At 46.9% G+C, this 139,788-nt stretch overlaps 4 protein-coding genes across 14 annotated transcripts; 2 read left to right on the plus strand and 2 right to left on the minus strand.

Moving 5' to 3' along the window:
- Nucleotides 1-354: 354 nt before the first annotated feature.
- IFT46 (intraflagellar transport 46) lies at nucleotides 355-24,680 on the minus strand. Of its 2 annotated transcripts, XM_037841649.1 has the most exons (13): nucleotides 24,525-24,680; nucleotides 23,786-23,882; nucleotides 22,278-22,308; nucleotides 21,898-21,977; nucleotides 19,310-19,440; nucleotides 17,469-17,543; nucleotides 17,191-17,284; nucleotides 16,099-16,227; nucleotides 15,085-15,206; nucleotides 14,663-14,729; nucleotides 1,894-1,954; nucleotides 1,454-1,539; nucleotides 355-836 (listed from the first exon to the last, which is right to left on the minus strand). In XM_037841649.1, the coding sequence occupies exons 4-13, from the start codon at nucleotides 21,940-21,942 to the stop codon at nucleotides 741-743; spliced, it is 906 nt and encodes a 301-aa protein (XP_037697577.1). In that variant the 5' UTR covers nucleotides 21,943-21,977; nucleotides 22,278-22,308; nucleotides 23,786-23,882; nucleotides 24,525-24,680; the 3' UTR covers nucleotides 355-740. The 2 variants fall into 2 exon arrangements, with proteins under 2 accessions (XP_037697577.1, XP_037697576.1); XM_037841648.1 differs by lacking the exon at nucleotides 22,278-22,308.
- Nucleotides 24,681-27,835: 3,155 nt separating this feature from the next.
- Nucleotides 27,836-47,529, plus strand: ARCN1 (archain 1). The gene is made up of 10 exons (XM_037841663.1): nucleotides 27,836-27,976; nucleotides 34,748-35,011; nucleotides 35,533-35,712; nucleotides 35,844-36,049; nucleotides 36,744-36,908; nucleotides 38,885-39,050; nucleotides 40,550-40,697; nucleotides 41,017-41,125; nucleotides 43,660-43,864; nucleotides 45,495-47,529. Exons 1-10 carry the CDS (start codon nucleotides 27,974-27,976, stop codon nucleotides 45,582-45,584), a joined length of 1,536 nt encoding a protein of 511 aa, XP_037697591.1. The 5' UTR covers nucleotides 27,836-27,973; the 3' UTR covers nucleotides 45,585-47,529.
- Nucleotides 47,530-50,736: 3,207 nt separating this feature from the next.
- On the plus strand, nucleotides 50,737-96,538 carry PHLDB1 (pleckstrin homology like domain family B member 1). 10 transcript variants are annotated; one of them, XM_037841652.1, is made up of 26 exons: nucleotides 50,737-50,954; nucleotides 51,818-51,913; nucleotides 52,347-54,421; nucleotides 57,166-57,250; nucleotides 57,945-58,068; nucleotides 59,026-59,196; nucleotides 66,619-66,744; nucleotides 68,427-69,775; nucleotides 72,188-72,469; nucleotides 72,891-73,031; nucleotides 73,172-73,309; nucleotides 75,928-76,056; nucleotides 76,430-76,585; nucleotides 79,503-79,613; nucleotides 79,768-79,857; nucleotides 82,651-82,791; nucleotides 84,183-84,323; nucleotides 84,480-84,582; nucleotides 85,750-86,044; nucleotides 86,171-86,261; nucleotides 87,693-87,839; nucleotides 89,728-89,844; nucleotides 90,057-90,159; nucleotides 94,229-94,314; nucleotides 94,464-94,496; nucleotides 95,150-96,538. In XM_037841652.1, the coding sequence occupies exons 3-26, from the start codon at nucleotides 54,375-54,377 to the stop codon at nucleotides 95,288-95,290; spliced, it is 4,347 nt and encodes a 1,448-aa protein (XP_037697580.1). In that variant the 5' UTR covers nucleotides 50,737-50,954; nucleotides 51,818-51,913; nucleotides 52,347-54,374; the 3' UTR covers nucleotides 95,291-96,538. The 10 variants fall into 10 exon arrangements, with proteins under 10 accessions (XP_037697580.1, XP_037697582.1, XP_037697581.1 ...); XM_037841654.1 differs by lacking the exons at nucleotides 51,818-51,913; nucleotides 52,347-54,421; XM_037841653.1 differs by lacking the exons at nucleotides 50,737-50,954; nucleotides 51,818-51,913; nucleotides 94,464-94,496 and having other exon boundaries at nucleotides 51,935-54,421.
- Nucleotides 96,535-106,266, minus strand: TREH (trehalase). The gene is given in 17 exon segments (XM_037841662.1): nucleotides 96,535-97,032; nucleotides 97,254-97,301; nucleotides 97,536-97,648; nucleotides 98,024-98,135; nucleotides 98,393-98,610; nucleotides 99,165-99,355; nucleotides 99,467-99,520; nucleotides 99,727-99,849; nucleotides 100,005-100,041; nucleotides 100,044-100,105; nucleotides 100,234-100,326; nucleotides 100,483-100,583; nucleotides 101,790-101,877; nucleotides 101,961-102,036; nucleotides 102,039-102,104; nucleotides 102,240-102,340; nucleotides 106,172-106,266. Coding segments are annotated over 17 exon segments (1,764 nt in total). The 3' UTR covers nucleotides 96,535-96,846.
- Nucleotides 106,267-139,788: the final 33,522 nt, after the last annotated feature.

The raw sequence follows: 139,788 nt of genomic DNA on the forward strand, positions 1-139,788 counted from the left end.
TCCCATGTTTGTCCATCTCTATTACTACCCTCATCCAAGCTGCAATCATCCCTCACTCGGATGACTGCAATAGCTGGGCCTCCTGACACCACAACCAGACAGGTCTGAGCTAGACAGAGCAGTGGCTTACAAGGCAGGCAGCGTTAACTGGTGAGAGACCCCTAGAAAAATTAAATTCTGGGAGAAAAATGATTCCCCCTCTACTGCCAACCTTGGATGTCTGGGGTTGATTTTATTTCACAAAGTTGGAATACTTAAACTACTGTTCACTTAATGCCCAATACTAGGCCAACTTCTTTGTCTCTGCCTTATGCTCAGTCAGCACTTCCTCTGTCATATAACAGAACAGCAGCATAACCTGAAAAAACAGAGCATTTTATTTATAAAATCTTTACCAACTAACTTTAAGAATGAAAGAAAATAATTCCATCCTCATCCCAGAAAAAACTTCTTGTAAGCTGTCCTCCCAACCTGAGCTCCTTGGGACCCCAGAAATTCCAATTTTTGTAACTCGAATGCCCACAGTGGTGTAGATGCATAGCTCCCATGGGAAAGAAATCTGAGGCAGGCAGAAGTTATTTAAGAAACTTTTGCAGGGCTCTCAGGCAGAGAGTAGCAGGAAGTGCATTGTCCCTGTGTCAAGCTGTGACTTAGGCAACGATGTCAGGCGGGCTGATAACCTCTTCTTCTCAGCTGGGATAAAAGATCCAGCTCAGCCTTGAAACAGAGCGACTTGGATCTCAGCTAAAGGTTAATGTCTCTGCATCTCCAACTTGGGAGGCAGAGTTGGATGGAGGGGTGAATGCTTTCTTGCCCTCAGCTAGAGCTTTAAAATGCTGTGAGGAAAGAAGAGAAGAGAATATTGAGTATTTGGGACATACTGGTTACTACATTTTAGCAAAGTTCTTTATAACTCTTTAAGTTCCAATTTCTTCCCATTTCTTCTTCCAAAACAATTCCTTGGGGTTCTCTTTGAAAACAGTCAGAAATTTGTCTCATCTCCTTCAAAAAAGAACTTTTTACTTCATTCTTGCTTCTGTTCATTGGGCCACTTGGCAGCAAAAATGTTAAGGCTCAATAAAGCCTCAGGATTCCCTTGGAGATCTCTAACAGAGGAAGTCTAAGTTTGGGGATCCTGGCCATACTCATCAAAACCAATGACTATCCTTGTTAGCAAACAATCTCTTGAGAAAAAGTCCTGTAAGAATGAGTGCCCTCTGTAGCTCCTTACCTAGCCTCACCTAGGCCCACATCTCTTCTGCTCTCCCCTTCTTCTGAAAGCCCCACCCCTACCTTCTTTGCTGCTTGCTTAATTTTGGGGCTATCAGAAGGCTGATGAGAACTCTGGGCAGAGACAGCCAATGCCACAGGATGCAATCGCAACAGGCTCCAAAGAGAGGAGACTGCAGTGATCCTCACCATGGTTTAAGCCAATCCCCAGTGCTAGTCTTACCTGTGAATTCTTGAATTCAGAGTACAGGGAAAAGAGCAGGTGGAGGGACTGAATCCGACTCTTGTAGATAGGGATGTCTAGGATGGCTGAAATGAAAAAGAACTCCTATAAACAGGACCTAACTAAATCTGGGAATTATGGGCTTTTCTGTTTAGGATAACCAATCCCCTCCCTGAACGAGAAACACAAATTGTCTGAGGTCAGTTTAACTATTTCATTCTGTCATCCCTGATGGATGAGTTCTGAAGACTTTGGGAATTATATACGCAGCAGGTAGTATCATAAGCCCAAACACCACCCCTGAATGCTGCCACAGCACAACTAGCCCAAAGTAAAGGTTGTAACTCAAGATGCTATCTTCCCAGAGTAAACAAACTTTTTCAAATGTCTGAAATGTATTTATGCAGAGACAGGGGGGAGAGGAGAATGGGGCAGCTTACCACAGATCATGTCAATATACTCTGCCAGGCTGCAATCAATCTCTGCAGTGGGCAGGCTCACCTGGGAGGGACATGGCATTGAACAACGTCAAAAGGCTGAAGTTTCAGTGGTCCCCAGTGCCACTCTCTGAAAGAAAAGAGCTCCTAGCATAGGGCATTTTTTGTTTGTTTTTTGACCAGTAAGATGGAATTGGTCATACTCATTAACTACTAAAACAGCAGATGATCTATCAAGGCCAAACAATTTTATAATTAAAATATACTGCCATGCTGTCTTTCTGCATGGATTTGTGAAGAAGAAACTGGTCCCAGGTATTAGCCAAGTATTTAGAATTACTTTGTGTTTTTGCCTAATGGTACCAGGACAGCATGGGAACAGAGAAAATGGACATGACATCTACCTCAGGTGACTGGCTCTGTATCTAAACAACCCATAGTGTAAGTTTAAAAACCACTATCTTCTTTGTGTAGTTTGGTAATTTGATATTTTCATTTAACAACATGTCATTGACATTTCTCCATAACTTCATTCTTCCTAAGACCAAATAACATTCCATGTTAGCATACTTCACTGAATGGATATGCTACAACCTATCCAGGCACCTAATCAGACCTTTGTCTTCAGTAACAATTTAAAATGCTATGAGGAAGAGAGTGTTGCAATAGTTTTTTCTTTACAATTAATCCCTCAAAAAGCATACACAGGGCGGGGCAAGATGGCAGACTGGTGAGCTGTATGTTTTAGTTACTCCTCCAGGAAAGTAGGTAGAAAGCCAGGAACTGTGTGGACTGGACACCACAGAGCAATCTGACTTTGGGCATACTTCATACAACACTCATGAAAACGTGGAACTGCTGAGATCAGCGAAATCTGTAAGTTTTTGCGGCCAGGGGACCTGCACCCCTCCCTGCCAGGCTCAGTCCCATGGGAGGAGGGGCTGTCAGCTCCGGGAAGGAGAAGGGAGAACCGCAGTGGCAGCCCTTATCGGAAACTCATTCTGCTGATCCAAACTCCAACCACAGATAGACGGAGACCAGACACCAGAGAATCTGAGAGCGGCCAACCCAGCAGAGAGGAGACAGGCATAGAAAAAAAACAACACGAAAAACTCCAAAATAAAAGTGGAAGATTTTTGGAGTTCTGGTGAACATAGAAAGGGGAAGGGCAGAGCTCAGGCCCCAGCTCAGGCCCTGAGGCGCATATGCAAATCCTGAAGAAAAGCTGATCTCTCTGCCCTGTGGACCTTTCCTTAATGGCCCTGGTTGCTTTGTCTCTTAGCATTTCAATAACCCATTAGATCTCTGAGGAGGGACCTTTTTTTTTTTTTTTTAATCCTTTTTTCCTTTTCTAAAACAATTACTCTAAGAAGCCCAATACAGAAAGCTTCAAAGACTTACAATTTGGGCAGGTCAAGTCAAGAGCAGAACTAGGAGAGCTCTGAGACAAAACGCAATAATCCAGTGGCTGAGAAAATTCACTAAACACCACAACTTCCCAAGAAAACGGGGGTGTCCGCTCACAGCCATCATCCTGGTGGACAGGAAACACTCCTGCCCATCGCCAGCCCCATAGCCCAGAACTGCCCCAGACAACTCAGTGTGACGGAAGTGCTTCAAATAACAGGCACACACCACAAAACTGGGCGTGGACATTAGCCTTCCCTGCAACCTCAGCTGATTGTCCCAGAGTTGGGAAGGTAGAGCAGTGTGAATTAACAAAGCCCCATTCAGCCATCATTTCAGCAGACTGGGAGCCTCCCTACACAGCCCAGCAGCCCAGAACTGCCCTGGGGGGACGGCACTCACCTGTGACATAGCACAGTCATCCCTCAACAGAGGACCCGGGGTGCACGGCCTGGAAGAGGGGCCCACTTGCAAGTCTCAGGAGCCATATGCCAATACCAAGGACTTGTGGGTCAGTGGCAGAGACAAACTGTGGCAGGACTGAACTGAAGGATTAGACTATTGCAGCAGCTTTAAAACTCTAGGATCACCAGGGAGATTTGATTGTTAGAGCCACCGCCCCCTCCCTGACTGCCCAGAAACACGCCCCATATACAGGGCAAGCAACACCAACTACACACGCAAGCTTGGTACACCAATTGGACCCCACAAGACTCACTCCCCCACTCACCAAAAAGGCTAAGCAGGGGAGAACTGGCTTGTGGAGAACATGTGGCTCGTGGACGCCACCTGCTGGTTAGTTAGAGAAAGTGTACTCCACGAAGCTGTAGATCTGATAAATTAGAGATAAGGACTTCAATTGGTCTACAAATCCTAAAAGAACCCTATCAAGTTCAGCAAATGCCACGAGGCCAAAAACAACAGAAAATTATAAAGCATATGAAAAAACCAGACGATATGGATAACCCAAGCCCAAGCACCCAAATCAAAAGAACAGAAGAGACACAGCACCTAGAGCAGCTACTCAAAGAACTAAAGATGAACAATGAGACCATAGTACGGGAGACAAAGGAAATCAAGAAGACCCTAGAAGAGCATAAAGAAGACATTGCAAGACTAAATAAAAAAATGGATGATCTTATGGAAATTAAAGAAACTGTTGACCAAATTAAAAAGATTCTGGACACTCATAGTACAAGACTAGAGGAAGTTGAACAACGAATCAGTGACCTGGAAGATGACAGAATGGAAAATGAAAGCATAAAAGAAAGAATGGGGAAAAAAATTGAAAAACTCGAAATGGACCTCAGGGATATGATAGATAATATGAAACGTCCAAATATAAGACTCATTGGTGTCCCAGAAGGGGAAGAAAAGGGTAAAGGTCTAGGAAGAGTATTCAAAGAAATTGCTGGGGAAAACTTCCCAAATCTTCTAAACAACATAAATACACAAATCATAAATGCTCAGGGAACCCCAAATAGAATAAATCCAAATAAACCCACTCCGAGACATATACTGATCACACTGTCAAACATAGAAGAGAAGGAGCAAGTTCTGAAAGCAGCAAGAGAAAAGCAATTCACCACATACAAAGGAAACAGCATAAGACTAAGTAGTGACTACTCAGCAGCCACCATGGAGGCAAGAAGGCAGTGGCACGATATATTTAAAATTCTGAGTGAGAAAAATTTCCAGCCAAGAATACTTTATCCAGCAAAGCTCTCCTTCAAATTTGAGGGAGAGCTTAAATTTTTCACAGACAAACAAATGCTGAGAGAATTTGCTAACAAGAGACCTGCCCTACTGGAGATACTCAAGGGAGCCCTACAGACAGAGAAACAAAGACAGGACAGAGAGACTTGGAGAAAGGTTCAGTACTAAAGAGATTCGGTATGGGTACAATAAAGGATATTAATAGACAGAGGGGAAAAATGACAAACATAAACCAAAGGATAAGATGGCTGATTCAAGAAATGCCTTCACGGTTATAACGTTGAATGTAAATGGATTAAACTCCCCAATTAAAAGATATAGATTCGCAGAATGGATCAAAAAAAATGAACCATCAATATGTTGCATACAAGAGACTCATCTTAGACACAGGGACACAAAGAAACTGAAAGTGAAAGGATGGAAAAAAAATATTTCATGCAAGCTACAGCCAAAAGAAAGCAGGTGTAGCAATATTAATCTCAGATAAAATAGACTTCAAATGCAGGGATGTTTTGAGAGACAAAGAAGGCCACTACATACTAATAAAAGGGGCAATTCAGCAAGAAGAAATAACAATTGTAAATGTCTATGCACCCAACCAAGGTGCCACAAAATACATGAGAGAAACACTGGCAAAACTAAAGGAAGCAATTAATGTTTCCACAATAATTGTGGGAGACTTCAACACATCACTCTCTCCTATAGATAGATCAACCAGACAGAAGACCAATAAGGAAATTGAAAACCTAAACAATCTGATAATTGAATTAGATTTAACAGACATATACAGGACATTACATCCCAAATCATCAGGATACACATACTTTTCTAGTGCTCACGGAACTTTCTCCAGAATAGATCATATGCTGGGACATAAAACAAGCCTCAATAAATTTAAAAAGATTGAAATTATTCAAAGCACATTCTCTGACCACAATGGAATACAATTAGAAGTCAATAACCATCAGAGACTTAGAAAATTCACAAATACCTGGAGGTTAAACAACACACTCCTAAACAATCAGTGGGTTAAAGAAGAAATAGCAAGAGAAATTGCTAAATATATAGAGACGAATGAAAATGAGAACACAACATACCAAAACCTATGGGATGCAGCAAAAGCAGTGCTGAGGGGGAAATTTATAGCACTAAACGCATATATTAAAAAGGAAGAAAGAGCCAAAATCAAAGAACTAATGGATCAACTGAAGAAGCTAGAAAATGAACAGCAAACCAATCCTAAACCAAGTACAAGAAAAGAAATAACAAGGATTAAAGCAGAAATAAATGACATAGAGAACAAAAAAACAATAGAGAGGATAAATATCACCAAAAGTTGGTTCTTTGAGAAGATCAACAAGATTGACAAGCCCCTAGCTAGACTGACAAAATCAAAAAGAGAGAAGACCCATATAAACAAAATAATGAATGAAAAAGGTGACATAACTGCAGAGCCTGAAGAAATTAAAAAAATTATAAGAGGATACTATGAACAACTGTATGGCAACAAACTGGATAATGTAGAGGAAATGGACAATTTCCTGGAAACATATGAACAACCTAGACTGACCAGAGAAGAAATAGAAGACCTCAACCAACCCATCACAAGCAAAGAGATCCAATCAGTCATCAAAAATCTTCCCACAAATAAATGCCCAGGGCCAGATGGCTTCACAGGGGAATTCTACCAAACTTTCCAGAAAGAACTGACACCAATCTTACTCAAACTCTTTCAAAACATTGAAGAAAATGGAACACTACCTAACTCATTTTATGAAGCTAACATCAATCTAATACCCAAACCAGGCAAAGATGCTACAAAAAAGGAAAGCTACCAGCCAATCTCCCTAATGAATATAGATGCAAAAATCCTCAACAAAATACTTGCAAATCGAATCCAAAGACACATTAAAAAAATCATACACCATGACCAAGTGGGGTTCATTCCAGGCATGTAAGGATGGTTCAACATAAGAAAATCAAACAATGTATTACAACACATTAACAAGTCAAAAGGGAAAAATCAATTGATCATCTCAATAGATGCTGAAAAAGCATTTGACAAAATCCAACATCCGTTTTTGATAAAAACACTTCAAAAGGTAGGAATTGAAGGAAACTTCCTCAACATGATAAAGAGCATATATGAAAAACCCACAGCCAGCATAGTACTCAATGGTGAAAGACTGAAAGCCTTCCCTCTAAGATCAGGAACAAGACAAGGATGCCCGCTGTCACCAATGTTATTCAACATTGTGCTGGAAGTGCTAGCCAGGGCAATCCGGCAAGACAAAGAAATAAAAGGCATCCAAATTGGAAAAGAAGAAGTAAAACTGTCACTGTTTGCAGATGATATGATCTTATATCTAGAAAACCCTGAGAAATCGACGATACAGCTACTAGAGCTAATAAACAAATTTAGCAAAGTAGCGGGATACAAGATTAATGCACATAAGTCAGTAATGTTTCTATATGCTAGAAATGAACAAACTGAAGAGACACTCAAGAAAAAGATACTGTTTTCAATAGCAACTAAAAAAATCAAGTACCTAGGAATAAACTTAACCAAAGATGTAAAAGACCTATACAAAGAAAACTACATAACTCTACTAAAAGAAATAGAAGGGGACCTTAAAAGATGGAGAAATATTCCATGTTCATGGATAGGAAGACTAAATGTCATTAAGATGTCAATTCTACCCAAACTCATCTACAGATTCAATGCAATCCCAATCAAAATTCCAACAACCTACTTTGCAGACTTGGAAAAGCTAGTTATCAAATTTATTTGGAAAGAGAAGATGCCTCAGATTGCTAAAGACACTCTAAAAAAGAAAAACGAAGTGGGAGGACTTACACTCCCTGACTTTGAAGCTTATTATAAAGCCACAGTTGCCAAAACAGCATGGTACTGGCACAAAGATAGACATACAGATCAATGGAATCGAATTGAGAATTCGGAGATAGACCCTCAGATCTATGGCCGACTGATCTTTGATAAGGCCCCCAAAGTCACTGAACTGAGTCATAATGGTCTTTTCAACAAATGGGGCTGGGAGAGTTGGATATCCATATCCAAAAGAATGAAAGAGGACCCCTACCTCACTCCCTACACAAAAATTAACTCAAAATGGACCAAAGATCTCAATATAAAAGAAAGTACCATAAAACTCCTAGAAGATAATGTAGGAAAACATCTTCAAGACCTTGTATTAGGCGGCCACTTCCTAGACTTTACACCCAAAGCACAAGCAACAAAAGAGAAAATAGATAAATGGGAACTCCTCAAGCTTAGAAGTTTCTGCACCTCAAAGGAATTTCTCAAAAAGGTAAAGAGGCAGCCAACTCAATGGGAAAAAATTTTTGGAAACCATGTATCTGACAAAAGACTGATATCTTGCATATATAAAGAAATCCTACAACTCAATGACAATAGTACAGTCGGCCCAATTATAAAATAGGCAAAAGATATGAAAAGACAGTTCTCTGAAGAGGAAATACAAATGGCCAAGAAACACATGAAAAAATGTTCAGCTTCACTAGCTATTAGAGAGATGCAAATTAAGACCACAATGAGATACCATCTAACACCGGTTAGAATGGCTGCCATTAAACAAACAGGAAACTACAAATGCTGGAGGGGATGTGGAGAAATTGGAACTCTTATTCATTGTTGGTGGGACTGTATAATGAATGGTTCAGCCACTCTGGAAGTCAGTCTGGCAGTTCCTTAGAAAACTAGATATAGAGTTACCATTCGATCCAGCGATTGCACTTCTCGGTATATACCCGGAAGATCGGAAAGCAGTGACACGAACAGATATCTGCACGCCAATGTTCATAGCAGCATTATTCACAATTGCCAAGAGATGGAAACAACCCAAATGTCCTTCAACAGATGAGTGGATAAATAAAATGTGGTATATACACACGATGGAATACTACGCGGCAGTAAGAAGGAACGATCTCGTGAAACATATGACAACATGGATGAACCTTGAAGACATAATGCTGAGCGAAATAAGCCAGGCACAAAAAGAGAAATATTATATGCTACCACTAATGTGAACTTTGAAAAATGTAAAACAAATGGTTTATAATGTAGAATGTAGGGGAACTAGCAATAGAGAGCAATTAAGGAAGGGGGAACAATAATCCAAGAAGAGCAGATGGGCTGTTTGGCGTTCTGGGGATACCCAGGAATGACTATGGTCTGTTGATTTCTGATGGATATAGTAGGAGCAAGTTCACAGAAATGTTGCTATATTAGGTAACTTTCTTGGGGTAAAGTAGGAACATGTTGGAAGTTAAGCAGTTATCTTAGGTTAGTTGTCTTTTTCTTACTCCCTTGTTATGGTCTCTTTGAAATGTTCTTTTATTGTATGTTTGTTTTCTTTTTAACTTTTTTTCATACAGTTGATTTAAAAAAGAAGGGAAAGTTAAAAAAAAAAAAAGAAAAAGAAAAACAAGGAAAAAAAAAAAAGATGTAGTGCCCCCTTGAGGAGCCTGCGGAGAATGCAGGGGTATTCGCCTACCCCACCTCCATGGTTGCTAACATGACCACAGACATAGGGGACTGGTGGTTTGATGGGTTGAGCCCTCTACCATAGGTTTTACCCTTGGGAAGACGGTTGCTGCAAAGGAGAGGCTAGGCCTCCCTATGGTTGTGCCTAAGAGCCTCCTCCCGAATGCCTCTTTGTTGCTCAGATGTGGCCCTGTCTCTCTAGCTAAGCCAACTTGAAAGGTGAAATCACTGCCCTCCCCACTACGTGGGATCAGACACTCAGGGGAGTGAATCTCCCTGGCAACGTGGAATATGACTCCCGGGGAGGAATGTAGACCTGGCATCGTGGGACGGAGAACATCTTCTTGACCAAAAGGGGGATGTGAAAGGAAATGAAATAAGCTTCAGTGGCAGAGAGATTCCAAAAGGAGCCGAGAGGTCACTCTAGTGGGCACTCTTATGCACACTTTAGACAACCCTTTTTAGGTTCTAAAGAATTGGGGTGGCTGGTGGTGGATACCTGAAACTATCAAACTGCAACCCAGAACCCATGAATCTCGAAGACAGTTATATAAAAATGTAGCTTATGAGGGGTGACAATGGGATTGGGAAAGCCATAAGGACCACACTCCACTTTGTCTAGTTTATGGATGGATGAGTAGAAAAATAGGGAAAGGAAACAAACAGAGAAAGGTACCGAGTGTTCTTTTTCACTTCAATTGCTCTTTTTCACTCTATTATTCTTGTTATTTTTGTGTGTGTGCTAATGAAGGTGTCAGGGATTGATTTGGGTGATGAATGTACCACTATGTGATGGTACTGTAAACAATCGAAAGTACGATTTGTTTTGTATGACTGCGTGGTATGTGAATATATCTCAATAAAATGAAGATAAAAAAAAAAAAAAAAAAAAAAGCATACACACAAAAAATATCCCTGGCTTCATGAAGCTTACATTTTAGTAGGGAGAGAAACAAAACCCAAAGTAAGTATATAGTATGTTAGAAGATAAATGCTGTGGAGAAGAAATAGGGAAACAGGGTGGGAAGCATGGAGAAGGGGCTGGTCTAGCAATTATACATATGATAGTCAGGACAAACCTATTAATCATTTTTGCTCACTTTTCTTTTCTTAATGATTTGTAAGAGCTCTTTACATGAATAGTAACCTTTTGTATATCATATATATACAAAAAAGTTCTGGTACTCGGAACTTTTTATTTTTATGACTCTCACATTTTCCCCTTGTTCTAGTTTGCTAATGCTGCCGAAATGCAAAACACCAGAGATGGATTGGCTTTTATAAAGGGGGTTTATTTGGTTACAAAGTTACAGTCTTAAGGCCATAAAGTGTCCAAGGTAACACATCAACAATCAGGCACCTTCACTGGAGGATGGCCAATGGCGTCCAGAAAATCTCTGTTAGCTGGGAAGGCATGTGGCTGGTGTCTGCTCCAAGTTCTTGTTTCAAAATGGCTTTCTCCCAAGCTATTCCTCTCTAGACCACAGCTCCTCTTCAAAATGTGACTCTCTGTTGCTCTTGGGGCATTTGTCCTCTCTTAGTTTCTCTGGAGCAAGAGTCTGCTTTCAACGGCTGTCTTCAAACTGTCTCTGTAAACTGAAGCTCCTCTCTCAGTTCCAGTGCATTCTTCAAAATGTCCCTCTTGGCTGTAGCTCCTCTTCAAAATGTCACTCTCAGCTGCACTGTGTTCCTTCTTTTTGAGTCAGCTCATTTATATGGCTCCACTGATCAAGGCCCACCCTGAATGGGTGGGGCCACACCTCCATGGAAATATCTCATCAGTTATCACCTACAGTTGGGTGGGGCACATTTGCATGCAAACAACCTAATCCAAACGTTCCAACTTAATCCCCACTAATATGTCTGCCCCACAAGATTGCATCAAAGAATATGGCTTTTTCTGGGGGACATAATACATTCAAACCGGCACACTCCTCTGTGGCTTTTACATTTCTTATTATGCAAGAAACATCTAATCATCCTAACAGTACTAATTATTTTTCCTGTATTTTCTTACAGTACTTGTATAGTTTTATCTTTACATTAACTCTTTAATTCATTTACAATTTATTTATGTATATGGTTGGAGCAGAGACTTAATTTAAATTTTTTCAAATGGATAGCCAATTGTCTCATCACAACCTCATTCTATCGCCAATCATTTAAAATACTACCTCTCTTACACACCAAATTCCCATATATTCATAGATTTCTGGATTATTATGTGCCACTGATCTATTTGTCTATTCCTAGGCCAGCACCTTACCATTTAATTACTACAGCTTTATAACACGCTTTATAGCTTCTGATGTTTGAAATAGGAAAAATCCATTATTTTTTTTCCTAAAGTTTTCATGATTAGTCTTGAAAATCTCTCAAAAAATTTCAAAAAAATTAAAATTCTGATTAAAATGGCGTTTGTGCCAGTTTGTATATATTATGTCCCCCAGAAAAAGCCATATTCTTGGATGTAATCTTGTGAGGGCAGATGTAATAGTGTTGATTAGGTTGGAATCCTCTGATTGAGTGCTTCCATGGAGATGTGACTCAATCAACTGTGAGTGAAATGTTTGACTGGATAATTTCCATGGAGGTGTTACCCCGCCCATTCAGGGTGGGTGTTAATTGGATAACCAGAGTCATATAAAGGAGTTCACAGACAAGGACCTCAGAGCAGCTAAGAGGACATTTTGGAGAGCAACTGAGAGTAACATTTTGAAGAGTAGCTGCAGCTGAGAGACATATTTTGAAGATGGCCATTGGAAGCTGACACTGACATTTTGGAGAATGCCATTTTGAAATGCAACCTGGGAGCAAGCAGACACCGGCCACATGCCTTCCCAGCTAACAGGTTTTCCAGATGCCACTGGCCATCCTCCAGTGAAGGTACCCTTTGTTGATGCCTTACCTTGGACACTTTATGGCCTTAAGACTGTAACTTTGTAACCAAATAAACCCCCTCTGTAAAAGCCAATCCATTTCTGGTGTTTTGCAAAAGGGCAGCATTAGCAAGCCAACTTGGCAGGTGAAATCACTGCCCTCCCCCCTACGTGGGATCTGACACCCAGGGAAGTAAATCTCCCTGGTAACGTGGAATATGACTCCCAGGAAGAATCTAGACCTGGCATTATGGGATGGAGAACATCTTCTTGACCAAAAGAGGGATGTGAAAGGAAACCAAATAAGCTTCAGTGGCAGAGAGATTCCAAAAGGAGCACAGAGGTCACTCTGGTGGGCACTCTTACACACAATATAGACAACTCTTTTTAGGTTCTAATGAACTGGAATAGCTAGTAGTAAATACCTGAAACTATCAAACTACAACCCAGAACCCATGAATCTTGAAGACGATTGTATAAAAATGTAGCTTATGAGGGGTGACAATGTGATTGGGAAAGCCATATGGACCACACTCCCCTTTGTCCAGTATTTGGATGGATAGGTAGAAAAATGGGGGGGGCGGGGCAAAGGCCCCCAGTGTTCTTTTTTACTTTAATTGTTCTTTTCCTCTTTAATTTTTATTCTTATTATTTTTGTGTGTGTGGTAATGAAAATGTTCAAAAATTAATTTTGATGATGAATGCACAACTATATAATGGTACTGTGAACAAATGAATGGATGCTTTGTATGACTGCATGGTATCTGAATATATCTCAATAAAAACGAATTAAAAAAACAAGTTATCTGAGATGGGAATTAATGCTTACACTATGCTAGACATCGTTAAGAACTTATCAACACTGCCTCAGTGTTCCTTTACAAGAATGTCAGATTGTGTCTCTCTTCCATTCAAAACTCTTCACTGGCTTCTCCAAGGTCCTTCTTAGGACCCACCAGGACCCCACATGATCTGGTCCCCATGACCCTCTGACCTCAACTTCCCTGCTCCAGCCACAATGGCCTCCTCGTTGTCCTTGAATATGCCGAGCAAACCCCATCTCCAGTGCCATCCCTCATTGTTTCCCCGGACTGGAAGTTCTTCCCCCAGATAACTACATGGCTGACTCCTTCATTTTCTTTATGTCTTTTCTCAAAAGCCCATTTCTTAGTGAATCTTATTTGGCCACGGTATGTAAAATGTCAACACCCACCTCCTGACATTTCATATATCTAATCCTTGCTTTATAGAGATGAGTCTCTTTAATATTCATATGGACATTGCATATTTTATATTTTATTTATAAATTCTCTTTAATACTCATATGGACATTGCATATTTTATATTTTATTTATAAATTTAAGATTAATGAATAAACACTATAAATTAAAAAAAAAAAGGGCAGCATTAGCAAACCAGAACAGCATTACATTTATATAGTAAATTGGGGAGGACTGACAACTTCATAAAATCTAATCCTTCCATCCAAGAACATATTTAGCATCTTTAATTCAGATCTTGTTTAGTTCTTCATTAAAGTTTTGTTACTTGTTTTAAAAAACCATCTTACCAATTTCTTATTAAATTTACTTCTGTATTTTTTTTTAATTTGGGCTAATTATGACTAGGGCATCAGCCTCTTGAAATAGTATAAATACCTCCTATGGAGAAGGTAGAGTCTAAAATAATAATATGGAATGTACAAAAGTTCACCAAAAGACATGTACTGGAATATTCATAAGAGCACTATTTGTAATGATCCAAAACTGAAAACTACCCAAATGTCTACCATAGAATGGATAAATTGTCATATATTCAAACAAAGGAATACCACACAGGGATGAGAATGAGTGAGCAACCACTACACAAAACAATATAGATGAATTTCCCACAACGATGAGCAAAAGAAACAAGATGCAGAACAGTTCGTTTTGTGTGATTAGATTTAAACAGAATAAAAAAAAAAAAAAGGCAAAATTAATCTGCTGTTACGAATCAGGATTGTGTTTACCTTGGGAGGTGGGGGCATGAAGTGACTTCCAAGGTGCTAGCAATGCTCTGTTTCTTGATCTGATGTGCTGGTTACACAAATGTGTTCAGTTGGTAAATAGTAATTTTGGTATGTGTGCTTTTTTAACTGTATGTTATACTTCAATTTAAAAGTTAATAATAATAGTAATAATGACATAGGAATAGAGGGGACACAAATGGCATACTTCCTTAGCCCCTGCTACTTTCCACTCACCTTGCCCAAAAGCTCTTCAAAATCTGGGGACCATTCTTGCATTAGCGTGTCAATATCAGGCATGGGCCTACCAGTACCAAATAAAACATGAACAAGAAAACATGAACTAGTATCAGCAACCTCTGGATCAGGATATTCTAAGATAAAGGAGAGGTTCTCAATCTATTAGGATTCCGGGAGAACCTAGACTGGGGCAAACCAACCTTACCCAGGGCCTGGGATTTGAAGGACCTGGCTAAGGGAGGATACCACAGAAATCACAATCTTTATGTCTGCAAGCTGAGCCACTAGCTGCCAGGATCCATAGGACCTCAAGTTGATCAAATATGTCCCCAGCCTTTGGGTCTGTTCTCAGGAATGCTGGTTCACTGGTGGCGAAGGGTACTGAGGGTTACTGTGGTAAAGAACCTGGTTTCTCTTACCTTGTATAGTGCACAGTCGCAGGGGGCTTAGAACGATGTAACTCAGAGATGCTCTCAATCCATGTGTCAATGGCTTTGGGATTCTTTTCTGCATCTTCCAGGCTCTTTACTTTCACATGTTGCTAGAAAAATAAGGGGAAAGCCTGGCTGATGGCAACAAGAAATAGCTCTCTTATTTTTAGAGAGGCTCATCATCTCTGCTACATTACATACAAGGTAGGTGATGAAAAGGGACACCTGACAGTCAAACAAAGGTTTTAGGAAACCCTGATAAAACCTGTTAGAGCCATGAGAAAGGAGGAAGGTCAACAGGGCTGGACTGACCTCAGTGAGGTACCAAATCACACCCACTAGATGGCTATAATCAAAAAGATAAGGAATAACATGTGTTGGCAAGAGAAATTGGATCTCTCATTTATTGTTGGCGGTATTGTAAAATGGTGCAGCCACTTTTGAAAACAATTTGGCAGTTCCTCAAAAAGTTAAATATAGAGTTATCATATGACCAAGCAAGTCCACTCCTACATATACATCCAAGAGAAATAGCAATACATGTCCATGCAAACTGTGTACATGAATGTGCATAGCAACATTAATAAAAAAGGAAATGACTGGTAAATGAATAAATAAAATGTGTTTTATCCATAAAATGGAATATTATGCAGTAATAAAAACGACTGAAATGGTTACCAGCGGCTAGGAGAAGGGGGAATGAAGAGTGACTACTGATGGATAAGGGGTTTCTTTTCAGAGTAATGAAAATGTTCTTAAAGTAGATAGTGGTTGTCGTTGCACAACTCTGTGAATATACTAAAAAACAATGAATTGTACAGTTTAGAGGGGTGAATTTTATGGTATATAAATTATATCTCAATAAAGCTGTTACCAAAAAAATAGGGCTGGACTGAAGCCATAGCCATCCCTTTTGACCCTTTTGATGGGCAGTAAGTTAGCTGTAGAAATGCTGGTGAGGCCCCCTCTCCAGTGAGGGCCTGTAACAGGAGAGCATCTTACTGTGATGTTGTGCTGCTTGGAATTCTCTGTTAACCAGAGTGAGAGCACTGTAGGGTCTGACTGCTTTGTAGAAGGCTCATCCAATACCAAGAGACCAAGGTTGTCAGGCTTTCCATCAGGGCGTGGGACCTGGTTAAGGGAAGGGTAAGAAAGCAGAGAGAAAAGTGGGAGGGATATAACAGGGACAGCCCTGCTGTTTCTAATAAGCTGAGAAGAAGAACTCTTCTGGTTAATCATTATCACTAGTGCCAAAAAGTATGCTTGTGCACCAATGTTCACAGTAGTAGTATTCACAAGAGCCAAAAGGTGGAAACAATCCAAGTTTCCATCAACAGAAGAAAAGATAAACAAAATGTGGTATATCAGTACAATGGAGTATTATTCAGCCATAAAAAGAAATGAAGTACTGATATCTGCAACAATATGGATGAAGTTGAAGACCTCGTGTTGAGTGAAATGCACCAGGCACAAAATGAAAGCTATTACGATTCCACGGACATGAAATAGCTATAAGCAAATTCAAAGAGACAGAAATTAGATTAGAGGTTACCAAGGGCCAGGGGAAGGGAAAAATGGGGAGTTACTGCTTAATAGGTACAGCGTTTCTGTTTGGGGTGACCAAAAAGTTTTGGTAATGGGTGAAGGTTTTGGTTGCACAACATTATATAAAATTCCACTGAATTGTACATTTAAAGATGGTTAAAATGGGAAATTTTGTTTTGTATATATGTTACCACAATAAAATTTTTTAATAAGCATGCTTGTACTAAATACTATCATGCTGAGGTGTCATACTATCTAGAAAAAATATATATGATCTATAGAAGCTTAAATATAGGGCTGAAGTCATGGATAATTAAGAGGCAATTACATGACAAATTTTTAATGTATAATGAGTTAATAAAGCATAACCTAATGTGAATTATGAGGTTATAATTTGGGGCAGAGAGCAAGGGTAAGAATGCCAATGATATGAAAAATATATATCGAGGTAGCAAATTCTAGTCAAGGAAGTTAGTGTAATTGTTAGAGTAAATACAGAGGTCAGAAGAAACACCTAAGGAGTAATTTTTCAGTATGTATTGACTGTACCTTTAAGAATGCATCAATATCCCCAACAGCTGGGATAAAATCAGGAATGAAAGGTTTCAGTTTGTGGTCCAGATCAATCAACTGAGGTGTGTACCTAGGAGATATTGTCAAGGGAAGGTAGAAACAAAAAGTCAGAGAAAGTTACTTCTACTTTATATTATTCAGACTAAAAACCTAAGGAGAATGGCCCTGTTTCAGACCAGAAGGTAAGAAAGGTTTGGGGCAAGGTGAGGATGGAGGTGGGTGGGTGGGTATGGTAGGAGGTTCTACTCTCTCACCTACTGATATACTGGAAAAGTTCCTTAATCTCAGCAGAAACTGGCAAATGCTCATAATCTGCAGGATCATAAGCCCTGGGGAAAGAAAAATACCATTCAAGGTTACCAGGGAAAAGTGGCTGAGTCCTCTTCATTCCATATGCTACTTGGACTGCAAGGCACATGGCTCTGAACCTGGCCTCTGCCTCCTCTCGTGTCTGCCTTTCCTATTTGCAAGGCCCCTTTAAAATGGATAATAATTAACTTCCAGTTATCTCTGACATGAAGACATACAAAGCTGCAGAAAATCCAAAACAGAATTTTTCTTTGACTTTAGAATATAGCATAAATTATTGTCCCTTTTTTGAATGAAAGAGATGAAGAGAGAAGGCGGAATAGGAGATTTCAACTTCTGAAAAGAGTTTGCCCCAAGAAAAAAAGTACTTTCTGCAAAGATGTTTTTAATAGTCACTCATACTAGTGAAAAATTGGAAATAAAATATCCAATATTTGGGAGATGGTTAGATATGTCAAATAGATTATTACAGTTATTTAAAATTACTTGTGTACAATACTACAATTGGAAATTTTTTAAAAATTGCTTGTCAATTAGGTTGACACATGAAAATGTATATAGTGAAAAAACAGTAAAATATATAGCATTAATTATAACTAAGAAAATGTGATAAATGCTAGCAAACTTATTAAGGGTTATTAATAAGTTTCTTTTGGGGGGAGTTGCTTAACCAAAAAATTAAATATATTAATGTCTTAAAATTTACATTTCCCTAGAATATAACTTATGGAAGAATGATATGACCATGAAGTAAGTTGAGAGCATAGTAAATCAGTCTGGGATTAAACATTTACCTAACTTAATCTCGGGTATATAATCCAAAGGTAACTCTTTGATTTTTATTAAACTACTTTAATAACTGATGCTTGCGCAATTCAAAATAAAAGGTAGAGTAGAGTAAAAAGTTACGTCTCCCTCCCACCCCTCTTCCCTTGCCAGCACATTCCCCTTCCCAAAGCTCTGTTATTAGTTTCTAGAATATCCTTCCAGAGATATTCTATTCAATATTCATTTTTATTACATAGTAGCATACCATAAACTCTCTTGTGGTGTGTGTGTGTGTGTGTGTGTGTGTGTGTGTTTAAATTTAACGATGTCTTCTTGAGATTATTCTTTACCAGTGCATAGAGTGCTGCCTCATACTTTTGAAAGGCTGGATAAGATAGAATTCTACTGATGAGCTATATCATTATTTATTTAACCACAAATGTATTTTAAATGGATGGGCCTTGAATCCATTTTGATGAAAACCTATAGGAGTGGGTCATGAATCTAGCACCAGGGCTGGAACAGTGTGAGGGGAATTTTCACTTAAGCATCATCCATGAACATTTTGCCTTGATGTAGCTCCCAAAGGACCTCCTATCTACCAGTCCAAAAAAGGATTTGATCCTAAAACAGAAATGCTTGTGCACATGTATTTATTTTTCCTTGCTAAACAGAGATGCTTTGGTATATTTATCAATTTATTTTCTCTTTCCCAGAATATGAGCTCTTTGAAGACAGAGACCATCTTTTAGATTTACTCAGCAAAACCTCATGCAACTCCTAAGTCCACAAAAGTTTTAGATAGTACAAGTGCAATCACAGAACTCAGAGAGGCAGTGGAGCCAGGAACTAATGAAAACTCATTATGCTGGGTTTCTGAGACATCTGAAAATACTATATAGAGATCAGAAGAGATGCAGGGAATTTTGCTTTTAACCGATGCACTCCCAGCCCAGTGTTTTGAAGGAGGTGTTTCCCCCTTTCCCCTGGCTGTCCTCAGCTAGGAGTCTTTCCTCACCCTTCCCGGGGGGCTCCATGCTCTTCATCATCATCATCTTCATCAGAATCGGTTTCAGATGAGTCGTCATCATCATCATCATTTTCACTAAAGCCCCGCTGAGGTGTCAACTGTGAGGTCTTCTTCTTCTCCTGAGATGGGGCAGGATAGGCAAAGAAAGGCTCACATAAAGAGAACTGCAGTGTACCTTTGCCTGTTTCTTTCCTATCGTTCCAACTAATACCCTACCCAAGTCGCCAGAAAGAGAAGGTGACACTCCCCAGAAGGGGCTTGAGAGCCTTCTGCTCCTGCTCATCAAAAAACTGCTTCCAACTTTCTATAATCGCATTCCATTTCTCCCCTCAAGGCTTGCATACAAGTTCTGTCTGGTTTGTATCTATTGTACTTAACACTTAGAGATCCTGAGAAATAGGCATCAACTTTATATAGTCAGCTTCAACTCTTAAACTTAGAGACTTTTGAGGTAGAGAATGGCAACTCTAAAATTATTTGGGGAGGTGGTGGGGGAAGATGAAGCAAGGAAGACAAACATTAGAGGATCTTAATATTCGCAAAGATCCATAGGGGAGAATCTAGTAAGACTGCCCAGAGTAAGCCGCTTTAAGAAGCAAAAGAAAGTTCAAAATCAAACCTCAGCAGTTCTAGAGACTATAGGTTTTCCATTTCCATTCAGTGATATTTCTCTTCAAGGGGGCTCTAACCTATCCATGTTTCTCCTCTTTCCCTGTAAGTTAAATGCAATGACTACACATTTTATCACAGGATAAGAGACTCTTTGTTCCCAGCATTACAACCTACCTTTCTGAGCTTCTAGTTCGCTATATACCACCTGCCCTCCCAAGTCCATGAGGTGTGTGGTGGTGCTTGGGGCTTGCAGCAGCAGTTGGGATGGGGCCATGTCTTTTGTCTCTGTGGCCTGGAGCCTGGAGCAAGTCCTCCCTTACAACCTGAGGAGGCCCTGGTTTGAAAGCTTGGTTTCCATATGGCACATATTGAGGTTAACAGATATTTGGTTTTAGTTTTTAAACATTATTTTATCTGTTTCTTTTATAGTAAAGCAGCTGTTGGCACATAAATCTCTCACATACTACAGGACATCAAAAACTGCTTTTGGTCACATTCTGCTCTAAAAATAACACAGATTTATTATAAATAGAGAAATAAGTCTAATCTGTAACATGTATTCCAGATAATGACATATAGTTGCAGAGTTTATTTGATAACTATGACTTATCAGTATACAATTGATGAGAACCTCCTTTTCCAATTGAAAATTTGCTAAAATTATCCTTGGTCAAAAAGGAACCAGTTTTGGCAAAGGTAGTTTTTCAGAATATTGCCAATTTAAAAATTATTCAAAAGTAGATCCTTTCAGCTGATTCTGGGTAAATACTAAATGGGGGTGCACCTCATCTCTAAAAATGGAGTGAGCCTTGAATATTGCTCATATCATGATGGGACTAAAGAAAAGAATTTATTGGCAATACAAAATTAGGAAGACAATTTAGGAAAACTGTTCCCTTTCATCTGTTTTGTCAAAGTTGTGCTTTGCAGAATTCCTGATATAAAGGCAAAAGACTTTATAGACCACAGATGAATGCCTAAAAAATTACCTTACGCATAGGATATGAAAAAATATATACATAAACTCATCTGTTGCATCATTGGTACTGAAAATAAAAATCCCAAATTTAAGAAATGCTGAAATCAAAGTTTTAATACCTCCATTTTCATCCCTTTATATTCTATTTTAAAGTGAAGTAAAACAGCACATTGGTCATGGAGTGGGAACTCCTTAAAACATTACCTTTTAGGCTTTTTAAGAAATCTATCTATATCAAAACAAATTTCTGCAATACTTCAGATATTCTTTTTCACCTGAGTTTCCAAAGCTCTGGTTTTGAAGGACAATTAAAATATAACCATTGGATCATGTGCTAAGGCCGAACAACCTTGTCAGGCAAAACACACATGTAACTCTAAGGTCCTAACTGGCCAGAGCTGTAGGTAGCTCCCCATTTTCTTTTGGAAACAGGGTGATTCTCTAGGGTCACAGAATAATAGAAAAGGGGCCTTCTGGATCTTAAGACCTCAAAATTAAAACCTCTTCCACAAAATACTGGCAGTGTCACAAGCACCGACATTGAAAAAATGCCTAGATCAGAAATTCCCAAACTTGCTTTATCATAAAAATTAGCTGGTGTACTTGTTTAAAATATAAATTCCCAGGCTTCTACCTTCCAGAGTCTAACTCAGTAGTTCTGGGTGGGGAATAGAGAGTCTGTAATTTTTTTTTTTTTTTTTTTTAAAGAAACTCAGTTGATTCTTATGATCAGCAAATTTTGTGAAAACTGTCCTACATGATATGAAATTCCTCTCCAAAAAGTCAGCTGTAACAGTAAGCTTTCTCCTGAAGAAAATCAAATTCTTAAGTCTCTTTGCCCCTGATTTTCCTCCATGAGCTCAAAGGTATCCGCCCTCTGAGGTGAGTGTTCAAGAAATGTTTTCTGCTGAACTGGTGTCATCTCAAACTAACTAGTAAAAACTCAGAGCAGAAATTCCACAAGAAGCTGTGAGTTATACTACACCTTGTTATTTTCCTCTTCAAACTCATCACTGCTGTTATCAGCCATGGTCTTGTTAGGAAGATGGGCAGCACAAGAAAGGCCTTAAGAGAAAAGTTTTCATAGGTTATTGTTAAAATGATTTTTAAAGACAAATACTTTTAGTTTATGATATTCTATGCTCTGATCATTTTATGGAACAGGGTTTATAAGAACATCTAGCTAAAGGACAGGACACTGGATTCTAGCCATGGCTCTGTCAAGCCAATCCAATTCAAGATATATTAACTGTGCTTAAGGCATTATTACCTGCCATTACATAAATGACATAATCTCTTACCTTAGTTTGCACATTGATAAAATGAGATTAGTAATTAGTAAAGTGAAAAGAATGCTGGACTGACAGTTAGAAGACTGGGTTTGAAGGGCAATCACCTGGACAAAATGACAACCTGTGAGTCTCAGTAGCCCCATCTCTAAAATGGGGTCAGTAATATTTCCAATCCAGGACTTGTAAAGATCAAATGAGAATTAAAAAAAAAAAAAAAAAGATCAAACGAGAAACCATATGTGGAAGGAACTGGCAAATAATAGTACAAATTCACAAATTTGACTGTGATTCAGTGTCAAATGTCAGTCTTAAATTTTTATTTAAAAGCAATAAAAATATTTTGAACAATTAAAAGTATAATCATATGGAAGATATTAACTGGCATAAAAACATGCTATATGATTTCTAATCAAATAAATGCAAATTAAACTCTCTCCTTTTTTTCCCTACTAAATTAGCCAAAACTGGAAACTAGTGATGACATCCACAGCTGGCATGCTCAAGATAAAAACCTGGGTGTCATCCTTTATTTCTAACAGCCAAACTCAATCCATCAGCAAATCTTATTGATTCTAATACAAGAACACACCTTGCATTTGCCTCTTCTTTCTATTCTCAGCTTCCTCACCACAAACCAAGCCACTATCATTCAACTTGGCCATTGCAACAGTCCTCCAACTGGTTCCCCACTTTCACCTTTGCACTTCTCAATCCATTCCACACACAACAGCACCATAGCCTTCAAAGCACTGAATGCTATGCCTCCTGCTGTCTCTCTGATGTGACCACATACCACTCTCCCTGCCACATACCAGTCCTCTTTCAGGTCTTCAAACTAACCCAAACTCTTTAAGGCCTCAAGGCCTTTTCACATTTCACATGCTGTTCCCTCTCCCTGGCCTACTTTTTCCTCAATGTCAGGATCCTACTCACCTTTCAGTCTAAACTGTCTCCTCCTTAGGTATTCCCTGACCACCTTATCACCATTTTTCTCCATTACAGCAAACTATTTGCCTCCATTAATGCAACTATCTTATTTGTAATTATGTTTGTTCATTCATTTATCATAGGTCTCCCATGATTATAGGCATCAGGATGCAGGGACAAGGTCTCTTTTGTTTCATACTGAATACCCAGTGCCTGGCATGATGTGGGCACATAGCGGGTACTCAAAAAATGTTTGTTGAATAAGTAAATGGTTTCAAGTTCTCTAAAATTATTCCAATAAGACTTTTATTGGAATTGCAGGTTCTGGGCAGGTTATGAAGCATCTTCAAAACTGAGCAAAACATGATTTTGGTAAGTTTAAAAAAACAAACAGTCGACCCTTCAAAGATGATGAGCAGAGCAGTGTCATGATGTAATTGGTGAGAGGGAACATTGGTCTGGTTGGAGGAAGATCCTGCAATATGGAAGGCTGTAAATTCTCCCCCATTAAATAGTCAGAAAACAGTTAAGTGATGTAACTTAACTCTGAAAGCCATTCACTACTATAAAATGGGAACTTCTTGAAAATAACAATGAATCCACCTGTTCTTTGTTCTGAGAACCATTTCTCTTTCCTCTCTGTTCTTCTCTTACCTGGGTGTCTTGGGGTTGGAGTATAATTACTTGCAACCTCTTCAGAGTCGTTAATCTCTAGACGCTCATCATATGTCTGGTTTTCAACAATCTTGGTCTAAGTAAAAGGAAACACATCACGGGACATTAAGCACTGCCAGGAGGTACAATTCCAAATTATTAGTTCCTCTTCCTTACCCAAGGCACAGTTTTAAAACTTTCTCCCCCAACCAAACTTTCCTTAAGGTTTCATGGCCCCAAGCAATTAAGTCATTCTGCTGCAGCCCCTATTTAGGAACCGCCGGCAGGCTGCCCGAAGAACCCGGAAATCGTGCAGGGAAAAGACAGCCAACGTCTGCAGCAGCTACCCAAAGCTGTAAGATACCTGCACAAGGGCAGGGTTCAGTCCATTTTCCAAGACTACTGGGGTTTCTAAGGGGAGGCTGCAGAGGTTCTGGAAAGAGTTCTGTCTTTGGGGTCACCTCTGAGAGTGTCCCTGAAGAGAGGGTAAACTCCAGTCCCTCAGTCCCATCCAATAATCCCTAAAGCATCACCCCCATCCTCCAAGCCGGTCTTGCAGGTTGGCTTCCACTTAAGTTTCTTGGGGAATACAGGAAGCAGGGTGTTGATGGGAGAGGTGAGGAAGGAACAGTTGTCATGGAGATGGGGAGAGAGAGCAGAGAGTAGGGGGAAGGAGAGGCCTCTTAAATTCCTCTGGGAGGGAGGAAGGTAGTTCCCTCTCTGCTAGGGTAGAAATTACCTGTAGCCCCTCTGAATCCGTCTCCCCTGTAGGAAAGAACCCCAGCCTAGGACTGGGGTCTCACTCCAATCTCAAGGCCTGGCCACTTTAGGGATTCCACTTGCAGTAACTTGACTGTTGTCAATAGCTAGGCAAAAAACGCATCGCGAGAGTTGCTTTCACTCTCGTGAGAACTCCGTCAGTCACCCGCACGTCACGCCTCTTCCAGCAAAGGATCTTTGTGCGCAGGAAGGAGGACCTAGAAGGGCTCGATTGAAGTCTCTCTGGGCGACTAGGTCCCCTATTTGTCTATGGTTTCATAAAATGCGCCTGTGGGGATATCTAGCGGCCGTGGTTGGCAAAGCGGCCGGATGAAGAGAGCCTTCACAATTTACATTTTTTTTTCTGGACAAGCATCATTGGGTGTGCAATTCCTCCTAGATCAGTCTGATCAGAATTTAGGTAAACTTTAAGGTACGGGCTGTGCCTAATTAATTTTTAAACTCTCATAATGCCCGTGCATTGCATAAATTAGGCGTTTAAAAAATGCTCAAATGCTTGTTAGGTTGATGAATAAAGGAATGAGTGAATGAAGATGTAAGAAACAGATATTTCAAAACTATACACATAATTAATTTGGGAATCCAGGGAAAGAGAAACAAAACAAAAAAAAAGGATATTGGAAATTTGACCCAGAAAACATCCCAGAGGAAAGCAGAAAAGCAGCTTTAAAAAGGAAAATGAGAGACACCTCTTTTGAGAGACTTCTGGTTAAAAATGGAACTGCAAAATATTTTTATTTATGTGATCTGTTGTTGCTACTAATAATGGCTGCATATTGTTGAGCAGTATGTAGAAACACTGAGATATGTAATTTAATTTATTAATATATTATCTAATTTAACAATCTTATGAGGTAGATACTATTACCAATTTACAAATTAGGTAACTGAAGCTTAGAGAGTTAAAGTAATTTGCCTAAAGTCACTCACTTGTAAGTGCTTGGTATAGAAGTCAACACAGGTCAGTCTGATTCTTAATTCTTTGCTTTTAACCATTATGGTGTACTACCTCTAAGGCACTCCTCATGAAGCATGCTGGCAGGGATCCCTTTTCTTCTTCAATTTAATTCGGCAAATGTCATGTTTCCAAAGAATCAGCATCAATTGGTCTTTGCTGAACTTCTGAGGTCCGTTTTGAAGGTCCCTGGAAACTGCCACAATAAGGCAATAATTCCAGAGGATTTTTACTTTTTTTTCAAGTTAAAAATTTGCTAATCCTATATTAAAATGTGTGCTTTCTGTGACAAAAACAAACAAAACAATTTCACATATATTCTCCCCAAAATGCCAAGTTAAAAAATATGCTAGCTTTCTAAAAATTCTGTTAGAAGGCCATTTGAGATGGAACTGATATTGGTAAGAGTGAGAAGTCTATTGGGTAGCACTAAGGGTACAGGCTCTGTAGTCAAGCAGCCTTTGTGCTAATTCTGGATTTGCTACTTTCTAGCCAGGAGACCTTTGGTAAAATAATTTTCCTCTCTGTACCTTGACTTCCTCACCTGTAAAATGAGGGCTAATAATGGTACATATCTCAGAGAATCATTGCAAAGATTGAGTGAAGAATTTAGAGTAATGCCTGCTGCACTGTAAATGTTCAATAAAACTTAAGGAATACGCAGGAGAAAAGCTGGGTTTGAATCCTGGCTCTATCATTTGCTGGCTGGGTGAGTCTGAGCTAAGTTGCTTAATTTTTTTAATTCTCAGTGTACTTATTTGGATGGTTGTAAAGGATTAGGGACAACATGTGTAAAGTGCCTGTCACAAAATAAGCACTCAATAAAAGAGTATTGTATATCCTTTATTGCAAAAATATAGATTTAATATGGGTGAGTACTGTAAAATTGAGCCAGATATATGGGATAAAATGAAGAACTGCTGAATCAAGTATATGTTGTGAAATCTGACATTTGACATGGGAGAATTACTAAGAGAGTCAGAAGATGAGATTTTGAGTCCTGGTTCCATTATATACTGGAAATGGGTAAATCACTTTAACTTGTATCATTTTCTTCATTCACAAAATAGACATAGCACAATAACTGCCCTGCTTCCTGCAATCAGGTTTTTTTTTTTTTTTAAGATGTAGTTCACAAAACATAAAATTCACCCTTTAAAGTGTACAAGTTAGTGGTTTTTATAATATTCACAAAGTTGTACAACCATCACCACTCTCTAATTCCAGAACATTTTCATCACTCCAAAAATAAACCTTACACCCAAAAATAAACCTTACACCCATTAAAAGTCACTCCCTGTTTCTGTCCTCCCAGCACCTGGTAACCACTAATATACTTTCTGACTCTATGTATTTGTCTATTTTGGACATTTTATGAATGGAACCACATAAGATGTGATCTTTTGTGCCTGGTTTCTTTCACTTAGCATAATGTTTTCAAGGTTCATCCATGTTGTAGCACATAATCAGTACTTCATTCCTTTTTGTGGTTAAATAATAATCCATTATATAGATATACTATACTTTGTTTATCCATTCATCAGTTGATGGACATCTGGGTCATTTACACTATTTGGTTATTATGAAAAATGTTGCTGTAAACATTCATTTACAAATTTTTGAGTTGGCATATGTTATCATTTTTCTCAGGTATATACCTAAGAGTGGAATTGCTGGGTCATATGGTAAATGTTTAACTTTTTGAGAAATTGCCAAACAATTGTCCAACGCCACTGCACTATTTTATATTCCCACCAGCAGTGTATGAGTGTTCCAATTTCTCCACATCCTTGTCAATACTTGTTATTATCTATTTTATTCTAGCTATCTTAGTGGGTGAAGTGGTATCTCCTGGTTTTGATTTGTATTTCCCTAATGACTAGGGATGTTGAGCATCTTTTCATGTGCTTGTTGCCATTTGTATATCTTCTCTGGAGATATACAAATCTATTCAAATCCTTTGCTCATTTTTAAATCGGGTTATTTATCTTTTTATTGTTGAGTTGTAAGAGTTCTTTATATATTCCGGATACTAGTCCCTTAGGCACACGGGTTATTTTGAATATTACTTGATATAGTGGCTGTGAGAGAGGCTTTATAAGCTGTAAGAAGGGATGCAAAATAAGGAAAGGCGACGATAAACAGAGAAGAGACAGAAATCTGAGATTACGCGTTTGGGGTAAGCCCCTCAACGTGGCCTTGACACTCGAAGCCCAGCCCGGTACCCTCAAGTCCCCCACCCGGACTCCACCGCGCCCCGCCCCCCGCCCTTTGACCCGTGCCGTTTCCGGTTGGAGACGTGGCTTGGAGCCGCCATCTTGGCAGGAGGCAAAGCGGCCGCGGCTCCTGTCAGGGGGGCAGCAGGTCCCAAGCGGCCGGTGCTGCCCTTCCTCTGACCCCAGCCCTATCCCCAGTGGAGCCGGAGCGCGAGTGCGCCCCCCCCCCCCCTCACCATGGTAAGATTCGAACCGGCCCTGAACTCCCGGGATCGGGCCTCCCTCGCCTCCTATCCCTGCCGGACGGCCTGATCCTGGGGCCAGAGGAGCCCCGCCTCAGGGCCTCTATCCGGGAGCGTCTTTTGGGGCTCGGGGAGTCGTGTGGCCTTCCCCTCGTCCTCCGCCCTGTCTCCCGGGAGACTTGACTTCAGTCCCTCTGTCGTCGCGCCCACCCCCCACCCTACCAGCCGGACTCCCTTCTCTGTCAGACTCGGCTCCTAGGACGGGGCTGGCATTGGGGTCTTAGCTCTGCGAGAACCTGGTCCAGGATGTCGCCGACCTCGCGCTGCGGACCTCGGCGCTAATGTCCAGCCGGTTCCGTGAACGCTTAGGTTCAGCAAGATGGGCTTCTGTTCAGGGGCTTCCCTTCCTTTTGTATTCAGCTCGTCTCCCACCGCCGGTGTTTGGTAGATCTTTGATGTTCGAGATTCACATCTGTGGTGTTCAGGACTTCTTTTGTTTGTTCGAAAGGGGGAAATGGAGGCATAGGGCAGGGAGGAACAACTTCTAACACTCGTTTGTAGGACCAAGCGCCCCTGAAACCTTCTACTTCTTTCTCTAGTACTTGCATGTATCCATTTGTCAGTGTGATTGAGTGTACGCTGTGTATAGAGTATTGGGAAGATGTGAGCAAGTTACAGAGAAGACAGGGTTTCTGTCTTCACGGAACTTACTGTTCAGGTGAGGTAAAATATGTGTGGCCTATCTTAATCAGATGTCTCTTAGGAGGAGGGGTAGGAGGGGAGGGTCATACTCTGAGACGTCTACCTTGCCTTCAGATGCATTATCTTTGTTCGCATCCATTGTGGTGATGGGAAAAATTAACGCAGGTGAGGCCAAAACAGAACTGCTGCTGATTCCGCTGAATCGTGCTTTACCACTACCGATTTGTATACATTCACGAAGTAGAAAAAAACTGTCCTGTTGAAAAGAGCTAGTAATATATTTTTAGTGCGCCTTATGCCCTTCAGTCTTTTGAAGGATGTTCTTTTCTTTTCTTCTTTTTAATCTTTATTTTTTTTGCCACTAGGTTGATAATTTGATTTAAAATGTCTTCCTGCATGCTTGAAAGATGACAGTGTAATTTGATGCCAATCATATTAAATTCGGTTGACAAGCTTTTAGATGAGAACTTGGATGGTGGAGGGATTTAAACCACTAAAAGGTTTTTTTCCAGCTCCAGATATGTAACTTGCATCAAGCAGGTGTGCCTCATAGAACTTTAGTGTTAGACATAAAATTTCTAAAAACTTGTGTTTTTTTTTTTCAGTTCTGCTAGGAAGCTCAGTATTTGGATATTGATTTTTAAACTCCTTTTTTACGTTCTGGAAGTATTATTAGTGTATCTTAGAGCATATCATTTTAATAGCAGAATTAAAGGGTTGTAGTACATAAACCAAATACAGATAGTCTTTATCAAAACTTTGTTAAAACGTTCTTGGAACTTAGTATTTTTCATTGATCAATAACTGAGGAATGGGAAAGCCCTTGTTAAGTGATGATCAAGTATAAATTTCTTGTGTTATTTTTACACATGGGCATGTGTGTGTGTGTGTGTGTGTGTGTGTTTGTGTTTGTGTGCACACAGTTATAGCAGGTTTAAGTATATGTATATACTTAATATTTGGGACTTGGCATGATCCAGGAACCCACAGATTTTTGAACTCAGGAGAATAACTGAGATGTATAATCTCAGTGTATCTTGCTCTGTAGAGCCCTAAAACATTGGTACTATTTCTGTGTAATGTTTTGGTTTCCAGCCCCTTTACAGTGAGATCCCTAGACAGTAGAAATGTCCAAATAGGGTGAAATTTTGTGCTAATGTAAGACTTCTTTGATCTTAAAGTTGTATCAAAACTTCTAAAAGTTTAATTGTGAAACAATAAACTGCTGTCATTTAAAAATAAAAGAAGGAAAACAAAAAATGCAATGTATTCAGAACAGGGAAGGGAAAAAAAAAAGACTTCCAAAAGCTAGGGTTTTTTCCTTCAACAATGTATTATAAAATTTTCAACTATATAGAAAAGTTGAAAGAACTTTACAGTGAACACCCATATAGCCACCAGCTATATTTTATAATAAACATTTTATTCTACTTGTTTTAGCACACATCTCATCAGTCCATTTTCCATATTTTTAATGCATTACAAAGCAAGTTGCAGATAATCAGTACATGAAAATTGATTTTGAAAAATAAATATTGCGTTTGTCTTTAATTACTGAAGTTAACTCAAAGTGTCCTATACTACGTTGTCCCAACAGATAAATGAACAAATGCAAAAACAAATGGCTTATTATGACTTCGCTATAGAATGAAGTACCAAAAGATAGCATCTTTTGAGTTGATCTTTTTTCTAGTTTTATGCAAATTAATGAGAAAATATTCTTAATATTTTTCAGATATTGCTATAGTCAGTTCTTTTTCGTAATAAACTTACATTTTAACGCATAAGCTTGGTATTAGGTCTGTCATAGTAGCCCCATCTGTAAAATCTTTGCTTGTTTATGGAGCACTATTCTTATTAAGAATAGGCAGTGAGTAAACAGTCACATTAAATGTAAATGATCACAGTAAATTGAGTTCCAAAAAGTCATTTTTTAATGGAAAGCTGGATTTGGACCTTGTATGGCTAATCTTACACATGCTGGGGGAGAAACTGAAATCATGCACAGTAGTAACAGGTCCCAGTTGGGGGATTATTATTGCTTGATATTTTTTCTTTTCATATTCAGTATAGCATCTACCAAAGATATTGTATTATTTACATATCTGTTTTTGATTGTTGTTTAGACAACAGCAAAGAATGAAAACAGTTTTTCATTGATTCACCATCTGCTTATATCTCTAAAAAGGAATTTCACTGCAGAAAACTGTAAATGATGATGCCTTCTTTTCTTCTTCTTTTTTTTTTGTTTTTTTTGGAGTACTTGGTTTACAGAAAAATCATGCAGAATGATGTAACTTTTTATTTTAAAATAAATTGTTTTGAGATCTTTAGAGCAGAAAAATAAAGAACAAACATTGTGCTTAGGATTCAGATCTTGCCTTTCTTCATCCATTCTTGTTTGTTCTTTACAAGCTTCTGTTTTGGAATGGAAGTTGTGATGGTCTTAAAACCCTGACTTAAAACATTTTTCCCCTGTTTGAAGTTTTGTGTGTGGACTAGATTTTATTATACTCGGGATATTTTATGAAGAATTACATAACTTACCTACGGTCACATAAATTAGTGGCAGAGACAGGACAGAAATCTGATTCTTCAGGTTTCTTTACCCTAGGAACTTTCTGATCTATGGATTAAGTCTGGGTAGAAGAGGGTTGTAATTTAATCTAAAAACAAACGATAGTATGCTCAAACCATGGTAAGTGTTATTAAGAGAAAAATTGGTTGAGAAAGTTCACCTTTAACAGTTCTGAAGAGATCATCTAACTTCTGGGCCCTCAGTTTTCACATCTATGAAATAGTCAAGGGCTCTTGAAAGTTCCTTTTAGGTCTAAAATGTTCTTTTTCAAAACTAAAAATAAAATGAAACAACTTCATGGAGATCATACTTCTCCATCTTCCTCAAAGCAAATCACATCAAATTACATTAAGGAATATTGTTTAATTTACCTTTTATTGCATACTACCTTTTAGCACTTTAATTAAACTTTGGTAAGCATGAATATAAAGAGAAACTTGATTATTTCAAGGTATTTAAGGAGACACATATTTTAGGATAGAATAAATTTATGTTATTTAAAAGTGACCAAACCTTCCAACCATGTTAATAATCGTAACAGTGAATAGAGGCCACTGTCAACTGCATGGACCCTGTGATTGTGGTGTCCTGGGGTTTTGAGGTTTAGACCCAGACTTAATGGGAGGCACTTTGGTCCTACATTGAGAGCTTTATTTTGCTTGTATCTGGATAAAGGAATGACTCAAAGTGACTGTTAACAATATAAAAAAAGACCTGATCACTTTAGCAGTCCTTGAGTCCTGACCATTTAATTTACAAATGACCCATGCATATGTACATATAGTTGCTGCTACTCCTATGTTTCTAGATTATTTTTGCTCTTGAATCTCTTGTCTGTGTCTTACTTCCAGCATGAGAACTTCTGGAGCTAGAGCATCTGTTTTGCTCCTCCTTTCTCCCATCTCTCATCATTTTGTCTCTGGGACTTTTGTAACTACCCAGGTAGTCTCCTGTTAGCCTAACTCTCATTTTCCAAACCCATTTTAGTACTGATCTTAGATGAATTTAGGAATCAGAGAGGCTTAGGGCTGTGTCAACTCCACTTTGTCTGTTAAAGGATTTCAACAGATGTATAGAGCCTCAACTGGAAATCCAAACAGTGTTTAATATTCTTATTTCTTTAAGGAGAAGCACTGCAAAAGACTGTCCCTTGCTTTCAACATCTAGTTCCCAAGTCTGTTGATTCAGTATCTCACATATCTCACCCTGTCCTATATGTTGCTACTGCCTAGAAAAGCTACCTAAATGATCTTTGGGCTTCCAGTCTCCTCCTATCCCTGTGGCAGATGCAGTACTGTCAGAGTGCACTTCCTAAAACAGCTCTAATTGTGTCTCTTTGTTACTTGCTGCTCACTTGTCTTTCCACTGCCTGTAGGGTAGAATTCTCTGTATCTCATACAGGCCTGTTTGCCTGCTTGGGGCCTACTGTTTCTTTATCAGTTCATCAAGCATAATTCAGATGCCAGTTCTTCCATCAAGTCATCCCTGAATAAGTTTTGGTCTTCTGAGGAAACACCCTTCCTTGGTGATAATTTCAGGTCAATTTCATCTCCTTAGGGCTTAGGGTATTATTATTTGTATATCAAATATAGGGGACCTTGTCCTTATTTGAAGTTTTTTTTTTTAATCTCATACTAAATTAATTTAAAGCTAATGACATGGAGTGGGGAATTTCTTTTGAGAAATAAGGGTCATAACTTTTCTGTATCCTTATTCTTTTCCTGAGATCCTTTACTACCTTCAGTATATCTTTTTGACTCATACTTGAGTGATGGTAAAAAACCTCCAAGTAGTCAGTAATGATGGAAAGAGATTTCTTAAGTACAAAAATATTTATTTATAAGAGCATTTTGATTGTATTTGAATTCTTTATGCTAGCTCATTTACAAGTCTAAAAATAATCAACTGTTGTTATGCTTTGTACCTTTCTGTATGTCCAAAATATTTTCTCATCTCTTGCAAAGCAAAAAAACACAAAATATTTCCTAGAGTATTTATAATTTAGGACTACCTAAAAAAACCTGTTTTAATTATATACAATGTAAAAGTAACTTCAAGCTGGGAAAATGAAGGTAAGTTTCAATATAGAGTAAAGAGAGAGAATCTCAGTAGAATCAGAAACATGAAATTATATTGCTCCCTTGAATCTGCTTCTTTCTAAACTTTCAATTGTTAGATTTGAGAAATGGAATTGATAGTATTATCTCTTGAGATTTCATGTGAGAAAACCTGCCCTATGTTCATTGAAAGTAATAAATCAATCAGTATAAATAAAAAATGTTCAGTAAAGGGAATTATTTGAGTGAAGTATAAATCAAACATTTTCCAATCTAAATTTTTTTTACCTCACTGTTTGCGTAGGAAATAAGTCTGATGTGTAATTGTCTCCCAAACCCCCTCATTACCTATTGATGGATACGGAAATTGGTTTTGTGTTCTCCTATAATTATTATAAAACTGATGTATTAGAACTATAAGAATATCCCAATTAACGAACTTGTTTTTTACTTCAAGCTATTCACAAGTAGGGGTACGGGTAGTATTGTTTCTGTAAAGCTGAGAAGCCTGATCAGTTGGGGGTTGATATTTCAGAGGTTGTATTCAGCATTGTGGCTTCCAAAATGTGTAAATAGTCTTTGTTAATTGTACTTGGGAACTCTTGCATGCCTGCACTGAAGAAACTTTTAACACTGAATTTAATTTCCTTACTTCTAAGCTAATGGCATATGAGGTTTCTCCTTCTTCTTTTAGTGCTTTATGTGTTTTTTTAAACAAAATTTCAGACTCTGAAAGAAAACTATGGGGTCTTGATCATTGTCCACTGTCAAAACCTGTGCAACATTGGATCATTTAGGTTTTTGTTTTACAGATAGTTTGCATTTCTGGGTGTAGGATAATGCAGAGTGGGAAGGTTAACCAAAGAGCAGAAGATAAATTTAGGCACACTAGATTGGTTCCATGTTACAGATAAAAAGGAAAGAAAGGGTCAGGGGCTTCTTACAAACCTTTAATCTGCCTAGTCAGATTTCTTTTGGCTGTGAAAATCTTGGTTCTTTGAAAAAAAAAAATGTTTAAATTATTCTTTATGGGTCTGTCAAAGCAGAGAGCAGCCCAGTTCTAAGTTAGAGGAGACCCACTGATAATGTATGTGTAGACTTGGAAAAAATTTATTTCTTTACTTTCTAAAATGTATTATTGGAAATTTTATTTTAAAAAAAACAAACACACACACAAAACAAAACCTTTTTCTTTAGGTAGATTATTGAAAAGTAAGAATAGTATCTTCATTTTCCTCAACTTTACTTTAGCTTTATCTTATGAATTACATACTATAATTAAAAGCAATGAAAGTCAGCAGTCTATAGCCATGTCATTAAATAACAGTGTGTATTCTGTGGAAGTGTACTATACTTTTCTCCTGAGGCTGTTGGGAAAACAGATGGGAAGAAGTGATTAATTACTACATATTTATATATGTGTTCCTGGCAGGTGCTGTTGGCAGCAGCGGTCTGCACAAAAGCAGGAAAGGCTATTGTTTCTCGACAGTTTGTGGAGATGACCCGAACTCGGATTGAGGGCTTGTTAGCAGCTTTTCCAAAGCTTATGAATACTGGAAAACAACATACGTTTGTTGAAACAGAGAGCGTAAGATATGTTTACCAACCTATGGAGAAACTGTACATGGTTCTGATCACTACCAAAAACAGCAACATTTTAGAAGATCTGGAGACCCTGAGGCTCTTCTCAAGAGTGGTAAGAATCCTGTAATATTAGGTTCCAGTTTTCCAGTTTTTTGTTTTAAGTTTTTTTGTGTGAAATACTTTTTCCCTTAAAGCAACTGATGCTTTTTAAGTTTGCAGGCTTCTCCCTCCCCAACCCCATGCTACCAACTTATTGCTGCTGTTCCCCATTCTTCTAACAAACATTTATTGGGTGTCTTCCTAGGCTGTAAGCATTCCTAAAGAGAATATAGAAGCTACCCTTTCATCTTCTGGTTCTTGAATAGTTACTGTAATCAACCTCTGTGGTTCTGACACTTGTTTGCCCATGTTTTTTTAGGTAACAGAGTCTAGGGCTTACTAATACAGCCACAGACACACACACGCACAAAGACTTTATGCCAATGAGAATTATCTTGCTTAAAATAAAAATTAGAAAAACCTAAGAAAGGGATTCAGCTTTAGTGGAATCTGTGGTACTTTAAGGGATAAAACTTGAAAACATAACTGCTGATAAATTCTGAATCTTTCTTTTCCATTGCTGTCCATTATTAGATCCCTGAATACTGCCGAGCTTTAGAGGAGAATGAAATATCTGAACATTGCTTTGATTTGATTTTTGCTTTTGATGAAATTGTTGCCCTGGGATACCGGGAGAATGTTAACCTGGCACAAATCAGAACCTTCACAGAAATGGATTCTCATGAGGAGAAGGTGTTCAGAGCAGTCAGAGAGGTAAATAGGGTCTTCTTTGGGACTCCTGGTATTTATGTCTTACTTTTAGGCTTTAGTAATCTGATTCCCCGTTTTTACTCCCTAATGTAGACAGTACTCAAAACCTCATCCATGCATGTCTCTTCTCATAGACTCAAGAACGTGAAGCCAAGGCTGAGATGCGTCGTAAAGCAAAGGAATTACAACAGGCTCGAAGAGATGCAGAGAGACAGGGCAAGAAAGCACCAGGATTTGGAGGATTTGGAAGCTCTGCTGTATCTGGAGGCAGCACAACTGCCATGATCACAGAAACCATCATTGAAACTGATAAACCAAAAGTAGCACCTGCTCCAGCCAGGTATCTTCTAGTATATTAACAAGCAACCCTAGAATGCCAGATGAAAGCTGTATGTATTGTCTTTAAAGTAATACCCGATTTCTAGGCAAGCTGTATATAATGAGTGACTTGAAGTAAGATGTGAAATTAAATTTAGCTACGTGGGGATAAAGGAGAGATCTGAACGTGGTTGTTTTTCCTTTTCATGTAGAAGAGAGTTCTTTTACAAATTTTGCCATGACTTCAATTTCCTGAGAGTTGCCCTTTTGCGGGGGGAGTGAGGAGGATATCTAACTGTTTATGGAACATGGATTTTTTAATCTTATTGTTTATAGATGGATTTCAGGGAGAATCTGAACTGTCTGAAATTATATGCAAAACGTGTTTGTACACAGTTTGACTGGAAGGTACAGTTTTCATCAGATTATGCGTGCTTGAGTATGCCTTTGGTCTTTGGGTACTCGAAGCTTACATGTTAATAGTGACTGTCAGCTCGCAATTTGGGCAGGTTCATATATTGGGCTATGAACAGCCTAGTTATCCACCAAACATTAGGTTGCTTGGATTTTTACCCCCTTCACATTCCTCCTAAAGAATAACTTCAGGGAAAAGCTTCATTGATACAGGGTCATTAATCAGTGGTGTGGGATTTTTTTGTTTGTTTTTCCAGTTGCATGTGTGTCTGTATTTTCTTATTTTGTATCTTTTAACTTAGGCCTTCAGGCCCCAGCAAAGCTTTGAAACTTGGAGCCAAAGGAAAGGAAGTAGATAACTTTGTGGACAAATTGAAATCTGAAGGTGAAACGATCATGTCCTCCAATATGGGCAAGCGTACCTCTGATGCAACCAAAGTGCATGCTCCACCTATTAATATGGAAAGGTAAGTAGTAACTTTTTCAGTAAAATACATAAATAAATAAAATACAGCACATACTTTTTAAAAAAATCTTATTTCAGAGTGCTATAAATTTTTTGTGTGTATTTTAATTTACTGGTGTAAAAGACTTACTCAGAGTATATACTAGTTATATATATATATATATAGGTCTTTTTTATTTTCTCTGTAACATGAATGAGGGGCTTTCGGCCATCTATCTCCTATTATATATAGTATTTGCGCTTTATCAGTTCTGTGCTGGTTAAATTAAACAAAAATAACTTGTCTTCATGCTTAGTGTGTACCTTATCTCTTAAAGTGGACTTGAATTAGGGGCTATTTGAACTCAATATAGAATATTTTTTGTCTCTTATCTTAGAGCTGTGGTGCTGGTTGGTAACATTTTTAAGTTGTAGTTATCAAGTGCACGTATTCATGACTCAGATTTCTTGTCTTGAAGCCCAGACTTTCTATTGTTGTTGTCGGTTTTGAGGTCAGTAAAAGATGAGTTTGGGAGGATACCTCTATCAGGTGTGCATAAAAGAGGAGTATTTACCCTTTGTATGTTTTGTTCTGTGATGAACCCTGATGAACAGGGTTATGTCAGGATAAATCTCTTGAATTGCTAAAGCTCTTATGCTAATTTATTCCTGGTGGTTGAAGCTGTTGCGAAAAGATGTTGGAGACCATGACATATATTAGTGAGAGCTTGAGACTTTTTTTTAAATTCAGTTTTATTGAGATATATTCACATACCATACAGTCATCCATGATGTATAATCTACTGTTCACAGTACCATCATATAGTTGTACATTCATTACGACAATCAATTTTTGAACATTTTCCTTACTCCAAAAAGAATAAAAATAAGAACAAAAAATAAAAGGAAAAAAGAACACCCAATTGAGACTCTTTTTAAGTTAATGAAATAAATACCTGCTGAGCACAGACCAAACTCTTTGTGAATGCAAAATACTATCCTGTGTTGCCTTAAGATACACTCCTTTATGGTGTATCATATCTTATGCTCTTAGTTCTGGGAATACCTAAGGTGTTGGAACAGAGAACAGAGTAGGATGCCAGAATATTCTTTGTAGAACATTTCTGTTTTTCCCCTTTTTATACACAAGTGGGTAGCATTTTACACACACTCTCTGGTTGCTTTTTTCACCCAATTATTTTTAGAGGGAAGATTTTCCTTGTTTGAGGCTATAGAGGAATGACATCTAAATGCAGCACTTGACCTGAGACTGGATCCTGTGCTACTATAAAGACATTATGAAGTTAATGACACAATTGGCATGCAGATGGTAGATTAAAGTATTCTATCAGGATAAATTTGTGAGGTTGATAACTGTACTATGATGATATAAGAAAATACTCCTATTCTTGGAAAATACATACTGAAGTGTTTAAGAATAAAGGGCTATGGCGTATGTAACATGCCTTAAAACAGTTCAGGAAAAAATTAAATATATACTTACATATATAAAGAGAAAGAAAAACATGCATGCAAATGCAAATAAGACAAATGGAATAAAATTTTAACAGCAGGTACATCTGAATGAAGGCTATACATGTATTCCTTGTATAATCTTTTCTGTTTTTTTTTTTTTAAGTTTGAAGTCATTCCACCCCACCCCCTCTTTTAACAGTTGCCTAGTATTCAGTTGTGTTGATATACCTTATCTATTTAAGCAGCTCCTATTGATGGACATTTAAGTTGTTTCCAAACATTTGCTTTACAAACTATTCTTCATTGAATAATGTAGTACATTATTTTGCACATTTGAGAAATTATCTGTAGGATGAATTCTAGAAAAGAAATGCTGGATCAAAGGGTATAATGCTTTACATTTTGATGGCTATAGGAAGAGCACCTTTTTTACAAAAGTTGTGCATAGTTACTCACCATGAAACCCTGGAGAAAGAGAATTCTGATTTCTCCCTGACTGAACAAATGTATTTTTCTCTACAGTGTGCATATGAAGATTGAGGAAAAGATCACACTAACCTGTGGACGAGATGGAGGATTACAGAATATGGAGTTGCATGGCATGATCATGCTTAGGATCTCAGATGATAAATTTGGCCGAATTCGTCTTCATGTGGAAAATGAAGATAAGAAAGGAGTGCAGCTACAGGTGTGTAGAGGCTGTTGCTAAGGGAGTGTTAAGGCTTTTCATTTATCTAGCATAGTCTTTCTCAACCAGAGTTCCTCAGATGAACTACAGAACACATAATTATTTAAGTTATATAGCTAGTAGCATTCTAGATGCATAGGAAAGAAGTTAGTTTATTGCCTATAGTGGTAGCCTGGAGGCATTAATTCTCTTCCCAAGCTTGGTTGACAGCAGCTGTGTTAGAATGGCTTTTTTTTCCCCTCAAACCCTCTCCCAAAGTGCCCCAAGGGCAGACACTGTTATATTTTCACTTCTACCACATTTATTTTCATTATGGCACCCCCGGGGAGCCATCTTCTCCTAATCATCTCCCCGTGAAATTTTAATACCATAAGTATATAACATATAATTTGTGTACTATATGTATGTGTTTGCTTTATATATTAAAACATTTATTTTTTTTTTCACACATTCCTAAGAACCAATTTCCATCCCTTTTGAGAATGCATGCTCTACTACCAAGCATCCATTAGTTTTCTTGGTCTTGAGTTTTATATAAATAGGATCATACAGTATGTACATTTCTTATCTGACTTCATTTGCTTAACATTCCTGACATTCACATTGTTGAATGTAGCAGTAGGGTTTTTTGTGGGGGAAGGGAAGAGAAGGGCAGTTGGGTGGGCTTTTTGTTTTGCTTTGTTTTGTTTTAATTTTTCTTGTGGTAACATATATACAACATAACATTTCCCATTTTAACTAGTATTCAGGGGGTTAATTACATTCACAATGTTATGCTACCATCATAGAATGGCCTTTTAATACTTTTAGTACTGTAATATAATGAAAAGTCATTTTGAAATCTAATAAATGATATCATACTCGGAACAAAAGATGCAAAGAGATGATTGCCTTTTTTGCAGAGTGAAATCGTTCATTTAGGATATTGCTTCAAAAATAGTTTTAAAACTGCAGCAAAGTTTTTAAACTTAATAGAGGAGGGATTTTATTTTACCCTTCCTATCACTTATTTTTTTTTAACCTTTATTTTAAAAAGTTTATAACACTAAACTTGCCTATTCTGCTACTATATAAACTACCAGTTGCTTGTTTTGTTACCTGAAGGGGAATAGCTAATGGTATATTTGAAAAATGCATTAAATCCTTACAAAATAAATAGGTATGTTCCAACTATTTGGATATGTGTGAGCCCTCCTTATCTTTAAGTTATTGCAGTTGTTCTTGTCACATTTTATATAGATTGTTAATCTTATATTTCTTGTTACAGGGACATAGGGAAAAGAGTGTTTTAAGAGCATCTTAAATCTTTTTAAAAGCCTTTGAAGAAAGGAATTCTTTATTCAAAATCAAGAAGAATTGGAATTTTTTGGTACTCTATTTCAGTTGTTTTAGATCATCCTTGAATTAAAGCTTTGGGCCATATAAGACCAGATGGTATTTATTTACTAAACGATCATGTCTGAACCTCAGCTGTTACTTTACTTTGTGTCTCATTTCAGACTCATCCAAATGTGGATAAAAGACTTTTCACTGCAGAATCTCTAATTGGCCTGAAAAATCCAGAAAAGTCATTTCCAGTCAACAGTGATGTAGGAGTGCTAAAGTGGAGACTACAAACCACAGAGGAATCTTCTATTCCATTGACAAGTAAGTATGTATGGCTAATTCCGCTAAGCTAGTCTGCATTGACCACTAGAAATAACTGGCTTGTAAGCTCTTTATCTCCATTGCCACAGCAAAATTATTTTTGGTAAAAATTACCTTCTTTCAAAATGGACTCATTGCTACATTTTGTATATTTTAATCAGTAGCTTTAATTTTTAATAGGGTTAATTTTGAGGTAGTTGTTTTTAATACACTAGCATGTTTAAGGCCTGCAGCTGTCAGTTATCTTCAATTTACCATCTTAACTTTTCTTCCCTCATTTTCTAATGTTCTAGTGTGCCTGCTTTGCTTTTCTTCTCAGTTAATTGCTGGCCCTCAGAGAGTGGAAACGGCTGTGATGTCAATATAGAATATGAACTACAAGAAGATAATTTAGAACTAAATGATGTGATTATCACCATCCCACTCCCGTGAGTAGTATCCCGTGTTTAATCACCTTCCCTACATCGAGCTTATAGAACTGGTCTTTGGGAACTTGTTTTGGAGGCAGCACCTAGTTAGCTATCTATGCTAAGAAATTTGCTTCTTTAAAAGGTCAGTTGTGAAAGAAGCCAGACACAAAGGCTACGTACTGTATTCTTCCATTTATATGACATTCTGGAAAAGGTAAAACTATAGGAACAGAAATCAGATCAGTTGTTGCCAGGAGGTAGAGAGGAAGACATTTATTTGACTGCAAAGGGGATAATGGAAATGTTCCATGATTTGATTGTTGTGATGCTTACAAGACTGCATTCCTAAAATGCATTGGACTATATAAAAGGGGTGGATTTTACTGATAAAAAAGCCAATTATTCTGGAGATGGATTTTCAGATTTTGGTCCTAAATTCATTCATGTAGTAATGAAGAGTTCCAGAAGGAGGAGCCACTTCTCAGTCATACCTTCTCTGTTTTGTTTTTGCAACTGTCAGAGAAATTGAATCTGTCAGACTGAATTTTTCTTTTTCATTTGGCTGTCTAAACTTTCAGTTTAAGGTGAGAGTGTGCTTTCAGGGGAATTATTGATTCTTGCTTTGAAACAAGATAACCCACATTAGTTTCAGTAAGTTTTGTTTAAGTTTTATTGAGCTATAATTGACATAATAAGCTCACATATTTAACTTTTACAATTTCATACATTTTGACTTGTATGCACCTGCGAAACCGTCAACACAATCAAGACAATGAACAACCCATCACCCCCAAAAGTTTAGTTTTAATGAGTTTTTGTTGTACACTTGAATGGTCTACTTTCTAGGAACATGTAAAAATCCTCTCTACCTTAAGTTTATCTCCTGAGTAGCATTTCCAGTGAGTGTGCACTATTATTGCTACACTAATGAAACCTAGCTCCTCCTTTCCACATCCCTCCTGTGATCATTAATTATGAATTCCAGTAAATGTAATCTTGGTGTATCTTCAATGTTATATTGCTTGGTTATTATTGCAGGGAAGGTAGTACTAATGTAACTTGTGATTTTGTTCCCTTTTTGATAATTCAGGCCTTTACATGGCCAGTTCTGGTTTTAGCCATTCTTATTTCCATTTTTTAAAATATGCTTAATTCCAGTATCTCCTTTCATGGAATTACCCATCTTATTCTCCAATTTGGTTATTCTTTCAGAACAATAAATGGCTGCCGTGAACTATTGTAGGACTTGGGCATTAGTGACAAGTGTGGGTTTTGTTTGTCAAGATTTATTTTACTAGACTATTTTTAGGATGCCACAATTTTTAGGCCTCTCCATCTGCCCTGTAATTATGGTTTATCATGGTTTCCTGTGTCTTAGTTCAATTTTGCAGTAGACTCTAGAAGGAACCCTTAGGCAACATTTTAGTCCATCATCTAGAACTGATAAAACTGGAGGAGATCAGAATTGGAATTGGATCAAAGCTACAAAGAAGGAATGTGAATAGAACTGGGACCATAAAATTGATGGGGAAGAGTCCATAACCTTGTATCACCCTTAAAGTTTTGTCTCCCTTATTTACCCTACCCCTAGTACAAGCATTGACTGTCACTGGTGAATTAAAACATGATAAATTTAGAATGTGTAGGAGTAGGTGACACTCCCTGTCAGCCACATATGGAGGTGCAAAGTACATCCTTACTAGCCCTGGTTCTCTTGCAGATTAAGGATAAATTTCTCTTTCTACCATCATATTCCCATTTTGCTCGGGGGTAATTGTGCTTTCACTTACCCAATGAAAGCCTCCCAAATGGATTGTAAATAAAATAAAACCATTGGGGTCAACTACAGGAAGTTTTGAAATATTCTAAAATCTTTTGAAAACAAATCCTCTCAAAAGCCCAACTTTACCTCCATTCTAAATAATCACAGAATGGAGTATAAAGTTTCCCCCCACTGTTAGCCACCTGCTTTTTTCCTATTACTACCTGTATAACGATGGTTTCGCACACTCTGCGAAACCATCACCACAGTCAAGACAATGAACAATCCATCACCCCCGGAAGTTTAGTTTTAATGAGTTTTTGTTATACACTTAAATGTTCTACTTTCTAGGAACATGTGGAAATCCTCTCTACCTTATATAGATGGACATAATAAGCTACACATACTATGTGTATAAAGAGCTTATAAAGAGCTCTTGATTAAGTTGAAATTCCTTGATAGGGCAATCCAGCAATAAACCGTTGGCGCAGGATTTGTGGAAACAGCCCACTTCACAGACTTGTCATTCTCAGTCCCCTGCTAGCATCCAAATCTAGTCCACAAGTTGGAATAGCTCACAGGCATATCTTCCACGTACCTATTGTTGAATGTATATGTATCTAGCCAAGATGATAGGACTTTGATCCTTGAAGTTATTAGGGAGCCTAATTTTTTCTAAGACTGTCCAACAGTAGGCAGAATTTGAGAGGAGTGATCAAATTCAGGGCTAGTTTTCCTGTGTGGAGTTCAGCTCTGGACAGCTAAATTGGTAAGATGTTTCTCATGCCAGGTCTGGTGTCGGGGCACCTGTGATTGGTGAGATCGATGGCGAGTATCGACATGACAGTCGACGAAATACCTTGGAGTGGTGCCTGCCAGTGATTGATGCCAAAAATAAGAGTGGCAGCCTGGAGTTCAGCATTGCCGGGCAGCCCAATGACTTCTTCCCTGTTCATGTTTCCTTCATCTCCAAAAAAAATTACTGTAACATACAGGTACCCCATTTTAATAGCATATATTGGGCAGGCGGAGGGACAGATGGCAAATAAGCAGCGTGGCTTCGTGGTCAGTGCAAAAATCAGAAAAGCTGATATCCCCTGTGGATTCCATCTGCAACTCATTGTATAATCTTGGTCAAATCCCTCACCTACTTTTCCTCAGTTTTCCTCTCTAGATAGACAAAGTAAAGAAATTGAATATGAATACATGTAAAAGTACTTACAGATTATGCAAGGATCATATACTCTTAGCTACTTATTTTATTTTAACCTCATATATTTTTAAATCTTTTGCCAAAACACCAAACACATAATTTTGTAATACCTTATTGTCACTTGGTTTGTACTCAAGGAATGAACAAAAGATTTTTATTTGGAAGGCAAAATTACTCCCCAAAAAGTGACATTCTAATACGAATGGAAACGATTTTTGGATTATTTTTGTCACAACTTCCCTTCGTTATACAAATAATCATTAGCCAGTTCTGTTGTAAGCCATGTGTCCTTTGAGTGAAAATGTATGAACTGTTCCTTTGGATCATTATTTTTTAACTCACTGTTCCTTCAGTTTTTGAAGTTGTGCTACAAGGACCCAGCTTATATTGTTGTCTTCCTCCCTGACTTCTGATTTGCTTGTTTTTCTGGCACCATCTTGTCTTCCAGATGGTCTCTGTCTCCCCCGTAAGTCCTTGAGAAATGTTAGCTTCCTCTACTGGATGGTTCCACAGAGGAGTTCTTCTCTTTCCTCTCAGTTACTGGCATAGCCCCATCAGTGTTGGGAGTCTCATTGTTGAACCTAAGGCTTTAGGTGGAAATAGATACATTTTCCTGTTTGGAATCATTCCAAGAATGGGATAGTATAAATACTCTCTGAAAACCTCATTAGAAAGTATGGATTGGTGGTTCAGGTCTTGCCTTGGTGCCATTACAGGCATTACATGGCTATTCACTTTAAAGTAATTCATTAAAATGGATTACTATTTTTATTTCATTTTTTTTTTTAAATGTCAAGTGGGAGATGACATATGCCTAAGAAATGAATATGATAGAGCAGCTTAGTGGGGCTTTGACACAGGAGACTGAGGGCAAACCAGACAAATACTGTTGAGGAATTATTGAACATTCCATTTTGGGTCAAAATGTTAATTGATCATCCTGATAAAGGCTATCTGTGAATTTCATAGATTTTATAGGGCAGGGCCTGCACTGTGGCCTCTCATTCTGGACCTTTTATTTAATATTTCTCTACATCTCATCCCTCAGCACGTTTTGTTCTCAAGTTTTAATCCATATAAGAGTTGTCTTTCCTATCTAGTGAACACATTAATCATGTTGGTGGGAAAGAGTGATGAGATTTGAGTTGTAGTTGGGAATGGTAGGCTGGGGAACAACACAAGTTGACATTCCCCCTCAGGTCTTACGTATTTCTTTACCTCTCCATCCCACTGGTACTGAAAACATGGTTTTCTTAAGCCTAAAAGTTACCCTTAAACATTTGTTAGTATTTTCTAAGTGACTTTTAATACTGCTTTTAGGGGAGTTGATCGGTTCTAGAATGAGAATTTAGTCAGCTTTTTAGAGACTCGGTCTCCTTCTTTTGTACCTTATTCTTTGTTTATTTTCCTAGGTTACCAAAGTGACCCAGGTAGATGGAAACAGCCCTGTAAGGTTTTCCACGGAGACTACTTTCCTAGTGGATAAGTATGAAATCCTGTAATACCAAGAAAGGGGAACCAAAAAGGAAAATTTTCAAATTAATAAAGAAGAAGCCAACAGTGGCTGAAGAGTTTTTTTTTCCCCCCAAATCTACAAGCCATTGGAGATCCTTTTTATCTGATACAGTGCACAATTCTCTACGCGCAAGGACCCTCAACTCACCCCCATTGTTTCAGTGTCACAGAGACATTCTTTGGCTAAGAAATGACACAAGCATAAAGGGAAAGGCTGCTGATTTATTTGGCAGATTTTACTGGCCAGCAGGAAAGCAAGCTCTCCAGACAATGCCCTTGGTTAAACACCTTCTCTGCCTTCACCTAAGCTGCCCTTTATTTTAATCCCTAAATTTGGTTATATTTTTGTTGTTTAAAAACAGAAGATTTTAAACTTCTATACTCCTTTTTTTTATCTTCGGCTTTTTTTCTTTCTATATATTCAGTTAAGCACTAGGATCACCTGTATATAAATGTTGCATTTGTTTGGCACTCCTGGAACAAGTTAATCTAATCCATTTTTGATTTTTGGACTAGACAGGTGAACTCCCTAAAGGGTAGGTGGTCCAGATGTTAAAAGATAAGGATGTCTTATGACTTTTCCCATATCCCTTCATTCCTTGCCAAGTTGTTTTCCTTTCAGGCCTGTTCCTCCAGTTAGAACATCACTGTGAATCCCACTTGTGTCCAGGAATTAAAGACAGCTGAGAAGCAGCTTTCAAATGGCACAGTCACCTTTTCAAGATGCCTGGGAGGAGAATGCTTATGTCTGGTTAGGAATTTCACATCTACAGATAATCATGTCTGCTACTGGTGCTATCCAAGCTTCCAGATATCCACATTTTGGGTACTTCATCTAAAACATAATAGCTCATGGTCTTTGTAATCCATTCACATTCCGTGAATTGGCCAGCTCCTTTTTACTGGTTGTGCTGTATGTTATTATTCCTGTCCTTTTTAGCACAGACAAGGTTATGATTTTGGAGAATGTGGGTTCAGTGAGTCCTATTGCCAATACCTTGGTCTTAACTATTGAGGAGACTGCATTTCCACCACCAGGTTTTTAGCATTTCAAAAGGCAGCTGATTATACTGGTATGTAGGAATTGCTCAGATATATCCATTTCCTTCCAACATTTTCACAGCCTATTTGACCTTTTCTCCCCTAAACCTTTTATTTTGAATGACATCATGTAGTGGTTGTTTCTCAGCTTTTCAGCTCTATCTCACCCATTACCTTTTATTGGAGAAGACTGTATCAGCCAGCCCAGCATTGGCTTTTAACCCAGTATTGCACTAAGTAGAGTTGGTGAAGAGTCCCTGCCAGGCTACAAGAAGAGGTAGATGACTATAAAGGTATCAAGAACCTCCTATACTTCTAGCGGGTTGGAGAGTACTACTCCCATTCTGAACAGCATCTGGCCTTCCCTGCCAACAGTGTATTTTACTTGAAGCAAAGCAGTCACTCCCTAATGGCCATGGATGGAATTGTTCGCCAAAGAAATTTCTGGCCTTTCCCTCTCCCCTAACTGCATCGGGGAAGAATCCTATTCTCTAGCTTGGTTCCACATGAGGTTTTTTTGAGGAAGGGGACTAGGACAAGAAATCTGTCATGTAGTGAAGTAGGCAAGAAATAATTAATCCGGTTTTGTTTGATAGTTGCTTGTCCGTATGATTTTTTAAAAGTTCAAGTTTAGTTTCACAGAAACTTTTTTTCTGAAATTACTTTTGGGGTAATATTTAAAATGAGAGACGTTTTGTAACCCTGTAAAATACGTAGGGAATATAACATTCCAGTGTACACAAAGAAGGCAAATTCTTTAATCAAATAAAGAGTATTATAAAATGAGATGTTTATAAGACTGTTGACTCATACCTTGGTGTCTGCTTGCTGATTCAGGATGATGTAATGGGATCTAAGATTAAAAATTAATGATGAGTGTTTTAAAGAGAATCTCTGTCCAAGAGTATTCATTGCCTTTCCCCCATACTATGGATATTGTGCCTGCTTGTGCTTTTTTCTACATTTGAACTCCTGATGGCATATACTTAGAATTTGACACTATTTAAGAAATTTCAGTGGATTGGTGATAAATTGGAGTCTTAATTTTTTCAGGGGCAGTTGTGCAGGCAGAAAAATGAGGCTTCATCTTTAAAGAATAATAGTTGTGGATGATATCTTGGAACCTACTCTTCCCCAGTGGACAGACAGTAGTAAGAAGTTAGTGAACCAGGCATGAGTGATGAATGCCTTGGGAATTGTCGATTATTCTCTCAGAAAAGGTTTCTTCCTCACCTTTTTATGCCTCTTTATTTAACTTGAAAAACTTTCTGAATGTTAACAAATTGTTTGGAAGGCAGATTACTTTCCCTAATGAATAATAAGTGTCCAAAATTCATAAGTTTTATTTTAAGGGTGAATGCAAAGATTTTGTGTGTTCCTTTAAGAGAGCTAGAAAAGTGTCTAGTCTAAAGTTGCTCAAGTGTGACTGGACTCTTGTAACCTTAATCCAGTGCAATGAAGCACATCAAAACCACTTTGCCACACCCCCTGACTGGATGCTCATTCCTCCACGGCATCAAGTAGGCTTTTTGTTGGCCTCTTGTGAGACTAGCAAAATAACTAGATCTGACTGGGCATTCTGTTTAATGAAGGAGGCTGCGGTTCCTGCTCTTAATTCCACATAGAGGAGGTTGGGAACAGACCTCCTCTGTGGACAGGAGTTCCTTTTTAAAAAAAGATCTTTTCACCTACTCATAGTAGTTTCAAACCCCAAATGTATCAACCCATGTGTCTCTGACAAGAGAAACTGCCCTCCAATTAAAATTGTTCGTGCTGGGTAGGATCTGGGAGATTTCCAGGGGTCATATAGCATAGCCTTCTATGAATCTTCACATCTGGCAGGGCTCATTGAGGAAGATAGAAAAGTAGAGTCTTCATCTTTGAAAAGATTAAAGTCTAACTAGAAGCAATGGCTTATCTGCCTATAAAGCCTTGTTTCCTAAGCTAGACTACTACAACCAGTGATAATCAACATGGGTCTCAGTGAGAATGGTAAATGGATTTCTGTCTTGAAGGCACTAAAGGAATCCCAAAAGAAAGCAAAAAGAGTTGACTCCCTTTTCCAATGCACATATCCAATTTCAGTCATTCACTCCCCCACACTCCCTCCTCTTATCCTCTTTGGTAAATAGTTAATATTTGCCATTCTAGAGCTTCTTTGAAATTCCCAGAAGATCCACAGCTAGGTTAGTTTCTGTGCATTGCTTTTACCTGAGGGTAGACAACATCTCACACCCTGCCCTGGGGAGTTAATGACTGATGTAGAGGTAGGCTGTTAAGGAAAGTCAGACCACCTTTCCAAACCAGGCTGTTTCCCCTCTCCATACCCAGTTACCAGGCAGTTCTTAGAAGCATGGGCCATTCCCTCCTCCCTCTGCCCCACAAAATAGGAAAGGTGTTTTGCCCTGCTGTTCATAGGGCAAGAGCCAAGTGGTTATGTAGGGCTTAGTCCAATTCTGGAAACCTTAGCATAGACATACTCTGTGTGGTCTAGATGATTACTATACCAGGAGAGGGGCTGTTAGAAAATAGTAAAGAATGGTGATGGTGGCACAACATTGTGAATGTAATTAATACACTACTTAATTGTACACTTAAAAGTGGTTAAAACGGGAAATTTTGTGTTGTTACCACAATTTTTTCTAATGGCATTACAAATTCAAGGCAATGAGAGAAATGGAAATGGATCTTGTTTCCTATTCTTTTGCCCAAATGGATGTCTGTTCTTTTCAGCTCGTAGGAGGTAGACAAGACCCATCTTCTGTCCTCAAATTTCCCACTCAGTTTGAACACAGCTTTGAGTGGAGGTGTGGATTGTGTGATTTCTAAGACAAGTTGAGAAGACAGCTTCTGCTCCCTTGCAGCTGCTGAAGCATGGTTTGAACTTTTTCCCAAGTTGGATGCAGCAAGGAATTACTTGGCATCACTGCTGCCTGCACACCTACACTAATGATGCCTGAGCCCAGGAGCCAAAGAGGCCCAAAAAGGATAGCTTTCTGGGAGACAGTGCTTAGCTACAGGGTTTTGCTTGCTGTATGAGCAATAGTCACCTCTTTCTGGAGCTGGAGGGAGTACATTTTGAGAGGAGGCACAGAGGTGAGAAATGTGCCAAGGCAAAGGCGGGGCCTGGGGGGTGGAAATCTACTCCTGACATTCATAGCCAAGGGTAGAGGGCCTTAAAAAAATCCAGTCTGTCTTCCACACCCAGTCTTTGCCCTCTCCCCCTGCTTCCACTTCGGAAAGTCTGAAGCATGCCTGGAAAGCTGTTTTTTGCTTTCTTCCCCTCTCTTCCTCCCCCTTGCCTGAGCTTCCAGCTGCTCGACCTCTTGCATAACTGTGAGAGAGCACTGAGTTTTTTGATGGGCTCCAGATGTGAGCTGGGTGGGGGTGGGTGGGGGCGGTAGGTCTTTAGTCCCCTGGGTGCTCTAACTGTGGGAACATAGAGCCCCATCACAGTAGGAGAGAACATAGAGCACAGAGCCTTTGTCACTGGGTCAGCTGGTCCCTGGGTTGGGAGGACAGTGAGAAGCTGGGTGCTGTTTGAACCCCTCACCTCAGCATCGTCTGCCTCCTGGCAGGCTTGATTATTCCCTGAAATTTCTCCTGACTATGAAGGTAGAGAGGAGCTGGGAGTTGTGGAACAGATTTATCTGAAAATACTCTGAGATACCCCAATCAGGTCCTCCCCTCTCAAGTGTTGGGATTTGGCACATAGGATACAACAGTTTGTTTGTTTTACTATTCTAGCCCAAAAATTACTGTTGTGATCTGCTTCATGAAGAGTGGCCAGAGTTAAAATACGTTCATGAGCCCCAAACAGTATGAAGAGAGGCTGAATAAGAGGCTATTTTCCCCTAAACCCTGTGATCTGGCACCCATAGGGTATGTTGGAGTCTGATTGTTCGACCTCTGTCAGCTTCAGCAGGTAACAGCTCCCTTCCCCCTTCTTGCCCACTGCCTGGCTCAGTCAGCAACTGCCCCCAGCCATGGGGGGCCCCTTGCTTTATGCTGGCCCTGTCAATGAGTGACAGAGATTCCAGCAGTTCAGCCTCCTGCTGTTCCTGGGTTAGGGAAAGAGGACACAAGTTAAAGCCACTGAATCAGAACAGAAATTGTCCATCCCAAAGAGGACAGATTATTTACTGCTATCCACCCCAGTTGGGATTTCTCCCAGCTTTGGGGTCTTTCTGCTCCTTCCTTAAGTGAGGGAGTCTCAGGGGTCCCCCTAGAGCAGGTTAAAGAGGTCCAGACTAGCTGAATTCAACTCCCTAGGGCCTCCCCAGCAAGTCTCCGGGGACAAGAGCTGGCTTTGCAAGGTAAGGATCCGCTGTCAGCATTGGATTTCGCGGTGGGGGTGGAATGGAAAATGACCTCAACCAGGCTGTTTCTAGGCTGCTTTTGGGTTTTTAGTCCCCCTACTTCCCACCCCTTTCTTCCTAATTAACCCCCACGCCTATTAGAGACCCAAACTACTGTAGAATGGTGTGCTCAACTGTATGTCCATAGGCTACCTCCCATCACCCAATCTGAAATCCAGCTGGTCTTTGGTGGGGGCAAAACTACCAAGGGGCAAGATGCTAACTCCATCCAGCTTTCCTGGGTGTTCCAGTTTGCTTGGCATTTTGACATGCCTTCTTACACATACCTATCCTTAGGAAAATCTGGGAAGCCTGGTGTGTAGGAAGGATTATCAACTCCATTTACAGCTCTTCATGGTAGGGCTTGGAATAGGGTGAAAAGGGATGACGGGAAAGACCTGCTGGGGTCTGTCAGAAGCTATTCTGGAGGAGATAGTTGAGAAGAGCATGTTGTAGCGGTTGCGACTAGAGGGTTCCCTGGAAGATGATAGAGGATTCGAGCATCTAAGGTTTAAAAAAAAAAAGAGGGAGAGACTGTCAAAAACACCCTCTTGGAAGAGTGTTAAAGCTGTGGGTGGAGGGTGGTCTAGAAGAGTCCGAAGGGGAGGCCGGAGTGGGATGGCAATGGAGAGACCAGCTGCAGAGATGAACAAAGCAGGCGCTGTGCAGGCGGGGGGGAGGTGCTGCTGTGGGAAAGGGTGGGTGGGGGGACCTTGGGCTCCAGCCCCACAAGGGCGTCTTCTCCAGCTGGCCGAGCCGACGGGACGGGGAACGGGGGCGGGGACTAGCGGGGGGCGGGACCGGCTCGCTCTCCTCCTCAGCTGGCTCCCAGGGAAAAGCAACAGTGTCCTCTGAGCTTTGGGGCCGTGGCGGCCGAGGCCGGCGAAGGGACGGCGCCTCCTCCCCACACCCTCGAGGTAAGAGCGTCCTGTGCCACCATGCCAGCAGATCTCGTTCGCTGTGTGGCTGGGAGGGGGTAAGGGGAAGTCTCAGGGGCCTGGCAGGAGCCCCTGATCAGCTCTGGGCTAGGGGAGTCGAAAGAAACCCATGGAGGAGAGGGCGTCCCAGGTGAGTGCGTGGGACCAAAGGGACTTTGTGGGGAGTCGGTTCCCGGGTTTCCTGCGAGCTGCTTGTCTTTGCCCTCCATGGCGCTGCCGGCACCGCCGCCAGAGGGGGCTCTCGCGATCTGCCCCGGGAGGAACGCCGATCCTTGAACCATCCAGGCACTCGCGGGCACGCTCGCGCCCCTCCCGGACCCCTACAGCCGGGTGGACACTCGCGGGGTCTCGGATGGCGTGTGTGTGCGCGCGTCCTTGTCCTCCTGCACCCCAAATCTCCCCTCTCCCACAGACGGAAAGACTGAGAGCCCCGAAGGGAGAGGGGATCCCCTGGGACGTCTTCCCTCCTGTCCCCGCGCGGCCGGTATGATGCGTCTGGAAGGGATGCAGAGTCCCGCTCGCAGGCACTGGTGTCGGAGAGGGGTCCTTGGGGGGTCCAGGAGATGGGAGGAACATCTGGGGCCACTTAGGGCCTCCTCCAAGGCCGTGCGTCTTGAAGAATGTGTGAGGCCGGATGAGAAAACATGAAGAAGTGAGTCCCAGACTCTGGCCACGCCCGCGCGGTCCGGATTCGAATCCCTTGCGGAGTTCCCCCAGCTGGGGCTGGGCCAAGTCAGCGGGGCTCCCCCGGGAAAGGGAAGTGCGGGCGGCGGCAGCGGCGTGGGATTTTCTAGGCTCCCGCGGACGCTTCCGCCGAGGCTGAGGCGGACGCAAGCGGGGCTTGGCCCGGCGGCCCCACGACCCGGCGGGGGGCCCAGGACTCCCGGGCGGGGCTGCATTCTGGACCCGTTAGCTCAGCGGCCCTTGAGGCTCCCCGCGACTGACTCATCGCGCCGCGGATTCCCCCCACCCACCCTGTCACACACACCAATACAACATCCCCCACACACATCAGACATCCCACACGGTAGACATGCACGGCATCCCCCTCCATCGCCCACGCACGCCCCCACCGTGCATCTCACACATCCATCCCTGACACACCGCCACGCGTTTCGCTTGTGAAAGCCTGACACACACATCTATGCCTCAACGCACACGCCACACACATTAAACGCATCACTCGCACGAGGCCCCCACTCATACACACAGCCCACCACCCACTCATGCACATCTGCACTCACATAACCCCCTATTCACACACGCATAACACCCACACCCACACGCAGTCCACTGCTCCCACATGCAGCCTTACACACTCACACCCTTGCTCACATTATGTAACATAAACACACCCCCGCTCACACAAACACACGCCCCTCTCCCAGCTCATACACGCAGCCCCCTCACACCCGTATCCCCCCTCACATATGTAGCCCCATCCCGCAGCTGCCCCGCAGGGAGCGGGCGGTGTCTGTGAGGCCGCCCCCTTTCCGCTACCGCGCAAACAAGCAGCAAATTCTCCCGGTCCTGGCCAAAGAAAGGCCGCTTGTCCGTCCGACCCGGGCGGGTGCGGCGGCCGCGGCAGGCGGCCCAACACTAAAGCCTTGTCCCGCCCTGGCGGCCCTGGAAAGGGATAGGCCGAGGGGGCGGGGGTGAGGGGCCTCACCCTTGCGGAAATCCCATTCCACTCCGCCCAGCTGACTTTTGCGAGGGGCACTTTCCCAGCACAATTCCCACCACCATCAACACCACCAATAAAAAACATAACCCCCAAACTACACTTATGTCTCTGTCCACCTCTCTATCCTCTGTTTACTCTAAGGCCCCCTGCAGTCTCTCTCCCATTCCTGGGTCCCTGGTCTGCCCTCAGTCTCCCTCTTTTTCCTAAAACTCTCCCATCTCCCTGCCCCTCGGTTTCCCATTCCACTGCCCACAGTACCCCCTCCTCCTTCCCCGGTCTCCCTCTTTGTCCGTCATCCCTCCCACCTGAGGTCCACTCAGCCCTCAGTCTCTCCCCTCCCCATCTTCTTCGGTGTCCCCTGATCTCTCCACCTCTGTGTTCTTCAGTCTCCCCCACCCCATCTTCTATCCGCCGACCTTCCCTCCCCAACACTCCTTTACCCACCTTATCCCTCAGTCTCCTTTCATTTTTCCCTCCAAATCCTTTGCACCCCCTCTCCCCGCCCCATCCCTCCGGTGACCTCCTTTCTCTCTGCCTCACTTTCCTGGTCCTTAAGTTCTCTCCTCCCCCCGGCCCTCGGCGCCCCGCCCGGGCCCGGCGTCCCGCCCGCTGGACTCCCAGCCTCAGTTTCCTTCCCGTTCGGACTCCTTCCTCTGCCGGCGGCCCTTCCTACCCGGCGGATGTGCCCGGGAAAGGCGCCGGCGGCGGCGGACGGAGAGGAACCCAGCCCGGCCCCACAGGCGTCCGGCCACAGCCATGCAACGCCCGGCGCGAGGCCTCCGCTGGTTCCCCCCGGGGCGCAGGTGAGGGCCGGGGCGACCCCGCAGGCTCCAGGGGGGCGCCTGAGCGGCGGGGCAGCGGGGGGCCGGGCCTTTCATCCTGGGCTCCTTCGGTGACGGAGCTTTGGGGCCCTTCCTTAGGCTTCCCTCTAACCCTCCATCGGGAGCCAGCACCCCCTGGAGGGGTGACAGTGGGCGGCCCATTCCGCAGAGAAGGCCGCGGGCGGGTGTGGGGGCTTCCGCTGGGCTGGGAGGCCGAGGGGGCCGGGCCGGAGGCGGGTCAACTACCGGAACCCCAGCCTCGCCTCACACCGGGGCCCTCGGGGTTCCACGACAAATCCAGGCACCGAGGCCCTGCCACCCTGCGCCCGAGGAGGCGCGAGGGCATCTATGCGCGGGGTGCGGGAGCGATCCCCAACGCCGCGCTGGGGTCCCAGGGCCGAGACCCCGGGCTGACCGCGGTGCTCGGCTTCCACCGCCGCCTGCCTCGCACCGCAGGGCCTTTTTTAGGTGGGGCGGGCGGAGTGGGTAATTACAGCCCCAGGGAGTGGGTAGCAGCCCCGCCTGCCGGAAGCGTGTCAGCCGGTGGGGGGCGCCCCGGAGCAGCGTGGCTTCGCCGCCCAGGCACCGGGTGGGGTCCCGGGAAAGAGCGCCCCAAGGTGACGGCTCTATGGGCCCGCCCGCAGCCCCGTTTGTCAAAGCACCGCCTGAGCGCTGGGTTAGTCTGGTGTCTCTTTCCACTTTACCTCGATTAGGTTTCTGAACTGGGAACACAGCTTCTTCGCACCTTCCAATCTCTACATCTTTTCTTATCTTCTGGGTCTCTCTCTACACCTCTCTTCTTATCTTTCCTTTTCCTTTCACCTCCTTATTCCCTTCTCTATTCTCTTCTAATCTTTCTTATTCCCCATCAACCTTATACCTTTACAGTCTTTATCTCCACTTGAAGTTCTTTGGTGTAAATAAAGAAGCACTTTCCTAGCTACCTTACAGGGCAATAGTGATAATACTTCAATTTGACAGATGAAGAAATCGAGGCTTAGGCAGGTGAAGTGATTTGCTCAAGGTCACACAGCTCATAATGATAACTGGCATTTTTATAATCCTTTGCACTTCACAGTGTCATTTAATGTAATACCTGTATCTCCAACCTTTTTTTTTTTCAGTTACCTTAATTGAGGTATAATTTATATACCATAAAATTCACCCTATTTAAGTATGCAATGATTTTTAGTATATTTTTGAGTTGTGCAACCATCATCACAATTTAATTTGAGAACATTTCTATCACCTCAAAAAGAAATCTTGTGCCCATTTACAGTCACTCCCCATTCTTACCCCTAGCCCTAGGCAACACTGAGACTTTTTTTTTTTTTTCCGTCATTATTCCAGTTTTATAGAAGATGCTCAGAGAAGTTAAGTAACATATTCAAGATCTCACCGCTAATAAATAACAAGGTCAGGATTAGAATTCAAGAATCTTGCCATCCAGCCCAAAACTCTTTCTAGTATTACCCCCTCTTCTACATAAATTTCTCTTTTCCAACCCTGAGTGGAGAGAAACAGTAAAACAGTCTCTGATTCCGGAAATTCTTCCCCACAGCCAGGGGAGGTGCCAGGCCTTTCCTCTTCCCAGGCAGTCTTGGGGTGGGTCCCCAGCCCTGTTCCGGCCTTGCTTCTGCCAGCATGGGTAGAAATGGTGACGGAGATGATGCTGTCCAGGCCCGGAAGGGTGGAAGCTGGGAAGGTAAAATTAGCAACTCCATGGCAACTCCACTACCAGGACTGGACACTCCTTGGAATCCTGGCTCCGGCCCCCACTTCCTGTCCCAGTCATCTAGAAGTGACTGGAAGAGAAAGGTGGAAGTGAACATGGCTCTCCTGGGTCCCCCTCCATACCCTGAGCCCACTCGTCTCAACTCTCCCCAGCAACATTTCAGCAGCAAATGGGAAGTTTTTGACCTTAGCATGTAGGCACAAATGAGTACCCAAGGCACCTTCCATACATCCCATACGCTTCTCAGGAACCTAAGATGTGAGCAGGGGAAAGACGATGGGTGGGGGAAGTTCAAGTGCTGGTTCTGGATCTATCTTACCCCTGATTCTAAGGAACCAAGTGTCCTACAGCGCCAGGTCAACTTAAGAACACAAGAGTCCTATATTCCCAGTATTAGTCACACTGAGTTTTTTAGCAGATTGGATTGGGGTGAGGTTGCTTTCTGGAAAAGAGGGGGTATAGGAGTCGACACATAGAGATGACAGGAATGGCTGAGTTTTCCCTGTTGTGTCTCCTTTAAGAAAGCATCCTATTGAGACCCCTGGGGAAAAGAGACAAAAGGAGAAGAGGTAAGGGAAAGGTTGAGAAAGGGAGCTCCCGTTTCAGCCCTGCCACCCACCTGGGCACCCTCTGGCTACCAGTGTCCCTCGATTCTGCTTCTCCCACCAAGGTAGATTTCCCCCACCCTGCTTAAGGCTCCAGATGGCTGAAGGTCTTCAGGCTGCCAAGACCTGGGTTCTAGGTATCACAGGGCAAGAAAGCACAGAAGTATGGGTTGGACCATATAGAACCTGGGTGGGCTTGGCATGGTGTAGTATCCATGCTGTGACTGACTAGGACCTGGGACCACCTTACCCCTGGGATACTCCTTAGCTGCCTCTGTGAGGGTACTGGAAATGATGGTGACCGGTGCTGACTCTGCCACAGAGCCCATTCCTTCCTCCTTTCTGCCCTGGCCTCCCTCCTGACCTCCTGTCTACTATGTCCTCAGGAATTCTGGAGCCCCAGGCAGAACCATGGATGCTCTCAATAGGAACCAGGTAGGCTCTGGACGCAAGACCCAGGCCATGGTGCAGGTGAGTGGGGTTGGGGCCTGGGTCGGGGGAAGTGGGCAGCAGTGGGCTCTGGCAGCTGGTGAGGATGGGTTCAACTCTTCTACATACCCACCATCCCAGCACAAGGGTGAGAGCAGCAGTTCTGCTCTTCTCTGCCTTTCCCCAGGTCCCAAGCCTATTAACAACTCAGTCTTTATCTGAATCAGGTTAATTGGTTCACCCAGAAAATACCCTTTGAAAGTCAGGAAGCAGTTTACAGATTGACCCTGTAAAACTGCAACACTCTCCTCCATCCATGGCCCATGCTCCCTTTTAATTTAATTTAGCAGGGGCAAATGGTGGCCAAGTGGACTGCACGGACAATACAGTGAGCTCGATTGGCCCTCTTGTGCAGTTGCCTTCCTCCTTACCCAGTCCCACCCCACTACCCCCTTGCTAACTTTCTCCTTGTCCTTGTCTTAATAGACAAAAGGGACAGTTAAGCCAAGACTTGAGATAAATCCAGGGGGACCAGTTAGTGGCCTAGATTCAGATCTAATTATGGTTTAGTGTAATGTTGCCATGTGCAAGACTTTGGACTAAGCCTTTCGACACTGTCAGAGTCCTTTGGAGAGGGGCAAGGGCTGGAGCAGGTGCTGGTGTGGCTGGACCAGGGTGGCAAGGTGCTGTTCTGAAGTCCCTCATGATGCTCATCCCCCACCCTTACTACCTGAAGAAAGGACCCTTGGACCTGATCGAGACGGGCAAAGGACTGAAAGTGCAAACAGACAAGCCCCACCTAGTGAGCCTGGGCAGTGGGCGACTCAGCACGGCCGTCACCCTCCTGCCGCTGGAGGAAGGTGAGTCTGGACAGGGTGTCCTGCCTACCACCCCTTGATCCTTGTAGGCATTCCTGCCCTAGAGTGCAGGCTCTTGCATGTGTTGGGGTCCTTCTTCTCTGCATGGACAATGTTCGCCTCCCCCAAATGGGAACCCCTCTACCAGTTTGCTTCCTGGCCTCTGCCTACCCAGATTTCTTTAGCAGGTAATCTGGCTCCATGGCTGGGATTAAAGATCAGCTTAGAAACGAGGAGAATGCAGAGAGAAATAGGAGAGCACATTGCTCTTAGCAACCAGTGTGTCCAGGAAAAAGGGGTCCCCACTCCAGGGCAATGCCTGGCATGGGAAAAAGTAGTGGTGGAGAATGGAGGGATGGCAGACAGGGCAGCCTCCCAAGATAAGGCCCTGGCACAGCCCCCTTCACCTTTCAGCTTCTGCCCTCCCTCTCTCCTCTCCTGGCTGCACTTGTTGCCTGGGTGATATACATTCCCCACATTCTCCAAATACCAGTCTCAGGGGTTCTTGGGGGGGGGGGGCTGCCCTTGCAGAAGCAGTGAGGGGAGAGGCTCCCCTGAAGGGAGAGGGAGTAAGGGAGGGGCGGGGTTGCAGGTGGCAGAAGGGAGAGAGAGAAGTAAGAGAGGAAGATTTAGAAGAAATGAAGAGGGGAGCAGGAGACAAAAAAAGGACTTAGGGAGGGGGAATTAGGGGGGGTACTAAGGGAAGGTCTGCAGAAAAGAGGTCCTCCTTCTCTACATCAGGCAGAGTCTGGATCCTACTGTGCCCTCTGGCTTTCCCATGTCTGGGCCAGAGTTTTCTCTGCCTGAGAAGAGCTGCTGCCACTTGCCGCCTGGACCAAGCATGGGGGCCCAGTAGGGGTGGCTGGTTGTGGGCATATACTTGCATTGTGGCCCTCCTTGCCCTGTCCCTGCCTTCTCAGCCTGGGTGACCCTCTGACTCAGTGTGTCTCCTGTCTCCAGGGAGGACAGTGATTGGCTCTGCGGCTAGGGATATCTCACTTCAGGGTCCGGGCCTGGCCCCAGAGCACTGCTACATCGAGAACCTGCGGGGCACCCTCACCCTCTACCCTTGTGGCAATGCCTGCACCATTGACGGGCTCCCTGTCCGACAGCCCACCCGGCTCACTCAGGGTAAGGTTTGATGCCCCCAAACAGAGGGGGGCCTCTGTTTAGAAGCTTGCGCATTTGGGGTGCAGGGGAGACCTTCTGTGGTGGTTTCCATGATAACTGTCCCAGTGGCTGTATTGGGGATGGAGGTGCTCAGGTGCATCTGGATGTGCCTAAACAACATTCCCAACCCCTCCAGTTCCAATTCCTGCTATCGAAGGGCATGGGGTGTAGTGTAATGCTGGTTGGTGGAGACTGATGAGAGCTGCAGTGAGACGGGAACAATGACATTGTTCCATGATGCCAAGAGAGAGCGTTTGTGAAGAGCTGTGGGGGTGGGGAAGAGGACAATGCCCCAGAGGGGGATGGGGCCAGGGCAAAACCTCATGTCAAAACCTGAGGTCATGGCCCTCCTGTCACAGTGCTGTTCACAGCAGCTCTTGGGTCATGAATATGGTTACCACCTGTTTCCCAAAGCCACAGGCCATTATTTTGTGTAAGGTAGTTCTAAAAACTGAGCCTCTTGGTTCCTATGGTTACCAGTCAGGCAAAGAGCTGTCCCAGGTGGTACCTTGACAGACCGGGTGTATTCGCCCTGGAAACAGGGTTCTGGGCACCAGTTCATACAGTGAATTGTCAGAATCAGGGCCTGGGAAAAGCAGATTTGGGGGAGGGGGTAGGTGGGGTTAACATGAGGATGATCTCAGGGCTCAGTCTGGCTCTGAGCAGGACGCCCAGGGCCGGGCATTGTTTTCTGGGTCCCCCTACTGGCTGGAAGTTCCTTTGAAGTGGCAATCCCCACCTCCCTCCACTGCACCCCCTGCCCCTCCTTCTGTTCACACCTCTTGGGGCCTTTAAATGCCACTCCCTTCAAAGTTGACCCAGGAGACCACTCCTTTCTTCCTGCCTGTGGTGGAGGGGGGCCACTGACATCAGGGAAGCAGGTCTGACAGCGCAGCAGGAAGGCCCTTGCCTTTCCCAGGGCTTCAGGGTCTCTGACGTTGGGTGAAAGGAGGGACCCCCGTAAACTGGGGCCTTGGCTATGATGTCATCTGATTTATGACAGTCTTCAATCTCAAGGGGAGCATCTTCCCCAAGATTTGAATGTATGGAGGTAAAACAAGTAGAACAGCAAGGAGAGGTGGGGGCAAAGTTCAAAGAAGGCTGGAGAACGAGCCTAGCCCTGACCCTCACCCCCCCAATCATATCTTGGGTGAGAGAGCATTCTTAGCCCAAGGGTTGGGAACAGTGTGGAGAAACTGATGTCCTGCATGCCTCTGCTGTCCAGTCCGAGAAGACCAGCTCATGTAGCTCAGGAGGAGAGGAGAGGGAAGGCCTGGGGCCAGGATGGAATTCATAGGCATTTCCTGTGGCCCCAGTGACCCCCGACTCTTGCCCATCTAGAAGTTCACCCTGTCGAGTATGTTACCCTCCCACTCTCTTCTGACCCTAAACCCCCTTCCCTTTTTCTCCCCACCACCCCCAGAGCCTTCTTGTCTGGACTTGCCTGTCCCAGAAGCCTGGCAGCCTGGGGAGGGGTAGGCAGAGGCACAAAGGAGCGGGTGTTCTCTCCAGCCCTCCCCCTCCCCCGGGCTCCAGGAGCTGAGGGTTTCCTTGTCTCATCTCTGGAGCAAGGCATCAAGCCCAGCCCTGCCTGGCCCCACTCCGGACATTCTTGGGAGTGCGTTTCCCTGGAAACTGGGTGGCTCGGGGGTGCATGTGCTATCTCTGTGGGTCTGCGTAACTGGAGTGTGTTTATGTATCTCCGGATGTGTTTGTGACTCTGGGCTTGTGCGTCTCTCTGTTTGTGTCTTTCTTTGTGTTTACGGATCAGTATGTTCAAGTGGGAGGGCAGGGGTGAACTCAGGACTGCTGGTACCAAAATGTCCACGTGTGTGCGCCTGTGTGTACATGAGAACTCATCAGCCGCATGCGTATCCGTAGGCCTACGTACAAGAGGATCATTTTCCCTGCCCTGTTTCCCTAATCCAAACTTGTAGAGGGGGCCCATCTCTTTGAAAAACAGAGGCCAGCCCTGGGTGCATCGTTCTGGGCACCATGCCCAGCCATGGGCACCTCGGAGGGGAACCCTTCATGATCAGCAGAGATGGCAGTGACAGGCTTTTCCAGCAGGAATATGCCTGGGTGGGAGGAAGAGAGGAGGCAGGCAGAAAGCAGATGCCAGCCTTTAGCCCAGAGCCATGGACTGGTGCGGGTACCAGGAAGATCCTGATTTCACCCCCTGGACCTGGATGCATTGGCACATCCCATGGTGCCCTCTCCTCTACAGAGCAAGAGTTGCTGGCAACAGGACCAAGGAAGTGAGGCAGAATCTCAATCCGGGTTTGGGCAACCCCACCCTGGGACCACAGTGCCAGACCACATGAAAGTTCTGGAAGGGGACTAAGCAGAGGAGGATCCAGAAAGCCTCACACTCAGGGCCCCGACTTTCTAGATAGCAGGTCCCCATCCACTCCCAGCCCTGGTCTCCATGTCTCCTTCACTCCCTAAGCCCCTCATTGGTGGGTAGGGGCTTGTGTGAGGGCCAGCAGGGGAGGCTCCCAGAGCACAACTGAGGGAGCCAGGATTCCTAGGTTATCCGTCTGTTTCCCTCTGGGATCCAGGACACTGACCCTCTCCCTCTCCCACCCAACCATCAGTTATTCCTTCTGCAAATTGGGAGCCGAAGCCCCCAGTCTTCCTCTTGTAAGACTGATAAAGACCTTAACCAGTAAAGCTCCAAGGAAGAAGAGAAGAGGTGAAGGGGAAGAAGCTAAGGCTTCTAGCTTCCCACTCCCTTGTGTCTGCCTCCTGCCCCATTTCTCACTGGCGGGCATCTTCCACGTCTGTCTATGTCCGTCCAGCTGGCTGTCAGAGTTTCCAGACCGATGAATCACTCTTCCTGAGAAGGATTTTTACAAAAAATTTCCCCGCCCCCTGCATTTTGCATTTGACTCTCTGTGGCTCTTCCTTTTCCTGCAGAAGGAGAATAGGAGGTGTGTGCACATGTGAGTGTGTGAGCTATAGTATGGCAGTGTGCGGAGGTTGGGGAAGGAGGATATTCAGCAAGAGTGGAAATTTTACCTGAATATCTCTATGAAGGTTGACTTTTTATTTCAGTCTCTCCAGGAACCGGGTGAAAGGATGTCTGTGCCTGAGTGTGTGTATAATTGAGAGGGGGTTGGCACCTGTGGGGGTGTGCCTGTGAGAAGAGAGGTGTGTGAGAGACAGAGCGTGTTTAACTGGGGTGTTTGTGTGACCCAGAATGAGCACAGCTGAAGTAGTGTTGGCATCTGAGCAAGTGTCTGTGTGTGTCTGTGAGGTATGTGGGGCTCAGTGAGTGGCTGAGCAGATACCTGTGTCTAAGAGAATGCCATGTGTCCCATGAAGTCCTGGTGTCTAAGGGGGTCAGGTCCTGGGAACGAGAGGCAATCCCTGGGGCTGGGTGGCAGATACCTGCCTGGCTCAGAACCTCAGCCTGACACTGGGGGCTCCAGAGGCAGGTGGCCCCATTTCCCAGATGGGAAGGGTGGCTTACTGGGGGGCCGTTGCTGGGACTGGCACAACTGGACATTGTGACTGGGAGGAAGTAGAGTTGGTTTCCGGAGTCCCTGGAAGATGGGCTGGCTTGGAAGGGGCAGTGCCTTGGTCCAGCCTGGCTTGTGGGGTGTATGGGGGGAGTGTGTGGAGTGGGGGTATTTAGGATGGAGACCGGAGCTGGTTTCCATGTTTCCCACATTGCACAGAGCCAGTACTACCACGGCCTGAGCTCCAAGCCTGAGGGTGACCTTGTCACAGTGGCAGACTGAGGGCCAGTGCTGGACCTAGAGACCCAAGAGTTCCCCGAATTCTCATCTCCCTAATATATGACCATGGAGGTCATTGAATCCAACCTCATTCTGTAGAGAGGGAATCCAAGGCCAGAGCATGTGATCGGCCCAAGGTCACACAGCCAGTAGGGGCAGAGCTGGCCCCAACCCAAGCCTCCAGGTCCACTGACTTCTACACGGAGCGCTCCAAGTGAGACCACCCGCCGTGCCTTCTCCTCCCTGCTGCCAGCTCACCCTCTGGCCTCCGTGTTTACGGCTCACGGTTCCCAGCTGTCACCTCTCTTGAACCTCTCCTCGGCTGTCCCACTTTTACCCCTGCCCCTGGCGCGCAATCCCGAGCTTGCTCCCTCCCTTCCATCCCGCCGCCCGCCCCGCCCTCTCCCTCCAGCGCCCCTCTCTTCTCCTCCATCACTTCCTCTCCTTTGTCCCTCCCTCCTGGCTCCCTTCCCCCGCGGTGGTGGCCGGCCCCGCCCCTCCCCGGGCCGGCGTCGGCGGGGCTCGCTGCCTGCCTGCTCGCTCCGAGCCTGGAGCCGGCGGCGCGGAAGGTCGGCCCGCCCCCTCAAAGGCCCCAGGGCGGCCCGGGGACCTGGAGGCCCCCAGCTGGCGGAGGCGAGCGGGGCGGAGGTCCGCGGTGGGCGGTGAGTGCTCAGCCCGGGGCGTGCAGAAGCTGGGCTGGGAGGGGTGTCCTGGGGTGCGGGGGAGGTGCGCCAGCAGGGTGGATGGGGTGCCCGGCGCCTCTTGGACCGCTTGAGTCTGGGAGGCTCGATTGTGTGGGTGCCCTGCTTGGGGCCACTCCTCATTGGGGCACACCTGGTATTCCCCAGACCTCCCGGAGTCGCCTTCCCGGTCAGCCTCGGGTGGGGATGAGGGGTCCTGGTTAGGGACCCTGTGTATGGCCAGGAGGGGTCTCTGATGGGAAGGGCCAAGGCGCTTGTTCGTACCCTCCCTTCACTCACCCAGCCTCCCTTTGGCCACTCCATTCTATTTGTGTGGCCAGCAGGACAGTGACTGTCGTTCTGAATGTGTGAACCTGTCTGTGAGCCTGGGTTTGTTTCTGTGAGGGTGTACATGTATGAGTCCGTGACAGTGTGTAGGTTTCCCCCTCAGCGACTGTGGGAGAAGATCCACCCGCTCTTTTGCCCCATTTTCCCTTCCAGATGTGCATCTCTCTACCCACCTGGGGGCAGCAGGGGCCAGCGTTGGGGCAATGTCTGGGCCCCTGAGTGCAAATAGAAAGTTAATTTGGGCAGGACAGGAGCTGGGTGGCTTTCAGTCCTGCTGTCCTCCTGCCTGCTCTATTAATATGGTCCCAGCGCCACTGCCTGGCATCACCTAATTATAGCCCAGAGGCTGCGTGGCCACGCCCCCTGTGCTGGGAGGGTGAGGGGCAGAGGAGGGGGCAGAGAACTCACAACTATCGGGGCCACGGTGGAGAGTCCTGAGATGCCCACAGCCTCCTTGGGTGGGCCTGGAGCTGTTGGGCTGGGAATCCACCCAGACTCCCTCCTTCCCAGTGTGTGGTCAGGCTCCTGATCTCCAGGGCCCCACCGCCCACCCCATCAACCTGGGGTTGAGTGGGTTTGTCTGGACCCTGCAAACTCATCACTAATTGGCTTGTTAAATGCCTAAAAAGGAGAGAGAGGGGCTCTTTCTGAAACAGCTGTGGTTGTAATTAGGTGGACAGTGTGGTTGGCTATTATTTATTCTGGTTATGATTGCTCTGGTACAGCTCCTCTGATTGGTGTTTGGCAGAAAAGCCTCTCCCCTCTCCCAACCACCCATCAGCCTTTAGAACTCATGGTGCCACCTGCCTGGAAGGCCCTGTGGGTGTGCCAACGTGGTGGGTTGCTTTGTCCACTATGGCTAGCTGCTATGAGGTTCTTGCTATGCTAGCCTCCTCACCCCACAGCAATGTCCCGGATCCCAGGAACAGGCTTATGAGCTTCTCAGTAGGGGGCCAGTCAAGGAACCCACGTGGCCTGGGATGCCCCTTGTCCTTGCGGCTTGCCAGAGCTGAACTCTCTCAGCGTCCAGGAATGTAGACTTCCCTGCCAGTCTTAGCTCAGACGGGCATGAAGCTTGGGGTGCCAAGAGGCACCAGATTGGGCAGACAGGAGGCTGGGGGCCAGGGGGCCAGGAGTGTGGGCAAATTGGAAGTGTGGGTGGTAGGTAGAGACAGCACCAGGGCTCTGGCTTCTCCCAAGGTAGCTTCTTTTTCAAGAGCCCTCTAGCACCTGGTGTTGCTGGGAGGAGTTCTGCCAGCCAGGCCCTGGCACCTGAGGGCACACCTGCTGCTGTGCACACTCCTGGTGCCCCTGGCTACATTTTCTGGCTCCCATACCACCACCACCCCTCCTTTCCTCTGTGCACTCACACTTCCTGGGCAGGATTGGGCTTGTGTCTACTGCCTGGGAATGTGCTTGTCTGGGGCCAAGCCCAGTGGCCTAGACTTAAGATTCTAGGGGAAGGTGTCAGACCATGGGGGACTTTGTCAGAAATAAAGAGGACAGTGGTTGCCCCTCAGACTCTCAGAGAAGGGGCAGCTCTCAGGCCATGCAACAATAAGGAAGCAGAGCCAGGAAGCAGGCTGGCCGGTGATTTTTTTCCCCTGTACCCTATCTCCAAGCTCCTTTTTTTTTTTTTTTTTTTTTAATTGTTCATAGTGACATCATATAGTTGTGCATTCATCACCAAAATCAATTTTTGAACATTTTCATTACTCCAAAATGTAAAAATAAAAATATGAACAAAAATATAAGTAAAGAACACCCAAAACATCCCATTCCCCTACCCCCTATTATTCATTTAATTTTTGTTCCCATTTTTCTACTCATCTGTCCGTACACTGGATAAAGGGAGTGTGAGCCACAAGGTTTTCAAAAACCACACTGTCACACCACGTAAGCTACATAGTTATACGATCGTCTTCAAGAATCAAGGCTACTGGGTTGCAGTTCAACAGTTTCAGGTATTTCCTTCTAGCTATTCCAATATACTAAAAACTAAAAAGGGATATCTATATAGCACATAAGAATACCCTACAGAGTGACTGCTCAGCTGCATTTGAAATCTCTCAGCCACTGAAACTATGTTTTGTTTCATTTCTCTTCCGTCTTTTGGTCTAGAAGACTTTCTCAATCCCATGATCCAAGCTCCTTTTTTGACGTGGAAATTGCTGCCTCCCTAGGTACAGATAGATAGATCATGGGTACAGGTTGAGCTCGGGGGGCCATGGGCACCCATTTTTTCTGAAGAGCCTTCTCCACATACGCTGTCTTAAACCTGCAAGGGCAGTGTTACCGCCCTGATCTTTCTGATGAGAGAACTAGACTCAGATGAAGAAACTTCACCCAAAGGTCTCCCCACCAGTAAGAAGAGCAGTTAGGGCCAGGACTCAGATCTGGGGCTACACAAGCCAGTGCTCCTTCCACTCTGCCGGGTGCCATGGAGCTCTGGAGGTTCCGATCTCAGCCCAGGTGGGGTCCCTGGAGAAACACTTGGGACGCTGTGGATGCAGCGGGGACAGCTCTCTGGAGCCCGTGGCGTGTGAGCTAGTGCAGTGGATGAGGCTGCTGCTGTCTGGACCTGCCCTTCCAAGCTTTTGTTCTCTCCACAGGCTGCATGTTGTGCCTGGGTCAGTCCACCTTCCTCCGCTTTAACCACCCGGCTGAAGCCAAGTGGATGAAGAGCATGATTCCGGCAGGGGGCCGGGTGCCTGGGCCCCCTTACACCCCTGGCCCTGGTAGGTGCCCAGTTGGGACAAAGAGTTGGGTTAATGGTGCCCCTTGCCCTCCTAGGATGGTGCTTATCACTGCAGCCAACTTGGAGTGTCAGGGCAGGATAGTACCCATGGTCTGGGCTCGCTGCCACCTGCCCTGGGCCACTAGTGGAGAAGGCCAGGCCGTCAGGCCACTGGGAGAGATCCAAGGCAGTGCTGCTTGGCTGAAATTAGGGAATCATGTGCCCACGGGATGGAGGGCACTGCCAGCCTGTGCCCTACTGCCCTGGAAGATGCTGCCCAGTGCGTGGGACCGTGGACCTCTTGTGTCAACTGTGGAACCAGCAACACTTGGGCCTTACTCTCAAGGGTGGCCTGAGGGGCAGAAGGAAGCAATGGTTGTACCACCAGTAAGCTATGGTGGGTCCTGCCTACTGGTGACCATGTGCCTGGGGCCTGCCCTGCCCCCAGGCCATGCAAGGCCAGCTGATGATTCAGTGGGGCAGCTGCAGTTTGTGAGTCAATTATTGAGCCTCAGGAGAGAGTTGGTGATTGTCCCAGGGAAACAGCACAGCTCCTCCCAGCCCAGCTGCCTTGAGGGGTGGGGTACAATCCTGGAAGCTGTCAGTGGTCCTACCACCCAGACTCTGCACTGGTATTCAGATGACTGTGGGATGACAGGGGCCAATAGCCCCTGGTGCTGGGGCAGGTGGGTATATGACAGGTACACCTAGTGGGGTAACATCAGTGGCCTAAACACAAGGTCTGGGGACCCGAGGGAAGATGGGCTGTTACTCAGATCACCAGTATCCATGGCAACCTTTCTGACTGTGTCGAACCCAGGCCCCATAATTTTGGGCTCAAACTTAGTCTTGCAAAGGCCACCATTCCTTATCCTCCCCGCCCCTGGGGCCTCAGAAGTCTGGGTTCCCAGTCTACTTCCTGGTTAATTTTACTCTTCCTTCTTGCCCACCCTCCTCCCCCGCCTTGTCAGGCTGTTTGGGGGCAGTGACTGCAGGGTTAACTAGGGTTGGGGCAGGGCAGGGGCGGGCCCTTGCTGGCGTGGCTTAATGGGATAATTGGAGGCACTGAGCTGCACCTAGTTGCTGGCCAGCCTGGCTTCCAGGAACCAGCTATTAACACCAGATCCCTCCCCTGCCTCTGATTGGTTAGGCAGTGCAGCACACACCCCTGGCCCAGACCTGTAGCCTTTTTTTTTTTCTGGGCCTCTGGCTGCTGTGTGATCTGGCTGCCCAGATATCCTATTAGACTGGGAGCCCTGGGAACCTTTGTCAGGCTCTGTGGCTGGCCCCCATCCCCTTTACACAATGTCCACCTGCCCCTCCTGAAGGAGAGGTACAGGAGGTTGGGGAAACCGAGGCAGAGGAGGAGCCTAGTCCTGGGGTGAGTTGGCAAGAACTAGATCCAGAAGCATCCAGCATTGTTGCCAGCTCTGCCCAGGAGGACCCTGCCCATCCTCTTGCTTTACAGAAGGGGAAACTGAGGGGCACGGAAGGAAAGTGACTTGGCTAAGGTTGCACAGCAAGATCTGTGGCAGAGCCAGTTCCAGACCCAGTTCTCCTGGCTCCTCCAAAGCCTTTGCAGCCCCACCTTGCTAGGAGAAGAGGGGGAGCTCTTGTTTTGTGTGTATGCAGCTCCCCAAAGTCGAAGACCAGAGTCTGAGGCCTCTTTCTACTTCCCTTCAGGAGAATCAGAAAGCCTGGTGAATGGAAATCACACCCCACAGCCTGTAACCGGGGGACCCTCGGCATGCGGCAGCCACAGCTCCCTGGTGAGCTCTATTGAGAAGGACCTGCAGGAAATCATGGACTCCTTGGTGCTAGAGGACCCTGCAGCCACTGGCAAGAAGCCTGCTGCAACCTCCCCACTGTCACCGATGGCTAACGGTGGGCGCTACCTGCTGTCCCCCCCAACCAGCCCCGGTGCCATGTCTGTGGGCTCCAGCTATGACAACACCTCTCCAGCCTTCTCTCCACTCTCCTCACCAGCCAGCAGTGGAAGCTGTGCCAGCCACTCCCCCAGCGGGCAGGAGCCAGGACCTTCCATGCCCCCACTGGTGCCCGCCCGCTCTTCCAGCTACCATCTGGCCCTGCAGCCCCCACAGCCCCGCCCAAGTGGTGCCCGCTCCTCTGAGAGCCCCCGGCTGGGCAGGAAAGGGGGTCATGAGAGGCCCCCCAGCCCTGGCCTCCGGGGTCTGCTGACAGACAGCCCTGCAGCCACTGTTTTGGCTGAGGCCCGCAGGGCCACCGAGAGCCCCCGGCTGGGTGGGCAGCTGCCCCTGGTGGCTGTCAGCCTGAGTGAGTACCCAGCTTCCAGTGCCCGCGGCCAAACCACCAGCATTCCTGGCAGCCCCAAGTTCCAGCCTCCAGTCCCTGCTCCCCGCAACAAGATTGGCCCACTTCAGGACCGGCCTCCCAGCCCTTTCCGTGAGCCTCCAGGTGCCGAGCGGGGGTTGACAACCAGCCCCTCACGCCAGCTGGTGGGCCGAACATTTTCAGATGGGTCAGCCACCCACACCCTGCAGCCCCCCGAGAGCCCCCACCTGGGCCGACGGGGCCTGGACAGTATGCGAGAACTCCCTCCCCTGAGCCCATCTCTGTCCCGACGGGCTCTCTCTCCTATGCCTGCTCGGACCACCCCGGATCCCAAGCTGACCAGAGAAGTGGCAGAGAGTCCCCGGCCCCGGCGCTGGGCAGCCCACGGGACCTCCCCGGAGGACTTCTCCCTGACTCTGGGTGGGCGGGGCCGGAGGACACGGAGCCCCTCGCCCACACTGGGGGAGGCCCTGGCACCCCGCAAGGGCAGCTTCAGTGGCAGGCTGAGCCCGGCCTACAGTCTAGGCTCGCTGACTGGGGCCTCGCCCCGTCAGAGTCCCCGAGCCCAGAGGAAGCTCTCCAGCGGGGACTTGCGGGTGCCCGTCACCCGGGAGCGGAAAAACAGCATCACGGAGATCAGTGACAATGAGGATGACCTCCTGGAGTACCATCGACGCCAGCGCCAAGAGCGGCTCCGGGAGCAGGAGATGGAGAGGCTGGTGAGCAGATGCCAGGCAGGCTGCCCGCCGTCCATGATGGGGTCTCTGCCAGGGCCTGGGAAGGCCAGCTGGCGGCGGGGAGGGCACCCTTGGACAGGTCCCAAACTTCACAGGCTTCCCCACCTCTAGAGCACACCTTAATGACCAAGATTCCAGAGCCCCGAAGAACTTTCTTTGAAGTCTCTAAGGCTTTATTTTAAATTCATGCGAACTTTTCATTTATTTTACAGCCCAGCATTTGTTTTAATGTACAAATTAAGTTTCACACTATTTACTTAAGTCCAGTGAAGCTCTAGGAAAACACCACATTTATGGGGAGGTCCTGCATCTCTTGGTTTGAGAAGCAGGTTTTGATGAGAAGACTGAGGCCCAGAGAGGGAAATGGGTTTGTCTAAGGCCACACAGTGAGTTCTGGAAGAACAGGACTTGGAACCCAGATCACCTGTCTTTTGACTCTGCCTGAGGCTTGTTCTTTAGAAAAGTCCCTGATCCTCTTTCTTGCTTCTCCTTGGCCTCTACAGACGGGTGGTACCCCCTCACCCTGACCCAGGCAGGGCCGACTGGGAAGACAAGTGTAGAAAGAGGAGGGAACAGGGTGGGCAGCCCCTGGCCTGACCGTGGGGTGGGCCGGGTGATTGTGGCTGTGTGCACCGCATGCCTGCTTGTGGGGGCAGGCAGGACTGGGTGTGGCTCCAGGCAGCTGTCCTGGAGATGGCATCTGGTGGGTGGGGGCCAGGATTCCCCAGATAGTGCGGGGAGCACAAGGGGCTCTGGGCAGTGTCTACACTCTCAAACACACGTAGGGGAGAAGAATGGATTCTGCTCTCCCCATGCCCTCTCTCCTCTCTCTTATGGGGCAGGGGGACAGGAACCCTGGGATTGGTTTGAGGAGGAGGGCCAGAGCTGAGGAGGTTTGTCTGGGGACAGGGAACGGTTTCAAGAGGTTGGGACAGGTTGGAGTGAGGGTGTGGGACTGTGTGTTTGTATTGGATGGGGAGAGATGAGGCAGGATCTCTCCGTCTTTTCCTTTGCCACATTTTCTCTTCAATATTTTTGTCTTGCCCCAGAAGAAAAGGCTCAGCCCACCCTGGGGTCTCCTCTCGGAGAGGGCTGGTGAGCTTGGCACAGGCAGAGTGGTGGGCCCAGCCCCTGGCCCCCAATTCCTCCATTCATCCTCCCCAATCCCAACCTCTGAAAGCGCACACCGCACTCCAGCCCTGACCTGCCCCACCTGCCACTTTAAGACTTGGAGGCTGCCCGCCCTGCCCCTCCCACCTCAAAGTGGCTGCTTATCTGGGTCCTGGGGCGGGGACACCAGCCCAACCTCCTGGGTGCTGAGGCTGAGCTCCTGGTCTTTGTGCCATGGAGCAGGGTGAGCAGCAGGAAGGAAGCTGGGTAAGTGTCTGGGGTCATGGCCAAACTCAGGTGAGAGGCACCTGAGCAGGTTGCGGGAACCTGGAGAGCCTGGGGGGCGGGTGGGAGGAATGGGGGAAGGGTTCCAGGGCTGGGAGTTGTGAATGGGTGTCAGGGTTACAGACCAGCATGATTGTACCATCCCTCCTTCCCTTCATAGGCCCCTGAGAGGCAGGTGGGAGGGGAGTGTGGGGAGGGCAGGATCAAGTGGCCTGGGCCCTTGGGGCCTGGCAGCAGCCCATTTTGCTGATGAGTTGCTGAGGGCTGCCTAAGAGTGACCTGAGCTGAGGTGGGCACCAGGAGGCCTGGGTCCTAGGGTCTGCCTCACTCACCTCCATGTGTGTCTGTGTCTGGGTGTGTACATGCCTCTGAGCATGTTTTGGCGTCAGTCTGTGTGTCGTTGGGTCCCTGTGGGCCCATGGATCCATTTTCCAGCCCTGTCTATCTGTGTAAGTGCCCACCTGTCTGTATGCTAGGCTGTATTTATCAGTGTGCATTTGTGTGTGTTAGAGCTGGTGTCTGAGTGTTCAGGCCTGTGAGTGCAGGGCCAGTGTGCCTATTGTATCCAGGTGGTCCGTGAGGGTGTGCCGTGTTGGTGCTGGTGGGGGGTGTCTCTGTGTGCCCTGTGCCTGTGGATCAGTGTTGGGAGCACCTGAGTGTTTATCTGTGTCTGACTGTGTGTCCTTAGTCTGTGTACCAGTGTGTGTTCCTGTGTGTGTCTGGGTGTGCCCCTGTGTGTCCATGAGGAAGCCCGGGAGAGAGTGAGAAGGGAAAGGAAACAGGAAGATGGGAGGGGCTGGCCACGTGGGCAGGTGGCACAGCAGCCTGGGTCCTCATGCCTGCTTCGGGAGTGCCCTCTTCCCTCTGCTTCTCCCAGATCTTGGGGTTGGGGCTCCAACTTGATGCCAACCCATGCTCCCCTAGTGTCCTGGTTCTCCCTCCTGCCTTGCCGGACCCGGCCTCACCCCCTTCACGTCCTGCTCTGTCTGCCCTCTGCAGGAACGCCAGCGCCTGGAGACCATCCTGAACCTGTGTGCTGAGTACAGCCGGGCTGATGGGGGCCCTGAGGCTGGGGAGCTGCCCAGCATCGGGGAGGCCACCGTGGCATTGGCACTGGCAGGCCGGAGGCCCTCAAGGGGCCTGGCAGGAGCCATTGGGGCCTCTGGGAGGAGCAGCGAGGAGCCTGGAGGTGCTGGCCAACGCCTGTGGGAGAGTGTGGAACGCTCCGATGAGGAAAATCTCAAAGAGGAATGCAGCAGCACCGAGAGCACCCAGCAGGAGGTGGGACATGGTGGGGGGGAGGGCAGGAGGGCTAGGGGCTGAGCCCTGGTCGAGCCTGCTAGGAGGCAGAGGAGGTTGGTGTGGGGAGAGCAGGGCCCTGCGAAGGGGAAACGGTTGCAGCATCAAGTTTGGGAAGAGAACTGGATACTAGAAGTGTGGAAATGAGGAGGCAGGTGGCGCTGAGTTTCCCAAGCTGTAAATATGCTTTATGCCTGCCTTTCCTTGGGGCCCCACACAGGCCTCCGCTCAATGACAAAGCTTTATTCCTTTCAGCTGAGCCCTTGTTGCTGCCCTCAGGGAAATTTGCCTCCTAGCTCAGTCCAGCTACCCCTTTCAAGTGCCCTTAGGAATGGGGATCCATTCTCAGTCTGATCCTGGAAGGCTCTAGGCTTCCCCAGCTGATGGCTTCCCTGCTCTCCAGCATGAAGATGCGCCTAGCACCAAGCTCCAGGGAGAGGTGCTGGCCCTGGAAGAGGAGCGGGCTCGGGTGCTGGGGCGAGTGGAGCAGCTTAAGGTCCATGTGAAGGAGCTGGAGCAGCAGCTGCAGGAGTCTGCCCGAGAGGTGAGCCCTGAGGGCCCCAGCCAACTCCTTCCCTGCAGAGTGAAGGCCCCAGAGAGGGGCCTGCGTGGGAATGTCTGAGAGGGTCTGAGCGTGGCTGCCTTGACTGGTCTGGACATGGGCCCTGGTATCTTTACCCACAGGCCGAAATGGAGCGTGCACTTCTGCAGGGGGAAAGGGAGGCAGAGCGGGCACTGCTGCAGAAAGAGCAGAAGGCAGCAGACCAGCTGCAGGAGAAGCTGGTGGCCTTGGAGTCTGGCATCCAAAAGGAGAGGGACAAGGTAACCCACAGCTGGCCTGGCCCAGTACTGGGCACCAGTCGCCTGGGAGAGGAGGAAATGCCTTCTCCGGGGTCCCTCACCCCACCTACCCTATAGACCAGGAGGTCTCTGTGCCCTTCCAGGGGCAGGGGGCTTTGTTCTCTGTAGAAAGTACAAGCTTGGAGGGTACTGCCAGGGGCTGGGCTGGGGTCTGGGGTCTCCTCTGCCTGGGTCTCTGTGCTACCTCGGGGTATCTGGGTATCTGAGATTCTGGGCCTTTTATGGCCCTTCTAGGAAGTACCAGGCAGTGAGCACAGCCTGAGGGCACTGGTGCTGGGGAGTGGTTCCGGTTTGTTTTTCACCATCTGGAGAACGTCTCCCTCCAAGCATGACTCAGGCGCTCAGGACTGGTCTTTGGGAGATGGCCCTCAGGCATCTGTTTCCCCTAAGCCTTCAGGATCTGCAGCATCCCGTCCCAGATGGTTCCAGCTCCTGCCCCTGCCCCTTTCAGATTTTATGTCAGCCTGCAGGGGCCGCTCCATCCCACAGGGGCCCTGCCAGCCATGCCCAAGATGCCCAACAGCGTGCCAAAAGCTCTGAAGTGGAGAGGGGCCATCTATTTCTGGATTTGACAGTATTTTTCCAAGAAATTGATTTTCCTTCTGGATTTTTTTGAGAGGATCTTTCTCCTGCTCTCAATTTTGAAGCTCTTAAAAATTCTTTGACCCTTGTTTTTTTGGAGCTTTGGTTCTGGCCCCGAAAACCACACTCTCAAATTCTGTGCCAAATTAACTCCACGCTTGCCAGCCAGGCCTGCACTAACGCCCCCCTCTAATACTGTCCCCAGGCTCTCCGCATGCCCCTAACTGCCAGTGCCACCCAGGCAGGGCTAGGCAATGCCTGGCTTTGCACTAACTCACAGGCACCTCTCCCCTCTAATGCTGCCGCAGCCTTTTCTTGGTGTGGGGCCCCAGGGTTTTGAGCAGAAAGGACTGGACAGGGGGCATGGCTCAACATTACCCACTGGGGTATTGGCAGAAGGGGTACAGTGTTGAGGAAAATGCTCAGCTGAGGGGTTCCTCCCATTCATAAATCCTGGGCTGCTGCCTCTACAGAATGTTGGCAGTTCCCTGCACAGCAGGGAGAAGCAAGCTGTCCTCCAACTACCCCCGCACACGCTCCAGCCCTCCCGCCTTCCCTCTTGGGCCAGAGGGTATGATATAGAGGTCTGGCTGTGGTGGCATGGCCTGTGGAGGGCTTGGACAGGGGCTTTCTGCCAGCACAATGTCAACCCTTCCTAGCCTTCCCCCCTGGGGCTTCCCAACTAGATATCCCAACCAGGGCCTTCCCCAGCCCCTGAGCCACCCAGAACACAGAGCATTTTAAAGGCTGAGTCCAAGGAAGGGGAAGTGCCTGGACTCCAGGAACTGGCCTGATCAGGTCCTCCTCTCCAGAATGGATGGGGAGTGTGGAGGGGTCAGTGGGAGGTGAGGGGACAGGGGTCAGCATCCCCAGCGTGCTCACTCCTGGGGGTAGCTCAGCTTTGCAGCAGGAAATTGACTAACCTCACTTCTCATGGACCCGGGATTGCTGGAGGCCTAGATTTGCCTTCTCTCTGGGCCCAGTCCTTTGAGGTTGTGCTGGTGATGGTGGTGGTCGTAATGGTGGGGGTGATGGTGTCAGTAGCGGAGTGGTTCACTCAGCTCCCTCCCTCAGCCCACAGCCTGTGGTCCCACTCTGGCTTTGGAATCAGTAATCACAGTTCTCCTCTGCCTGTCCTTCCGAGGGGTGACTCACCAACTCCTCCCCTCGTCCCCTTCCCGCCCTCAGAGGTGTCATCTTGCCCCAGACAGAGCCATCCACCTCCGCTCTGTACCCACTCCTGGGGCTCCTATTACCATGGCAACGGCCGAACTAATTGCAACCTTCATCCCTGCTGAGGTTCGGCCTGCTGTGCCAGCACCCACCCCTACCCTGGGTAGGAGGGGAGGGGGCCGAGGGGGCTGGGCTGGGGTCCTCTCTGCCGCACCGCTGTTGCTTTAACCCCCTTACCTTTTAATTCACCCTCTACCTTGGATTTAACCCTCTTCATCTGTACCCTTTCCCCCCAGGGTTAAATTTTGGTCTCTGGGCAGTGGAAGACGGGAAGGAAAGGAGCTAGAGGCTCCATGTTTGTGATGCTGAACCAGCTTTGGTTCGGAAAGGAAACAAACAGAGGGCCTTTTCTTAGGACCTCCTCAAACACTTCTAGTTGAAAGGACTCCAAGAGACCAGAATTTCTGCCTTGCCCCCTCTCCTCTGCCCCACTTTACTCTATCCTGTGCCTGAGTCCTGTCCTGCCATCTCCACTCCTTGCTTCTTGCTCCCTTCTCCTTATTCTTCACCTCTTGCCCGCCTCGCTTTCCCTTTCGGTTCCTCCCTTTCGCCTCTCCTGGTTCTTCCCTCTTTGCCTCCTTTTTTTTCCTGCCCTCTCCCTCACCCCGCCCCTCCCCCTGCTCTGGCCCCGCCCCCTGCTGCTCTGGCCCCGCCCCCTGCTGCTCTGGCCCCGCCCCGCTGCCCCGCCGCGGCCCCGCGGCCCGAGTTGAGGAGTGTGTGTTCTCTCTCCCTGTGCCCCGCCCCCTCCCCCTCCCGCCGACCAGGAGAGGGCGGAGCTGGCCGCGGGACGGAGGCACCTGGAGGCCCACCAGGCGCTGTACGCCGAGCTCCAGACGCAGCTCGATAACTGCCCCGAGTCAGTGCGGGAACAGTTACAGGAGCAGCTGAGAAGGGTCAGTTTCACCAGCACCCCCTGCCCCGGCCCTCCGCGGGCCCCCCGCCCAGAGAGAAGAGAGGAGCGCGGTGGGACGGGACCACCTGGCCCCTGCAGTACCTGCCGGACGCCAGGGTCGGTGCTGTGGCTTGGAGGGAGACAAGGACGGGTTGGAGGGGGGGGGGTCAGTTCTCTCCTTCCTGCTGCTCCGGGGCAGTGATGCCGGCGAAAGCGGCAAAGCCAAGCAGAGGAGAGGGGCTTGGGTGGGGGCAAGCTCCTTCCCCTGTCCCCCTCGGGCCCAGCCCCCAGAACCCACACCTCTGATGTCTGGCCTTCCATACCGGGGGAGGCATTTCGAGCACCCCCAACCCCCTTTGTCACTGTCGTTCAAGGAGGCAGAGACCCTGGAGACGGAGACAAAGCTCTTTGAGGACTTGGAGTTCCAGCAGCTGGAGCGGGAGAGCCGCGTGGAGGAGGAGCGTGAGCTGGCCGGCCAGGGGCTGCTGCGGGCCAAGGCCGAGCTGCACCGCAGCATGGCCAAGAGGAAGGTGGGCCCGGCGCTGGCAAGGCTGCAGCCAGTGCCAGTCCCAGTCGATGTCCTCACACAAGTTAATTTCACCTTTCTGAGCCTCGGTTTCCTCTTTTGAAAAGTGAGGCCTCTAACGGCACCCTCCTCTTAGGGCTGTTGGGGAGGTTGGATGAGATGATGTCTGCAAAGAGCAGAGGATATGATGGCAGTAAGCACTCTGCAAACCATGGGTGATGTTGTTAGGCCTCAACTCCCCTCAGTCTTCCAGTGAAAAAGAGCTTCAGTTCATACACTGAGCTGCGCATGGCTGGGCAGTTTGGTGAAAGATGGAGGAGGAGGCTGGAGAAGAGGCTAATTCCTGCCCTTATAGAGCTCTCTGTCTGATGGACATGGCCACCAAAAGGCCCGAGATGTGGTATTAGATCTAGAAAAGGCATCCTTCTGAGTTCAGGCCTGGCTCAGCACTCGCTTGACTGACACCTCTCAGTTATCTGAGCTATAAAACGAGGGGGTTGGGTGTCCTGGCTGTTCATCCATGGTTGTTTGCTTTTGACCTTGGCCAGACCAGGCATGAAAGGTGACCAAGTGATGGAGCAGGTGTGTGTTTGAGGATGGGGAGTTAAATTCTGGGGAGGCTCCCTGGAGGAGGCTCTTGGAAACCAAGGGTAGGGAGAGGTGGGGGAGGAGAATGGGAAGATAGCCCAGGTGCCTGACATCCCATGGCTGAGGCGTGCATGTCTGTGAACACACATGCATGCGTGTGCAGTTTTCCTGGCAAGAGTGTGTATGTGGGTGGTGAGGCCAGTGGGGGGGGGGGCAGTAAAAAAGTGGTCAGTTTTGTGGCTTGATTTCTAGCTTGAATTTGGGGGTAAGTGGGGAGTCCTTGGACTTTCCCCAGAGTCCAGATCCCTTGTTTCTCTCTCTGAGCTGTTCTGCCACACAAATGCATTCGCCTTCCAGATGTGAGGCTGATGAAAGGAAGAAAACTAACGTTTCCTAAGCACATGGATGTGTTCCTTGGGTTATCTCCTGCTGTCTTAGGATGGCCTCAGGAGGCAAGGCACTCTTAACTCCATTTGATGGACAAGGAAACCAGGACGCAGAACAGCTACATATTTGCCCAGAACCTCCCAGCTTATAAACTTCAGAGTCAGAGTTCAAAGCTCATGTTCCTTCCACAGTACTGCACTGGAGCTGGGGGCTGGCATGCTCTGGCCTCTTTCTCTTTCCTTCTGGAGGGGGTTGAGCAGGGAGCCTAGAAGACCCAGTCCCATCCCTTCGAGGTTCTGATGGATATGAGCTCCATGGAGTTCAGGAAGGGTCAGCAGTAGTGGATTCCTGTACCTTCTTCCCTCACCTATGTTGGCCACTGGGTAGCAGGCGCTCAGCCTCTAGGACCCAGGGTTCACATTGTTCCCCATGCCCTTCCTTACGAGCCCTGCCCAGCTTCTATTCCACAGCCCCCAGTGTCCCACCCCAGGTTCTGTCTGTCCTGATACCCCATGCTCCTCTATTCTCTCCACTCTGGTTCTGGGTGGCTCAGAGTACTGGCCTAGGAGTACAGCAGATCTGCTTCTAACCCTAGCTGTACCACTTACTACCTGTGAGAACTTAGCTCCCAACATGTTAGTGTCCTCATCTGTAAAATGGGTATAAAGGCTTCTGCCCTTGTAAGACTAGGGTGGGGATTAAATGAGGTAACAAATGCTCAGTATCTAGCAGAGTTCCTGGCTCCTCACAGGCTCTTAGTAAATGGTAGGTTTTGCTGTGAGGATTACTGTCTGGCCTACTTGGCTTGGGCTGACCCAAGATTTAGGGCAGCTCTCTTCTCCACGCCTCCCTGTCTCACATCTTGTTCCTAAGGGTGATGACTTAAGTCCTCCTCTTTCAGGAAGCCCTCCTGGGATTAACCCAGCCCATTCTCCCTAGCCCCCATTCTTCTTCCTCAACGTATTATTCTTTTCATTTCCTTTTAGCACACAGTGGTTGAGCTCTTTCCTGTACCAGAAACTGTGCTAAGCCCTATTGAGGATATGGAGACATAAAAGACACTAGTCCTGCCTTTGGATCTTATGGTTGGGGGCAGGGTGGGGGGTTGGGGAGGACAGGGAAGGGTGTGGAGACAGATATTTTCTCAAGTAACAGTAATACAAGGCAGATGGTGATATGGGATAAAATGAGCACAGAGGAAGTAGCAAAGAAATTGAGTGGGGATTGCGTACAACTTTGGAGAGGAGGTAGCATTAGGTCTTTGGAGGATAAGCGAGCTCTTCATGGGTAAGACATGGCATTCTGGGCTGAGGGGACAGCCTTCAGGAAGGCCCAGAAGTGTATACTGCAAAGCACGTGGCTGAGCTGAGAGAAAACGGAGGCTAAGGGCGGAAGGGGGAGCTGAGAGTGTAGGACCAGTTATGGTGGCCCTTGAAAGCTGGGTAAAGCATTGGTGCTTTATCCTGTGAGCAGTGAGGCACCACTGAAAGTTTTTGAGGAGAAGAATGACATGACCTTACTTGTGGCAGTAGGAAGAGTGGATCAGAAAGTTGAGAAACCAAAGGCAGGAGGCTGGTGAGAAAGTCTAGGGCAGGAAAGCAGAGGGCCTGGATTTGGGTGGTGCGGGGTGGGGGTGGGGAGCAGGAAAAAATGTTCATGAGAACAGCTTTGGACCCATTGGCTATGGGAGTGATGGGGAGGGAAACAGAGGGGATTTGAGTTCAGGCCAGTGGTCCTAGTGGCTCAGAGGTCTCTGGTGGAGGGAGGAAGAAGAGGGTGGGGGCAGGAGCCTACCATGCAGCCCTAGTTTTCCTGGGCAAGTTGAGGCTGAGCAGAGGCTGGTTGACTTCCATCACCTAAGCCCAGGGCATTGCTGGGCTGGTCCCGGCCTCACTTGGGCTCAGCCCTGTGTCCCCAGGGCCTGACCCACCCCCTGTCTCCTCCAGGAGCGCCTGGCAGTCCTGGACAGTCAGGCTGGGCAGATCCGGGCCCAGGCCGTGCAAGAGTCAGAGCGCCTGGCCCGGGACAAGAATGCCTCCCTGCAGCTGCTGCAGAAGGTAGCCTTGGTCAAGTCAGGATCGGGAGGGAATGGGAGGTGGGTGCAGAAGGGCTGCGGCGGACCATTTGCCAGCCATGGGGAGCCCCCTTCAACTGTCCTCCCTTGCCCTCCTTCCCACCTCTCTCTGACTTCCTGCCACTCTGGTCTTGCAGGAGAAGGAGAAACTGACTATGCTGGAAAGACGATACCACTCACTCACAGGGGGAAGGCCTTTCCCGAAGACCACCTCGACCCTCAAAGAGGTAGCGTGGTTGGGTCAGCCCCAGCTTCGGGTCCAGGGGTGTCCTGGGAAGCTCTGGAGCCAATGCATGGCACCCCAATGGCTGTGGTCGAGGATGGGGCATCTCCCCAAATTGGAGAGAGTTGAATAGGATTGGTCTTGAGGTCTGGGATTTGAACCTCTGTGGCTACCAGCTGCTTCTATTCATTTGCTTTTCTGGTTCCCTGGGCCCACTGATCACATGACTATGGGTGGCTGAGTATACCTGGGGATGCCTGGGGACCATGGTTGGCATGGGATTTGGTCAGACCTGTGCTGGGCCAGGCAGACTCACCTTGGGGAGGGAGCATAGGGATCTAGAGGTCCTGATCTTGAGGGCTCCCTCAGCTTTGGTCTGGCGCCAGGCTCTTGGCTCAGACATGGGCATTGAGGACCCCTAAGCTGTTCTGTCTCACATCTTTGCATGCCTGGCAGGTGACTCTGCACAAGCATTTTAGGCCTGGGTAGGGTGGCTGGGCTGCAGGTGAGAGCTGAGTATCCTCTCTGTAGGCTGAGCTGCTCAACTCCGAGTCCTCAGAGCTGGGTCTGGGGACTGAGGTTCTGGGGCCGTTTCCAGGGTCTTCTCAGGCTGAGGCTTCCTCTATTCCTTTATTCCCACCTGCTTCCACTCAGCTCTGCCCCAAAGTACAAGAGGTAATCACAGCTAACTAACGGTGTACTCTGCTGTGCCCACTGCCTGCTTGCCTGCTGAGCTCCTGCCTATAGCTCCTTCCATGGGCTTGGCTGAAGGGTGTGTGGCAGTAACCCTTTGGCTGCCCAGGGTCTGAGGGGGTTTGCTGTCCTGTGGTTACTTGGGGTGCCTGGGCAGCTCATGCATAATGAAAGTGTCAATTTGCATACTAATTTGCATGTATTCAGCATGACATTCATTAGTTCTCACAACACATCAGTCCCTCCTGGCCCGTTTTCCTGTTCCATGATCCCTGGAGTATGTCAGCCTCTGGAGCTAGGCCTGGAGGAGCTCCCTTTGGGTAGGGAAGTCTTGGGATACTGTACTTGGTGTCAACACCCAATTTGGAGGGTCTGCTGTGTCCCCGACATCCCTCAGCGTTCCAAGGATATGTGATGAGTAGGACGGTCCCTGTCATCCCACCCCACCATCTCAGGGGGGCTTGTGTCGGCACCTTCCCAAGTACTCACCCTTGGGCAGTGGGTCCCTTTTCCTTTCTCAGGACCCATCTTGCTCAGGCCCTAGTGGTCTCCTCTCCCCCACCCGCATCCCCAGCACTTGCTCTGGCAGGTGGGGTGCAAGGGGATCCTGGGGAAGGGTGAACTGGTGCTGGATGCTGCATGTGAAGGCCCCACCGGGGTGCCCAGGGTGTTGGAAAACAGGTGGGGTCTCTGGAAGTTGGGTCCTGATCCTCAGGGGCTCTTGGAAGGCCTTCCCTAGGCTCTTCCTGTGCCCCCCAGCCCAGGGAAAACTCAGTGACGGGCCTGTCAGGGTCTGCCTGGGGCAAAGACTAGGTACCAGGGCTGCCCCCAAAGTGGAGTTCAGGGGAGCCTTTAGACAGTCAGTTCTGCTTTTCTGGTTCCCCCACCAAAGCTGTCTACGGCCAGCTGAGCTCCTCACCCCCACTCTGAATTTTGTATTGACACGCAGTGATGGCCTTGTGGCCTGGCATGGAGTGTGGGGTGTCGGGTACCTGGTTGAACCCCATTAACCTCTTCTCCGCCCACCCCTCATCCCACTGGGTGCCCTAGGAATACGTGAGCCTGGCAGAGGTTCTGCAGCTGTGCTCCCGCTTGGACCCCTATGCTTCCGCCTCCTTCCCTGGCGTGCCCGCCCAGCCTCTGCCTGATAGTGAGGTACCAGTGGGTGCCCCAGACTGCCCCTCAGGTCTGGGGGGCATGTAGGGGGCTGGGAGTGGTCCCCTCTGCTGTTCCCCAGGGCCTTGGGAGCTCCCTGCAGCTCCCACTGGTGCAGGGAAGGATAGGCCCTCTGCTAGGATGAAGGCATCACGCCAGGAGGACTTCTGCTCTCCTGGGCTGTGCAGGCTGCCTCTGCGCTGAGCTTCTATCCCTTCCCTTTCCTCGCCCCTGGGCAGGGCTATCTCTTGGGTACCAGTCCCATTAACCTCTTGTCTTCCCTCCTGCTGCCCGGCCTCCTCCCAAGTACGTGACGCTTGAGCAGCTAAAGGCAGTGTGGGGCAGCTCACCCATGCCCCCAGCCCCTGCACCAGGCCTGCCTCCCTGGGCCTCTGTCTCCCGCGACCTGGTCCCCACCACCTGCCTTTCTCCTGTGCTGCCCTCCTCTTCTTCCTCCTCTGCTTCCATCGTGCCCTCACCCAAGGTTGGTGATCTGTGTGTTCTTGCCACCCGCCCCACTCCCGGTTGCCCTGTCTGTGTTTCGCCCCTGCTTGCCGGCTTCTCAGCTCTGGGCCAGCCTGAGGGGGTGCTCAGTGCCCGTGGGCAGGGCTGGCTGGCTCGCACCCTGGCTGGCACAGCACGTGTCTGTGGTCTGGGAGTTGTGCCCCGACTGTTTCCCTTTGCCCTCAACACATTCATGGCGACTGTTTGCTCACTGGTTTTCTCTTCTTTCTCTTTATGCTCTCTGTTCTCCCTTCCTTCCTTCCCTTTTCCCTCACTTCCCCATCCATTTCCCTGATATGGCCTTCCTTCACCTTTCCTCTAACTTCCCCCTTTCTTCTTCCTTTGTCCTCCTTTTTCCCATCTTTTCCCTTCCCCTCATCTCCTTACCTTTGCTCTCCATCCTTCCATTCCTGTCCTCTGTCTTCCTCTGCACACCCCCCTCCAGATGGAGAAGCTGCTGCTCCCTGCTGTAGACTTAGAGCAGTGGTACCAGGAGCTGATGGCCGGGCTGGGGGCTGGCCCCGCTGCCGCCTCCCCTCGCTCCTCCCCCCCGCCTCTGCCTGCCAAAGCTTCCCGTCAGCTGCAGGTAACCCCTCCCTCACTGCCCACCCTCTCAGTCCTCGCTCCTTTCTGTTCTGAATACCTCCTGCCAATCCATCAGCCATGCAGTGCCACCCTGAGTGGTGGGGGTCAGCCTGGCCAGGGCCACAGAGGGCCTCTGGACCCTGAGGAGGGCAGGAGGGCAGCCGGAGGACAGCCTCTGGAGTCGAAGGGTGATGTGACTTGGTTGTCCGCTGGAAGGGGTTTCTGGAGCAATGTTCATGATGGGGGCTGCTTTATGCTCCATGCGGGGCTCAGCCAGGCAGCCTTCCTGACTGTGGGCCGCTCTCTCCTTAGAAGCCCCCCACCCTAAAACTTCTCTCCCAATCTGGGAGCCTGACACACTCTTGTCACAGCTGGAATTAGTGTGTCCTGGGAGAACTGCCAGCATTTTGCTCTCTGGTCTCCCTATGATTGACACTTGGGGACAGGACAGAGGGGACACAGACTCTGAAGTGAGAGCCCTGGGGACATGCCCAGCCCCCTCAGCTGCCCCAGCAAGCTTGGGCTTCCCTGAGTCTGCAGGAAGCTGCTGAATGAGGTGCTCGGACAGTCTTCTCCCCCCAGTTTCACTCTGCTGACGTGTGTAGCGCCTAAGATTCTACCACCAAAGACCCTCTCCTTGAGAGAAGGCATTGCATCTCTAAGCTGTGACCTCAGCTAGAATCACATGCTCCCTGTGGGAGGAGTTGGATTCATTTAACATGTGGTGCTTCTACTTTGTGCCCAGCTGGGTAGAGACTTTCACCTGTTTTGATGCATTTAATCGTCACCACAGGCCTTTGAGTTAGATGATGTTAACTCTCATTTTACAGATCAAACACTGGGCCCAGAGAAGAGAAATAATCTCCCCAAAGCCACACAGCTAGGCAGAGCAGAGCTGCACTGAAAGTCAGGTTTCTTGACCCCACAGACCATACTGACTGAATGTTAGTGCCATGAGGGAGCCTGGAGGTTATTCGGTCTAGCACTACCCCCTCCCTCCTTTTACAGATAAGGAAGCCAAGGCCCAGAGGAGGGTAGCATGTGACCCAAGGTCACACAGCCTGTTAGGGCAGAGCTGGGAGCAGAAGGAATCCAGCCCTTCCTGCTGTAGGTCCCTGCACCACTCTGCCCGACCGACATAGCACCCCGATTCACAAGGTCCGTTCTCAGGCTCAGGGCTGGGCCAGCATGGGAAGGAGGCTTGGCAGCTGCCAGTAGCATCTGCCCATTGGGCTGGCACAGGATGCTTGACACTGCTGTCAGCTAGAGACAGGCGGCCACAGAGGCCTGGTGCCAGGGCAGCACGTCGGATGCCCTAGGTGAGGGGGTGTGGGTGGGGGTGGCGGCTAGTGAGGGCGCCGGAGGTCACCGGACAGTGTCTCTTCCCTCCAGGTTTACCGCTCCAAGATGGATGGTGAGGCCACCAGCCCCCTGCCCCGGACCCGCAGTGGCCCCCTCCCTTCCTCCTCTGGCTCTTCCTCCTCCTCTTCCCAGCTCAGCGTGGCTACCCTGGGCCGGAGCCCATCCCCAAAGGTCTGAGGGCAGTGGGTGGGCTGCATGTGTGGTGGGGGGCGGACATGGAGCGCCTGGGTACACTGTCACACTGGGGAGAGGCCAAGGCCACCGTGGAAGCCTTGGGAGGAGGAGAGCCTTTGGACTGCCAGGTCCCAACGCCACTCCCCTCTGCAGAGTGCGCTACTTGCCCAGAACGGCACGGGCAGCCTTCCTCGCAACCTGGCAGCCACGCTGCAGGACATCGAGACCAAGCGCCAGCTGGCCCTGCAGCAGAAGGGTAGGTGGCTGCTACGCCAGCCCACCGGCTCCTCTGGGGGCCCTGGGTGTTCACCGTCCATCTCTCCAGGCCTCACCCATGCCCACACATTTCCCAGGATGCTTTTCTTTGAATTGCGATCTAGGCAAGAGCACAAGGGCTTTATATTAGACTCCTAAAGAACTAGCCCTATCCCCTCCCTCCTTTTGCAGATAAGGAAGCCAAGGCCCTTCTAGAAGAATTTCTGGAAATTTATCAAAAGACTCTAGGGCAACAGACCTTTAAGGGGGTGAGACTGTGGCATCTTCCTAGAGAGCCCAGCAAATAAAAGAAATGCTTGTTGACCTGAGTAGGGTTCGGCATTGCCCTGTCTGGATACAGAGGGATGGACTTGACTCCAGAAATGGTTCCCTAACATACAGGCTCTGGGAACCATCCCCTCCCATATGTTGGCGTTTTGGTTGTTTTGAAAGCCCATGTCTGTGCCTCTCTCTCCTCTCATCCCTCTGTGTCTCTCCACCCTACCCTCTGCCCGGGGCCCCCATGCCAGTCGAGTTGCTTCCTGCCGAGCCCCTCCCAACCGACGACCCAGCAGGTAGAGCATTGCTTTGGCCAGGCAGCTCCTGCCCCGGCATCGGCATGATGTGTCCTGCCTGGGGTCCCACCCGCCTGCAGACAGGCTCCCAGGCTGGGCTGGGTTGGGGTGCCCAGCTGTCCTCATCCCGTGGGGCTGAGCTCTTCTGCCCTCAGCTCGGCCCCACCTTGTCTCCCCCTCTGTTCTCCCCTGTGTGGTTGCTGTTGCTTCTGCCTTGCAGTGGGCTCTGCACTTGACCCCTGGGCGTGCATGGCTTCTGCCTTCTCCAGCAGGCAGGGCGGTGCATGTACCCTGCCTGCCCAATCAGGCCTTGGTTGTGAACTGGGGCCACCTAGCTGTCGTGCTGCACAGGTTCAGTGCCCTCTGTGGACTCAGGTTGCAGAAAGAGCACTGAAGCCAGACTGTGGGCTGTGGCCAGCTGTGCAGGCAATGGACGCATTGGTGGGGTGGCTAGACCTGGAGCTGTGGTGGGCCTGGGGAACTGCACTGTGTTAACCTCTGCCTGCTCACCTTCTACCTCTGTCTGTGATGCTGCCAGTGTCTTCCCCGGGTGGGTGGGCTGCCTCTCTGACCCCCACCTGTCCCTTTTGCAGGGCAGCAGGTAATTGAGGAGCAGCGGCGGCGGCTGGCTGAGCTGAAGCAGAAAGCAGCAGCTGAGGCGCAGTGCCAGTGGGATGCCCTGCACGGGGCAGCCCCCTTTGCGGTGGGCCCCTCAGGCTTCCCCCCACTCATGCACCACTCCATTCTGCACCACCTGCCGGCTGGGCAGGAGCGTGGCGATGAGGGTGAGCACGCCTACGACACGCTGAGCCTGGAGAGCTCGGACAGCATGGAGACCAGCATCTCCACGGGGGGCAATTCTGCCTGCTCCCCCGACAACATGTCCAGGTGCCAGCCCTCCTTTCCATGCCCACTGCCCTCCACCACGCCACGGAACCCACTTGGGCCTACTGCTTCCACCAAGCCCCCCCTAAACTCCTTGACCCACCCGCTTTTCCCCTGTTCCTCCCCCAGTGTGAGTGGTCTGGACATGGGGAAGATTGAGGAGATGGAGAAGATGCTGAAAGAGGCTCATGCAGAGAAGAGCCGGCTCATGGAGTCGAGGGTGAGGCTGACGTGAGCCTGGGGGGCAGAAGGCGGGTAGGGGTCAGAGCTGCCCAGAGCTGTGCTCCAGCCTGAGCCCTTCCACCCACTCATCCTTGCAATTCCCTTGAGGGAGAAAATGTTTTTAAAAGTTTGTAACCCCCAAATGGGGGAGGGAGGCTTGGTGAGATTGCGGGTTTTACAGCTCTTGGGAAAAAAGTGAAGGCAGCATAGTAACCCTTGCCCAACCATGAATTTCCTTTATGAGAACTTCCAGTCTTTGCGTGCTTACTTCTGTGGGCCTTTTGGCAACCACAGGAATTTTGAGTCCTGTATACTTACGTGGCAAGTCATTCCTCTTGGAGATGGTTAGGGAAAGTGGGAACTGGGGCTTTGAGGTATAGGAACAGAAGAGAAGGCAAATGCCCAGGCCAGAGCAGAGGTGTTGACCGGGAAGGCTCACGGAGTGGAAGGGACTACGGGAAGTCACGTCTCCTTCACGCGGGCATGAGTGGTCACAGGAAAGAGGGACCCAGGGCTTATCCTGGGCAGAGCCAGACTGAGGAAACCTGTGCCTGGGTCTGCAGAAGATCCAGGCACTCTGTATCTCTTGAGATTAGAGTGGGACCCAGGGGTAGGAATCAGCAGCTAGAGGGATGAAAAATAATTCTCTAGATGAAGGACCAACCAGAAAAGAACACCCCCTAGACTCAAAGCAGGGCAAAAGTATAAATATCCCTTGGGAAATAGAGGGGATGGAGATTCTGCTAAGTTTTGAGCTGAGGAAAGATGGCAAATGGAAGTTAATGGTCTGGAGGGCATTATCACCAATCAAGACAAATAAAACTGATATGCTCTGTATTTAATGATTTTTTCTTAATGATTTGAAAAATCCTTTTCTAATGACTTTCTTAAGTTCAATTGTGACCTCAGTCTCCAACCATACTTTTCACCCATAAAGTTTCAAGTTCAACTACAAATGTTTCTAATTTGAAGTTTCAGAGGGCCCAAACTTAGTGATTGGGAAAGGACTACTGAATTATGTTAGCAATCAAAGTCACTTAGATAATCCATGATCTAGGAATTCAGGTCAGAACTACAAGAGCTCCATTTGTTGAGTGCTTCCTTAGAATTTACATACATGATCTCATTTCATTTTCACTACAGTCCTAGGAGTATGCACCCTCAGCCCCATTGTACGGATGGGAAAACTGAGTCTTAGAGAGTTTAGTGGTTTTGTCAGGGTCACAGAGCTCATAGTGGTGGCAGAGCCAGGGATTGCAGCCAGGAAGGTCACACTTTAAAGCTCCTAACCAACGGTGCCCTCGACGAGAGTGAGCTTTGAGGATGGTGCCTTGTCAAAGCCAGGTTACCCTCTGAGGTGGGTACCCGCTGTGGCTCTGCCCGTTCTCGGGGAGGGGCAGCTGTGGCTGACCCCTGGCTTTGGTGGCAGGAGCGGGAGATGGAGCTGCGGCGGCAGGCCCTGGAGGAGGAGTGGCGGAGACGGGAGCAGGTGGAACGGAGGCTGCAGAGTGAGAGTGCCCGGAGGCAGCAGCTGGTGGAAAAGGAAGTCAAGATGCGGGAGAAGCAATTTTCCCAGGTGAGAGGGTGGGTGGTTAGCTTAAGAGTGAGGGATGTGGAGGTTAGGGATGTCCCAGGGTACCTCTGTTGGGCTGTAAAACCTGTTCTATTCCAGGAAAGATGGCTGTTGATTCAGCATAAGTAGGTTTCTACCTGGGACTTCTTTGGTCCCACGGGTCAGAGAGGCACTTGGGCTTGTTCAAGTTAGTGTGTATGTGGTGTGTGTGCCTGTGTGTGTGTGTGTGTGTGTGTGTGGCAGGGAGGTATTGTGGGGATGTGGCAGACCATCTTGCAGACATCCAGGGCCAGGGGAAAGGATATGGACAGGCCTCCCAGAAATGAGAACTGGAGAGTCAAGAATCAGGGGCTCTCTCGATGGCCAAGGAGCCCCCTCATTTCTGCTTTGTGAGTGTTCTGCACCCTCCCACCTCCCCTGCTGCCCCCTGTACACAGTACTTCATGACTGTCTTGGCCTTTGGGTTCTAGGTTACACCATCAGCTAGCTGATGGCCTCCTCTGACTCTTGGTTTGCATCTCCAAGAGAGAATTGCACTAGTTTCTCCTTGGGCGGAAATCCATCCTTGCACAAAAACCAGTCCTGGGCTTTTTCCTTCCACTGTAGGCTTGAGCAGAAGTGTGGAAGGTAGAAATTGAGTTGGGCAGGGAAATCTACCATGTGTCTGGGCCCATATCCTGGTGTCCTTTCCTACTGGGGCTCCGTGCAGACTCCCCATGGTGGGGATCCTCTGGGACCTACCCTCAGCAGTGACCAGCCATCACAGCTCCCTTGTTCCCCACAATGCAGCAATGCAGATTCTAAGGGGTGTGCTGCCTGGATTGGGTTTGGAAATCAAGAAATAATCAGAAACTGTGAGTTTACCTCTGTGGCGGGACTCGTCATCAGATGCCTAGTTTCCCTGTCCTGTCTCGGCCGCGACCACTTTGGAACTCTCCCTTCTACCTCCTGTCCTGAGGTTGAGGCATTGCTAGCAGGGCCATCAGTGCCTGGAGGGGGAAAGAGGGCAGTGAAATCAGCGTGCATTTAGGATACCTCCTGGAAGTTGTGCGTTTTGTTTTTTTGCTTTAAATAATTTGTGATATTTCCTTTTCTTGCCATTTTTTAAATAGATTCCATTTTTATTTTAAAATATGCATAATACATTTATTAATATGAATGTACAGTGCATATACATGGACATACACATGCATAGAAAGATTTCTGAAAGTTTGTAAAGAATGATTCTCTTTCAGACATATATCCTTGAGATGATATCATGAATTGTGCTGTTTCTATAATATTTTCTTGCCATTTTAATGCTCCTCCTGAAAAAGGAGGGTAGAAAAATATTCCAGTTGACTGAGAATTCTAGTTGGTATCAGGATTTTTTCTGCTTCAAAAAATACGGGTGAGTTCCTATGAGACTGTCCCGCAAGCAGCCAGAGCCGGGACCCCTGGGCTTTGTTAGTTCAAAGCCCTTGCTTTACATTTAAGGAAACTGAGGCCCAGGGAGGGGATGTGACCCAAACAAGGCCCCACAGAGAGCAGAGTTTTTACTGGGCTTTTCTTCCAGAGCAAATTCATGTCCGGCCTCTTGTGTTACTTTGTTTGATGCAGGAGGGAGACGAGGGGGAGGGACAAGACAAGGATGGCTGTATCTTGGTCACAGATGGGGAAACTGAGACACAGAGCCATCAAGCAGTTTGCCCTGGACCAGGTAGAGGCAGTGCAGGCATAGTAGGTGTCTGTTTTTGCCACAAGTGCTTTGTCACCTGGAGTGACAGCCGCAGGGACAGAGAGAGCTGATATTCAGACTGTTGAGGGTTCAGGACTGAAGCACATGGGGCCTGGATGGGGGAATGAGGGGAGACAGAGGTGACTCTTTTACCCGTGCCCCTCTGGCTCCCAGGCCCGGCCCCTGACCCGTTACCTGCCAATCCGAAAAGAGGATTTTGACCTGAAGACCCACATCGAGTCGTCAGGCCACGGTGTGGACACATGCCTGCACGTGGTGCTCAGCAGCAAGGTACAAGGCGTGCAGGGCACTGGGGAGAGGGCCATGGTCAGAGGCCCTGGAGCTCTGGGTCCTGGGAGCAGGAGCCCAGTACCTGCCCCTACACCAGGCCCTGGGGTGCTGGGGTCAGCCCCCCTGAACACAGGGCCCTGGTGACGGCACACGCTAAGGCTTCAGGGGCTGTGCGTTTGGGTCTTTCCTGCCTCACTCATCCTTCCCACCAGGTCTGCCGTGGCTACTTGGTCAAGATGGGTGGCAAGATTAAATCATGGAAGAAGCGCTGGTTTGTCTTCGACCGGCTCAAGCGCACCCTTTCCTATTATGTGGGTGAGTTCCCACGAGACCGTGCCGCGGGCAGCCAGAGCCAGGACCCCTGGGCTTTGTCATCAGGACAGCTGGTCCTCTGGAAAGGGGCCAGGGGCTCGGGCTGGGCCTTGTTCTCCCTCCCTGTAAAACACACGCGCATACCTGGTTCACCCCCATTTGTTCATTCATTCGGCAGCGTCACTGAGCATCTCATTGGTGCCAGGCCCTGTTCTGGGGTCTGGACACAAGCCACACAGCCCCAGCTCTGTCCCTCGGAGCTTACTGTCAGGGAGGCAGACACTGAACTGAGTTAAAATGAAGTGTGATGGATTCACTGATTGGGGACACCCAGGCACGGTGGTGCATGAGGTCCTCGGTGTGGGTTGAGGTGGGGACTGTCCCTGAGGGACAGGTCATCGGGCAGTGCCGGGAGCACTCAGGACGGCCCCAGGGACAGGCAGACGGGCCCATCTTGCTCCTTCAGCTTCGTCTCTCATCCCTGGAGCTCCCTGGTGTCTTTTCCCACTTAGAGTGAGGGATGCTGTGTCCTACAATAGTCAGGAGAGTCTGGGATGTGCTGCAGGAACATCCACTCCTAAAATCCCGGAGGCCTAAATCCAGTTTTCTTTCTTGCTCCCCATACCTGTCCGTTGAGGGGTGGGTGGGTGCTCTGGCGTTGTCTTTCCTTCAGAGCACGCCCTTCTGGAATGTTGCTGATCCCAATGGCGTTAGCGTTAAATGCCCCAGTCACAAAGTGGCATATGTCACATCTGCTCACAACTCGCCAGGGGGATCACTAAGCCAGTCACACAGCCCCACCCAACCACAATCCTATTAGGTGCCTGGAAGGGAGGAAAGAGCTGGAGATTTTGGAGCTGGGGCTGCTGAGGCCTGGAGCACCCTGCTCGCCCCTTTAACCTGGTACTTAATCAAGTGCCCCCACCTCTGGGAGGCTGTCCCTGACCACCCTGGGGCCTAGATGTGGGGAGGCAGGAGAGGCAGAGGCATAGGTTTCTCTCACTTCGCCCTGGGCTGGGAGGGCAGGGGACTTTGAAGGAAGAGAGGGAAGCAAGCCAGCAGTAGCAGAGCTCTGTTTTAGGTATGTTGACGTTGAGGTGCCTCTGCGACATCCAGGTTTAGGAGTAAGATCAGGGTTACAGGTAGAGTGATGGTTGAATCTGTTGGAATAATAATAAAAGTAATAGCAGATCAGACTTTTGAGCACATGTATGCTGTGCTGAGCCCTCTATATGCACCATCTTGTTTAATCTTTGCAATAACCCTGGGTGGGAAGTACCCTCATTTTACAGATGAGAAAAAAGGAGGCTCAGAGAAGTTAAATGAATTCCCAGGGTCTCAGCTCCTGGGAGGCAGAGTCAAGCCTGAACCTGGGTGGTTAGACTCCAGAGGGGAGAGAGAGGCCGCACCCTGGGTCAGGCCTCCCCCGTGGGTGAGGAGGAAGAGGAGGGACGAGTGCAGGGAGGCAGGAGGGAGGAGGCCAGCTTTGAGACTGGCCACGTGCCAGGTGCTGGGCTGGCACTGGGCCTGCGTGACTGAGCTTAGCAAAACAAAAGGAGACCAAGTTCAGATGTGGAGCGGAAACGAGAAGGAAGTCAGCCAAGGGAGCAGACACTGGCAAGCAGGGGGTGTCACCAGCGATGACGGATGCTGCAGAAAGGCTAAGGATCGTGTGACCCAAAAGGCCATTGGATTCAGGGATCAGGCTGTGGAGAGAAGGGTTTCTGCTGTGTGGGGGCGGGAGCTGGATTGCACAAGATTGAGGATGGGTGGGTGGTAAGGAAGTGGAGACGGGAGCGGGTTACTATTTCCAGTGAAGAAGGGTGGAGAGGCGGATTGGGGATATGGAAAGTCCCCTCTGGTCCCAGGAGGGGATGACAGAGATAGACCTGTGGCCATTCCAGGGCCCTGGGTAGGGCTTGGCTTTCCTGCCTTTTACCTGCCACCCTCTCTGCCCTTGCCTCGGCCCTCCTCCCACCTACTCCATGGGAATGCCCGTCTCCTAAGGGTCCGGATTACCTACTACCTGTGTGAAGTCTTTCCTGACCCCTCCTCACTGGGAGGGGTTCCTGTGTCCTCTGAGCTCCTGCAGTATACAGGGGCCATTCTTCCCTGGGACACTGGCCTAGAGGTGGCAGGAGGTAATGACAGATGCCGCAGACTGTGTGCCAGATGCTACACTGAAACTTTTGAGTGTGCCCTCTCAACCTGGGACACGTACGTGCTCGCATGGAGCTTCCCATGCCCAAGGCGACACAGGGAGTACGTGGCAGATCTGTGTCCTAGGCTGCCTGTCTGTGCTTCTCCACCAGATTGTAGATTCCAAAGAGAAAGGTCTCCAGCTTATCCCTGAGTCCCACAGACTAAGACTCATTACTTCAACAGTGATTGAGCTCCTACTGTGTCAGACACATAAGGACACATAAGGAATGTTTGTGCTGTGGGAGCACCAGAGAGGACAACTTTCCACCACGGTGGTCCATCTGCAATGGGTCTTGAAGATCACTGAGGAGTTTGCCACAGGAATGGGCTACAGGAGACCACTCCAATGTATGCATAGTTAATTGTTAAGGGAAGGGTGAGAAGCTCAGCCTAGCTTGAAAGAACTTAGGCTTGGTGCCGGGGAGGGGTGCGAGACAAGGCTGTGGGGGTGTGTTGGCACCAGTCTGTAAACAGCCTTTGCCAAGCTGAGGAGGCTTCTTGATGAGGGAACCAGCAGAGAGGTGTGTGAGCTGGAAAGTAGCCGGGTAAGATTTGCGTAGGAAACTCACTCCCTCGGCATCAGGGAGGACAGGTCGAAGGGGCACAGGGTGGGGCAGGGACCCCCTAGGAGGCCGGAGCAGCGACCCCCCGGCCATCAGTGACTCAGACCTGACGACACTTGGGGGTGGGTGGGGGTAGAGGGGGTCACCCGGGGAAGTGCCCACTTCCGGCCTTCAAGAATCGGAGCTTAGCGGCTGGTGTGGCCTTTCCATATGGCTCAGGCTCGCTGTCGGGGATGGCAGCTGTGGGCACCGAGCGGTGTTTGCCACGAGACAGGCGGCCCAGGCCCTGCCCTCCCCAGCCCTGAATGGTCTCCTCCAGCTGTGCTGATTTGCTCACCTCCTTCCTGCCACTCCTGCCCTTCAGACATTAGAGACTTCCTTTCCTTTTTTAATGTTGGCATCGAAGAGGTAAATGCATTCCTCTGGTCCCAAATCAAGGCATAGAATGAGGTTTAAATGAATGATTGTGCAAGTGCTCCTCTCCCCACCGACCCCTTCCTCCACCCCCGATGGAGAACCACTTTTATTCCTCTCTCGCGAATCCTTCTAGAGTGTCTCTAGGAGGGTATAAGCTGATGCAAACCTATCTTCTCACTTTCCCTCTTTCTTACCTTATTTTCCTCCTAACATATCTTAGTGATATCAGATGGATATCTGTCTAGATATTTATAAAGGGATATATTTTTATAGCTATATTGCTGTATCTTTATCAGATATTTCTGTGTCATTCTATTTCACAGCTGTGTTGTATTCTGCCATGTGGTACACTGTCATTTATAAACCAATCTTCTCCTGATGGATACTTGGGTTGTTTCCAGTCGTCTGTGATTACAATGATTCTGCCAGGACTAATCTTGTGAATGTGTTATTTTGTGTGTATGTAAAAGATAAATTCTCAGAAGTATCCTTTTTGGGTCAAAGGGTAAATTCTTTCTAATTTTGAGAGACAAGGCCAACTTGTCTGTAAGGGTTTTCCCAATTTATGATCCCCCTCCTCATTTATTGGATGGCCTGTCTCTCCACAGACTTGCCCAACATGTGTTGTCAAACTTATATTTTTGCCATTCTGATGGGTGAGGAGTGGTATTTCAGTGTAGCACTGATTGGCATTTCTTGGTAATTATGAGCGAGACTGAGCATTATCCATCTCGTCAGGGTTCTGTCGGGCCTGGGTTTGGAGTCCTGGGAAGCTAGGACCATTGCCCTGTTTCCCAGGTGGGGAAACCGAGGGCCCAGGCAACAGTGGGTGTTGGAGCCCGGCCTGAGGCACGGCAGGCCTCCTCAGCCAGGCCTCCTTGCCTTTGCAGACAAGCACGAGACGAAGCTGAAGGGGGTCATCTACTTCCAGGCCATCGAGGAGGTGTACTACGACCACCTGCGCAGTGCGGCCAAGGTCAGGGCCAGCACACAGCCGTGTGGCCAGGGTGGGCCCGGGGGGGTCTGGGAGCAAAGGCCCCCCAGCCTGTCCTCCTGAGAGGCTCTGACCCAGTCCTTATTCTCTTTGTAAACTTTCTCTTCCTTTCTCCCTCTCCTCTCCACCAGAAGAGGTTTTTCAGCTTCACTGTGGTGACTGAGGTACCCACCCACACCTGTAACCAGCACATTAACGCCTCCTCTGCCCCCTCTCCCCAGCCCCTGACCCCTGACTCTCCTCTCAACACCCTCCCCTCGCCCACCAGGCCCGGGGGAGGAGCAGGAGTGGGGCTGGAGAGCAGAAAGGTCTTCCCCTCTTGGGAGATGACCTGCAGGATGCTTCCCTGTGAGGATGGTGTTGAGGGGGGCAGTGCAGAGGGTGGATAGAAGGGGTGTGGGGGCACTGGATTTGATAGAGGAGAGCAGATGACTAGGACACTGAGGCTGGAGCCCACTGCCCTAATGCACATCACTCTCCAGCCCCCAACCTGCAGTGCCCTCCCCAGCCCTGATCCCTGCACCTTTTGGGATCCTGGGGCCCAGCACTCTCTTGTAGCTTTCTCCATCTGCTTCTTTTTTGTGCCAAGAGGAGACTGTGGTCCTCACTGGCACAGCCCTTTGGGTCAGTGGGGTGTGGTCCTGACCAGGTCCTGCCAGGGCCCAAAGAGGCTCAGAGAGCCTTGGTGTGGAGGCCCACACGCATTGGTGGGCATCGGGCTCGGGGCCTATTGAGGACCAGCCCTCAGCCAGGGCTTCCTGGGTCAAGGAGGGGCAAGGCCATGCCTGTCTTAGATGATCTTCTCCTCTCTCTGCAGAGCCCGAACCCCGCCCTTACCTTCTGCGTGAAGACCCACGACCGGCTGTACTACATGGTGGCCCCGTCTGCTGAGGCCATGCGCATCTGGATGGATGTCATTGTCACTGGGGCCGAGGGCTATACTCAGTTCATGAACTGAATGCCATGGGCCCCCCTGGACCCTCAGGCCTGCCCCAGGACCCACGCCCAGCCACCCGCTGTTCTCCGTGCCCACAGTGGGCCCGAGGCCTCACAGGAGTGTTCCCAGAGGCCCTAGGAGGGGAGAGTGTCTGGGAGTTTTACATAAGAAGACTTTTGTGATATTCTGCAAGGAGCCCGGTTCTGTGAGTCTAGGCTCTAGCCAGAACCAGCCAGGTGGGGAGGGCAGGGGGGAGCTTTGCTGCCTTCTGGGAGCCCAGTTCCTGCAGTAACTCTCAGTGCCACCCTGCTGGGCTGGACAGGGCCATGGCGCTGTCACAGAGATTCCCTCTCAGCTCTGAGCCGGCTCCTGCTCGCCCCAGCCCGTGCCCTATGAAGGACACACTATGGTACCAGAATCTGCCAAAGATCCCCTCTTGTCTCAGCCCCCTTGCAGGGGCCCTGGGGGCTGGGCAGAGCTACATCCAGAGTGGGGTAGCAGCTGAGGCGGCGTAGTTCTCAAAGCCCACTCTGTCCCTTTGTTTACCTGACGTTTATTTTTTCAATTATTTTGCTCGAGGGCAAAGAAAGCATGTGTCATCCTGGAGGTCTCCTTGTGCAGATCCATCATCATGATCACCATGGTCACACCCCACTTGCCCTGGCTCTGTGCTCAGCCACTCCTTCAGCCTGGGGGCCCCATCCGAGGCACGTGCTATCATCCCTGCAGCCCTGGCTATCAGGCTGCCCATGCCGGGGAAGGCACTGCACACCCACCCACCCCCTCCTGTATCCCCAGGCCTGATGCACAGCCTGTGGCCCACCCAGCCCTCTCCCTCCCACTCGTGCCTTGCTGAGAGCCAGAAGGGATGAAGCTGGGGGGGGGGGGTGCCTAGAGACCAGAGGAGGAGCTGATGGATGGGGGAGGAAGCCAGAAGGCTCCCTCTCTGGGCTCTGCACAGGGTGGAGGCTGGCAGGGAGAGAGGGTTGCTCAGATGTGCCCTGAGAGGAAGCCTGGGCAGGAAAGGAAGCTGCAGAGGGCAGAGCCCTGAGGGCGGTCTGTCCCTCGCCAGCCTTGGAAGAGCAATGGAGATGGGGAGCAGAGCCACCAGGCCTCCAGCTGCCTGGCCTCGGCCCTTCGCGCCTTAACACTAAGCCCACTTCCCCTGCCCTGCCCAGCACTGGGGCCCGTGGTTGCCTGGGCCCGGGCTGGGTGTTTTTCAGTATTTGTAAGCATTTCAGCAGAACAATAAAGCATTTGGACTATGAAGTGTTTGGGGGCCCAGGATATGTGGGGTATAAGCTGGGCCTTGGAGTGGGGGTGCTAGGTGTGGCCCCAAAGCAGGATTCCCACCTCTTAAAGGCTCCAGGAGGGACCCAGACCCCCACCCAAGACCTTGAGGTCAGCTGCCCTGCCCCCCTCCAGTACGAACACAGGACTGGCCTGGAAGGGGAGGGAATGGGGTCTCCAGGGATGGAGGAGGAAGAGGCAGGAGAGGGCAGGGACTCGTTCAGAGGTTTACTGAGCCGGGAACTGGAGCCAGATGTGGAAGTGAAGGCCAAGGGGCAGCGGGCCCGTCACCGTGGCCAGAGGCTGAGCAGGAGGCTGGGCAGGAGGGCAGCCACGAGGCAGTGGGGCTCCAGGAGGACTGGCCCGGCCCCGGAGGAGCTCAGCCGGTCGCCATAGTGATCCAGGAGCATCAGGACCACTCCACTGGTCCAGCCAAACCCCTCCTGCAGAGAGGCACGGCCTGTGGGCAGGACCTCTGGGGAAGCCCCCCAAGTCCTTTGGGGGTGGGGACTGGGGTTCCTGTCCCGCCCAACCCCAGAGCTGCCAAGGAGCACCAGTCAGCTCAGGCCCCTCCCCATGGACCCACATACAGGTGAGGAAACCGAGGCCCAGGGAGGGGAAGTTTGGAGCTAGCAGAGCCCAGGAGTTCCCTGTGTGACATTTGCCAGCTCAACCCTGGCCTGCTCATCTGAACTTCATATTCCCCTCCTCCACCTGGCTGTCCACCGTTGCTGATGTCATACTGGGGACAAGAAGACAAGCTGTGGGGTCAGGCAGTGCCTCCGGCCCCACCCCAGGCACTAAGGGAAGCAGGGACTGGGACCCCCCCCCCTCCCCACCATGGGAGAAACTGCTCAGGCTGCAGCTCCAGCCCCTGCAGTGCCCCAGAATGGCCACTGGGTGCCGCTGCTGTCCCTGGCTGCATGGCCCTGGGCTTTCCAAAGCCCCAGTGGGACTGGACACAGGGCCAGCTCACCTTCTCGTACATGGCCAACTTCTTGGAGTGGACGTCAGTATTGGCACGGATCCAATTCTGGGCCAGCTGGGACGCCACTTCCTGGGTGCGGGGTGAAGGTGACTTGGCCAGACCTAGACCCCAGCCCAGGCGGGTCCCTGAAGCTCCATAGCCCCCAACCCTGGGTGCACAGGGGCCTGGGCCTCCCTCATCCAAGGAGGGAAATGGCTCAGGCCCCAAGACTCCTGCCTGGAACCAGAGGCCAAACCCGCTCTTAAGCCAAGGCATGGGTTTGTTGGGAAGAGAGGCGGTCTGATGCCACTGGGCATGGAGGGTTGGGGGGTGGTGGGTGGAAATGTTTGCTGAGTGGGAAGCTGAGATTTCAGACGAGCTAGAGAAAGGGAAGTGACCCTGAATCCTTTTTTCCCGCCTCCTCCTGTACCAAGGAGGAGACCAAGGTATACACCCACGGGTGAGGTCCTGGGATACACCTCCCCCTGCCTCCCTACCTCTGATGACCAGGTCCTGCAGGGGGGCCCAGGCATTGGGGAAGTCCCATTGCTGCCCCGTCCTCCAGAGAGAGGTCGGGATCCCGTGCTGGAAGGTCGGGATCTGGTTATCCTACAATGTTCCAGACATTACCGTGGCTGTGGACGGTGCCTGAACGTGGAGCCAGATGTCCCCTCCCTGGCCTCTCCCTTCTCGGCTCACTGCTGCCCCCTGGTGGCCCGCATTGGGACCCGCAGGCTAAGGATGGGGCGCAGAGCAGGACGGGGTGAGTGGCTGCCACTCAGCTGAGGACCCAGGGCTCGGGGTCAGCCAGGGAGCGGGCAGTCCTGCCTGCAGTGCACCAGACCTGCCCTTGCTCCTCCGCTTACCTCCAGGTACTTCAGAGCCTTGTCCGTGACGGCAGGGTCGGAGAAGCAGCCAGCCCAGAGCGGAGCAAGTTTGGATGGGTAGAATTCCTGGTTCTTCTTCCCATTCACCAAGTCATAGTTGAACCAGGCACCTCTCTCCTCATCCCACAGGATGGCGTTCAGGGCAGCCAAGCGCTGGGTCTGCAAGTTTCTGTACTTGGTGGCTTCGGAGTCATTCCCTGTGGCACACTGCCTTTATTTAGATGGAGGGCCCTCAGCTCCGGACTTAGAGGCTCTGTTCTGGCCTCCTCTGGTGTGATCCCCCCCGAGGGGTGAGGAGTGCTGAGGACCAAGGGGACACGCCTCCCGGAGCCCACCACCCTGCCGGGATCAGAACCCTGGAATTCCCTGAGACGACGGCCGTGCACTGGCCTGATCCTCTGGCTCCAGCCTTCTGGGGGCACTGGCTGTGTGGATACCCCTACCCCTGGGGGGCGTCAAGGGGCACCTGGGGAAAGGGAGTGGAGGGAGTTTTAACAAGGGGATTAGGGTGTCCACTCCAGGCCCTGGAGTGGACACACAGTGACACAGGGAAGGGGAGTGAGAAGAAAGGGTGGACTCTGTTGGACCCTTGCCCTGGTACCCGAGTATTAGTGTGGGCTTGCCTGGGAGGGCAGGGTTTGGGGCAACCGGGAACCAGGAGGTCCTTCCCCCAGCTCTCCTGCAGAGGCTGAGGCAGGACCCCAAGCTTAACACGCTCCTCTCTTCCCTCCCCCACACCCAAGGTGCTCACCTAGTCTGGAGTAGGCGTTGCCCATCAGCTCCTCCTCCTGGCACAGGAAGGTGTTGAGGTCAACCGGCACCAGTTTGCTGGTTCGGGTGCTGCTGAGCAAGTTGGGGTTTGTGCCTCCGATGAACCAGCGTGAAGAGAAGTCCCAGCTGGACTCGGCCCCGGCCTTGAGCTCGGCCCACAGGGCCTCCCGGGCACCCGTGAGGAGAGGACTGGCTGCCGGATGGGGCAGCAGAGGCAGGACCAGGGCCCGGCACCCTGCAGACACCTAGTCCCCACTGGGAGAGCCCCTCACTCCATGCTGCTCACCTCCAGGCAAGGTGTCTGCCAGCTCTGCATCTTTGCTGTAGGCCTTGGGCCTGGCAGGGAAGAGAGATGGGCAAGTGGCACCAGTAAGTGGAGGCTGAGCCGCCTTGACTCGGCCTCAGAGTCCCGCAGCCCTGGATGGCCTGTGGCTCTACCGCTGCCCCTGAGGGCCAGGCTGTGTCACTCACCCTCTTTCCCAGGGGTGTTGTGATGCTCAAACCAGAGTGTGTGGTTGAGGGGCAGGCTGGGTAGTTCTCACCTGGGTCCCCCGTAAGGGACACAATAGCGATTCAGGGCATAGCTTCTTCCCCCGGAGCTGATGGAGATGTTCCTTCTCTCAGCCCAGAAGTCCAGTCCCAAGGCGAGGGTCCCAATGTGCTCCCTGGGGTTGAGCCAGCACCACGTTAGCCCAGGACACTGTCCCCAGCCCCCAGCCCTGGGAGGTCTCAGGAAGGCCCCTTACCTGCTCCTGCCACCCTGCACGGGCCAGCCATGTGGTGGGGAGCCCTGCAGTCTGGGTGGAGATGGAGTACCCACCGCAGGAAGGCCGTGTCGTTGATGTGAGCTATGTAGCGAGCAGAAGCGGCTGGTTCCGCTGCAGGTAGTACACGCGAGCGCCATTGGGGATGTGGCCATAGCTGCCAACAAGGAGGCCACTGAGGTGCCCTCTTCCCAGCCGCTGGGCCAAGGCTAGGCCTGCGCGCAGCCCACGGCAGACCAGATTCTCTTCCACCCTGTCTGGAGGTGCCCCGGCTCCCTTCCTTACATTTTCACCAGGTCCAGGAAGTTCTGCAGCATGCCCTTCACCGTTCCGGGCATCTCAGAGAGGAGCAGGCCCTCCATGACCCAGTAGGAGTCCCTGGGGGCAGGGACAGCTCAGGCATCACCCACGGCCACCCTCGGATCTGCACTCCCAGGCCATGCTGGGTCCCCCAGTCCCACTCCGGACACCCGCACTGGCCTTTGGGTCCCCTCCACTCCCAGCCCCCCACAACTCTGGGTCCAAGCCCCTCACCAGTAGTAGAACTCGAGAAAGTGCCCGCCAGGCACTATGAAAGGGTGTTCAGAGTAGATCAGTGAGAACTGCTTGGGGTGACTGAGAATCTCTGGCTTCATCTTGAGTCAGGGAGAGAGGACATGAGGGAGCCCAGATCCCCCTGAGAGTGGAGTCTGGAGGAGGCCAGGGCAGCCGAGGTGGCCCTGGCAGCTGTGGGCCTTGGGCCAGGCCGCCTGGGCTTGAGTCGGGCTTGGCCTTTGCTTGGATACAGGGATAGGATCAAGTCCCCAGGCTGCTGGGAGCCTGGGTCTCCCCTCCCACATGACAGCTCTGGGAACATGGCTAAATGAAATGGTGTGTCTACAGCACCCACTCAGCCTGGATCCCCATGGGGGTCCAGCAAGCAGCAGCCGGTATTGTGATCCAGGTGGGGCTGGGTGAGTGGGTGGGGGCAGCATTTCCTCTCTCCACCTGTCTGTTCCCCGCTTCTCTGCTGCCACCCCAAAACCAGGCCTAGAGGATCAGTACCTCCCCACCTTTCTCTGGCCCAGCTGGGGTGGATATAGATGAACGAGGCCAAGGGAAAGCAACGACAGCACCAGAGGGGGCTGGCCATCGGTACGCAAGTGTTTTCTTGTTTCATTCCCTTCCCACCTCCCCTTGGTTTTTAGGGAGCAGGGGGCAGGGGGTCAGCCTGTTTCATTGAGTTTGAGGAGAGCAGGAGAACAGGGCTTGGTTTGGTCCTGCTGGGCATGGCTGTCCTATGGCTGGGCGAGGTAGGCAATCCAATCCAGCAAAGGAGAGTGGGATCCCACCTTGTGCCAGAGGAAGGAGCCCCGCATGGTCAACCCTCAGCCTTGGCACTCGCCAGCTGTGTGGCCTGGGAAAAATCACAGGCTCAGAGCAAAGGAGCTAAAATGTGTGTAACAAACTGCTGGGTGTCAGTCTCCACCACACTCAGCATTAGTAATTATTATTCATCAGACAAAGTCTTGGCTTGAGTTGCCCAGGGAAGAAAGTCCAGTAGGCACAGGAACAATGACCACATGATGTCGAAATGCTGTGGCAGCCTGGAGGCATTGAACAGGCTAGATTTGTCTGGGAGGAGGCCCAGGAAGGCTTCTTGGAGGAGGTGAGGAGGCAGAAGTAGCTGTTGCCCTCTTCCCCTCAGAAATCCTTTCTAGAGCTCCTCTGTGCAGGGATGGGGCGGGGGGCAGAGTGAGGGGCTGTGTTCTCAATAAAGGGGTTGGGTTCGGCCTTGGCACACCCCTTCCCAGCCCCATCCTGCTCGGCCAGGCCTGGGGGCAAGCCTAGGACATTGATACCTTCTTTCCCAGCTTCTTCCAGAGCTGGTGCAGTTGTCCTGCCCAGGCACGCAGCTTGGCATCTGAGATCTTCTGCAGGAACTGGGGGCTGGAAGAGGGCAGGCCCCACAGTGTTCAGGGAGGCACCCCTGTCTGAAGGGCCCCTCTAGCCTCCCCTCTCCAGGGTCGTACCTGTCCTTCCAGTCTCCAGGGGTCCAGGACTGCAGCTCCTGCCCTGGGGCCTGGAAGTGCTCCTGGATGAACAGCAGCACTGCTGCCGTGGGATGCTTTGGTTGTGGGCCTTGGCCAGCTCACTGAAGTTGCCCAGGACTTGTTCTGGAGAGCAGAGGGGAGAGGAGTCAGGGGGAGCCCACCAGCCCCTCCCAAACCAGAGGAGCCTCCCTGCCTGGTCTTGCTCCCTGCCATCTTTGGGTGGAAGGTTCAGGAAAAGGGGTGGGGCAGCTGACTCACCTGGAGCTGTGGACAGGGGCATGTCCACAAAATGCTTGTTGTCCTGGTAGAGCTTGGCCATCTGGACTTGGTGCAGGAGCTCTCCGTGACAGTAAATCTCACTGCAGAGAGAGTAGGGGATGGGTGTGAGCCAGGTGGCCACCACCCCTTTGGGGAGGAAAGAGGGCTAGAGTCAGGGGCAGCCTGGTCAGGGCACGCTGCCTGGGAATTGGACAAGGGCTTCTGTGTGTGCATTTGTGTGTTTCTGCACATGCGTTTGTGGTGGGGACTGGGGAACAGTGATGAACAGGACCAAGAGAACAAGGAGGGTCTTTGCGCAGTAAAGGACTTATACAATTGTCCCAGCCCACACAGGTTGGTAATTTGGAACAGTATAGAATACCTGGCGGGTGAAAAGAGATCGCCACTTTAATTAATGACATTCCAGAAGCTTGAGTGTGGTATGGACAAATTCTTTATATAGTAGACTTGGGTGGACCAGAGACTGGGCCTATGGCAGAAGCCCACGAGTGCCACCTAGTGGTGGTCTCTGGGATTTTGGACAAGAAAATGTCCAGACACCGTGGTATATGTGCCAATCAAGAGACCATTACTAGCTTGCTCCTGGGTGTTAATTGAAACCACCCCTATGACTGAAAGACAGAAAATAATCCTGGAACTTGAAAACTCATGTCTTGGGTGATGTCAGAGAAACACTCAAATAAGGAAGGTGGTGCCCAGAAGAGCTGCATAACAAAGTGGAAGTGGTTTATACGGGAACGTGCCACCTGGGCAATGCAAGATGGTGCCCATTGCATTGACAAGCAGGGAGCCTCTTTTTCCCTAGGGCTGACTTTGGAAGTACCCGAGAAGCTGCTGGATCCCATTGCCACCTAGTGGTGCCCTAGGAAAAGCTCTCTATTGACCAACAAAGAGCTGCTTGGTTTATGGATGGCAGGGCCAGGGTGAATGGAAAACATTTTTTTGGGAAGGCCACCTCACTATGAGCAACTGATGGAAAAACTATGATGACAGCAAGGACCAATCAGCTCAGTGGATTGAATTGCCTGCTGTTTCCTTTGCAGTGAACCTACATTTGGGTTTTTACTGACTCAAGGATGGTGGCCAAAGGCCTGGGTGATGGAAAAGACTATTAAAGAGATGCCATACGGGACATGACCCTATGGAAATCACTATGGAAACATAAGGGGCAATTAAAGTAAGATGTGACACTAGGTCTGCCCTCACCCCAAGAATAGGTCAGACTAAGACATCTCCTGTGATACAGGGATAGGAACTATTCTGAATTCCACCCATGTCCCCTCCATAGGAGGGATGTGGGCCCTGCCCTATAATGGCGCAGATGGGAACCAGTCTCAGAACAAGCCTCTGAACTAAGACGGGGTGACTGGCTTAGTCTCCAACTGACTTGTAACCAAGAAATAACTGAATCATGGCCAATTGTATCGATGTCCATAATAATATCTGATAAATGGGCAAAGGGCTAATTCTGTTGGGAAGGCATAGCAAACACCTCTAAGTCCTACTAATTTGTTCTGTAATGAAACTGAATTGGTCCACAACCATACAAGTTATCGTGTAACACTGGCAATGTTGGCGATATTTGACTACCTTATGTAAATAAGTCATATATAGTCATACTGACTATACTGGAAAGGAAGAAGTAAAACTTTCACTGTTTGCAGTCGACATGATCCTATATTTAGAAAATCCTGAAAAACCACGGCACAGCTACTTGAGCTAATAAATGAGTTCAGCAAAGTATGCTATCAACATGCAAAAATCAGTAGTGTTTCCGTACACTAGTAATGAGGTAATTAGGAAGAAAGCTTGTTATAAAGCCACAGTGGTCAAAACAATTCCAAAGAGGCCTGTGGAGAGGGAAAGGAAAGGCGCCAAAGAGCCATTTTGAAGGCTCCTGAAGCTGTGCTTTCCTGGCCTGCCCAGCAGACGGCGATCTTCAGAAAACTGTTGTGGCCTTGTGATTATAAAACCTTGTGATTGACCCTCACTTGCACCCCTTTATCCAGTTTTAAGAGTCTTATGATCACTAAAGACAGCCCCTAATATTTATTAATGATGGGCCTTGAGTCAGCCCAGAACTAACCTGTCCCAATTCCAAAGCTATCTTGACGAACAGAGCTGGATCTAACCAAAATTGGCCCAGCAGACATGTGGTTTAAACTTTAACCTATAAGTGACCTATACCTCATTATAATACTAAAAATCCCACCCATCATCATATTAAGGATGCCGCTTTCTTACATATGCTGTGGCTAAGCATTTAACCAATCTGCACACGCTCAACAATTAGATCACCTCTAATCACACCATCTTGAGCCATTGTGCTCATTATCCTAGAACCTGCCCATCTTTTGGTACTGTAAGACCATCAGAATTACTGCAGTTGAGGGAGACAGATTTTTAGGCTGATAGGCCATCTGATATCTTGCTTTGCACCTAGCAATAAACTCTTTCACTCTTTGAAACCCTGGTGTCTCAGGAATTGGTCATTTGAGCACACTGGGCAGAGAATCCACCACTTTTGATCAGAATCAATCTTCTCCCACCAATCGTCTTTTTTTTTTAAATTCAGTTTTATTGAGATATATTCACATACCCTACAATCACCCACAGTGTATAATCAACTGTTCACAGTACCATCATATATATAGTTGTACATTCATCACCCCAATCAATTTTTGAACATTTTCCTTACTCTAAAAAGAATAAAAATAAGAATAAAAATAAAAGTATAAAAGAACACCCAAAGCATTCAATCTCCCCCTCCCACCCTATTTTTCACTTAATTTTTGTCCCCATTTTTCTATTCATCTGCCCATATACTGGATAAAGGGAGTGTGATCCATGAGGTTTTCACAATCACACAGTCACCCCTTGTCAGCTACATTGTTATACAATCGTCTTCAAGAATCAAGGCTACTGGGTTGCAGTTCGACAGTTTCATGTATTTCCTTCTAGTTATTGCAATACACTAAAAACTAAAGAGGGATATCTATGCAGCGCATAAGAATGTCCTCCAGAGTGACCTCTAGACTCCATTTGAAATTGCTCAGTCACTGAAACTATTTCGTTTCATTTTGCATCCCCCTTTTGGTCAAGATGTTCTCAATCCCACAATGTCGGGTCCAGCTTCATTCCGGGGAGTCATATCCTGCGTTGCCAGGGAGATTTACACCCCTGGGAGTCAGGTCCCACGTAGCAGGGAGGGCAGTGAGTTCACCTGCCGAGTCCCAGCAGTCGTCTTTTGATGACTCAGTCTTATACTTGAACAGAACTTCACTTTACTTTTAATAGTGCTTGTATCACTCTTAAGCTTCTATTATTATTTTCTTGCTCATTTTGTAAAGTCTGTGCAGGCAGGGACCTCATTTGTCTTGTTCATTGCTGTCTAACAAATCCATGTTGAATGGAGAGTGGGTGATGTCCCGTGATCCCAGCAGCAGGACAGGGTCAATTGTGTCTGTTATTTGGAGATGGAAACTAGGCTCATGGAAGAGGTTTGCCTTATTCACAGTCACAGAGTAAATATCACGGTCAGGGCTTAAACCCAGGGGCTCTTTTCAGGCCCATAGGCCCCCTCCCATACCCAGATTAAGGAAATTGGGCAGAAACTTTGCTAGAACAATTCTGAGATGAGCCCGGCACAGTTCAAGGATCAGCTTGAGGGAGGCAGGTCTGGAGGGAGAGGCTCTGGCCGGTAGCCATCCACAGACCAGCCTTGACAGCTCCATCTTTTCACAGCACCAGGGGTCCAGTGCCTAGTACGGGGCCTGCTACGCAAGGGAACTTCATGTCCTTCCCTTCCCTCCCCTCCCTTCTCTCTGAAGAGCTGACCACAGAACTTGAGGTCTCATCCCAGCCTCTGGATTACAGCCTTCCCCCTTCCAGCCGCCTCTCCTATCCCTTACCTCTGGCAGGGTGGGGGCGGGGCCTCCTGCTGCCCCAGCCCCAGCCCCAGCCCCAGCAGGAGCAGCAGGCACAGCTCCTGGGTCCTCCCGGGCATGGTGGCTGTGACTGAGACTGAATAAGCAAGTCCAGGCACCTCCGACTCACCGGGGCACTGCCTGGCTCTCCTGCCCACCCAGGGCAGCCAAAGTTGAGGCCTTGAGGCATGGCCACGTGGGGGGCGTGTACCTGATCTCCACGTGGCCTGCGCCCCCCTCCTGCTCTCCTGTATCCCTCCCACAGCCCACAGCATGGGCCAACCCCACCCCCTGTCACTGTCTCCTTTTTATCCTCCTCTGATTCTCAGTCTTAGCAGGTGCCACCTGCTCAGGCCCTCCACGCAGAGTCATATGGTGTGGACCTAGGGTTGGGAGAGAATTAAGCCCCACAGGGAGACACTGATGCCACTTGCAAGGGTGGCCCCAAGATCTCTGGCCCCAGGTTACCTTTCCTGTCACATGTCAAACAGAATGGCTCGCACTTCTGTCTCAGGTGTGGTGCGAAACTCAAGGACCTTCATAATTATCCAAAGGAAATGCTGTGGGAGCACAGGAGAGCACAGCTCTCCCTCCTGGAGGAGTTGGGAAGGTTCTTAGGAGTTTACCAAGGGAATGGGCTGCAGGAGACCACTCCAATGTGGCTAATTGTTTAGGGAAGCGTGAGAAGCTCAGTCTAGCTTTGGAGAACTTAGGGTTGGTGCCTGGGAGGGGTGCAAGACAAGGCTGGAGGGGCTGTGAACAGCCTTTTCCAAGCTGAGGAGGCTTCTTGATGAGGAAACCAGCAGAGAGGTCTGTGAGCTGGAAAGTAGCCGGGTAAGATTTGCGTAGGAAGCTCACACCCTCGGCGTCAGGGAGGACAGGTCGAAGGGGCACAGGGTGGGGCAGGGACCCCCTAGGAGGCTGGAGCAGCCCCCCCCACCGGCCATCAATGACTCGGACCTGACGACACTTGGGGGTGGGTGGGGGTAGAGGGGGTCACCCGGGGAAGTGCCCACTTCCGGCCTTCAAGAATCGGAGCTTAGCGGCTGGTGTGGCCTTTCCATATGGCTCAGGCTCGCTGTCGGGGATGGCAGCTGTGGGCACCGAGCGGTGTTTGCCACGAGACAGGCGGCCCAGGCCCTGCCCTCCCCAGCCCTGAATGGTCTCCTCCAGCTGTGCTGATTTGCTCACCTCCTTCCTGCCACTCCTGCCCTTCAGACATTAGAGACTTCCTTTCCTTTTTTAATGTTGGCATCGAAGAGGTAAATGCATTCCTCTGGTCTCAAATCAAGGCATAGAATGAGGTTTAAATGAATGATTGTGCAAGTGCTCCTCTCCCCACTGACCCCTTCCTCCACCCCCGATGGAGAACCACTTTTATTCCTCTCTCGTGAATCCTTCTAGAGTGTCTTTAGGAGGATCTAAGCAAATGCTAACTCATCTTCTCACTTCCCCTCTTTCTCCTTCTTTTTGTAAAACAGCTTTATGATATAAAATTCACAAACTGCACAATTTACCCATTAAAGTGTACATTTCAATGTTTTTTCAGTATATGTACAGATACGGATACAACCATTACCGCAGCCAATTTTACAACATTTTTATCACCTCAAAAAGAAACCCCGTATACTTTAGCTATCCCTTCCCACTTGCCTCCTACGACCACCCAGCCCTAAGCAACCTCTAATTGACTATCTGTCTCTATAGATTTCCCTATTCTGAACATTTCATATAAATGGAATCATAACACGTGGTCTTTGTGACTGGTTTTTCACTTAGCATGGTGTTTTATAGGTTCATCCATGTTGTAGCTTGTAGCAGCACTTCATTCCTTTTTGTGGCCAAATAATATTTCAATGCATACCACATCTTGTTTATTCATTCATCAGTTGATGGATACTTGGGTTGTTTCCACCTTTTGGTTATTGTGAATAATGCTATTATAAACATTCATGTACAAGTTTTTGTGTGGACATGGGTTTTTATTTCTCTTGGGTATACATTCAGGAAAGGAGTTGCTGGGTCAGATGGTAACTTTGTTTAATCATTTGAGGAACTGCTGGGCTGTTTTCCAAAGTGGCTGCAACATTTTACATTCTCACCAGCAGTGTATGCTGTTTCCAATTTCTTCACATCTTTGCCAGCATGTGTTATTGTCTAACTTTTTCATTATTGCCAAACTAGTGAATATCACATGGTATTTCCTGGTTTTGATTTGCCTTTCCTTGATGACTAATGATATGGAGCATTTCTTTACATGCTTTATTGGCCATTTGTATATCTTCCTTAGAGAAATGTCTATTCAGATCCTTTTCCCTTTTAAAAATTGGGTTATTTGACTTTTTATTATTGAGTTGTAAGAGTTATTTATATATTCTTTATATATTTGCAGTTTTTTTTCCCATTCTGTGGGTTGTCTTTTCACTTTCTTAATAATGTTCTTAGATGCACAAAATAATTTAATTTTGATGAAGTCTAATTTATCCATTTTATCTATTGTTGTTCATACTTTGGCGTTTCATGTAAGAATCCCTTGCCAAATCCAAAGTCATAAAGATTTATCCCTATATTTTCACCTAAGAGTTCTGTAGTTTTAGCTCTAAAATTTAGTTATTTGATCCGTTTGGGTTAATTGTATTATAAGGTGTGAGTTGAGTCAAACTTTATTTTTGCATATGGACATCCCTCTTGTCCTAGCACCATTTGTTGAAAAGACTTCTTTCCACTATGGAATGGTCTTGGCTCCCTTCTTGAAAATAATTGACCATGGACACATGCTTTTACTCCTGGACTTTCAATTAGATTCTATTGACCTATATATCTATCCTTGTGCCAGTGCATGCTATCCTGATTATTGTTGCTTTGTAGCAGATTTTGAAATTGGGAAGCATATGTCCTCCTAATTTGTTCTTTTTCAGGATCGTTTTGGCTATTCTTGGTTCCTTGCAATTCCATGTGAATTTTAGAATCAACTTGTCAGGTCTTCCAATCTGTGTACATGAGATGATTTTCCATTTATTTAGATTTTCTTTAATTTCTTTCTACAAAGTTGTGTAGTTTTCGAAGTATAAGTTTTGTATGTCTTTTGTTAAATTCATTTCTAAGTATTTTATTCTTTTTGATGCATTGTAAATGGAATAGTTTTTTAAATTTCATTTTTGGATTGTTTGTTGTAATCTTATTGGAATTCCCTTGTAGTGATGAGTCAATTTATTCTTGCTGCTTTGAAGATTATCTCCTTCTTTTTGACTTTCAGAATTTTAACTCTGATGTGTCTATTTGTGGATCCTACTTAGAGTTTATTGAACTTCCTGGAGGTGTAGGTTATTGTTTTTCAATAAATTTGGAAAGTTTCCAGCTATTATTTTTTCAAATGTCTTTTCTGCTCCTTTGTTCCTCATTGCCTTCTGATACTCCCATTATGTGTATATTGGTGCACTCATTATACATGCATTACATGTATAAATGGTATCCCTCTTTTCTCTGAGACTCTGTTCATTTTTCTTCATTCTTTTTATTCTCTGTTCTTCAGATTGCAAATCTCTATCAGTGTTTCTACAGGTTCGCTAATTTCTTCTTCCAGTTCAAATCTAGTGAATTTTTCATTTCAGTTATTGTACTTTTCAATTACAGATTTTTCAATTTGGTTCTTTTTTATAATCTCTATCTTTTTATTGAGATTCTCTGATTATTTAGCAGGGCTTTGACCACACCCAGCTGTTCAGCACTACTAATTGCTGGCTGATGGCTCTACTTCTTTTTTCTTTTTTCAAAAATGCCCTGGGATACAAATTGATCTACAGACTAATCCGAATAAATTCAAGATCCTGGGAAGGGGTGTGTGTGTGGTTCAGACCCCTGGAGAGTACTCCCAGTTGTCTCTTTCCCTAGTTCTCTCCTGCAATCTAGTCAGCCTACAGTTTGTGTTCATTGAATCTGTCTTGGGGTTTTCCCCTATGAAGCTCATTACTGCAAAGGAGGGGCTAAACTTGCTTATAATTGTGCCTAAGAGTATCCCCCTGAGTGCCTCTTTGTTGCTCAGATGTGGCCCTCTCTCTAACTAAGCCTCCTCGGCAGGTGATCTCACTGCCCTCCCTGCTACGTGGGACCTGACTCCCAGGGGTGTAGATCTCCCTGGCAATGCAGGATATGACTTCCAGGGATGAATCCGGACACTGCAGTGTGGGATTGATAAAATCTTCTTGACCAAAATGGAGATGCGAAATGAAATGAAATAAAGTTTCAGTGGCTGAGAGATTTCAAATGGAGTCAAGAGGTCACTCTGGTAGACATTCTTACACACTATATAGATAACACTTTTTAGGTTTTAATGTACTGGAACAGCTAGAAGTAAATGCCCGAAACTATCAAACTCCAACCCAGTAGCCTTGACTCTTGAACAGGATTGTATGACAATGTAGATTACAAGGGGTGACAGTGTATTGTGAAAGCCTTGTGGATCACGCTCCCCTTATCCGGTGTATGGATGGATGAGTAGAAAAATGGGGACAAAAACTAAATGAAAAATAGGGTGGGAGGGGGGCATGATTTGGGTGTTCTTTTTTATTTTTGTTTTTTATTCTTATTCTGATTCTTTCTGGCATGAGGAAAATGTTCAAAAATAGATTGGGTCGATGAATGCACAGCTATATGATGGTACCGTGAACAGTTGATGGTACACCATGGATAACTGTGTGGTGGTGGTGAGGGGTAATTCAGACTCTTGGAAGTTACTCCCAGTTGCCTCTTTCCCTAGTTCACTCCTGCAATCTAGCCAGCCTACAGTTTGTCTTCACTGAATCTATGAATCTCCTCATGCACCACTCCATTCTGCACCACCTGCCAACTGGGCAGGAGCGTGGTGATGAGGGTGAGCTTGCGCAGCATGGAGACCAGTGTCTCCACGGGGGACAACTCAGCCTGTCCTCTGACAACATGTCCAGGTGCCTGCCCTCCCCCATGCCCACTGAGGCCACACTGCCCTCACATACACGATTGGAACCCACCTACTCCTCCAAGCGCCTCCTCAACTCCTTAGCACACCTGTTCCTCTATCCCTCCCTGTGTTGGTTTGAATGTATTATATCCCCCAAAACTCCATTATCTTTGATGTAATCTTGTGTGGGCAGATGTATCAGTGTTGATTAGATTGTAATTCTTTGAGTGTTTTCATGGAGATGTGCCCCACCCAACTGTGGGTGATGACTCTGATTGGATAATTTCCATGGAGGTGTTGCCCTGCCCATTCAGGGTGGGTCTAAATTAAATCACTGGAGCCATATAAATGAGCTGACAAACAGAAGGAACTCAGTGCAGCTGAGAGTGACATTTTTAAGAGGAGCTACAGCCAAGAAGGACACTTTGAAGAATGCACTGGAACTGAGAGAGGAGCTTCAGCTTACAGAGACATTTTGGAGACAGCGTTTGAAAGCAGACTTTTGCTCTGGAGAAGCTAAGAGAGGACAAATGCCCCAAGAGCAACTAAGAGTGACATTTTTGAAGAGCTGAAGCCTAAAGAAGAACATCCTGGGAGAAAGCCATTTTGAAACCAGAACTTGGAGCAGACACCAGCCACTTGCCTTCCCAGCTAACAGAGGTTTTCTGGACACCACTGGCCATCCTCTGGTGAAGATACCCAATTGCTGATGTGTTACCTTGAATGCTTTATGGCCTTAAGACTGTAACTGTGTAACCAAATAAACCCCCTTTTGTAAAAGCCAATCCATTTTTGGTGTTTTGCATTCCAGCAGCATTAGCAAACTAGAACACTCCCCCAGTGCGAGTGGTCTGGACATGGGAAAGATCAAGGAGATGGAGAAGATGCTGTAAGATGCTCATTCTGTGGATTCCCCTGGTCTTCTATTGGCCTTCCTAAAACCTCAGACCAGGCTCAGCCACCCACTGCTCTGCTCACCCTGGATATGGAGTCCCACAGTGGGCCCCAGGTCTCACAGGAGTGTTTCCAGAGGCCCTGGGAGGGGAGAGTACAGGGCTTTTGTAAGACGCTTAGTTCTGTGAGTCTCAGCTTTAGCCCTGTGGGAACCAGCCAGGAAATAAAAGGAGGCAAGGGGCTTTGCTGCCTTCTGGGAGCCCAGTTCCTGCAGTAACTCTCAGTGCCACCCCCCCTGGGCTGGACAGGGCCATGGCGCTGTCACAGAGATTCCCTCTCAGCTCTGAGCCGGCTCCTGCTCGCCCCAGCCCGTGCCCTATGAAGGACACACTATGGTACCAGAATCTGCCAAAGATCCCCTCTTGTCTCAGCCCCCTTGCAGGGGCCCTGGGGGCTGGGCAGAGCTACATCCAGAGTGGGGTAGCAGCTCAGGCGGCATAGTTCTCAAATTTTACTCCATCTCTTTGTTTTTCCTGCTTTTAAATTTTATTATAACTGTTGGTGTTATTATTTGGTTTGAGGGCCAGAGATAGCAGTGTGTCATCCTGGAGGTCCCAGTCCCATCCTCCTGTTGTGGACCCATCACCATGGTCAACCTAGAGACTGCTTCATCACCAGTTGCCCTGGCTCTGTGCTCAGCCTGGGGGCCCCATCCGAGGCACGTGCCATCATCCCTGCAGTCCAGGCCATCAGGTGACCATGCTGGGGGAAGGGGCTGCACACCCACCGGCCCTGCCTGTGTCCCCAGGCCTGATGTACGGCATGCGGCCCTGCCCAGCACTCTCCCTCCCACTCGTGCCTTGCTGAAAACCAGAAGGGATGAGGCCAGGGGTTCTAGAGAGCAGAGGAGGAACAGATGGATGGGAGAGGAAGCCAGAAGGCCCGTGTATGGTAAATAATTAACCTTGCCCAAAAAAAGGTCTGCTCTTTGCCCTCAGCTCCTGGGAGATAATTTCTAAACCCTTAGAATATCCTGACTGATAAGAAGAGTGGCTTTTCTGCCTGGGGACTTTGAACAATGTCATTAATGGTCCTGACATCAATTTGACTTCCAGAGGGGCTGGAAACTTAGGCCAGCCTTGTACACAGTCAGCCATGTCTATGTGACTCAGCCCCAATAAAAACACTGACACCAAGGCACAGGTGAGCCTCCTAGTTGGCAAAATTCCATGCATATTGCCATCCATGTTGCTGGGAGAATTTAATGCTCTCCACGACTCCACTGGGAGAGAGCAGCTAGAAGCTCCGTGTTTCAAGCTTCTTCCCTGCCTGATTTTAATCTGTATCTTTTGGCTGCAGTAATTCATACCTCTGAGTATAACAGCTTGCAGTGAGTTCTCTGAGTCCTTCTAACAAATTATTGATCTTGAGGGTGGTCTTGGGGATCTCCAAGCTCTGCACACCTTTTTAGGCTCTGCACAGGGTGGAGGCTGGCAGGGAGAGAGGGTTGCTCAGATGTGCCCTGAGAGGAAGCCTGGGCAGGAGAGGAAGCTGCAGAGGGCAGAGCCCTGAGGGCGGTCTGTCCCTCGCCAGCCTTGGAAGAGCAATGGAGATGGGGAGCAGAGCCACCAGGCCTCCAGCTGCCTGGCCTCGGCCCTTCGCGCCTTAACACTAAGCCCACTTCCCCTGCCCTGCCCAGCACTGGGGCCCGTGGTTGCCTGGGCCCGGGCTGGGTGTTTTTCAGTATTTGTAAGCATTTCAGCAGAACAATAAAGCATTTGGACTATGAAGTGTTTGGGGGCCCAGGATATGTGGGGTATAAGCTGGGCCTTGGAGTGGGGGTGCTAGGTGTGGCCCCAAAGCAGGATTCCCACCTCTTAAAGGCTCCAGGAGGGACCCAGACCCCCACCCAAGACCTCGAGGTCAGCTGCCCTGCCCCCCTCCAGTACGAACACAGGACTGGCCTGGAAGGGGAGGGAATGGGGTCTCCAGGGATGGAGGAGGAAGAGGCAGGAGAGGGCAGGGACTCGTTCAGAGGTTTACTGAGCCGGGAACTGGAGCCAGATGTGGAAGTGAAGGCCAAGGGGCAGCGGGCCCGTCACCGTGGCCAGAGGCTGAGCAGGAGGCTGGGCAGGAGGGCAGCCACGAGGCAGTGGGGCTCCAGGAGGACTGGCCCGGCCCCGGAGGAGCTCAGCCGGTCGCCGTAGCGATCCAGGAGCATCAGGACCACTCCATTGGTCCAGCCAAACCCCTCCTTCAGAGAGGCACGGCCTGTGGGCAGGACCTCTGGGGAAGCCCCCCAAGTCCTTTAGGGGTGGGGACTGGGGTTCCTGTCCCGCCCAACCCCAGAGTTGCCAAGGAGCACCAGTCAGCTCAGGCCCCTCCCCATGGACCCACATACAGGTGAGGAAACTGAGGCCCAGGGAGGGGAAGTTTGGAGCTAGCAGAGCCCAGGATTTCCCTGTATGACATTTGCCAGCTCAACCCTGGCCTGCTCACCTGAACTTCATATTCCCCTCCTCCACCTGGCTGTCCACCGTTGCTGATGTCATACTGGGGACACCTCTGCCCCCACCCCAGGCACTAAGGGAATCAAGGACTGGGAGCCCCCTTGGGAGAAACTGCTGTGGCCAACAGCTCCTGTCCCTGCAGTGCCCCAGAATGGCCACTGGGTGCCGCCGCTGTCCCTGGCTGCATGGCCCTGGGCTTTCCAAAGCCTGACGCATCCCCCAGGGAGGAGGCCCCAGTGGGACTGGACACGGGGCCAGCTCACCTTCTCATACATGGCCGACTTCTTAGAGTAGACGTCAAAGCTGGTGTGGATCCAATTCTGGGCCAGCTGGAATGCCACTTCCTGGGTACAGGGTGAAAGCGACTTGCCAGACCTAGACCCCAACCCAGGCGGGTCCCTGAATCTCCATAGCCCCCAACCCTGGGTGTGCAGGGGCCTGGACCTCCCTCATCCAAGGAGGGAAAGAGGCCTGAAGCCTTGTCAATTCTCATAACAATCCTGTGGGGCAAGCGAGCAGGGACATCACCCCATTTTACAGAAGAGGAAACTGAGGTCAAAGAGTGTCATGAACTTAGACTTGGAGAAAGTGAAGTTTGCAGGAGGCCATGGGCTCACTGAGGCCAGTCCCTCCCTTTACAGAGAACTACACTAAGGCGACAGAGGAGGAGACTTGGCAGAGGTGGGTGATTGGTGGAAGAGGTCGGATAGGGTGCTCGTGGGGGTGGGGCACATTGCTTCTCAAGGTGCCTTGCTCCGACGGGATGAGCCCTGGAGGAGTTCCAGGCCTTGTTCTTGGCCATCCCCAGGACAGGAGAGACCCCAGAGGGTAAAGGAGGCAGGGAGTGGGGGCAGGGCCTGCAGTGAGAGATGTGGGTGAGCCACAGCCTACATACTGCAGCTCTGAGTCTCCTCCCAGCCTCCACACCCCTCCCCTTACCCTCTGCCCAAACCACTGTCATCTGTGGATCAAAAAAAGCCTCTTATTTTAACCCTCAGTTGCCTGGGGCCGAGGGTCGGCTGTACACACTGGGAGGCACCAGAATGCTCAGACTTCATACATTTCTGCATTTCTGCAGACGGCAGCAGTTTTTGCAGAAAGGGTGTGGAGGGTGCACCAGGCTGGGCCCCAGCCTCTTGCAGCTGCCTGCGGGACCTGTGCGCCACTAGGCTCCCCAACCTCTCGTTCTCACGGCAACCACAGTGGCTTCCTCTCTCCCCCTGGGAACAGGGCATGGGGGCCCAGTCCCCACCACCCCCAGGCTCCCCGGCTTCTCCCTGCCAGACCAGGAATTCCACAGCATGGCTAAGCAGGCTTGTCTGAATGTCAGCCAAAACTATGGCAGTCGGGTGACCCCAACTCAAGGCACACACACTTCTCCCTCAGAGGCCCTGTAATCAATGCGATTAGCCATGTCTGCAAATCTCTAGGTGAGGTGTTTTAAGCAGCAGACCCGGGTGGAAGACGGACAGGCTGTGTGCCCCTGAGCAATCACTCCCCAGGTCTTTTGCCTATAAATTGAGGGCTTTGATTTGATTTTGCAAACTCAAAAGCCCCAAGCATGTTGGGAAGAAGGTGTAAGGGGCCTGGATGTGTGGTGGGGTCCCTGGGCTGAACTTTAAGTGCCTTCCTGTCTAGAGAAGGTAGCAGCATCTCTGCTGCAGAAGATGGTTGTCAGAAGGGAATGCGGGTTCCTTATTTGCCAGATCACCCGACTTTTCCAAGGAAGGTGGAAACCCATATTTTCACGTGAACTCTCCCAATTGTTCAAAGTCTCCAATGCTGAGTCTGTAAACGTAAGAACAATTGCCTGGGTGGAGGATGCTGGGCCTCTGTGGGCAAGGCCCCTCAGCATCTCCCAGTGTTCAGGGCAGCCTTTGAAGGAGATCTCGGCCTGAAATATCGGGTCAATAATTTGGTGTTCCTTTAAATTCATATGCCATATACATTGGTATCCTTAAAATGTAGCAATCTCCTACAAGCCAAAAGGAAATATACTAATGCTGTCACACTTGCGGGCAAAGTGGCAGGCGGGGCCAGGCCCTGACTGCCCCACAGAGCTCTAACCCAAGGCTGCACGGAGTTCATCTTCTCAGAATAGCCACACACCTGCAGAAAACCAGTCTCTGTTGTGGTGAGAAACAGTTTAAAACTAATAATAACAAAAAGGAAGGCAAAGAATGAGCTCGTCTTTAACATGACAGCCCTTTGCTGCTGTGAAACCGCCACGGTCCAGCACCTCCCACTCACTTTCCCCAATCAGGGCTGCACGTGCCTGCAGGGACTCGGGCCCCAAAGGGGCACCTGGGCTGCACCGCAAGCCTCGCCTTTGACCCCCCGGGCGGAGGCTGCGTTGCTCCTAACTCTCTGAGTGCAGGGGTCAGGGAAGCAGATTCTCTGGAATCCCGGTTCTGCCACATGTGGTCTGTCACTTTGCCCCTTTCAGCCTCAGTTTCCTCATTTGTGACATGGAGGTAAGATTATCTTTCTTAAGGGGTTATTGTAAGGGTTAGAGATGATGCATTTTATGTTCACGGTCAACCAAGGGTAGCTAGCAGTTGCTTTGTTGATGGGTTGAGAAGTCTAGGTTGACTCCATTTTGGCACGTGAGGTGTCCAGAGGGCCCGCTCTCTCCCCTCCTCTGTGCAGGCTGCAGGCCGCAGAGTGGATGGATGCCAGAGGCTCAAGGAAGGACCTTCTGACTGCCTGCTCCTTCAGGAACCTTCACATCCTCACCTGTAGGACACATACCTGTGGACTGAGGTGGCGCAGCAGGGGCCCACCTGGGTATCTCTTCCACGGTTACAGGCCAAGGTCAAATAAGCCAAGGTCAGCCCCAAAGCAACAGAATATGACTTCATCCTGTGAGGCCTAGTGGAAGCCTGGAGGGAGACCAGGTTTCTATTGATTCACTCAGATACTCACCAATTTGTTTGCTCTTGGCCCAACCCTTTGCAGGGCAGCCCAGCTGAGGGGAATAGAGACCCTTGATGAACTGCAGCAACGCCAGGTGGGAGGGAAGGGTCTCATCATGCCTTGGGTTGGGGGATGATAAGGAGGGCTTGGCAGGTGACGCTGTGGCCCCTCCCTGGGCCACCGTCCTCAGCCTGGTCAGTGCAGACGTTAATTCCCCAGTTCAGCAGTGCTTTCCTGCAAACAGCTCCAGAAGTCCTGCTGCAGTGGGCAGCCAGGACGGTGTGTGAGTTTGCACTGGAAAATCACACTTCCAGATTCCCCCACAAAAGGCTACCTTCCCTCCTGTCCCACAGGGAGGCCTGTTGAATAGCCGGGATTCCTCCTGTGCCTCCTAGCCGGGAGGGTTTCTTCAGCCTGGAGAGGGTGAGCCTGAGGCCCCGGAAGATCTGCTGACATCAAACATCCAGGGCAGAGGGCAGCACAGCCAGGGCTCTGCTCCGGACCGGACTGGACCCAGGAGCAGGATCCCAAATGTGCGTGGGCAGCCGCGGACCACCTAAAAGGGAGCAACTCATTCTTAGGGCGGGGTCTCCAGAGAGAGGGGGTCAGGGTACAACATTCAGGCGCACCCCCCGAGGGCTTTGGAGCTGATTGCCTCTTTACAAGACAGAACCTCTCGTTCTTCTTTTATGTTATGAAACATTCAAGGAAGGGTGAGAAGTTTAGAGTATAATCATCAGAATCATAACTGGGCCCACTGCCTAGCCTTATCATATTTTCTCCTGGTTTTGTTTGTTTCTTTCTGAAACATAACGAGTCCAACCAAAACATCCTGTACCCCCTCTCCTAGTCACCACCCTTTTCCTAACCCATCCCCACCCCTCGTGAATTTGCGGTTTATCATCCCTATGCATGTTTTTCTTTATACATTTGCTGCATTGGTGTGTATCTACAAACTGTGTATTCTGTTGCTTTGCATGACTGTAAATATTATGTACAGGATATTATAGTGTATCGTTTGGCCACTTGCTGCCTTTTTTTGTGTGTGTGAGCTGGTATGTTTCTGAGGTTTAGTCGTGTTAATACATGGAACTAATCTTTTAACTTCCACGTGTAAGGAATTTAGATTTATTTTGATCATCGTGATTGTTTGGACTTATTTTTACCATCTTATTTTGTGCTCCTTAGTTACTTCATGGTTTTTCTTTCATTTCTCTTCCCTTGTTTACTTCTCCTATCAAACTGGTTGACTCTTTTCATTACTTTGTCCAGTTATAGTTATTTATGTGTTCATTCATTTGTTTATTTGTTTGCTTCATTGGTTTGGGACTTACAGATTTCATTCCTACTCTTTAGTGCTTGAGTCTACATTTTTCACTTGCACACTGACTTCCAAAGTCTGAAGTTTAACAGAAACCATTGTCCCTGAAGGATGAAAGGCCTCTAAGGACTGTCACCCTAGTCCCCCGTCCACCTTCCAAGTTGTCACACAGCATCTTAGGTCTACCCAGTTAATCATCTTCCCTGTGGTCATGGTTTTCTACCATCAGTGTTTCTATAGATCTACCCAGATACCAATTTGTTTGCTCTTCATTCATTGCTTTTTACATCTCACTCCTTCTGAGTTTAATTTCCTTCTGCTTAAAGTAAATGCTTCAGCAGTTCTCTCACTGATGATACATTCTCCATGAACCCTTCAGTCTCATTTAGAAATTCTTTATTTCACCTTCACTTATGGTGGTGGACTGTCAGCAAAGATGGCGCCAACAGTTTCTTCCATCCCTGTAGTGCACAAACCACTCTCCCCATCCAGAGGTGGAGTTTACCTCCCCTCCCCTTAAATCTTGACTGACCTTGTGACTTGCTGTGCCGGTTTGAATGTATTATGCCCCCCCAAAGCACCATGTTCTTTGATGCAGTCTTGTGAGGCAGATGTATTAGTGTTGATTAGGTTGGAACCTGCTGATTGAGTGTTTCCATGGAGATGTGACTCAATCAGCGGTGGGCAAGACCTTTGATTGGATAATTTCCATGGAGGTGTTACCTCACCCACTCAGGGTGGGTCTGAATTAAATCACTGGAGCCATATAAAATTGCTGACAAACAGAAGGAACTCAGAGCAGCTGCGGCTTGACAAAATGTCCCCAAGAACAACATTTCAGAGAATGCCACTTTGAAACACAAACTGGGAGCAAGCAGATGCCAGCCACATGCCTTCCTAGCTAACAGGTTTTCCAGACACCAATGGCCATCCTTCAGTGAAGGTACTCTGTTGTTGATGCATTACACTGGACACTTTATGGCCTTAAGAATGTAACTTTGTTGATGGGTTGAGCCCTCTACCATAGGTTTTACCCTTGGGAAGATGGTTGCTGTAAAGGAGAGGCTAGGCCTCCCTATGGTTGTGCCTAAGAGCCTCCTCCCGAATGCCTCTTTGTTGCTCAGATGTGGCCCTGTCTCTCTAGCTAAGCCAACTTGAAAGGTGAAATCACTGCCCTCCCCACTACGTGGGATCAGACACCCAGGGGAGTGAATCTCCCTGGCAACGTGGAATATGACTCCCGGGGAGGAATGTAGACCTGGCATCGTGGGACGGAGAACATCTTCTTGACCAAAAGGGGGATGTGAAAGGAAATGAAATAAGCTTGAGTGGCAGAGAGATTCCAAAAGGAGCCGAGAGGTCACTCTGGTGGGCACTCTTACGCACAATTTAGACAATGCTTTTTAGATGCTAAAGAATTGGGGTAGCTGGTGGTGGATACCTGAAACTATCAAACTACAACCCAGAACCCATGAATCTCGAAGACAATTGTATAAAAATGTAGCTTATGAGGGGTGACAATGGGATTGGGAAAGCCATAAGGACCACACTCCACTTTGTCTAGTTTATGGATGGATGGGTAGAAAAATAGGGGAAGAAAACAAACAAACAGACAAAGGTACCCAGTGTTCTTTTTTACTTCAATTGCTCTTTTTCACTTTAATTATTATTCTTGTTATTTTTGGGTGTGTGCTAATGAAGGTGTCAGGGATTGATTTAGGTGATGAATGTACAACTATGTAATGGTACTGTGAACAATCGAATGTATGATTTGTTTTGTATGACTGCGTGGTATGTGAATATATCTCAATAAAATGAAGATAAAAAAAAAGAATGTAACTTTGTAACGAAATAAACCCGCTTTGTAAAAGCCAATCCGTTTCTGGTATTTTACATAACAGCAGCATTAGCAAACTGGAACACTTGCTGTGACCAACAGAATTTGGCAGAAATGACACTTGCCAGTCCTAGGCTTAGGCCTTGTGAGGCCTGCCAGCCTCATTTTCACCCTCTAAAGACCCAGGCTAAGTTGGGTCCAGCTGCTCTATTGGAGAGAAAGTCTACAAGCAGAGAGAAGGGACATGGAAAAGGAAAAAAGACAAAGATAGGGAGGCCCAGCCAGCCGCCAGCCAGCTACCAGTCATCCTAAAGCCTTCAGCTTAGGCCCCTTGCATGTGGGGTCCCCCGCTCTCAGCTGAGCCACCCCAACCCAAACACCACAGATTACAGAATTGGGAGCAAAGAAATGGTGGTGGTTGTCTTAAGCCACTAAATTTCAGGGTGGGGTAGTTACACAGCAATAAAAACTATAACATCCTTGGATGGTGTTTTAGGGGAGTTTGAATTCTACAGTGAAAATTATTTTTTGTCAGCACATTGAATTGAGAATTCCAATGACTTCTGTCTTCCTTTGCTCTTACGGAGAAGTCTGCTTTCTGTTTGTTTTCCTTTGTGGGCAATCTGTAGGTAATCAGACTTTTAAAACCATCTCTTTGTCTTCAGTGTTCTACATTTTCTCTAAAACCCATCTAGTGTAGGCTCAGTTTTAATTATCCTGCTCAGGAATTGTGAGCTATACTACTGCTTCCACATTCTCCTCATTTTTCTTCTAGAAATACATTTTTTGAAATTTTGTTGTGGTTATATATGTATGTATATATATGTATATGTGTGTGTGTGTGTGTGTGTGTGTATACACATAAAACATAAAATTTCCCATTTTAACCATTTTTAAGTGTACAATTCAGTGGCATTAATAGTATTTACAATGTTGTACTACTATCACCACCATCCATTACCAAAACTTTTTCATCACCCTAATCAGAGACCCACTAAATAATAGTTCCCCATTCCCTCCTGCCCCTAGCCCCTGATCACCACTAATCTGTTTTCAGTCTGTATGAATTTGCTTGATGTAGATATTTCATATGTCTTGGTTTGCCAGGCTGCTATGACAAGTACCACACAATGGTTTGGTTTAAACAATGGGAGTTTATTGGCTCCCGGTTTTGAGGCTGGAAGAAGTCCAAATCAGGGCATCTGCCAAGTGATGCTTTCTCCCCAAAGTCTGTGACATTCTGGTACTGGCTGCTGACAGTTCTTGGGGTTTCTTGGCTTGTATTTCTGCCTCATGTCATATGGAAATGTCCTTTCCTTTCTTCTCCTCCCAGTTTCTTACTCTTTATAAGACCTCCAGTAATCTGGATTAAGACTCAACCTCATTCAGTTGGGCCACACCTTAACTGAATATAACACCTTTAAGAGATCCTATTTCCAATGAGTTCACACTTACAGGAATGCAGATTAAGAACATGTTTGAATTGGGGTACGTAGTTCAATGTACCACACATATAAGTAGAATCATCCAGTATTTGTCCTTTTGTAACTGGTTTATTTCACTCAACCTAATGTTTTCAAGTTTCTTCCATGTGGTAGCATGTACCAGAACTTCATTCCTTTTTACAGCCAAATAATATTCCATTGTGTGTGTGTACCACATTTTGTTCATTTATTCGTCTGTTGGTAGACATCTGTGTTATTTCCACTTTTGGCTATTGTGAGTGATGCTGCTATGAACATTGGTGTGGAGATATCTGATTCCCTGATTTCAATTTCTTTGGGTAATACTTAGGAGTGGAATTGCCAGGTCATATGTTAATTCTATATTTAATGTTTTGAGGAAACACCATACTGCTTTCCACAGAGGCTATACCATTTTACCTTCATACCAACCATGCACAAGGGTTCCAGTTTTTCCACATCCTTGCTGACACTTCTTATTTTCCACTTAAAAAATAATAAACATCCTTGTGGATGAGAAATGGTATTTCATTCTGGTTTTGATTTGCATTTCCCTAATGGTTAAGGGAGCATTTTTTCTTTGGAAAAAAGTCTAAGTCATATACCCATTTTTTAATTGGGTTGTTTGTCTTTCTGTTGTTGAGTTGAAGGAGTTCTTTATATGTTCTGCATAGTAAAACCTTATCAGATACATGATTTGCAATGATTTTTATCTCATTCTGTAGGTTGTCTTTTCACTCTCTTGATATGTTCTTTGATGCAAAAAAGTTTTTAATTTTGATGAAGCTGAATTTATCTATTGTTGCTTTTGTTGCTCATGTTTTTGGTGTCATATCTAAGAATACATTGCCAAATCCGAGGTCATGAAGATTTGCTCCTATGTTAAAAGAATTTTGTGGTTTTAGTTCTTATATTTAGATCTTTGATCCATTTTGAGTTAATTTTTGCATATATTGTGAGGTAGGAATCCAACTTTTTACTTTTGCATGTGGATATCCAGTTTTCCCAACACTATTTGTTGAGAGACTTTTCTTTCCCCATTGCATGTATTTGGTACCCTTTTTGAAAATCAATTGTCCATAGTTGTGTGGAATTGTGGAATTGCAGAGTCACAGGATACCAATCAGCTTTTTTTTTTTTGCTTTAATTAGAGACAGAAAAATCATGCATAAAATTCAGAGTTCCTGTACACCACACTGTTATTAACACCTTGCATTACTGTGGTAAATTTGTTACAATTCATGAAAGAGCATTTTAATAATTTTATTAGTAACTATAGTCCTTTGTTTACAATAGGGTTCACTGTGTTGTACAGTCCTATGTTTTTTTAAAAATTTTTATTCTGGTAACATATATACACCTAAAATTTCCCGTTTTAACCATATTCAAATAGATAATTCAATGCTGTTAATTATATTCACAATGTTGTGCTACCATCACCACCATCCAATACTAAAACTTTACAATTAACCCAAATAGAAACTCTCTATGTGGCTATAATTTTCTAAACATTTCAGAGTAGTTTATATACATCATGTTCCTTGAATGGATAATACTTCCTTGTACATTTCCTAAGAAAAAGGATATTCACTTGTGTCCATCCTTTTACTTTTTTTTTTTTTAATCATCATTTTATTGAGATATATTCACATACCACGCAGTCATACAAAACAAATTGTACTTTCGATTGTTTACAGTACCATTACATAGTTGTACATTCATCACCTAAATCAATCCCTGACACCTTCATTAGCACACACACAAAAATAACAAGAATAATAATTAGAGTGAAAAAGAGCAATTGAAGTAAAAAAGAACACTGGGTACCTTTGTCTGTTTGTTTGCTTCCCCTACTTTTCTACACATCCATCCATAAACTAGACAAAGTGGAGTTTGGTCCTTATGGCATTCCCAATCCCACTGTCACCCCTCATAAGCTACATTTTTTTTTTTTAATCATCATTTTATTGAGATATATTCACATACCACGCAGTCATACAAACAAATTGTACTTTCGATTGTTTACAGTACCATTACATAGTTGTACATTCATCACCTAAATCAATCCCTGACACCTTCATTAGCACACACACCAAAATAACAAGAATAATAATTAGAGTGTAAAAGAGCAATTGAAGTAAAGAAGAACACTGGGTACCTTTGTCTGTTTGTTTGCTTCCCCTACTTTTATACACATCCATCCATAAACTAGACAAAGTGGAGTTTGGTCCTTATGGCATTCCCAATCCCACTGTCACCCCTCATAAGCTACATTTTTATACAACTGTCTTCGAGATTCATGGGTTCTGGGTTGTAGTTTAATAGTTTCAGGTATCCACCACCAGCTACCCCAATTCTTTAGAACCTAAAAAAGGTTGTCTAAAGTGTGCGTAAGAGTGCCCACCAGAGTGATCTCTCGGCTCGTTTTGGAATCTCTCTGCCACTGAAGCTTATTTCATTTCCTTTCACATCCCCCTTTTGGTCAAGAAGATGTTCTCCATCCCACGATGCCGGGTCTACATTCCTCCCCGGGAGTCATATTCCACGTTGCCAGGGAGATTCACTTCCCTGGGTGTCTGATCCCACGTAGGGGAGAGGGCAGTGATTTCACCTTTCAAGTTGGCTTAGCCAGAGAGAGAGGGCCACATCTGAGCAACAAAGAGGCATTCAGGAGGAGACTCTTAGGCACAAATACAGGGAGGCCTAGCCTCTCCTTTGCAGCAACCGTCTTCCCAAGGGTAAAACTTATGGTAGAGGGCTCAACCCATCAAACCACCAGTCCCCTATGTCTGTGGTCATGTTAGCAACCATGGAGGTGGGGTAGGCGAATACCCCTGCATTCTCCACAGGCTCCTCAAGGGGGCACTACATCTTTTTTTTTTTTTTCCTTGTTTGTCTTTTTTCTTTCTTTTTTTTTTTTTTTAACTTTCCCTTCTTTTTTAAATCAACTGTATGAAAAAAAAAGTTAAAAAGAAAAGAAACATACAATAAAAGAACATTTCAAAGAGACCATAACAAGGGAGTAAGAAAAAGACAACTAACCTAAGATAACTGCTTAACTTCCAACATGTTCCTACTTTACCCCAAGAAAGTTACATAATATAGCAACATTTCAGTGAACTTGTTCCTACTACATCCATCAGAAATTAACAGACCATAGTCATTTCTGGGCATCCCCAGAACGTTAAATAGCTTATCTGTTCTTCTTGGATTATTGTTCCCCCTTCCTTAATTGCTCTCTACTGCTAGTTCCCCTACATTCTACATTATAAACCATTTGTTTTACATTTTTCAAAGTTCACATTAGTGGTAGCATATAATATTTCTCTTTTTGTGCCTGGCTTATTTCGCTCAGCATTATGTCTTCAAGGTTCATCCATGTTGTCATATGTTTCACCAGATCGTTCCTTCTTACTGCCGCGTAGTATTCCATCGTGTGTATATACCACATTTTATTTATCCACTCATCTGTTGAAGGACATTTGGGTTGTTTCCATCTCTTGGCAATTGTGAATAATGCTGCTATGAACATTGGCGTGCAGAATCTGTTCGTGTCACTGCTTTCCGATCTTCCGGGTATATACCGAGAAGTGCAATCGCTGGATCGAATGGTAGCTCTATATCTAGTTTTCTAAGGAACTGCCGGACTGACTTCCAGAGTGGCTGAACCATTATACAGTCCCACCAACAATGAATAAGAGTTCCAATTTCTCCACATCCCCTCCAGCATTTGTAGTTTCCTGTTTGTTTAATGGCAGCCATTCTAACCGGTGTTAGATGGTATCTCATTGTGGTCTTAATTTGCATCTCTCTAATAGCTAGTGAAGCTGAACATTTTTTCATGTGTTTCTTGGCCATTTGTATTTCCTCTTCAGAGAACTGTCTTTTCATATCTTTTGCCCATTTTATAATTGGGCTGTCTGTACTATTGTCATTGAGTTGTAGGATTTCTTTGTATATGCAAGATATCAGTCTTTTGTCAGATACATGGTTTCCAAAAATTTTTTCCCATTGAGTTGGCTGCCTCTTTACCTTTTTGAGAAATTCCTTTGAGGTGCAGAAACTTCTAAGCTTGAGGAGTTCCCATTTATCTATTTTCTCTTTTGTTGCTTGTGCTTTGGGTGTAAAGTCTAGGAAGTGGCCTCCTAATACAAGGTCTTGAAGATGTTTTCCTACATTATCTTCTAGGAGTTTTATGGTACTTTTATATTGAGATCTTTGGTCCATTTTGAGTTAATTTTTGTGTAGGGGGTGAGGTAGGGGTCCTCTTTCATTCTTTTGGATATGGATATCCAACTCTCCCAGCCCCATTTGTTGAAAAGACCATTATGGCTCAGTTCAGTGACTTTGGGGGGCCTTATCAAAGATCAGTCGGCCATAGATCTGAGGGTCTATCTCTGAATTCTCAATTCGATTCCATTGATCTATATGTCTATCTTTGTGCCAGTACCATGCTGTTTTGGCAACTGTGGCTTTATAATAAGCTTCAAAGTCAGGGAGTGTAAGTCCTCCCACTTCGTTTTTCTTTTTTAGAGTGTCTTTAGCAATTCGAGGCATCTTCCCTTTCCAAATAAATTTGATAACTAGCTTTTCCAAGTCTGCAAAGTAGGTTGTTGGAATTTTGATTGGGATTGCATTGAATCTGTAGATGAGTTTGGGTAGAATTGACATCTTAATGACATTTAGCCTTCCTATCCATGAACATGGAATATTTTTTCCATCTTTTAAGGTCCCCTTCTATTTCTTTTAGTATAGTTATGTAGTTTTCTTTGTATAGGTCTTTTACATCTTTGGTTAAGTTTATTCCTAGGTACTTGATTTTTTTAGTTGCTATTGAAAATGGTATCTTTTTCTTGAGTGTCTCTTCAGTTTGTTCATTTCTAGCATATAGAAACATTACTGACTTATGTGCATTAATCTTGTATCCCGCTACTTTGCTAAATTTGTTTATTAGCTCTAGTAGGTGTATCGTTGATTTCTCAGGGTTTTCTAGATATAAGATCATATCATCTGCAAACAATGACAGTTTTACTTCTTCTTTTCCAATTTGGATGCCTTTTATTTCTTTGTCTTGCCGGATTGCCCTGGCTAGCACTTCCAGCACAATGGTGAATAACAGTGGTGACAGCGGGCATCCTTGTCTTGTTCCTGATCTTAGAGGGAAGGCTTTCAGTCTCTCACCATTGAGTACTATGCTGGCTGTGGGTTTTTCATGTATGCTCTTTATCATGTTGAGGAAGTTTCCTTCAATTCCTACCTTTTGAAGTGTTTTTATCAAAAAGGGATGTTGGATTTTGTCAAATGCTTTTTCAGCATCTATTGAGATGATCAATTGATTTTTCCCTTTCGAGTTTTTAATGTGTTGTAATATATTGATTGTTTTTCTTATGTTGAACCATCCTTGCATGCCTGGAATGAACCCCACTTGGTTATGGTGTATGATTTTTTTAATGTGTCTTTGGATTCGATTTGCAAGTATTTTGTTGAGGATTTTTGCATCTATATTCATTAGGGAGATTGGCCGGTAGTTTTCCTTTTTTGTAGCATCTTTGCCTGGTTTTGGTATTAGATTGATGTTAGCTTCATAAAATGAGTTAGGTAGTGTTCCATTTTTTTCAATGTTTTGAAAGAGTTTGAGTAAGATTGGTGTCAGTTCTTTCTGGAAAGTTTGGTAGAATTCCCCTGTGAAGCCATCTGGCCCTGGGCATTTATTTGTGGGAAGATTTTTGATGACTGATTGGATCTCTTTGCTTGTGATGGGTTGGTTGAGGTCTTCTATTTCTTCTCTGGTCAGTCTAGGTTGTTCATATGTTTCCAGGAAATTGTCCATTTCTTCTACATTATCCAGTTTGTTGCCATACAGTTGTTCATAATATCCTCTTATAATTTTTTTAATTTCTTCAGGATCTGCAGTTATGTCACCTTTTTCATTCATTATTTTGTTTATATGGGTCTTCTCTCTTTTTGATTTTGTCAGTCTAGCTAGGGGCTTGTCAATCTTGTTGATCTTCTCAAAGAACCAACTTTTGGTGATATTTATCCTTTCTATTGTTTTTTTGTTCTCTATGTCATTTATTTCTGCTTTAATCCTTGTTATTTCTTTTCTTGTACTTGGTTTAGGATTGGTTTGCTGTTCATTTTCTAGCTTCTTCAGTTGATCCATTAGTTCTTTGATTTTGGCTCTTTCTTCCTTTTTAATATATGCGTTTAGTGCTATAAATTTCCCCCTTAGCACTGCTTTTGCTGCATCCCGTAGGTTTTGGTATGTTGTGTTCTCATTTTCATTCGTCTCTATATATTTAGCAATTTCTCTTGCTATTTCTTCTTTAACCCACTGATTGTTTAGGAGTGTGTTGTTTAACCTCCAGGTATTTGTGAATTTTCTAAGTCTCTGATGGTTATTGACTTCTAATTGTATTCCATTGTGGTCAGAGAATGTGCTTTGAATAATTTCAATCTTTTTAAATTTATTGAGGCTTGTTTTATGTCCCAGCATATGATCTATTCTGGAGAAAGTTCCGTGAGCACTAGAAAAGTATGTGTATCCTGGTGATTTGGGATGTAATGTCCTGTAGATGTCTGTTAAATCTAATTCATTTATCAGATTGTTTAGGTTTTCAATTTCCTTATTGGTCTTCTGTCTGGTTGATCTATCTATAGGAGAGAGTGATGTGTTGAAGTCTCCCACAATTATTGTGGAAACATCAATTGCTTCCTTTAGTTTTGCCAGTGTTTCTCTCATGTATTTTGTGGCACCTTGGTTGGGTGCATAGACATTTACGATTGTTATTTCTTCTTGCTGAATTGCCCCTTTTATTAGTATGTAGTGGCCTTCTTTGTCTCTCAAAACATCCCTGCATTTGAAGTCTATTTTATCTGAGATTAATATTGCTACACCTGCTTTCTTTTGGCTGTAGCTTGCATGAAATATTTTTTTCCATCCTTTCACTTTCAGTTTCTTTGTGTCCCTGTGTCTAAGATGAGTCTCTTGTATGCAACATATTGATGGTTCATTTTTTTTGATCCATTCTGCGAATCTATATCTTTTAATTGGGGAGTTTAATCCATTTACATTCAACGTTAAAACCGTGAAGGCATTTCTTGAATCGGCCATCTTATCCTTTGGATTATGTTTGCCATATTTTTCCCTCTCTCTATTAATATCCTTTATTGTACCCATACCGAATCTCTTTAGTACTGAACCTTTCTCCAGGTCTCTCTGTCCTGTCTTTGTTTCTCTGTCTGTAGGGCTCCCTTTAGTATCTCCAGTAGGGCAGGTCTCTTGTTAGCAAATTCTCTCAGCATTTCTTTGTCTGTGAAAAATTTAAGCTCTCCCTCAAATTTGAAGGAGAGCTTTGCTGGATAAAGTATTCTTGGCTGGAAATTCCTCTCACTCAGAATTTTAAATATATCGTGCCACTGCCTTCTCGCCTCCATGGTGGCTGCTGAGTAGTCACTACTTAGTCTTATGCTGTTTCCTTTGTATGTGGTGAATTGCTTTTCTCTTGCTGCTTTCAGAACTTGCTCCTTCTCTTCTATGTTTGACAGTGTGATCAGTATGTGTCTCGGAGTGGGTTTATTTGGATTTATTCTATTTGGAGTTCGCTGAGCATTTATGATTTGTGTATTTATGTTGTTTAGAAGATTTGGGAAGTTTTCCCCAACAATTTCTTTGAATACTCTTCCTAGACCTTTACCCTTTTCTTCCCCTTCTGGGACACCAATGAGTCTTATATTCGGACGTTTCATATTATCTATCATATCCCTGAGGTCCATTTCGAGTTTTTCAATTTTTTTCCCCATTCTTTCTTTTATGCTTTCATTTTCCATTCTGTCATCTTCCAGGTCACTGATTCGTTGTTCAACTTCCTCTAGTCTTGTACTATGAGTGTCCAGAATCTTTTTAATTTGGTCAACAGTTTCTTTAATTTCCATAAGATCATCCATTTTTTTATTTAGTCTTGAAATGTCTTCTTTATGCTCTTCTAGGGTCTTCTTGATTTCCTTCATATCCCGTACTATGGTCTCATTGTTCATCTTTAGTTCTTTGAGTAGCTGCTCTAGGTGCTGTGTCTCTTCTGGTCTTTTGATTTGGGTGCTTGGGCTTGGGTTATCCATATCGTCTGTTTTTTTCATATGCTTTATAATTTTCTGTTGTTTTTGGCCTCGTGGCATTTGCTGAACTTGATAGGGTTCTTTTAGGGTTTGTAGACCAGTTGAAGTCCTTATCTCTAATTTATCAGATCTACAGCTTCGTGGAGTACACTTTCTCTAACTAACCAGCAGGTGGCGTCCACGAGCCACCTGTTCTCCACAAGCCAGATCTCCCCTGCTTAGCCTTTTTGGTGAGTAGGGGAGTGAGTCTTGTGGGGCCCAATTGGTGTACCAAGCTTGCGTGTGTAGTTGGTGTTGCCTGCCCTGTATGTGGGGCGTGTTTCTGGGCAGTCGGGGAGGGGGGGTGGCCCTAACAATCAAATCTCCCTGATGATCCTAGAGTTTTAAAGCTGCTGCAATAGTCTAATCCTTCAGTTCAGTCCTGCCACAGTTTGTCTCTGCCACTGACCCACAAGTCTTTGGTATTGGCGTATGGCTCCTGAGACTTGCAAGTGGGCCCCTCTTCCAGGCTGTGCACCCCGGGTCCTCTGTTGAGGGATGACTGTGCTATGTCACAGGTGAGTGCCGTCCCCCCAGGGCAGTTCTGGGCTGCTGGGCTGTGTTGGGAGGCTCCCAGTCTGCTCAAGTGATGGCTGAATGGGGCTCTGTTAATTCACACTGCTCCGCCTTCCCAGCTCTGGGACATTCAGCTGAGGTTGCAGGGAAGGCTAATGTCCACGCCCAGTTTTGTGGTGTGTGCCTGTTATTTGAAGCACTTCCGTCACACTGGGTTGTCTGGGGCAGCTCTGGGCTATGGGGCTGGCGATGGGCAGGAGTGTTTCCTGTCCACCAGGATGGTGGCTGTGAGCGGACACCCCCCTTTTCTTGGGAAGTTATGTTGTTTAGTGAATTTTCTCAGCCACTGGATTATTGCCTTTTGTCTCAGAGCTCTCTTAGTTCTGCTCTTGACTTGATGTGCCCAAATTTCAATTCTTTGAAGCTTTCTGTATTGAGCTTCTTAGAGTAATTGTTTTAGAAAAAGCAAAAAGGATTTAAAAAAAAAAAAAAAAAAAAAAAACGGCCCTCCTCAGAGATCTAATGGGTTATTGAAATGCTAATAGACAAAGCACCCAGGGCCATTAAGGAAAGGTGCACAGGGCAGAGAGATCAGCTTTGCTTCGGGATTTGCATATGCGCCTCAAGGCCTGATCTCCGCCCTTCCCCTTTCTGTGTTCACCAGAACTCCAAAAATCCTCTGCTTTTATTTTGGAGTTTTTCGTGTTGTTTTTTTTCTATGCCTGTCTCCTCTCTGCTGGGCTGGCTGCTCTCAGAGTCTCTGGTGTCTGGTCTCAGTCTATCTATGGTTGGAGTTTGAATCAGTAGAATGAGTTTCCGATAAGAGCAGCCACTGCAATTCTCCCTTCTCCTTCCCGGAGCTGACAGCCCCTCCTCCCCCGGGACTGAGCCTGGCAGGGAGGGGCGCGGGTCCCCTGGCCGCAAAAACTTACAGATTTCGCTGATCTCAGCAGTTCCACGTTTTCATGAGTGTTGTATGAAGTATGCCCAAAGACAGATTGCTCTGTGGTGTCCAGTCCACGCAGTTCCTGGCTTTTTACCTACTTTCCTGGAGGAGTAACTAAAACATACAGCTCACCAGTCTGCCATCTTGCCCCGCCTCACTCCCATCCTTTTACTTTTAATCTATTTGTGTCTTTGTGGTATAATTCACCTTTGGAGCTCACCAAAGTTTCCATACACCATCTCTACATGCCACAGACACTCCAAGCATTGAATCTGCTGGATCATATGGCCCAAGTGGCACAGTAACCCACATTACTGTCTGGACCTGTTGCAGAGCTTCCTTTGATCTAGGCCAAATGCAAAAATGGCAACAATTCAGATTTCTCAGCAAATGGGTTGGAGTGGCACCCCCAAATAAAGTATATCTTTCCTCCCAAATCTGAAGAGGCCCACTAGGCATTGCACCTTTTTTCTTAGTGGTAGGAGGGGCCGGATGCCATAATTTGTCCTTTACCTAGAAAGGGATATTACAACATACCCCAGTCCATTGGATCCCTAGGAAATTTACTGAGGACGCCGGCCAATGATTTTTTTGTGGGATTTATTTCCTACCCTTGGGCATGCTTATGTCTTACCAAGGTATGCAAGGTAAATTCTATATCCTACTCACCATATCCATAATACAGTTGACTATTGTGATATCCTGCAGAATTTAGAGGTGATCCAAGTCCCTGCAGACTAGTTAGTTAGACGGGCAGTAGAGCCCTGGCATAAGACAATGAAATTTGTATTGCTTGCCCAGCCAGCTGAAAGCAAACTGCTTCTGGTAGTCTCTTCTCTGATGCATAGAGAAAAAAAGCTTTCACTACAACAGCTCCGTAGCAGGTGACAGGAGATGTGTTTATTTGCTCCAGTCAAAATATACCCATCTGGAACAGCAGCTGCAATTGGAGTCGCTGCCTGATTTTATATTTATGTATAATGATAATCCACTGCCATTCTTCAGGATCCATTTGTCTTCTTCGCAAGCCAAATATGTGAGTTGAAATGGGGATATGGTAGGAACCACCCATCCTTCATCTTTCAAGTCTTTGTTGGTGGCAGTAATCTTTGCAATCCCTTCAGGAATGAGGCTTTGTGGTATTGTTTTTGGTTTACTGTTTTGATAGTTAGAGGCAGCTAATATATTATAATATATTTTATTCCGTGGGTCAGGGAACTACTTTGGGGATTCTGCCAGTTGCTGAGGATGTCTCTTTCAACATTGCAGTCTGGAACTGAGTTCAGGGACACATTGGGCCAACTGTGAAATGGAACCAAGCCAAAATGCCAAGGATCTCCTGACCTCCATAAGCCACTGGACTGCAGTGGCATTTTGGGTCTCCAGTAGTCCTCAAAAAGTCTAATTATTTCCCCTTCCTCAATATATGGTCGCCCTGTAAATGGTCACAAATGCTTTTGAGGAAGGCTAAAAGGAGACTTGACTTCCCTTTTATTCAAGGGGCTCTGTGTCAGTAAATTGGCCCAAGCCTGGCAAGTGGTTGAGGGAAGTTCAACTGGCTCAAGTCTGAATTCTGTTCGTAAGATCTAGAGCTTTTCTGCTTATATAAATCATATATGAAAGCCTGCCATTTCAACCCTAGAGACAATATGACCAGTTGGCTAATGCCAAAGATATCTACGTATCTACAGATCAGGGTCCTTCTTTAAAACTCTCAAGGATGCCTTCTCTTTCTCTTTGTATATTAGTTGCACGTTCATAATTTTTCTCATTTTTTTTTATTGCATGTACTTGAGGGCTTATTATTGCTATAAAAAAGTGCCACAGCCCTTTGATGCCTTGTCCTTTACCTGCACCTTATACCATGGTGCCACCAGTGAAAATTTGGATTGTGATGCCACGGTATGCTATTGATCACTCATGTCTCATCCCTTGCCTCACCTCACCTCCTTAAGGAGGTTAACATTGAGCAAATCAAATATATGACTAAATCAATCTCAGAACTCATTTTAAGAGTCTGTTTCCTGGGGCCACTTTTGAAACCAATTAGTCTATTAGGGTCCCAACAAAAAACAGATGGCACACTTATAATTGGGTCATTTGAGGATTTATTTGCCAAGGGCCTAGGTATGGGTGTAGAACCTGAAAGAGGGAGGGGACAGTTACCAGAAAGTGGGGAGAGTCATGTAGTAGTGAAAGCAGTGACATCCAATTGAGCACAAAGCAACTCAGGGCAAATCTTGTAGGAAGGGAACAGGATTACAAACCCTTCCTTCCCTCTGATTTTCTGCCAAGAGGAACTCTGGTGAACAAACCCCTGAGGAGGAGAAATGTTAATGTAGTTCATTCTGGTTAAACTCTGGCAAAAGTGAGCCGAGGGGAGGACAGGCCTGGAGGGGCAAACAAGATACCCAGTGCACTATGTATTCTCCAATTAACAGGATAATGGATAGGCAACTGAAGATGTAGGAACTGATACCCTCTCACACAGTGTGTACAGGGAAAATTGACCTTAGAACAGATTGTACAATAATAGTGAGTTTCACATCCACTCTCTTCGCTCCTTGTAGATAGGAAGGTTGCTGGCATATATCCCTACATTTCTTCATAGACAATATAGCAGTGAAAGAACTGAATTTGAAAGCAGGCTACCTGACCTAACTTTTCCACCATGTAAAATCCTTAAATCTTGAACAATCTCACTTAAATTCTGGATTTACTTGAACCAAGTAATTCTAATTCCTGTTATTTGAAGGCACCACTTGTTCTGTCTTCCATGTCTCACCTAGAACATAAGAAAAGATGCTTAACCACTGGTTACCAACCTTCTCCATGACACATGTTCAGCTTTCCATCAAACCCAACCACGATCACCAAGCTTCTCTCCAGATTTCTTCCAGAAGTTTTATAATTTTGTTTTACATTTAAGTCTACAATCCATTTTGAGTTAATTTTTGTTTTAGATGTGAGGTGTGAATAGAAAGGATATGGGACGGCGGTGGTCCGTTTTGCATGTGAATGTTCGATTGTTTCGGCACTTTTTGTTGAAGACTATCCTTTCTGCATCAACTTGCATTTCCAACAGTCAAGACTCAATTGAGCATACTACGTACATCTATTTGTGCCCTTTTTTCTGTTCCATCGATATGTCTATCATTCTGCCAATACCACTTTGATTACTGTAGCTTTACAGTGAGTCTTGAAATCAGATTGTCATCCAGTTGTTTTTTCCAAATTGTTCTGGCAGTTTGCCTTCCCGTATTTTATTTTATTTTTTTTTAATGTTTTTATTTTGGTAACATATATACAACCTAAAACATCCCATTTTAACCACTTTCAAGTTTACAATTCAGTGGTGTTAATTAAATTCACAAAGTCATGCTATCGTCAACACCATCCATTATCAAAACTTTCCCATCACCCCAAAGAGAAACTCTGTAACATTTAATCATTAACTTCCTATTTTCTACCCAAACCCTTGCTCCTGGTGACCTGTAATCTAATTTCTGACTCTGAATTTACATAGTCTATTTATTTCATATAGGTGAGATCATACAATATTGTCCTTTTGTGTCTGGCTTATTTCACTCAACGTGAGGTCTTCAAGGTTCATCCATGTTATCACATGTATTGGAACTTCATTCCTTTTTACGGCTGAAAAATAATTCCATTGTATGGATAGACTACATTTTGTTTATCTGTTCATCTGTTGATGGACACTTGGGTTGCTCCACCTTTTGGCTATTGTGAATAATGCTGCTATGAATATCAGCTTGCTGTGGATATATCTTTAAACCACCACACCCATAAACAAACAAAATTTTACACATCATGAATTGCCTTCCCGTATTTTAGAATCAGCTTGTATGTATCTACAAAAAATCTTGCTGGGATTTTTACTGGAAATGTGTTGAATCTATAGATCATTGGGCAACTGACATTTTAAGTCTTCCAATCCATGAATGTGGCATTTATTTAGGCCTGATTTCTTTCATCAGTATCTTGCAGTTTTCAGCATATGGATCCTGCACATACTTTCGATAGTTACACCTACTTGGAGTAGGGAGTGAGGATGGTGTGTCCACCTTTTCTATGCATCTGAATCTCTCCTGTCCCATTTATTTCGGTCTTTTCATTTCTTTCATTAGTGTTTTGTAGTTCTCAGCACACAAACTCTGTTCGTAACTATCAGCTTTCTGAAACATCTCACAATCCCTTTTGGACATACTGTGAGCCAACATCTCTTCCCTTTCCAGCTGACCATCTCAGGTGATGAAAACTGACTTAAAGTGAAACACAGAACAACGCTGAGGCAGGATGAAGGTGCTTTTAGATTTTATTCCACTGGGCTCACAGGAGTATTGCTCAGAATGTCTGACTGCACCTCAATGTAAAGTGAATTACTTTAGTATAATGCTTTCAAATGCAGGGATTCCTGAATAGCTTGTTGCTAAGGACACACCACAAACACACTTGGGAGTTCCAGCGGGCTTTTATTGAGATAAATCAACAAAAATCAAGATTTTACCAACCATCTTTACCAAACCTTAAAAACGTAGCGGAGATTCAGGCCCATATACATGTACATACAATATAACACATCCCAACAAAAACAAGAGCCCCACTGGAACATTTGCCAATTAACAGAAAGCCAATTTTCCCCTTCCCCAAATGTTTTCCAAATTTTGAGTTCCCATTGTTCACTTCTCAGTGGAACTAGTCCCTTGTGGCTAGGGACATTGGAACTCTCCCATTTTCACCAAACAAAAAGTAAAATTTTTCAAGTTTCATTTGTTTCAGTAAAGGGAACAGTGACTTTGTTTTCTCCAGACATCCCTCCCCAACCATTGGTTAAAATACAGTAGCCTGTATCTTAGTAACCCAGCCCTACCCCCTCCCTTGCCCTGCCCAGTCTACTGGAGAATTTAAATACACTTCTGTTGCAACCTGTCAGCTATGAAGGGGCAGAGTCCAGGTGCCAGGCTAGCTCCCTCTGACCTCTTGAACTGTTACAACCCTTGGACACTACTATTCACCCCAAAGATGAGTTTTTAGATCAGAAATGAGAGTGAATTTTCTTGGGGGAGTTTTTAAAACTACCTTTGGGAATAAAGTAGAACTACAAGTTCCCCGAAGTCCACTTCAGTTCACCAAAAACATGACTGACTTCAGCTCCTATAAGGCCAATAATTTTCCGTGACAAGGGTTTTTTTTGACAGAAAATGATTTTACAGGAACAACTTTTAAGATAAATAAAATGTTGAAAGTAGCAAATTAAAATACCATGGCTTAATTCTGAAGAACTTATTTCATCTTTTGTTACTCATCTGTAAGGTCAAGAGTGTGGCTAAAGGCAGTTTCTGATGAGGTTATGAGCTTCCAAAGTGTTTCTAAATCCTTAGTGCAGACCACCCTCCCTTTTGGGGCATAATACCCTCCCTCCCACCCCTATTAAAAAAAAAAAAATTAAGCCAAGTGATCAGAATGAGATGTTTTGATTCCAACAATATACACTCAAGGCTTTGTGTCAAGTTGTCTGGTTCTAACCCAAGCACGATGGTATCTATCACACACAAAGCACATGGCAAAGGAAAGATGCTCCCATCTCATTCTGAAAACAATGATTGATAACCAACGCCCCACCCCCCCCCCCCCCCCCCCCCCCCCCCCCCCCCCGTCTTTGAGGCCAACCCATATGATGATGCTGGGACTAACTTGAAAATACTTTAGAGACATGTTTTGGTTTCCCTCTCCCTTACTATTTCCCATGAAAGATAATTTAGAATCAATTTATTCCATTCCTAAGAGAGGGCATGAAACTTACTTTCTCTATTGGAACTTGTGGGGAAAGGCCAAGAGGCAGCAAAGTGTGTAAGAGTCCATAACCTATTACACAAGTATACAGCCATGGGCCAATACATGAGTTGGATGTAGTTTAAATATTAAAACTAGGAACTATTTCCCATCCTAATGAACCAATGGAAAAATATTAGGATTACTTTAAAAAAATTGAATACTGGAAAGAATCTGAAAACAACTTCCAATAACAATGGCTCCTTATTGTGGGGGGGGATTAAAAAAAAAAAAAAAAAAAGAGAGACTAGGCTTTGACCTAGTCCTTGGAGCATCTTTCCATTTAACAATTCCTATTCAAGAGTCAAGCACCAGAACTGGACAGCTGCCTCTATAAGACTGTCTGTGTCCAATAGTGGTGCCCCAGATCCCTTAAGTGCCACTCCTCATCAGAGGCTGTACCTCAGTAATACTTTCAATTTTAAGTCTGTGCTTTAAGAGGGACCCACAGGCATGTGGCACCAGGTAGAGCACAGTCCAAGGCTGCCAAAGGAAGACTGTGCTGTTTGCTTAGTCACCCACAAGCTCTCTAGCGAGATAAAAAATTACACTTGTACTCCCTTCTTGCCTTTCTCCTATGAATGATCCCTCTTATCTCGCCAGAGGTGGGTGGGTGGGAGGAAAGAGCTGCATCAGTACAAGGATCAGTACAAGATTTTTTTGGTCAAAATTTGATGCCTTTTAAATTCCCTCCCCCATCCCTTCCCTGGAAAAGTTATTTCCTTATTAGGGTCTGCATTTAGTAACCAAGACTGGTTGGACAGACATATATGGCTTGGATGCCAAATAAATGAGCTTGTTCTTTTTTGAGTTTGTACTGTGCAGCTCTTGCTACAGTTGTTAAGGTGTCAGAGCTTTGTCTGATCAGAAGGCATCTACAGGACTTAGTTCCTCAAGGATTTTGGAGTCGCAAATCATTTTGCTTAGAACTAAGCAGAGTAAAAAAAAAAAACTTCAAATAATTGACTTCCTAATCCATTTAAGTTAAGCATGAAAGCAAATGCAGGACTTATCCTGTAATATTTTAGGATTTTGAGAAACAATGGAATATGGAAATTAATTTTTATTTTTGTTTTTGCTTTTTCTTCCCCTCCTAGATGCCTCCTGATCGACCTAGTACTGGGTTAAAAGGGAATTAAAAACATAAAAAAAAAAAAGTTCACTGGTTTTGATTCATCTCACTCCTTTTGCCTGGAGATCAGGCCAAACATCAAGCATGTTGGGAGGGGCACAATTTAAAGCAACACTATTGACTGTAAAGCATTTGCCAGCAATTTACAATGCAAAATGACAGATAATTCTTGTCACAACGCAGAAGACAAGCAGCTTTCTGTAGCATTACAGTTAACAGCTCTCAGGGGTTGCCCATTCCTGCAAGAGTTTATGTATCAAGGTGGGTAGAGGGCAACACATTTATACAACAGAGGAAATGATCCACAGAAGGTAAGCTCCAGAACTGCTAACATTACCAAAGCTGGTACTGGCTAATATTCTGAAATGTAAATCCATGCTTTATATATATACTGCTCAAAGACACTGCTACCCAAAAGAATTCCCACATCGCAAGGTAGATTTATCTTTGCCCCCTTTTGCAGAGCTTGAAAAGTTCCTCAAATTATTAAAAAGGGGGAAGTAAAATCAAAGCGTCTCAAGAAAACATCCTGAGTTACACATTTTTGAAGCTTCCTTGCTCTCTGGTAGTCCTCCTCTGAAGGTACCAGGTAAGACAGTGTGGCAGCAGTGAATCCCAGAATTCTGGGTCCCCTTTCCAAGATACCTGCAGAGGTCTGCTCTCTACAGTAAGAGGCGAGAGTACTTTTTAGAATTTAGTGTTGCAGAAAACTGAGCCCCTCTCATCTTTAGCTGCTCCCATAATCACTCTAATCCCCTTAATCCCAGCAACCTTCATCCAAAAAAAAAAAAAAAAAATATAAATGTGTGTGTGTATACACACACACACACACACACACACAAACGAGAGAACCCGGGAAAAAAAAAACTTATTTACAAAGTTTATACAAGTATACACACCCAATTTCTATGGGACACGCTTTACCACAGAGGAAAGAGGGTCAAGGCTCTGACATGTCTACACATCAAGTGCCATAACTGCTAATGGAGGCGTTATGTAAACCAGTCTTTAGTGTTCTGCGATAGAGCACAAAGGCTTGTCATATGGCTCCTGCAACGACAGACTGCTCTTTCCTTTGGGAGCGATGGTGATCTACTCAGCCCAGAAGAAATTTTTACTTGGGA

This window comes from Choloepus didactylus, chromosome 6 (genome assembly GCF_015220235.1).
Source record: "Choloepus didactylus isolate mChoDid1 chromosome 6, mChoDid1.pri, whole genome shotgun sequence".
Classification (NCBI taxonomy): domain Eukaryota; kingdom Metazoa; phylum Chordata; class Mammalia; order Pilosa; family Megalonychidae; genus Choloepus; species Choloepus didactylus.

Bases quoted from the DNA above. Each gene is read 5' to 3' on its own strand.
- IFT46 (XM_037841648.1), bottom strand. From the start codon at position 21,942: ATGGCTGATAACAGCAGTGATGAGTTTGAAGAGGAAAATAACAAG. The intron at 17,285-17,468 runs GTGAGAGAGTAG...AATATCTCCTAG, and splicing joins CTTTTCCAGTATATCAGTAG to GTACACACCTCAGTTGATTG. The intron at 14,730-15,084 runs GTAAGAGAAACC...TGGTACTGGTAG, and splicing joins GCGACTGTGCACTATACAAG to GCCCATGCCTGATATTGACA.
- ARCN1 (XM_037841663.1), top strand. The intron at 36,050-36,743 runs GTATCTTCTAGT...CTTTTAACTTAG, and splicing joins GTAGCACCTGCTCCAGCCAG to GCCTTCAGGCCCCAGCAAAG. The intron at 43,865-45,494 runs GTACCCCATTTT...TTATTTTCCTAG, and splicing joins AAAATTACTGTAACATACAG to GTTACCAAAGTGACCCAGGT.
- PHLDB1 (XM_037841652.1), top strand. From the start codon at position 54,375: ATGCAACGCCCGGCGCGAGGCCTCCGCTGGTTCCCCCCGGGGCGCAG. The intron at 82,792-84,182 runs GTAACCCCTCCC...TCTTCCCTCCAG, and splicing joins AAGCTTCCCGTCAGCTGCAG to GTTTACCGCTCCAAGATGGA. The intron at 90,160-94,228 runs GTGAGTTCCCAC...TTGCCTTTGCAG, and splicing joins CACCCTTTCCTATTATGTGG to ACAAGCACGAGACGAAGCTG.